Source organism: Indicator indicator, chromosome 14 (genome assembly GCF_027791375.1).
Source record: "Indicator indicator isolate 239-I01 chromosome 14, UM_Iind_1.1, whole genome shotgun sequence".
NCBI classification, from domain to species: Eukaryota; Metazoa; Chordata; class Aves; order Piciformes; family Indicatoridae; genus Indicator; species Indicator indicator.
The window spans coordinates 21,044,874-21,171,686 of record NC_072023.1 but is presented as its reverse complement, the minus strand read 5'-3'; the positions used below and the strand labels follow the sequence as shown (position 1 = coordinate 21,171,686).

Here is a 126,813-nt window from a genome sequence, read left to right as displayed (position 1 = left end):
TGTTGCTTGGTGGGGTTTTTTTTGTTTGGTTTGGGGTTTTTTTTGTGTGTACTCTCTGGATGATTCTTATTTACATTGGTTGGTAGGAGAGTACTAGGTTATTGCTCAGAGATTGATTTCTAATTCATAGAATTGTCGGTTGGAAGGGACCCCAAGGATCATCCAGTTCCAACCGCCCTCTGCCATGGCAGGGAAACCTCACACTAGATCAGGTTGCTCAAAGCTACATCCAGCCCGGCCTTAAAAACCTCCAGAGATGAAGCTTCCACCACCTCCCAGGCAACCTGTTCGAGTGTCTCACTACTCTCATGGTATGAAAGAACTTTCTAACATCCAATCTGAATCTACCCATTTCTAGTTTTGCTCCATTCCCCCCAGTCCTATCACTGTCTGACGTCTTAAAAAGATCCCTCACCAGCTTTCTTGTAGGTGCCCTTCAGATACTGGAAGGCCACAATAAAGTCTCCTCAGAGCCTTCTCTCCAGAATGAATAGCTCCAACTTTCTCAGTCTGTATCCATAGAATCATAGGATTTCCAGCCCTCTGCTCATCCTCATGGCCCTTCTCTGGCTACATTCCTGCACACCCAGATCTTTCTTGTAACAGGGGTTTCAGAACTGGATGCGATACTCCAGGTGGGATTTAATCAGCGACCCTGTTATAAATCTAAAGGAAATATCAGTTGTAAAATATGGAGGCAGCTGGGTGAAGGATTTCACTGAATGTTAGCAAGCTATTAAAAACAAGCAACCACCCCCCCACCCCCCAAATAAACCCTGCAATTCCTGTGTTTTGTTAACGAGTCTTCAGTAATAAAGACTAATACAGGAAGTAATACTAACTGTAACACAAACTTACTTTAAAGAATGATTAGTGTGTGTTTCTCTTGAATATATTTGAGATGTGAAAACTTGTGTCAGAATTAACTTTTTTTTTTAATACCCCTTATACTATTTTGATATTTGTCTGATAGGAAACCTGGGAACCTTTTTCTAGGCTAATTTAGATTAAAAAAAAAAAAAACACAACAAGTCTGAACACACCATACATCAGAGGAAGGGAGGGAAGGATGGGGTTGCTTACAGTGGTGAGAATTTTAATGTATTAGTACATTAATTGAAACTTACTGTTTGAAAAACACTTTTTATTAGACTTCAGTTCTAAACAAGTGATTGAATTGCAGGCTGGTTTTGGGGGATTTGGGTAGTGTTTGGATGTGTGTGGATTTGAATACTGGTTGTGTTTGGTTGGTTTGTTTTAACAGTGAATGAATTATTCAAGACAGGGGAAAGATGGCAGTGAGTCTTTGTTAGTCACTACTGTGCAATCATGTGTGTCTTAGAACTTCTGGATGGTCTGTGGTGTGACTTCAGTGAGATGGAAGCTGCTAATATATGCCTTGAGAGCGGCCCTCCCTTAGGTGGAAAAATTAAAAGGCTGTTAATACTTGATATTTAGGGCTTATTTTGTGCTAGTGTGTCCTTAGTCCTTTCAGCCACAAGATATTGCCATTAGTAAAGGCCTGTAATACACACTTTGCTAAGAAAATACAACAGTGTCTTACTTTTCACTAGTAGGATACTTGCCAATCTATTGCAGTACAGCTGGCATCAGTCCACAATTGGGAGCGCAGTAATGCATTTTTGTAATATCTGGGCATTATGGTCCTTAAGTATTTGCCAGGAAAGAATATTAATCCATAGTTAATATTTTTTCATGATTATTGCAACAACACTCTGTGTATATACAGAGTAAATTAGACCATTATTTCATTATTTACAAAGCCCATAATTTAATTTGTTTGAAGTGCAGCATAGGATCTCGTATGGAACTATGTAGGTCTGCATAAACTGTTTTTAAAGCACTGCAGAACACTGAGTTTTTTTAGATGGAGAAATTAATGGGATAACAATGTTAAACTTCTGTTCATCTGCAGATGGTTTCCTGAGAATTTTATAGCTGCATGTGATGTGAGGATAGTCTGGGTGGGTTCACTCTGTGCATGGTTGAGTTCTGCATGTCAGAGGAATGTTGTGAGTGTGGTACACAAAATCACTTACTTACTGCAGGTTGCAATGATAACCTTCTGTGAGTGCAATACATTGAAACAGAGCTGCTATTGGGAAGAGGAACTTACAGACAACACACTTTGTCCATTTATGCAGTTTGCATACTGATAGTGTGTTTGGACTCAGCCTATGATGTGCCAAGATTGTTTTTCAAGAGCTGAATTACTACAAATAATTAGATCCCCCTTTTTTAAATGCTTCTCTTCATTTTGAGTTAATACCAACAACAGTTTATCATCTCTCTTTTTTGTTGTTGTTGTTGTGGTTTGTTTTAGTTTGAAGTTACACAATTATTTTAGCAGTTTCTTTAGAACTTGAGTCACGTGTGGCTTCAAAGGTGCAAAAATAGGCAGCAGTCTTTAAACACAAACAGATTTCTGCTTCTTTTCATCTCCTCAACAGTGGATTAAAGTAATATTGTCCTCCTGTAATCAGTGGAGAATGAAGCATTTAACCTTTCTTTTACTTCTCTGTTCTTCAGGTAGGATATCAAACCAACTTTTTTCCATTTTTTACGTCCAGTCCTGCTTTATGACTGTTGGTAAATCAATGTGTGTATGTATATATTTCTAAGCAATAACTTAGACTGAAAAGCCTGTCAGAGACTGCTTGAAAGAGAAGTGTAAATGAAGCTGTGAATGAATTTCCTCTGATTAACATTGAAGCTGCACCCTGTCTATCTTGCTCATTAATTTCTTCTTTGGACTAAGTGAGGTTTTGAAATTTGGTTTCAGCATCTAATATAACACATGCTTTACTACTCCAATTTCTTGTGATTTTTATTTTTAAGTACTTCTAAGAGAATGACTCTTTTACTTATAGGAAGTAAAATATCCAGTGTTTACTTTTCCTGCTATTAAAGATGCTGTAAATACACATTATCCTGTGTCAGTGAGAGTACACCTTAATTTTAAAGGTGTGGGGGTTTAAGAATGTATGAATAGCTTGCAAAATATTCTTGGTATTGTTATCTTAACTAAAATTTGACTGTAGGATTCCAAATAGGAGAGATTTTTGTCATGCAAATCAAATTTAATTGTTGACTTTTCTTGTGGTTTTGTGTTTAGCTCACTTCCTGTAATTCATGTTTTAATGGTATCCTGAGTACAACTTGTATACTTTTTTTTTGAAGGATTTGAAATATTGGGGTAATAATGAAACATTATCCCTAGGCTGTTGGCCTGAAAACAAAAGTCAATTAAAAAAGCATTTCAAGTGATGTGCGTAGGCTTTTCCAAATTGAGGGATACAGAACTCATTAGATCACTTCGATTGACTTTAACAGAAGAAAAGCCATAATACAATGATTTATGTCTGTGCTGGTTTTATTTTAACTGTCACTTTGATTAGATTTGCTTTTAGCAAGTTTAAGAGCCTGATATCTTGGTGAGGATAGCTCTGCTGAATTGGTGGCAGCTTGTACCAAAGGAAAGCCTGTGCTATTAGTGGCTAATCCGGCACTGTGCTGAATCTGGTGATGCAGTTGAGAATAGAATTACACAGCTACATGTTAACTTGTGAAATTGTTGGCCAAGTATATTAAATAGTATCCCTGATTTAGGCTTTTGAGTGTGGGAATCCCCTAACAAGGACTTTTATATTGAGTATTTGATGGAAAATTACGATTATGTATTTGTGTTGTGTAGTGAAGTTCAGCTGCAAGTTAGCTGTGTGTTGTTCAGAGTTTAATTATCCTCTTCACTGGTTTAATAATCTTTCAGTATCTGTGGCTTGAGAATTACTCTCCTCCTATTTCCACAATCCATGCTACATCAAATTCCAGTAGCTCTGGCCTGCTGGAGGAGGAAGATGTTGATATTTAGCCAGCTAGTGCAATTACATGCCATAATTTGGTGGATCATTCCCTCTCTTATTGAAAAGGATGTTGGAGAAGCCAGGAGAATAGGGGAAGAAAAACTGTTTAAAGAGGTTTGTAAGTTTGAAAAACACCCTGCTAGTAGAATACCATTCCTACTTGGTTTTACACTAGCTGAGAAAGGCAGCCAAATACAGGAGAAATTTTCTCTGGTAGTTTGGTATGTCCTGTCTTCAAAGAGTCTATGTGTGGGGTTTGCAGCACTTGCTAGAAACTGAGCTAGCCAGAGATAATGACCCTTGGTTTTTTTTTTTTGTTGTTTGGGGTTTTTTTGAGAACTTGCATGACGATTCTTGGCCAACAGTGATCTGGGCTTGAGTGACCTCCAGAGGCAGAGGTGATATCTTGTTTAACTGCACCCAGTGTGTTGCTGTATTTGTTTCTGAACTCATACAAACTCTCCACCAGTTGTTTCAGAGGCTAAAGGGAGCCCTGTGCTGCAGTTGCTCATGGCACGAGGGTTGGAACTAGAAGATCCTCAAAGAGTCTTCCAACCAAACTATTCTGTGAATCTTTGTAACTGCAGTCCGGAATTAACTGAAGAAACCTGCAAAGAGCTTTGACTGGCTAGTAAGTTAGAGAGGAGAATTCAGGTATTTTCTAGATGGCATCTCAGCAGTTTTAACTCTGCCTTTATCAGTTAATAAAAGGGATTTGTGCTATGTGACACTTAGTCAATATGGATTTGAAAATTAGTATAGTATAGATCTTTTAGCACAAAAGGGCTGCTGAGCTTCAGTGTTTCTTACAAATGACCTTATATCTGATGGGTTGTTTCACTTGTGTTCACCTGGCATCCAAAGCTGGAAAATACTTTGTGCTGCTTTTGTTGATAAGGTGAATTGAAGGATGTGTTATCAGCCAACCAGGTCTCTTAGTGATGTTACTTTAAAAAAAAATTCAGAGTTTTAAAATTTTTGCAGTATATAGAATTTTCAGGGAAAATGAACTGCATTGGAATTCCTCAGATTGGTTTTGAACAAAATTAAACATATTCCCATATGGAATCACTTCTTGGACACAAAATAAAAGGGAATGGCACTAGTGGGTTGAATTTTAGAAACAGTCAGGAACTTGCCTTACCATGTACTATTTCTTTATTAGGCTGTTGTTCTCTTGATCATCTTGCATGTGTCTAAAGCTAATAACTATTTTTTAAATCTAAATCAAACTTGCTGAGAAAATCATGGGTGAGGGGAAATTCTGTCCACTCTGAAGATAGGTAGTGGATTGTCTGTGTAGCTAGAGATTCTCATAAGCATAGGCACATATCCAGCTTGTATTTGGGTAAGGTGGTTGGTTCAGACCTGGTCTTAGTCTTTTTACAACCTGTAAAATCTATATGCATATATATTTAAAATTATATATATTTGTATTTTTATATATGTGTGTATATATATATATAAAATCTTGGAAGACAGCAGTTACAATCTGGACAGCAGTAGTAGTTTTATATGTTCTGGCACATGGATACGATTTTCCAGATACATCATATACAGTCATATATTAAAGACCAGTGTGCAGTCTGCTTTTAGGAGCTGTGAAAAGCAGATAAAACCTTATTTTTCCATTATACTTATTCAAGAGCATGAGCATTTACTATTGCATCTGTAACATTTTGTAGACTTGTATATAGAAAATAAGAATATAAATGGTAATGCAGAAACTCAGTTGATTATTCAATCTAATTGTGGGCATATGAAGCGTGAAAGGCTAAAAAGACCAACTTACCAGGGGCTTGCAATAACTTAAGGAGTATAATGCAGGTTCTCTTCTCAACTGATGAATTAAATGTATTTTATTGCCATTTCATCTAATTGTCAAGTCCTCCATCATGAAGCCTTCAAATGAAGAGATGAGGCGAGGAGGACATCCTTTGGAGAAGGTTTTTTTGAGTCAATAGTGGTGATACCCTGGGTTGTACAAGCCTCCCAAGGTAGCTGAAGACTATGTGCTCATTTTAAGCTTACTGCAGGTGTGCTGGGAGGTCTAAACTCTGGTGGAGTGAGAGAGCTGTTGTTTCTCTGAATATCTGGAGTTAATTACTCAGATGAACCATGAGAACATAGTGACAGAAGTAAAAAAAACACCACAGATAATAAACACTATCGTTATATGTTTGGGGGGTTTTGTTTTTTTTTTAATGCCCTTGTCCTGACTTTGGAATTGATCAGTTCCTGACGCCTTTAGCCGTATGATAAATGTCCAGATCAGAAGATTTGAGGGTACCTTTTTTTCTCAACCTTTTGTTCCTGATTGTTTGAAGTAACTATTCATGAGTAATACTCACCATCTATTTAATGCATTTTCAGAATTGAAGGCGTTGGGAGATGGGTTAACAACAGGGGAAAAAATAAAGTTGAAGAAGGCAGAAATAACACAGGGGCTGGGAAAGAAAGCTGTAAACTGAGACTATATCTTCAAGTGAGAGATAAAAGAGTAGTCACAAAAGAACAAACCACAAAACAACAGAGAAATACACTTGCTAATATATAGGAAGACAGTAGGCACACCGGAAATACGTAATGGAGGCAAAACTATGAACAGAAACAAGAATGTAAATTATAGTATGTAAATAATATGAAAAAGTGTCTCATCTTTTGAACTTTTTCATATGTAGTTTTTCTCTTGTGGTTGTCTAGACCCAAACACACACTTTTGTTTGAAAAATCTTCCTTCCACATGACTAGATCAGCTGATGGTTAGAATGTAAAAACAGAATGACAAAGAGATTATAAATTGCCACATGTTTCTGGGGAATGTAGCTTTAAACTATACAGAAAAGTAAGCAATTTTAGATATCTGTAATGCAGTGTTTGAGAGACATTTTGAGGTATTACTCACAGAAGACTAAATCCAGGAAAGCTCCTTATATGATCATGCCACATCTGAGAAAAGAGCTGAATGAACTTGTATGTAAGAGACATGATTGTGGAATTCTTTTTTAGGATGCCAGAAAGTCTTGTGAATTTCAACTGTCTATAATTTACTCAAGAATTTATCATGTTTAATTGAATACCTTAGTTACGTAAGTCATAGCTTTTTAATAAAATCCATATAAAAGCTAGTTATAAGCTAAAAGTGATACATACTTCATTCTGAAATAGTGGTGAGTTTGACATTAGGACTTGAAATGTACCTAAACATAATGGAAAACATCAGCCTTACTGAAATGAGCTGCTCTGGTGTGAGAGCAGCTATCAGAAGTCTTTGTGTGACCTTTGTGTGGCTAAGAATGTTAGGAAGGAGCAAAATCTTTGATTCCTGATTCCTTCTACACCATCTCTACACCTCCACAGTGGGTCTAGAGGAGAGCCGTGAAGATGATCATGGGGCTGGAGAACCTCCCCTGTGGGTACAGGCTGCAAGAGTTGGGGCTGTCCAGAAGCTTTGGGGGAGACTTTAGAGCAGGCTTCAAATACCCAAAGGGTGCTACAAGAAAGCCGGGAAGGGACTTTTTGCAAGGGCTTATTGTGATAGGATGAGAGGGAATGGATTGAAGTTTGAGGAGGGCAGATTTAGACTGGAGATTAGGAAGAAATTCTTTCCAGTGAGGAGGATGAGACACTGGAACAGGTTGTCTAGGAAGGTCATAGGTGCCCCCTCCCTGGAGGTGTTCAAAGCCAGACTGGATGGGGCCTTGAGCAACCTGGTCTAGTGTAAGATGTCCCTGCCCATGGCAGGGTTATCAAAACTAGATGATCTTTAAGGTCATTACCAAGCTATAGCAATCTGTGAATCTCAGTCATTACATCATGTCTTCCAACTGCATGCTGCATTTACTGAAATTAATCTTATTCCTGTAATGCTCTCTTAGGGCTCGTTGAACTTAGTCTTCATAGCAATACACAGTAGTCTGATGTAGTTTTAGTGTGCTGTGCAGTAAATATGCTGTGGTGTGAATATCAGTGCAGAAATGTTACAGCTTCAACGTCTGAAATTTGATTTTAATCAAATACCAGCTTTGTCAGGTTCAGAATAATTATTTTTCTAAGTACTATGTAATTTCCTACTTAGGTATAAATATTTTTTCTTCCAAGAGATGTTTATTAGAATGAAAATTTTCAACTTGATACTTAATAGAAAGTTTTCTTATCAAATGTACAGATCCTTGAATCTCAAATTTATGTCATTGTAAAGGAACTCTTCAGTGAGAGACTTCTTTGCAAGAAGCATTTTACTTGAGTTGTGGAATGAAGGTATTTTGGTTTTATGTGCTGTTCATAGCCTCTTTGCATTTTATTATTGTAGCTGTAATTTGTAGGTAGTTAAGGGCATAAAACACAGATTCATCAAAAGAATGCACAAAAACTGTCCTGAAACTTCCTTAAGCTTCAGTGAGAAGTTGGGCAGCTGTCCAAGAAGTGTAGAGAGGCTTTCTTTTTCCATGAAAATTTGTCTTTTGGGAAGAACATACTCACAAAATCTTAACTTTAGAGCAGACCTTTTGAACTTGTGAAATACTGGAAGAAAAATCTCATAATTTGTGCTCAGCTTGATAGGATTTTTGGGTAGCAAGGTGAATAAAGCTGAAACGAGAGAACAGTGTTTGCTTCCATTTTAGAGGATTTTATTAGTGACTTTCCCATAATCTTTTATATGTGTAAACTACAAACTACTGGTTAGGTAGATGCAGATTCATACAATTCTTCAGTTTTTCTTTAATTTAGAAGTTCAGAGAGCAGAGCAATTAACTGTAATTGATGAAAAGTTAGGTGATGGGAGAAGATAAGCTTAGATAAAAATGTGAAACACTATTTAATACTTACTTTCCTTTAAAGAATTCAGTAGCTGACAAGGAAACATTAAGATTCTTCTCAAGAAGCAGACTTTTGGTGGCTTAATGGCAGACTATGCAATTCATTTGAACTTTGCTACCTGGGCAGGTCTCATAACAAGGGTTGGTTTTTGTATGTACTGGTGTAGGAAAACATAACTTCCAGGGCATTATGTGATTGAAAACCAAATGAATGCAGTTAGTGTTATGTGATTATACATAAACTTTTTCTATTGATGTAGTATTTTTTTATTCCTGGCATTTGAAATGGGGGGATTCTGTTTCTTCATGCTTCAGTCAAGTTTAACTCTGACTGTTGTGCATCTGGATTTGTAGGTTTATGCCTAAAAGGAATTTCTTAAGTAAAAGTACTTCTTGTCATTTTGTATAAGTTCAAAGGCAACAAAAGGCAAGGATGAATGGTAAAAATAATTACTATAGGAAATATTTTGTTTGCATGCCAAGAGGATTTTCACAGCATAGGTGTGCAGCATGTGAGTCTTGGACTTCAGATTACTGTGGCTGAAGCTGCAGATTCTGATAGTCAGAACAAGCATTTTGCATAGATATGGAAGCCTCATGTTTAAATTCCTTGTAGATATTAGTGAATAATGTCTTGCTTCTTGCTTTTATGCATTATACTAAAAGTATACTTGGCTTCCAAGTGGTGGAGTTTATTCCAAATTCAGTTAAGTATTTCTGTGTGGTAGAAACCAGGAAGTGGGCAGAGTTGGTTTTTATATGGCATCTTTTAAAATATAGCATTTATAAAGTAACATGCCTGGCTTTGCTTTCAGCTTGAATAAGCAAGAAAGCATTTTAAAAATACAAAAGTGCCTGGAGCACAGCTTTTTGTCTTCCTACAAGAGGGAAAAGACATACTCATTTGAAAAAATTAATATACAATAGATGTGGAAAGAGGCTTGTGAGATAATCAAAACATAAGAATACTTCCATATTACTTATGTCTGTCTGTGGGTGAATTAAAAGATGTTAATCTCTAAAGGGAAAGAGTTGGAATATCTATTTTCTTTGACATAGGATTTTTGCATGTGAATAACTTGGCTTTTGATATCAAAATAAATTGCTTCAATAAGAAGCTAAATGGCTCCTTTATGTATAAAGAGATTTTAAGTGGCAATAAACTGCTTTGGAACATAAATGACTCGTCAGTTCTGTAGCCTGCCTTCTTGCCTCCCCCACCTTAGGAAAACAAAACAAAACAAAACCACAAAAAAACCAAACCCAAGCTGCTCAGAAATCATCAGGTAGGATGATTCTTGAATTGATTAGGAGAATATTTATCGTATTTACTGTCTTTGTCTGATTTATGAATTACCCTGCTTAGTGTTCAAAGCGTATGCTATCCTGGAAAGGTTTTCAGTCTATTACAGTGGCAACATGTAATTACATTGAAGCACATGATGATAGCATTTAAGCCTGAGGATGCCTTGCAGGGAAGTAGTGCAAATAATTATCCGTGCATCAGTGCAGGTTTTTTAAATTAAGAAAAGAAATAAAAAGAAACTCAATACTGCTTGATGGCAGAGTTTTGCATATTCCAATTAATGATTTGAGATTTGACATAAAGTTCTGAAATTGTTTGGAAGTAGGCCATCTCATGCTGAGATGAAGCATCAGGACATTTTAAATTAGATACTGAGCATGCTCACATCAAGTACCCACTCTTTTAGATTTTGCAGTATGTGTCTCCATTCCCTGTTAGTAGAGCTGTCATTCAATGGAAGTAGAGGAGAGCACAGCATGCCCTTTTGTCATCTTTCTATCAGTGCACATATGATTTCTCTTGGAACTGGCAACTTGAGATGTGAGACAAGCCTTGCTGTTAGATCGTCAGGTTTTGGTGAGTCGATATTCATCTCTCTCCTTTCTAATGCCTTTAGATATCTCAGATAAAACTCAGCTCCGTACTTGTCTCTGTTCTCTCATGATGGTATCTGTTTGAAATGTCTCTGCCATCCCTCACTTCAGTAAAATAATTCTGATACGTATTTCTTAATTTCTGTAATGGAGAATAATTGCTTTTCTAACAGGGATCCTAGGCTGGTTTGCTCAGAAGCCAAAAAAAGAATGGGCATATATCTTTTTTGTTCTGACTTAAATTAGCTGACTATTCTAAATATAGCAACAGTTCTTCAGCCATCACTTCTCATTTTTCCTTGTCTTTATGTTCATAGTAAATTGGTTTAAAATCTAAATGGTTTTATGAATCTCATATTTTAGTGGGAGTTTGAGCAGACTTGTGAGAGAGAATTTTTGTTTATGTGAGAGTGCTGAAGGATATTTGCAGTACTTGGTTTCAACACAAATTGCTAAGCAGGGTAAGTTAATTGCTGTCATCTGTTAGTTTTGCTGATAGATACACATATATTTCCTTCTTCAGCTAAGAAATAAGAGAAAGGCAGCTCCTAGTTTTTTGTTATGACTGGGATGTTGCATTTTGGTAGGATATAATAGGAATTTCTGAACAAATTTATGATATTTATGGTAGTTAAAATAAATGCTTGACATAGATGAACTTTTAATAACTGTGCAGAGGCAGGATTTATGACTGAAAGTATTGTCAAAGCTTAGTTCTTTCACTTACCTTTTCTTAAGGTAAGGCTTAATCTTTTCTTCAAGACCACATGCAAAATATCGTACTTCATTAACGCAATACATGCAACTAGCAAAAAGTCACTTGACAATATATTTTTTAAACATCTAAAGTAGGGTTGTGAAAAACAGTGAATGAATTGCTAAACTCTGACACCACCCACCTCACAGCCCACACACACTCCCCTCTTCCACCCACGCCCACACATAAAAAGTTGGTTCTTAATTGCATTTATATCCCAGTGAATAAAGATGGTGTTTTAAGGTTTCCATTGTGACATATACCAGAGTTGTTTCCCAAGATACAGATCATCAATGGATTGAGGTCTTGGTTATAATACATTCACATCTGTTTTCGGGGAGGTGGGGAGGGTTGGTTGCTTTTACATGTTGATACTCTTTATGCTGTTGATATTGTGCATATATACTTCCAATAGTCTTCTGGATAAAAGATGTGAGTTACAGTGGGGGGAAAAAAAAAAAAAGCTGCTTGTCAGTGAATTCACTGAGCCTGATAGAAGATATTTTTGCTAACCCCTGATATAATTCAAATTGACCTGATTCATGGGAGCAAAATCACTAAACCTGTAATCTTCATCATCACCTTATCAGTCCCAAATGGAACCTGGATTAGGTTGCTCAGAGCATTGGAGCCTGACCTTGAATATCTCCAGGCATGGGACCTCAACTACCTCCCTGGGCAACCTGTTCCACCACGCTCCTGGTAAAGAACTTGTTCCTAACATCCAATCTAAATCTCCTCTTCTCTCATGTCAAACCATTTCCCCTCATCCTATCCTACAGGCCTTTGTAAACAGTCCCTCTGCAGCCTTATTGTAGGCCCCCTTCAGGTACTTTAAGGCTGCTACTAGATCTTCCTGAAGCCTTCTCTTCTCCAGGGCTGAACAACCCCAGCTCCCTCAGCCTGGGTGTTCCATGTAGACCTGCATTTCAGATCATCAGAAACCATAGATCTCTGGAAGGGTCTTTGAGGCATAATACAAGGCAGGTAATGCCCCTTGATTAGTTATTTTTTTTGCAGAAGATGATCAATAATTCTGTTTTCCACACGAATAAAGAGTTACTGACTTGTGTGGTGCTTTTTCATTAGCAGAGCAGTATACCCCTAAGAATTTGGTACTGACTTTAATCATTTTGAGGAGGCAGTACTGCTGAAATAATGTTTAAACAAACATTATGCTGCATGATTCATTTTGGAAAAAAAAAGTATCTGTAGAGAACTAAGGGGGACAAAAAATCAGAAAATGTGGAAGTTAGGGATGTGGGGTGTGTAAGGTGAAGGGGGACTTCTTGTATGTATGTTAAGCTGTGAACTATTATTTGAGTGATTAAAATATTCTGGAGAGTGAAGGCTCAGTCTTTTCTGTTCATACTGTCTTCTAAATGAAATATTTGACTACTGATGGCAGTTGCACATACTTAGTCCTTGTGCCAGATGGAGAGCCTGTGACAGTTTTAGAGTGAAGGTTGTCTAAAAACCTTGTCAGCATTCCTCATCAAATCTTGACCCATTTTAGATAATATGCCACAGTCTTCAATAGAATAATGCCATTTTTTAGTTTCTTTTTTTTTTTCTTTAACAGTGTGGGGGAAGGAGTGGAGTTATGCTTCACAAGCATGGTCTAAATTTACTTTTCCAAATGAAACAGAAACTGCAGCCCAGTACTCATTTAAAATAATTGACTATAGTGCTAGCAATGTGGTCTGAGATTTTATGGAAAAATAAAGCAAGCTTTATTAGTTCTTTTTATATATTTGTAGTAGAAATTGAAAAACAAGTATATTAGAGTGAAAACCTAAAAACTGTTTTATTTTTAAAATATCTTCAGCTTGTTTTTACCAACAGAGTGGAAATGGTAAGGAGTTCCTGAGCCTTTTTGCTGAATGAGATGAGAACTGTCTCTACTTTTTCAGTACATTGAGGTGTAAGATGGCATTAGATACAGTCTTATCAATTTTGGCAGGTTTTAGCCATGACTATACTAGATGATTGCAATTCAGTAATGAATAAGTGCTTAATGGGAGTGGCTATCAACTAAATATTTAGAAAATTATTTTATATAAAGTAAAGGTTAGAAGGTTAGGAGCTTTATATTTCCTAATAGGTAACCAAGAGTAAAATATTCCCTTTTGTTGTCAGAATTTCCAGCCCCCTAAAAAAGCAAAAGGAATAGAAAAGAGAGAAAAAGGTTAAAAAAAAAGAAAAGGAAGGGAGGGTGGAGGGTGGGGAAGGTGATTTTTTGAAATATGAAATATTTCTCAATATAGTACATGATTTTTAATGTTTTCCCTGTGTTTTCAGTGCAATACATCACTTGCCTTATATAGAATCGTAGAATTTCCTTGGTTGGAAAAGACCTCTAAGATCATCAAGTCCAGCTGTTGACCTCACAGCACCATGGCCTTTAAACCATGTCCTGAAATACCATGTCCACACATTTCTTCAACACCTCCAGGGATGGTGACTCCACCACCTCCCTGGGCAGCCTTTTCCAATGCCTGACCACTCTTCATAAAGGATTTTTTCCTAACATCCAGTCTAAACCTCTGCTGGCACAATTTCAGGGCATTTCTTCTTGTCCTATCACCTGACACTAGAAAGAAGAGACTGCCCACCACTTCACTACAGCCTCCTTTCAGGTAGCTGTAGAGAGCAGTAAGGTGTCCCCTCAGCCTCCTCTTCTCCAGACTAAGCAATCCAAGTTTCCTCAGCCTCTCCTTGTAAGTCTTGTTCTCTAGACCCTTCACCAGCTTTGTTGCCCTTCTCTGGACCCATTCCAGCAGCTCAATGTCATTCTTGTGGTGAGGGACCCAAACCTGAACACAGCATTTGAGGTGTGGCCTCACCAGTGTGAGTACAGGGGCACAATCACTTCCTTACTCCTGCTGGCCACACTGTTGTTGGTACAGGCCAGGATGCTGTTGGCTTTCTTGACCACCTGGGCACTCTACTGGCTCATGTTCAGCTGTCTGTCATCCAACACCCCCAGGACCTATTCTGCCAGGCAACTTTCCAGACCCTTTGCCCTATTGCATGTGGTTGGTGTGACCCAAGTGCAGGACTTGGCACTTGGCTGTATTAAAACTAATACAATTGTCCTTGGCCCATTCATCCAGCCTGTCCAGGCTCCTCTGAAGAACCTTCCTTCCCTTGGGCACATCAACACTCCTGCTGAGTTCAGCATCATTTACAAACTTACTGAGGGTGCAATCAATTCCCTTGTCCAGATCACTGATAAAGATATTAAAGAGACCTGGCCCCAATATTGAGCCCTGGGGAACACCACAAGTGACAGGCTGCCAGCTGGATTTAACTCCATTCACCACCACCCTTTGGACCTGGCCATCCCAGCCAGTTCTTCAGTACTGCAACATGGAGTCAGTAGCTTAATATTTAAACATCCCAGTGGCTTTAAGAAAACTAGAGTTCCATTGTGCATTTTAAAACTAAGCTGAATGGCAATCTGTGCTATACAGTGACATGGGTCTAAGCCAGTCAAAAAAATTATGCTCCTCCAAAGCACAACCATTAAAAAAAAAAAGATAATGAAAAAGTGGGGTTTGTGGGGTTTTTTTTACATACTTCAGGCCACTTGAATGGGCTTATGTGCAATTCATATGTTTTGGTACATTCTTGTCCAAAAACTTCAAACACCAGGTTTCATGTTCTGTCACTTCCCATTTGTATAGAAATTATTAACTTAATCAGCCTTTCAGTTTAAAGTTTATTCACAAATCTGTCTGTATTTATATTTGCAGATGCTCCCTTTGCATCTTCTGCCTTTATACACAACAACATATGTAGGTTTCTTCCAGGGAATTCCATAGGCATCATAACATAACCATGTTGGTAGCTAATCTGCCATTGACATGAAAATTAACATATGGACAATTAAAGACATTTTAATCAGTGTAAACATGGTGTTTGGTGACAGAAACTGAATAGCACCCTCAGTGAAATGACCTTGAGGTTTTCGATAGAACAGTATTTGCTGTGGAGGCTTTTTTGCAGAGGTGTGGGAATGAGTTTGGTTTTGTTGGGGGGTTTGTTGGGGTTTTTGTTTGTTGTTTTGGTTTTGTTTGGGTATTTTTTTTATTTAAGTGTGACCCTTGATTAAGTTTAAAAAAAAAAAAAAGCAAAATGATTGTATTGTCCTATTTCAAATTGTGCCAGTTCTTTCTTACAAGATGTGTTAAAACTGTGATGGAAACTTTTGAGGAATCAAGAGATGCAAAAACATTTTCAGAACTGTGATTAAAAACCAGGAGATCAGAACACTTTTGAACAAGTTTACTAAATAGAAGTTTAGTAAATTTATTTCTGATACAAGACACTGTATCTTACCTGGGAAATCAAAAGTTGACTTTTTATTTGGTTTTCCCTGTTCTGAGAAATAGTATGGAACAATTTTTTTGTTTTTGCCCCGTTGGAGAAAATAGCCTGAGACATCAAGGCTGTCATCTCCTGTCAGAAAATGAAAAGGCATAACTTAAACAATGCCATTTTCTGTAATTCCAGCTGCTTCATCCCACACTTCCTAGTACATTTGTTTTCTCTCTGAGCAAAGAAAAGGCAGATATCTTTAGTGGCCCTCACTTTGAGGCTGTCAAAATAAATACTTGAGTGCTGCCTTTGAAAGTGTCTCAAATGACAGCATGGTTCTAGCCATTGTGTCTTTCCTGCACATGGAGCTGCAGTTACCTGTCTGGTAAAGTCTGGCTGCTGCTCAGTGTCACAGCAGTGCCAGTGGGAGGCACGATTTGCACAGGGAGGGAGGGAGGGAGGGAAGGAGGAGGTGGCATGAATCAAAGAAAACAGTTCTAGGAATGATGGAATTTCACCAGATCCTTAAAATCTTACCCTAAAATGTGTCTTACAGAAAGGATCTGTAAGATGTAGCTGGTTACAGATGGGCAGTGGTCAAGAGCAAAAGGAAAAGCAGCTACTGAATGGCTTACTTGAGCCCTTTGGAATACTTCTGATTCTAAGCAGCTGAGACCTTCCCTAACTGTTTTCTAGACCTAGTGACTTTGATTTTTAAAACTAGCACTTGATAGTTTTCAGCTGAATTTAATTTCCAGCTGCTTCAATGATACAATAAATTGAGAGCATTCCTTACAACCTTCCATTAGTATCTCACAGTTTCATTTGCATTTAGTTGCTTTAATGATAGGGAGTATTCATATCAAGATAGTACAAACTAGAAATGGAAACAGAGGTTTACTTAACCAAGGTCCCATAGAAAGTCTAATAAAGCAGAAAGTGAAGCCAAAAGGCATATCCTTGATGCTATCAGCTTGTTGTGATCCCTGAGTGGCTGTCAGTGAAATACCCTAGGTACTGAAATACGTCAGTGCAAAGCTGCACCTGGCCCCATAGGAAGAAAAGCTAAATAGCCCCAGAGAAGTTTTTTGCTTGTGAGGCTGGACTAGTTTTAAGATTTTTAGCTACCAACTTTATGTTATCCTGTGTAGAAATTTCAGATCACTCACGGCCTATTCATGCATTAACACAGGTGCCACTGTTCTGTAGCATGCTGGGTTTAAGGTCCTTAATTTATCTTCTTGGAACTCTGAAGGTATTCTTGTCCTTGTGTTCTGGAATGATTCATGTTTGGAAGGATATATCCAGATGGATAGTTTGATTTATTGGAGGTGGTGGGGTTTTGGGGGAGGGGTTTTTTAGTTTTTTAGTTTTGTTTTCTTTTAATTTTATTTTTTAATTCGATTTCATGAACATGCCTGTCTGAAATCAGGTAAGAGAAAGATTAGATTTTGTTTCAACAGGTCTATTAAGTATTTTAATCAGTGTGGGACTTCAACAAAGTCAAGGGAATGGAAACTAAAAAACTTGGGAATCACTCTGTGTGTGCAGAGGGGTGTGTGCATAATGTGTATATGTAGATCTAGCCAGTACCTTACATTAACCATTGTTATTTCTGTAAGACTTGCAGACTTTCTGATCCCGAGAGCACTTCAGTACCCCAGGCTGAAATTTTTCCTCTTGTTATCTCCACAGTTCTATTTGAAAGATTAAATGAAAATGGTAGAGCCATTTTCCTGAAAGACATTACAAGAAAATGTTTTTAATAATTTTTAAATGTTTCCCACTGGTTCTCTGCAAGGCTCTGATGTCCTTGTGCCATTGAGGAAAGGTTAGAATTTTAGAAGATTGGACCCTTTTTCAGTGAAAAACGTTTCAGTCTGTCTGCAAATTGCATACACTTTGTATTTTTAACTTGTGGGACCTCTTGCTGCTAAAATTGTAAGACTTTGTGACTGGTGAATATACTTGCAATTCTCTAGAGCTTTCTAATATGGAAGGGACACAGAAGCTTAAGTAAAGAATTGCAGTTACAAGTAACATCAGTAAGACCTGGCTTCTCTTGATCTAGAAAGTGAATTAGTTGAAGGGCAGTAGTTTCTGTTTGCTGATTTTGCTCACTTCACAGTCCTTATGCTGGAGGAAGAAATTACAATTTATAAATGTTATGGTTTAAAGTTATTGACAAATGATTGTGTTAGAAACAGAACTCAAATATGTAGAATAAAAAAGCTTTTAACTTCCAACTGGATGGTGTTTTTCAAGAGTGTTGCCAAATCATGGAATCATAGAATGATAGAATCATAGAATGCTCCAGGCTAGAAGGGACCTCCAAAGGTCACCTACTCTGACCTCCCTGCAGTCAACAGGGACATCCTCAAATAGGTCAGGCTGCCCAGAGCCCCGTTGAGCCTCACCTTGAACATCTCCAGGGAAGGAGCCTCAACCACCTCCCTGTTCCAGAGTTCCACCACTCTCATAGTGAAGAAGTTGTTCTTCATATCCAGCCTAAATCTGCACTTTCTAGTTTGAAGCCTTTGCCCCTCGTCCTGTCACTGCAGGCCTTTGTAAACAGTCTTTTCCCATCCTTTCTGTAGGCCCCCTTCAGATACTGGAAGGCTGCTATTAGGTCTCCCTGGACCCTTCTCTTCTCCACACTGAACATCCCAGCTCCCTCAGGCTGTCCTTGTAGCAGAGCTGCGCCAACCTCCTCATTTTCGTGGCCCTCTTCTGGACCCTCTATAATCAGGTCCTTTGTGAGTCTGGAGAATGGTTGCCAGTAATTGCACTTCTGCCAAAAGATGAAATTGATGTTTTCTAGCAGGCAGTATTCACTTGTCTAGCCAATAGATGCAGATCATCACAATTTATTCTGCAAAGAGCAGAATTCTGTTTGGAATGTGAGTCTTTCTGTAATTACTGGGAAACATGTCTTCTTAGTCTTGAGTACTGAATGTTTGATATCCCAGTTATTTTTGAGATATAGAAGTGACTGACTAGTGATATTTTGTTTGATGTACCTCAGTGGAAAGCACTCATAGAAACTGTGCCAGTGAAACTAAATAATCACTGTGCACTGGTGTGAACACTTTCAAAGTCATTAACGGAGCGGAAGAAAAATTATTACAAAGCTACTTTGTGCACTGCCATCCAAATCCTGAAGGAAAGTCTTCAATGTGCATTTGAAAGACAAGCATGGGAGTGAAATTCAGGAATGTGTTAGATCTTAAACCTCATGCTTTTATTCCACATAGTTTTCTTGTCTGCTTCAGTGGATAAAAAATCAGGATAATGATGATGATAATAATAATAATAATAGTAATATCAAATATCACTCTCCTCTCCTGGATTCTGACTCCTTTTCTTCTCAGCTGCTCTGATAAACATACCTAATTTCAACTCAGCTTGGTGGTTTTCAGCTTTCTTGAATTCAAGAGCACTGCTGCCTTTATTTCGAGGTTGAACAATGGCTTTTGCTTCGTAAGGTTGTAGCTTGTTTCCATCATTGTCTGTAGATGTAACAAAAGAAACTGATCCTAGTGTAAGCCTTTCCTTGCTGGCCTCAGTGCTGCTTGCAGAAATGCTGATACCAATGTTTGGCATGATTATTCCATGTAGATAGCATTCATTTTACTGCCAGAACATAGTTTTTGTAGGTAGGTTAGTCAGTTCATAGTTTTGTTCTTCAGAATAAACGAGAGATGTACTAGAATCACTTTATGAGAGTCCAAGGGCTTTGATGTAAGAGTGTGTAAGAACCTCAAAGTATTAACAAATAATGAAGGCTATTATTTCACAGTGTTAGAAGTAAAGGAGTGGTACAGGAATCTTTGGAAATGAGAGGAAAAACTCCAACCTAGAAGTCCTTTACATGAGGTTTAAAACTGTAGGTTAATTAGATAGTTTAGAGTTTGTGTAAACTTTACACATTTAATAGTACTTTGTGTAGCATATAAGGTGGTTTTGAATACCTATGGTAGTTTTTTAATTGCTTAAAACCTCTGGTAAATTTAAGAATGAAGTTTTAAGTTAACTTGGACCAGTGAGATTTTTTTTGCATGTATATGGGTTCAAGATGAGTGTTGATTTAGAGTGTTTGGGTTCTTTTTAGAATGAAAATCTCTAAGTACTAGAAATGTTGTGCTTGAAGAACCTTCAAGAGCAGTACTGGATGAGCAAGTGATGCTTCTTTAATGCTCTCCTTTTGTATTAATGTGGTGGTGTGTATTTTTTTTTGCCACTGGAGGAAGCAGAAGCCTGTCACCTTCGGGGAACAGAGTAAGAGTATTTGTTTATTTCAGAAGATTGAGGACTTAGTGCTGAGCTGTGGAAAACTGTGGGTCCTTCATGTCTGGCACATGCTTGAAAATCTGTTTTACAGTGAATAAAATTCCTAGATAATGAAGTTTTATGATTGCTCTTTTTTCTCAAGAGTTGCATTCTGAATTTGGACTGGATTGAACGTGAAGCACATTTTTGAAAATGGAAAGGAAGGGAAGAAAACATCCTCTACATTACTATTTGTGTGAAGAGTAGATTGTGATTGGTGTTGGCTGAGAGGACTAAAATTCTTCTCTGAAACTTTTTGTTACAGCTGTCCCTCATGGCAAACTCGCACTCTGCATGAGATTGCAGGGTGACTACATCACTTGGATTGGGATGCAGTTTGCTTTACTAGTAGATGCTTTAGCTGAGAAATGTTTGGTTTGTTTGTTTTTTAATAACTATGCACATGGCTCTTGTTTTAACTGGACATTTACTTTAATCCACATCTTCCAGATGTACATATAAAAACTGTTTCCCTCCTGTAAAAGGAGGAAAGAAATTCACTTCCATTGTTTCTTTTACTTTTCAATGCGTAGACTCAAAGGCTGTACAAATGTAGGGTACTGTAAACACATTATTCTAGGACGCCTAGCAACTCTACATGCTGACTGGTTATGCTGAACCTTGTTTAAGGTTCTCTGTCAGTGTTTATACGTTGTTGTAATTGAGGAAAGAGTGTCTCACAGGGCTTGTTGAGGGCTTGCCTTCCCTGCTAAGGTTGCTGAACTGGGAACATTCATGCTGCACGTGTGTTCTATTATGCATCTTTAAGCTGTTTGATGTTGGAAGCAAAACAAGACTTTCCAATTGCAAGTCGAAGTTGGCCTTTCCCTTTGGAAAAACTTGTTCTCTTTCTTCTGGCAACAGCAAACAATCAAAATTCCTACTTCAAAATTCATTAATATTTTTGTTTATTGTGTATAAGCTTAAAGAAATGCTTTCCTATGGGGGTCATTTGTTGCTCCACCAATTTTTTCTTGTTTTGACAGATATAAGCTGCCTTGAGGCCCTTCTGCCTCAGTTTTTTTACTAAGACATTCAGCTATAAGTTATTTTCTGACTGCTTTAAGAAGCTGTGGATTCACTTCAGGAACATAACCATCTGAGGGTGCTGAGTGAGCTGGCACATGTCTGTCAGTGTGAATAACCCTGATGACTTGAAAAAGGCAAACATTACTATTTTCAAAAGAAAAGCAAGAAAGAGAATCCGAGGAACTAAACACCGGTCAGCTTCACCTCTTTCACTTGCAATATTATGGAGCAAATTCTCACAGAAACTATTTCTAAGCTTGTAATTGGAAACAGCCAGCATGAGTGTATGAAGGAAAAAATCTTGCTGAACTAAGCAGACTATCTTCTACAATGACTACTTCTTCAAGTCAGGAGAAAAAGTGTGGAAGCCACTTACCTTTACTAAAGTTTGCAATGTAGTTTCATGTAGTATCCTTGTATCCAAACAAGAGGGTATGTATTGGATGAATGGACTACAAGGTGGTTGAAAAACTGGTAGTACCATCAGGCTTCAGGCGTAACTATGAGTAACTAAGTGTTTCTTGGACAGTGAGGCAGAATGCACTATCAGCAGGTTCCTGGATAACACCACCCTGAGGAGCAGGCATTGGTATGCAGCAGGGCAGATATTTACAGGGACCTCAGCAAACTGGAGGAGTGAAGAGACTGGAACATGCTGAACTTCAGCAAAGGCAAACGTGCAGGTGGAGGAGAAGCATCCAGAAAACGGCTTGTGGGTAGACAGCAAAATGAATGTTAGTGTTAATGTTGTAATGGTGATAAAAGCTAACCACATATTGAGCTGCCTTAGCTAGGCTGGTGTTCATTTCCCTCAATTCATCACTCTCTGTTGGAGTAATGTGACCACTTTTGGTCACATCAGTATGTGAAGGAGAGAGAGAAACACCAGTGAGTTCAGCACTAGCACAGCGATGGGGCCAGGACATATGATATACAAAAGAGACTAAAGGGGATTGATGTGCTTGGCCTGAAAAAGAGAAGGCAAAACCAGGGACACTTTACAGTCTTTTATTACCTACATATGCTTTATAGAGGAGACAGATTCTCCTCAAAAGTGCACAAACAAAGGGCAAGAGGCAATGGTCATAAAGTGCACTAAGGTGCACTCTCACATGTTAAAATAAAAATAGTAAAACCAACCAAAACCCCACAAATCTTTTGAGTGCAGAGAAGCTATGGTATCATCATTCTTGAAGATTTTTTTGCAACTCAGCTGTATAAGAGTCTGATCTGGTATTGAATTTGTCTCTGATTGTGGGGTTGAACTTGACTGCCAGAGGACTTGTGCAACTTACATTTTTTGTGTGATTATATGGAAAGCCTTTTTGACTGAAGACTTTTATATAACATAGCACTTAGATTCTAAGACTGTTTATGAGACAAACCTGTTGCATTCATCAGAACAACACTGCCTAAACCAGGTGTCTAAAGACTTTAGCAATGACGTGAATATAATCCCCTAAATTCTGTGGAAAATAGAGGTAATGTTGCCATGTGGTATTCTGTGTATGTATGTATGAGCCCAGAGCAGTTTTATTTTCCCTGCTCCCTTGCCCCAGTTATGTTGTTTTGTCTTTACATTGTCTTGACTGAAAAAAAAAAAGGTAATTTTTTTTTCCTTACTTGAAAATAGCAAATTTGGTTTTCTGGAACTGTCTGACTGTCTAGAATGGTATGCTCCATAGAAGGGCCAGCATCTTCTCCTTGATGGCAAGCAATAGGACTACAGGAAATGGTTTCAAGCTGCACAAGGGGAGGTTAAGGCTGGATATTAGGAAATATTTCTTCACTGAAAGGGTTCTCAAACATTGGAATGGTCTGTCCAGGGCAGGGCTGGAGTTGTCGTCCCTGGGGGTGTTGAAGTGCCGTGTGGACCTGGTGCTTAAGGACATGGTTTAGTATTGACCCTTCAGTGCTGGCTCAAGGGTTGGACTGGATGACTTTTGAGGTCTCTTCCAACCAGATATATTCTGTGATTCTCTGAGTTGTATTTTTGCAATGAAGTAACTATTTTTGTTTTTTTTTTTTTTACTGAAATTGGAAAGTAGTGGAAGGTTGGTGTAATTAAGTAATATGTTTTTCTCTCATTCAAAATTATCTCTTGCCCTACTGGTAAGCTACCATGTCTCAAATTTGGTAGTTTTCCAGCTCCGTTGGTTCTGCTTGTCTTGATCTTCAAACCTTGTGTCTGGATATAGCACAGCTCTATCTGAGAAGAGTCATTAATGCCATGAAACTAACAGAAGATTAATTACGTCTATAAATCTTGCTGTATGCTAACAAGAAAAGAGGAAAAGGTCAAGAAGTGGATCAGTTTTGTATGTGAAACATGCGAGCAAGGAAAGAAAGCATAGTCTCATATTGACCACTTAACATGTCATAGGTAGTAAAGCTTCAATTTTTCAGCTGATTTATGAATTGTTAGTTTTTGGCTTCGTGTCTCATTTTCCATACCCTTCTGAAAACACCTTTTCTGGGCTTTTGCACTCCAGACTTTTGCTATTCTAAGTGTGACAGGTGAAATTGCTTCAAAATAGGTCACTTGCCTTAGGGCTTACCAGTCGTGGATGTGGAAGCCAACCTTTCTCTGACACAGAAAAGTTAAATGACCTTTACCCATTAATAAGGCCAGCCTTATATTAAAACTCTTCATTTCCAATTATCGTGGACAACTGTTATCTGTTCTAGCCTCAAATGTTATTTATTTTTCCTATAGCTAAAAGCCGTAGAGCTTAAAATCATCTTTATGTACTGTAGCCCTGTCCTGCATCATGCTATTTGGCCAAGAGGGGCGTATTCCTGTCATGTTTTCTCTTAGAGTGAATTGGTGATATTGGTAAACTTTTCATTCTAGTTTAAAGTAACAGTCATTAATTGACATAGGAACATTATGTAATCATATTCTGATTTTGCTGTCTTTGAACCTGCGTCAGGTCATGGACCCGTTAGGAAAAGGACAAAAGAAGTCAGGGAGGTAGAGACTTCTCTGTGTTTTACCCCAGGATTAGCTATGGGTAACATCAGAGATCTCAGGTTAGAACCATCTGCATGCATACAGGATGCCCTTCACATTCTTGTCTGTTTTTTAACAGGTACTTTCTTAGTTACTTCCCCACACAGTGCCCCCATAGAGCTATCCAGCTCTAAATTAGCATACAGTTGCTTCCAGGCTATTGACAATCACTGGGCTGTCATATTTAAATGTATTATGTTAATTTGAAATGTTCATGCAGATAATCTTTGTTTATGATTTTAATATGAAAGCTCTCTGTCAAGACTTTAGTCTAAATTTGGGGATTTGTGGAAGACCCCAGCCATCCTTGCAACCACTACTCTAGTTTTTACTTTGCAAAAGTTACTTTTACATGCCGTGTGGTCTCTTCATGCTGTTCATCTCCTTTTTGCTTTGTACTTTTAAAGCAGAACATAGTCCATGGCTTTTCTTTCCTGTGCAGACATTTCCTTCAGTACTTCCTTTACACCTTTCATTCTGTGGTATACTTCATAGTGTCTATAGCTTCATATCCCACTTCAGTAGTTTGGATGCATCCAATTTTGATATTGGAAGTTCCTCATCTTATCTCACAAGGATTACTTTTTTGCTAGTTAATATTTTCTTCTTTTCATCCAGCCTTCCATTTCCCAGTAGATTTAGGTGAGTGCTTTCAGAGGATCTTAGGGTGTGTTGTCCTTTCGAGTTCTCCTTGTGACTGGGACAAGGCATGCACATTGAAAGAAAGTATAGTGGGGTGAATGTTGGGGCAGAAAGAGGACAACATTCTAGAACGGGAAAGGTAGCCCAGCTGAGAGCCACCATGCCCAGTTGAGAAATTCTTGTCTGGATTGGCTGGAAGCTTACAGAGAAAAGGACAAGTGCTGTGGGGGTCTGTGAAAGCCTTTTCTCCTCCAGCTGAAGAAGTGTTTTACGAATATTGCAGCAACAAATACAAACTTTGGAGGTTGAAGGTGAATTAGAAGAGTGTATTTGGGTAACATAGCCAACATCTGTTCTTTTCCACTTCCTCTAACTGGAGCATTTTTCCTAAGCTGCTATATGTTTTCAAAAATCTTTACTTTTGACTCCTGTTGGAACTTAATCCTGTTGTTAAATGTGTTTCCTTCCATCACTTAGAGGTAGAGATTTTACTGGTAGAAGAGAGTCGATAATTTGGAGCTGCAATAACATTTCAGAAGTATGTGACATCACTCTGGTATCAGCTTTCTCAGAGGCTAGCAATCCTGGCAGCCAAGTTGCTTTTTCTCTGAGTCAGGGTTGTGCAGTACTCATTGGGGAGCAGCTTCCAAGAGAACAGGGTTGTACCTCACATCCTTACATGTTTTCTGTTGTTCGCGTGTCAAGCTTTTGGTAAAGAATGAATTTCCCTGGAGAGTAGTAAGTAATTCTTATGCATTTTAACAACTGCTTTTCTCTAGAAATCAAGCATTTCTTCCTCATTTGGAAAATCACCTTTTTAAAAAAAAATAAAATCTAGCATTCCATAATTCACAATATGAGCAAAGCAGCATTACAACATTAATACCATTCCAGTTTAGATTTTAAAGAGAAATCTCATTTTAGGTGGAAACTAAGTATTTACTGCTGTGTTACTTATTGTGTATAATTTCCAGGGGTTTTATTCAGGCATGCTTGTCTGCTAGATCACATGTCTATGATACTGAATGTAACAGGAATTTCAGCTGTTTTTTTAATTACCTTGCAACACTGAATGGGGCTCTCCAAATAGACACTTGTAAGTTACCTTATTTTTAACATAAAGCTTATACCACAATGTAAATAATAATCATCTTTCAAATGTTATTTTGGGGGTTGTATATTCATGTACAGGGGGGGAAATGAAAAAAGCAGATGCATTTCCAGTCAGTGTATGTATCTTTATGTATATCATCTGATAAGCTGTATGGTTATTTCCATATGAATATCATATATTGAGCTGCAGAATCTGCCAGTATAAAAATAATTTAGAGAAAAAACCCCAAACAAAACCCAGTGCACAAAACTGTATCTTGACTGTAGCTTAAGTCTGAAATAACTGAAATACATTTTGGTTTCCACTTCATGGTAACTGTTTTCTCATCACAGAAGGAACATAAAATACACACCTTCTTTTCTTCCCCCCTAGCACTTAAAGCTCTAATTGTAAAAGTCCTGCAATACCATGGCATTTGGAAATCTTGGTAGATGCCAGTTTTGAGAGAGCTTTTATTTATTATGCTGATAATTTTCCATCTTACAGCTAGAAAATTAACACCACACCTATCTACACAGAGGTATCTTGCAAGGGAAGCCCAGAGTTTTGCTGTGTCACTTTGGTTTTTGGCTTCCTTCAGTGTTTTCTTTAAGGATGACAAGTCTTGATGGATGAATAGATGCAAAAATATCTTATTCATGTGTTTGAAGATTCTGGGTAATAGTGAAATTCATCTTGGTAGAAGTTAGATACCGATTCCCAGCAGGAAACAATTTCCAGACTGAATTTAGATGGTCTGACTCAGAGCTGTGGGTAGCTACGTGAATGTAATACATTAGCTTTCAGAAACCTGTGCTTAGGGTAATTTCACTAATGCATTAACTGGCAGTTTTATGATACAGTACTGTAGTGATGATATATTGCAGATACCAAATCGATACCATACTCGTGATTTATATGATTTGGCAGATTTCTATTAGCATAAAAGTTCCTTTGTAACTCTGACTCCTCGTGTTGTGGGTTGGCTTCTAACCCAGAAGTAAAAGCAATGAGCTGTGGGGAATGCTTTTTAAATTATATTGTCAAAAATAGAGCTGTTTGCTGTCTCATTACAATTTCAAAATAAATTTGGATTTAGATAAATGTTAATGCTTCATTTTAGTGAGATATTTACCATACTTACTTGGCTGCTTTATTTTTAAACCTTGGTAAGTTGCATTTTACTATAGGTTTTATCACTGGGGGGATATTTTTAATGTAATTTGGGCTTAGCTGAGATACGTTTTTATAGGCAGTTATATCAGACTGTCTTCAAAGACACTTAAACTGTTGTGCTTTTTGATATATGTAGGCTACTGAATGTACTCTTAAATGGAAGAGAGTAGAGAAGTTACACACAAATAAAGTGCTGTCAGCATTTTAGGTTGGGAATCATATAACTTGAATGACCTATAGTATTTTCTTGTTCTGTTGACTGGAATTGTGCATGAACTTCTAATTTGCTGCTTTTCCTTACTGAAATAAAAAATGCAGCAATTCTTTTCAATTTGTCAGGCTAACTTGCTTAAAAATCATTGCCAGGAAAAAATCATAATGGAGGGGAATGAGAAAGGCCTTGCTTAAACATAGGTCTAAAGACACTTATTACATCAGTTAGCTTTATCACATCATTGTTAATATGAAACTTTCTGGGTTTGTTGGTTAACTGAAGCCATAGTTGGTCTGAGTTGGAATTTCCTTTTTCCTATCTTGCTTCTCTCTTGCAGCATTATTTTTTTAGAAGAGGAAATAATACAGATTAAAGGGTTTTTTTAAACATTAAAGCATATTTTGATTGAAATATGTGGCTACCTAATTGAAGCTAAAAGAGAAATATGTATTTAAAGATACATGTCACCAAGCCAAGTGACTGAAAGAAACTTCTGACTTTGCTTCTCAAATTAACCAGTTATATCAGTCTGCTTTTTTTGGGGGGTGAGAGGTGGGTGAAGAGGGGGGTTAAATATATTTCTTCTAGTATTAGAATTCCTATTTTATTTAGATAATACAATCCCTAAGGGAACACAGACTGTGAATGTTCAGTGATCTGTTTTTTCCTTATCTGATTTTAGAAACAGATTTCCTTCATGAAAAGAGTGAAAACTATCATTCGACCAGAAAGCTTGAACTATGTTGTTTATTTAGGCAGATGGAGAGAGGAAGGAGAGAATTTCTGATTTCACTTGAGCAGTGAAATAGTTTAGAGCAATGATCATTGAACCTTTACCTCAAAATACCTTCTGCCTAATGAGGAGAAGTATGAACAGGATTCATGGCAAGACGTTGCTGCTCATCATGCTTGCTCTTGGTAAAGCTGATGAATTTATTGCTTGGCCATAACATTTTATTTGATTTGCCTCATACATTGATCTATATGATCTACTGAATTATTCTTCCTTTCTCAAATACTGTAAGTATTTTCTGAAGACCATGTTTGCCTTTATAAAATATATGAAATGCTATGAAATCAAATGTTTTGCCTTAGTGTTTGATCATTAAAAGCTTAGTTATGTAGCAGTGCCACTCATTTGTCAAGCTGGAACTACACAAGCAAAAGGAAATAAATTTTATATGAAGTCTATCTATCAATCTGTATTTTCACTTGTGCATTTATTTTCTGCCCTTTTGAGTGGCATAAGTTAGATTGAATTGTTTGACTTGAATGTTCTTGCCTTGACTAACACCAGGGAAAGGACATGAAGCAGGAGGAGGCTGTGGCAAGCTGTTTTGCTGGCTTGTCATTAGGCAGAGCATTTTCAGACTCCTTGCCCCAGGCAGCCAAGGAACTGGAGCAAATTGAGTGTTAGCACACCCTGCAGTCAGCGGACATCTGGAAGCTTCCTAGCTTAAGGCAATCATACATCTGAACTTCCTACATTGATACTCCATGGAAGAGTCATTCAAGTGACATTTTGTTTTCTGTATGTAAGACATAATATTGTGCCCATTTTCCACATGGAATGAAAAATTGCTGGTGAATGGCTGCTCCTTGTGTGTGTGTGTTCTTGTTCTTCTTTGCAGCCTTCTCCTGTTGACATTCCTGACTCTTTGAGACTTAAATTGGGTAGAAGAGCTAATAAAAATCACAAGTAGTAATTAATTCTACCCAGTGAAGACCTTGGGTATGCAGTTGGTGTTTTTCTGTGGCCTCTCAGTTCTTACTGATTGAGCGATCCTAAATGGGATACAAGTTTTCAAAGTCTGTGTCTTGAAATGACCTTTCTATTGTAATGTCCACCATTGTGGAGTAACATTATTATTACAGCTCTAGACAGTAACCAGTTCTAGAGATTTCACTTCTAGGCTGATCAGAGCAGGCATACAAAATACGAGGCTGATGAGGAGTTAGAGCTGATCTGTGATATCAGTTGTGTGATCTACACTGTGCTTAAATACCAGGACATTCCAGTGGATACTGTGAATCAGGGTTTAAAGCAAACCAACAAGTGAAGAATGCTCTTTCCTGTCAGGAAGGACATGGAGGTCTTCAAAGTCCAGCATGTTGCTCAGGGAGGTGGTGGAGTCACTGTCCCTGCAGAGGTGTTTAAGAAATGTGTGGACATTACTTAATGGCTGTGGTGGTCTTAGGCTGATGGTTGGACTCGATCTTAGAGGTCTTTTCCAACTAAAGGAATTATATGATTCTGTGATCCAGGTTTTGGATTTTTTTTAACATCTTTGTAACAATGGTAACTGCTGTGCTGCTATAAACCTGCTGGCCATGAATATATTTCAAACCACCTACACATTGCAGCTGAGGGGTTGACACACACCCATATAGAGGCTGGATACCTATAAAGAATGCTAGGAAATTATGGATACCAGAAAAAAATCATTCTGAAACAATTTAATGTCAAAAAGTATGTAACATGTAGAGCTGTACTGAGTGGCTGGAGATCTGTAAAAAAAAGTCTGTTTAGCATAGTTACTTTATGGATCTGGAGTATCTTTAGAATTACTGGTTCTGGAAGTGTTCTATAAGGTGAGATAACTGTAAACCCATCTTTTTTGCAAATACTCTGTTTTCTATTCATGAAATGTAGCCTAAAACCTACTTTTCTAGGCTGTGTAATCCAGAAAGAAAGAAAAAAAGATGTGGGAAGGAGTTTTTACCTCTGGGTTTCATATAAAAATTCACTGCCTCACAAATCTCTTCCTTGTGTTCGTGATTTCTAGTGATAAAATGTATAAAAGAGTGATACTCCATATGTTAAACTGCAGTTAATTTATCATCTTGCATATGATTTTACTAGTCTTTTAAAATTCTTTCCAAAACCAGATTCAACATAGAAAAGGAAGTTCCTAAAACAGTTGGTAGAAGATAGTTTTCCTACGCAGCACAGAGGGTGTTACTGGATTTGCTTTGTCATTTGAAACATTCATTGAAAAGATTCAGACATTGAGTGTGATGTCTGCCATCCGAGTATTCCTTCCTCCCTGATCTCTTGCTCTGACACTAATTAAGCAAAGTGATTTGTCGTTTTTACATAAGGTGTTTCTTTATGAAAGGAGTCTTCCCCAGGATGGAGGGGGAGTTACACTCTTAGAAATATCTAGTACAGATGAGTTGCTTTGATATTGAAAACATCACTTTTTGCCAGCTTGAGGTTGAGGGTGTAGTTAGACCGATGCCATAGTCAGCTGTTGTCAAAAAGACTCTGTCCACTCACTGGACCCTGTGCTGGGAGCCTGCAGAAAGGTTCATGTCATGAAACCAGTTCGTTTTCAGTTGTGTGAGCTGGATCACTGCATGACTGCTTAAGCAGTGGTGCTAGCAAAGGGTGAGGTGGGTTTGTCATTTTAGAGCTGACAGTCATTTTCTTAAAGCACTTGTAAGAGTGTAGCCCCAAGACCTGGCTTTAAGCAGAGGATGCGGACCTGCGCATGGAGCATACCTGCACAGATGACAGCTGTCTCAGTTGCTGGCATAGGCTTGGGTGTATGTGTTGCCAGTGCATCAGCCATTTATGTTCTTGCTTCAGGGTGACACTGTGCCTGTAGCCTGAACTACTGCTATCCCAGTTCGCAAGCTGTGGGCGGGATTTTTTTTTATGCAACATCAAAATACTTCAGTGTTACAGCTGTCCCTGTGTTACAGGAACTTCTGTGGCAGGTGTGTGTGTGCTTCACAGGAGAAAATCCGAGCTGTTGAGTTTCAGACTCTAGAAGTCGTCACCAGTGCTGTTCGTATTTTGTTACTCAATATCTTAGGAGAGCAGCCCACAAGAGTTGGCTGAATATGGCTTGCATGTAGACTTTAAATGACACGCCACAATTCCAGCAGCTTGGAGTCTCACAACAGCTTGAAAAAGCCACCTGTGAAGGAAGACAGCTCCCAGTTTCTGGCTCTCTCTGAGGTATGAATTTAATGCAAGAAAATGCTGGCAAGGTCATCAGAGGCATTGTATGTGTTCAAGAGGAGGTATTGTTTTGCATGTGGTGCCACTGCTACAGTTAACCTATTACTGTAATTGAAGGAGACAACCTGGTGTGCTGTTTTCTGAAGGGGTTTGTGTTACTGGGTCAGCAGTAGTTTTTAATAAAAATTAAGTGATATTTCAGTTGTACTGAGGGATATGCGTGCAATTGCAAGGGTCAGGATGTAAAGTAAGAGACTCAATTACAGTATTTTTTGCTGTGTATGTTTCCTGTATAGCTGTCAAATCTACTGACAGTTCATTTTTTTTATAAACTGTACTTGTTCCTTTGCATTTATTGAAAGAAATGGATAATGCAGAACAGTCTGTGTAGGTGCTGAAACTGAAGATGTGAAAATACAGGAGGAGGCAGCCAAGAAATATTTCTGTCAAATGGAAATTTCCAAACATGTATAATGAAACTATTGGCTCTAGGAGACCAACAGGCATCAAAGTGATTGACAATCTGCATATAAGCACTGGGTGGTGGATGTAAACTCTTGATCAGATGGGGTGCTAAAATTTCATCTGGTGAATTGAATAATGGTACAACCTACTACCTAAATCACCTTGTTTCTGTGTTACTTATTTTGGCCAGTTCACCTTTTAAAATACCTGATTGTATGCATTAAAATATATTCTGAAAAGGATTCCTTTTTTTCTTCTTTTTACCCTTTTTTCTCCCTTTCTTCTTTTTTTTTTTTTTTTTTTTCCTTTTTTTCATGGAATATGGCCATTTACTAATAGAAAATACCATACTGCTCTCTTTCTTTTTTTTTCCCCCCAATTTTTTGCTATAAATCTGACTAATTGCCTGTTCCCTAACCTTGGGCATTTCCCTTTAGACCACTGCCTGTGAATGCTCCCACTCTCCCATTTTGTGCATGGTAACAGAGGGAGGGTGCCAATCTCTAGTTCCCAGCTGTAATTTGGATCTCTTTCTATGGCATATTCCTCAGCCCCATGTCCTGCTGCATAAAACTCTGGGCTTCCTCTGCTTTTTGATCATACGCATCAAAGCAAAGAATTAATAGCATTAGACACCATGGAAGCTACATTCAATGCTGTAAAGGGCTGGGCTGGCTAATTGCTGACAGGTATTCTTAGCACCAAAAATTAGGTGTAGACAGTCACTTAACTCTGATGATCAGAGTTGAAGTCACCATAGGAACATAAGAGCTGTTGCAGTAGATCAGAGGGTGGATCCATCTGGCCTGGCATTCTCTCCCTGATGAGGGCTTGTGCTGATATTAAAGATGGTGTGAGAGGAATTAACACCACATCAGCGTGACTGTCTTTTTTGTTGTTGTTGTTGGTTTGGTTTGGTTTGGGTTTTTTTTTTTGGTAGACAATATTGTAATAGTGTTTTTTTGAAAAGCAGTATTTGCTGAAGTGTTGAGGCCTACTTAATTTTAATAAAACCTTGTGCTAACAAGATGAATAGTAGGGAATGATGTATTTAAAGCCAGAGAAGAGAGGAACTGTGTGACCTCTTCCCAGTGAAATCCATTCTAAGGGTTTCCCACAAGCCTTGATAGGTGTTAACATCTCTAGATGAAAATGTTACATCTCTACCAGAATCTTTAATCTGAAATACAAGCAAATGAGCATTTAAGTGCAATCATGAATGTTTCAGGAAAACAACGCAGGATTTGTCGAAAGGATATGAGCATGCAGAGAAAATCTGGAGATAATTTCTGATCTGCTTGTGATTTCAAACAAACCCCAAACCAGTTTTATTTGTTGGTAACGTTTCAGTCATTTGGATCCTTCTAAAACAAGGGGCTAGTCTTCTAAGGCACAATATTAGTATATTTCTGAAATGATCAGCTCCTCAAGCTGAACCCAAACGGACTGAAAGAAACAAGAGAGCTGAGCAGGGCTGATCTGCACCCTCGGTCCTGGGAGATGGCAGCTGACGTGTTCAGTGTTCCAGTTCAGTGCCATGCTTTATACCCTGTTTGTCTCTCTGCTTGAACTTTACGTCATAAGCAATGAATATTTTTAATAGAGTCTGTACTCCTTTTGTCTGAGGCGAATGCAGGCCCACACAGGGTGTAAGCTTCAACTAATTATCCTCTGGGGTCTGGTGCACGTATTTGCATATCTCCTCTATCAGTGGACCACCAAGATTATTCAATCAAATCCTTACAATGGCGTTAACAAGGCCAGTGATTAAAGCACTGCTGATGACTGTTCATTTATAAAATAATTATTTTTTATAAATTTCAGTCTCTACCCTTTTTCTTTTCTTGCAAAATAGGGTCTATTGTGAGGAAAAGCCTGAAATGCAGGATGTGCCTGAATTAGGACCACAATTAAACTGAAATGCAAGTAGATGCTTTCTTCTGTCAAATTGTTAAAAGAGATCTTTCTAAGCATTTACTTTGCATTAGGTGGCCAAGCCATTTTCACCTCTCAGCATGCTGAGTAAGTGTCTAGTAAGTTCTGGTAAAAGTGCTTGATAAGCATGGCTTTCTTTTAAAAGATCTACTGGGTTATTAATAGACCTGTGTTGTTATTTAAGAAAAAAAATGGCTGTTTGCTAGAGATGTGATGGTGGAAGTACGCTAGTTCCTAAGACATTGGTGAAGTGATCAAGAGATCATGGAAGTCATGTAGCTATGTGAAGACAGTGTTATGTTGTTAGACTTATGTGTGCCTTTGGTTAAGATAAAGACAAGAATTTGCTTCAGAGACAGTCAATACTGTGATTCACATTATCTTAAAAAACAAACCCAAAGAACCTAACCAACCAAAATGAATAATAGCAGATGGGATAAGGGAAAGAAACCCCTAGAAATCTGGTCAAAGGGAGAAAATTTTTAAGAGAAATAAAATATTTCACTGCTTCTGCACATCAGATGGTGATGCTCATGTGCTTAGCTAGATTTGTGAAGCAACACAGTGTCATTTCATTGAAAGTCTCTTGAAAGTCTGCTGTTGAATTTGAAGTAGTAATTTAGTGAAATGATACATTTATGTATATACACATATACACGTTGTATTTGTAACTCAAAATGAAGCAGCTTTACTTCTTTGCTATTCTAAAGCAGTGTTCAGTTGAACAATTGATTCATGCTGCAGCTCCTGCAGTTAACTCTTTAAAGGTTCTCACTGCTGTAAGTAGTTTGAGTCTACCTACTTGTTCTTTGTATCAGAAAACCTGTTGACTGTGGCTTTTTGTTGTCTTCTCCAAAAGGTAGCTTTTACTTCTTCCATCTTCTATTCCTCTTCAGAGGAGGGTGCAGTGTTTATCCTGCACTGGGGAAGCAAGCTTTTGGGCAGCCTTAGCTAGTAAGATATCTACTGCCAGACTTCAACAGGAAGTAGCAGCCAGACTGGAGCATCCAGTGCTGCTTCTGGTACACAAGTCACCTGCAGAACCATGCTACTCCAAATCTCATTTTTCTTTAGAAAGCAGGTTGGTGTTTCCACTGCAGAATTGTTACCCTACTCTAGTTCTTGGAAGCTTTCCAGGTACTTAATCTTCATGGTTAACTGCCTGGATGGATTACAGCTACCAAACCTGAGGCTTACGGATAGTTCTGCCTTCTAACACCCACCTCGCTGTTTTCTCAAACTTACCTTATACTGCAAATGATCTATTAGTCATTTTTTACTACAGAACAGTACTTACATAATGGAAAATTGTCTTCATCTGTAGTGCTGTTATCAAAGTACTGTACTAGACACTGTACTGTGCCCAGGGCTTAAAATATGTAGGATTAAGTGTGATATAAATTGATGACACATGGCAGTAAGTGTTTCTCAGAAATTGCCATACTTCTATTAAAGTGTGGCTTTTGTGGCCTTTATCAAGTCATAGTATTTTACAAATTCCTCAATGTGTTATCTCCATAATGAAAGACACTTGCCCCCAAAGTTCTGGAAAAAAAACTCAAAAAACAATCAGAATTTTTCTTTAAATGTAGTGTTTGGTTAGAAAGATTAAAAAAACTTATTAAAACCTTCTCATTCTGTTATAAAATATACAGTATTTTAGAAAGTATTTTATTCTAGTGTTTTTTAAAAGTTTTTAATATTTTGTTTACATAAGCTTAGAGTTTTAGGCTGGAAGTATATCACAAGAGCATGTTAACTGTATCTGCTCAAGTGAGAAAAGGCTTGGTTTGTGCATAAATATTTTCACTGGAATATAAATCTAGTTTTAGAATGGTCCCCTTGAAAGAGAAGTTTAGAATTTGAGAGCAGTAATACTTAATGTTTTGGAAAATAAATATCAGTAATATATGAAAAGCTGGAGTACAGTCAGTTGTATAGAAATGTCCAGGTGCTTTTTCATTACAGCCGAAGCAAGACTATCAAAACTCCCATAATTGTAACTAAGGAGGGCTTAAAAGGAAAGTCTAGAGAATTGACATATTAAAAAAATAAACTCAGAACAGACCAAACAAAATGGTGGTGGCGGCGGCAGCAGCAGCTCTCATTTAGTTTAGGTATTGCATTGCCTGCCAAGAAAATGAGTAGAATTAGTAGAACTTTTGTATACATCTTCTAAAGCATGTGCTTACACAAAGGATTATGAACACACTGCTCTTATCAACATATGTGATGTAATACAGGTCTGTCAGCAGTTTGCTTTGAAACTTGCAATTGCTTTACACCCTTCTTTTGTTCAGACTCCCTGATGTTAAGTTACCATATTGATAATGTTTTCCAGTGGAGCTATGCAGCCTGGTTTCCAAAGCTGTTTAAAAACCTTAATTGAAAAAAGGTTTGTAATTCTAGGGTACGATAGCACTGACAAAAAAGTGCTTGCATTTGCTGTTTGCTGTACAACGTAGCATTACGGATTTAGTAAAATAGGAGAGTTGGTACAACCACAGACCACATCCTTGCTAACAGTTGTGTAGAAACTGCTTTTGCTTACATTTTTTTCTGCATTCAAACAACTTTTTGTTAGATAAGTATAAGCTACTGCATTCGTTTCAGTTGGAAATGAGGCATTCTTGTAAGGGAAAACAAGCCCGAAAGGTAAAAATTGCTGATGTGATTTGCACCCCCTCCCCCTGCCCCAGTTCAGGAATTAAATGCTTTACAGGAGCAGAATAAAGCTGGCCTAGACTTGTCTTATGTTTGTCTCCAATTGAACCTTACCTTTAAATGTCAGTGCAAAAATTTACCATTAATGTAGAGATGACCTTATTGCTCTGGTAATTTTGGTACTCTTGCTTTATCTTTTCAAGTATTTTGTCATGAAGGGGATATGAAAAATACATAAAACTGCTTCTCATAGAAAATATTTTTATGTACTCTGAGTATATTTTTAATTGCATATTTGTATAATGGAAATTAGATTGGCAGGCTGTGAGTCTTGCCTGTGATGTAGAATTAATGTGAAGAGGCAGATACTTGGTGCAGCATTCTTCTGAAATATGTTTTTGAATGTTAAAAGCAGCAGTCATTCTAAATTAAAGATGTGGGAGCCTGTTGAAAGTTGTGTCCTGGTTTATGATTTTGTTTGTGTTCTTTTGTTGAAGTAGAACTCAGCCTTTGCTTTGATGGTTAAGTTGAGAATGAGCAAATGAATAGGCTGTAGCATTTAGGAACACATAAATAAAGTCTACAAAGAAAGGCCATGAGAAGAGCTTTGAAGTGGCATCTAGTTTAGTGCAACAAAACCAGATGTGTCTTTGGAGTTCTGGCCCAGCTGATTTTTTTTTTTTTTTTTCCTGTGAGAGGACAGGGAGCTCAACCAAATCATACACTGAAGGGACCCCAAACCAACCGACCCCACCCTAGTACTTTGATCTTCCTTGCACTTTTGAGTGAACTGCTCTCTTCCACAGTGAAAACGGCCTAACCCTTTATTTTTGGTGTGTTCATCTTCCTGTACAACTGCATTGCATCTCTCTGTTTCTATTATCTGAATTTATTCCCTACCAAAAAATCCTAGTACATTGAAGATGATAGCAATTTCCAGCTGGCAAAACTGGACAGAATTTAGAATTTGCTGATTTTGCAGTGAAGTGAACGTTAGAGTAAAATACAGGTACACAGCATTTTGGGGTTGGCAGCCCTGTAAAACACAAGGTAGAACAAAACCAAACAATCCTGGCTCTTCAGTGGGCAAGTGCTGCTCCTAGAATTGTGTTTTGTGGCTACATACAAACAGAATAATGTATCTGAATTCTGTATCTGAGGACTTTTTTCCAGTAGTTCTTCGATCAGATTTGGCCATCGAAAAGATTTCTGTTGACTGTACAAGTAGTGAGTAGATTAAAGCTACACAGCAAGGTTTGTGGAATATGTCTAGAAAATAAGGAAAATAATCCTGTCTTCTGAAGAGATTAAGGGACTCAGGAGATGGAAAGGAGAGCAGATAAGAAGGTAAATAACACAAGTAAAATTCAAGGTTACTGTCAAGTTCTAACCTGAACAAGCTAAATCCTATTGCTCTGAGGGCTTGTCCATCTGCCAAAGCTAAGCTACCTGCTAAATGAGGCCAGCCCTTGTAATGTTCACATGAAAGGATTGGGAAGAATTTTAGAAGTTCTGGAGTAAAATTGATGTTGTTAAGCTGATATCACTTGTCTTGCACTGAGGTAACTAAAAATGGAACTTGTCCCTGCATGAGCTGTTTTGATGTGGTTAAGGTTTTGTGTTGTGGAATTTTTTTATTGATTAATTCTTGGCTTGTTTTGGTTTAGTTTTGATACTTTTATAGCAGGTCATTGTCCCAGGCCACTACTGGAATCAAAACCAGAGTATTAACTTGATACATGCAAGAGCTATGCTCTATTTTGCATTGAAATGCTTCTCTTTCATGTCATTTTAGTCAGCTCTGTTAATTTCTGGAGCCCAACACGTCCCAGTAGCAAATATTAATGAGAAATAGTTTGTGTTACATACTGAGTCTGGAGAGTATGGTCATGAAAACTAATAAAATACACAGGGAATTTTTTCCATCTTTGTCTCTAGTGTTTAGCCTGACCTTAGTGTAACCTACCCTCTGGATGCTGAAATAGCAAGGGTCAGTTACATCCTTCTGTAGAAGTGCAGTGCTCTGTGTGTGTGTGTAAAGTTACTCTGTATTCTCAGAGCATGGTGATGTGAAAAATGGGTTGGAGAGAGGAGTGTTGTGTCTCTGCATAAGTAAAGAATTAACACTCTGGCTTCTAGCTGCCTGCTTGTCATGGGTGAAGTTGAATATTTGCTGCTGTTAGTCAAAACCATCCTGCTTCTTTCCAGCTTCAAAATGAAAGTGCTGGCTGGAGCGAAGGATTATGGGGCTTGAAGTTCAGAGAGGTTTCCTGGTCTGATTGCTGGCTTTGGGGTTTTGGTTGTTGTCGCTTCTGCTGATATGGTAACAGGACAGGGAGGGATGGGAGACTAGCTCCCTGGCTTGGCTTTTTACCTTGCTGCTGCTTTCTGCTGTGCTTTTTCTGCAAATAGGCTAAGGTAATTGTACATTTATGTTGTTTCATTTGTGTTAAACTCTTCTCTCGCTCTCTTTGTCACCCCTGCATTTATTTTGTGCATTGCTTTTCCCTCACTTGTGTTGGGGGAAACAGACAGGTTAGCCCCTTTGCCATGTGTTAACCTGTTACACTACTGCAAAACAAATCACACTTTGCCACATAATAAAAACAGCAGACACATTAATATGCAGAATTGAAACTCTGAATTACACACTGGAGGTTGTGTAAAATTGAAATTAGAATTCTCAGATAAAAAAAAAAAAATCGCTTTATTTCCCCTGAGGTTTATCGATGAGATAATGTATTATTATAGTGTAATACATGAAATACTAAGTGCATGTGTGGACCTGGAAATTCATGAGTAACTGAACAGCTGTTTAAATCAGATGCTAGCCTGGTTTTAATGAAACTGTAGTCTGCAAGATTGAGTTTAAAACAAATGTCTTAACTTATTTTAACGTGGGAGGGCTATGACAATAGCAATCAAGCTACCCTACACCTTATGCAAGTATTTTGAGGAGTCTTGTCAAAATATCAGCTAAATTAATGCCAAAAAAGCAGTAATTCAGGTAAGTGAGGAAAAAGTTTTCAAATGGAAGTATTTGAAATCTATTCATCCAGTTAGACATATTTACAGTCATCACGCTTCTTAGTTGTACAAGCTGAATTCCCAGTGTTCACTCATGAGATGTCACTTGCATCTAACCTGAAGAGAGAAAGAAAAGGTTTTTCCTCCTTTGCCTCTCATCTTTTCCACTCCCCTCCTACTTTCCCTCTTGGTTTTGTATGACTTCCACTTTACAATCATTGAGTGGGACTTCTTCCTGTTGGTGTGAACCAGATGCCCTTATACCAAACAGGGGCTGTGCCTCCTCTGTAGGAGTCCTGAGTATGGATGGTCCTTAAGCAGAAATCCTGACCCATTTATTTCTGTATTTCTGAATGTCAGGTGATAGCCAGCTGTCAAGATGGCAACATTTTGGTGAATCTTGAAGGGTGCCAACTCATGTCCGTATTTTTTTTTTTCAGTTTGATGTGAGAATTTCTGAAGTGTCAGAGAGAACAAAAAGGAAGTTTTTGGAAGTGAAGTAAAAAAGGAATCATGAAAAAATCCTGGATGATTCTTTAGGAATTTTTAGAATTTTAATTCTTTTCAATGTGGACCATTTTCACTTGAAAGGCATTGCACTCAGGCCTTCTTTTTCCATTCTCTCACTTAGTGATTGCATTCCTGCAACAGAAGCTTCTTCAGAAGCTAAACTTAGAATTCTGCTGAATTTAATGTGAAGATGAAGTACTGGCATTTGCTAGCTCATTAAGCTCCATAACATTTCTATTCATTTAGATATCTGTAGGTATTTCAAATCCCAGTGAAGAAAGTGGAAAGAATTGGGCTTTCTAATCTCGTGCTTTAATTTTATGCAGATCTATCCAACTGTCAATTGATCATGAAAGTAGTGTGAATATTTTATTAGGCTTTTATTTGGAGGTAACTTTTAGTTATTAATGCTCCATAATGCTCTTAGGAGGAGGAGCTGAGGGAACTGGAGTTGTTTAATCTGGATAAAAGGAAGCTAAGGGGAGACTTCTCACTTTGTACAACTACCTGAAAGCAGGTCATAGTGAGGTGAGTGTTGCTCTCTTCTCCCTAGTATCAGGTGGTAGAAGGAAATGGCCTGAAGTTGCCATGTTTGGATTGGATATTAGGAAAAATTTCCTTACTGGAAGAATGATCAGGCATTGGAACAGGCTGCCCAGGTAGGTGGTGGAGTCACTGTCCCTGGAGATGTTCAAGAAACATGTGGACATGGCTGTTTGGTTCATGGTGGTGTTAGGTCAACAGTTGGACTCAATGATCTTAGAAGTCTTTTTCAACCAAAACAACTCTGATTCTGTAACTGCAAAATAGTACAATCCAAAGAAATTTTCAGGAAACCTGGGGAATGTTAAGATTGTCTTGTTAAGTCTAGGTGGTTTCAAGAAGCAGGAAAGTTAGCATAACACTTGCTAGATAATTTGTGCCTTATAGTTTTGAAAGCTAAGACAGTTGAATAGGCAACAAAAGAAGTAGGTGTCAAAGTGCCATTCAAAGCTTTTGTTGTTCTGCACCTCTTCTGCTATTTTGCAAATAAAGCAGTCTTTTGTGTGTGTGTGTCCAGGTTTGTTCTCTCTCTAAAAGTATTTTTGAGAGCTGTACTTGTCACAAGAAAGGCATGATATTATAGAAGATGCCCTACACGAAAAAGATTATCACCTACTCTTTACAAAAGTAACTACTCCCAAGTGGAATTTATCTTTGTGATTTACAGTGCTGATTTCAGGTACTGGGGGAGATACATACAGAGGAGATGACTTTATTTTGAAGTATGTATGTTATATCCAAGTTACATGTACGTGTTATATACTTGTTGCCCTTTCTTAATCTGATTTCTGTTTGTGTGCACTGAACGGGTTACAAATTTGCCAGTGCACCTTTTCTGCTCTTTCCTACATTTTGGGGTCCAGAGACTTCAGAGAGGGTTATTGCAGTTCCACCACCATTTGTAGCTGCATAGTCTTGTTGCAGTGCCAGCTGGCAGCTTCATGCTTTCAGGTGTGCTCTTAGCATAACTGGGGATGGGACCCTGCAGCTTGTATGTAGGGTTGGGGTAGAAACACTTTGGTCTGCAGCAGGCACAAATAGCTGTCAGATGATTGACATATCTGGTAGGCAGTAAAGGCAATTCCCCCTGCTTCTTTTTCTTCCCCTCTAGGGCTGTAGGGCTTAAGTCAAAACATTTCCTCCTTGAGTGGCAGCAGCTGATAGTTGTTGAATTTTGGCACTTTATTCCGAACTGGGGGAGGTGCTGTGATCTGGCAACACCTGCAGTTCTGGGGAGGAGATACTGCAAAATGAGCATTCTGTGCTGATGAAGGTGAAGCTTTCAGCTGACAGGCTCCTTGACACTTCAAGGTACTCCCAAGATTGCTGCAGGGGAGCAGCAGTAAATTAAAAAGTCAACAGGAAAAGTAGAACTGTGATTGAGATGCATCATGCTTGTCCTAGTCTCTGAATATTTATATGCATTATCAGAACTATTTAAACAAGTGGATGTGGTGCTGAGGGACGTGGTCTAGTGGTAGTGGCTTATCAGCAGCGGTGGGATTGTCAGCTCTAGGCAGGTAGTTGGACTTGATGATCCCAGAGGTCTCTTCCAGCCTCAGCAGTTCTATGGTTCTAAGCTAGAAGACATTATGGTAGTGATATGTGATGGCTACAGAGCAGTGTTTATGTCTTGTTTTATGTCTTGTCCTCCCTTACAAGGAAAGGCTGAGGGAGCTGGGTCTCTTTAGCCTGGAGAAGAGGAGACTGAGGGCTGATCTCATTCATGTTTGTAAAGATGTGAAGGGCAGTGTCAGGAGGATGGAGCCAGGCTCTTCTCAGTGATGTCCAATGATAGGACAAGGGGCAGTGTGTGCAAGCTGGAGCATAAGAGGTTCCACCTGAACGTAAGGAAAAACTGTTTCACTCTGAGTGTGACATAGCCCTGGAGCAGGCGGTGCAGGGAGGTTGTGGAGTCTCCTGGAGACGTTCAAAACCTGCCTGGATGTGCTCCTGTGTGGCCTATTCCAGGTGCTCTTGGTCTGGCAGGGGGCTTGGATGAGATGATCATTTGAGGTCCCTTCTGACCTCTATCATTCTGTGATTCAATTTGTCCCTCTAGCTGAAATGCTGCTTATGAATATATGTCTGAAGACTGAGGTGAATTATAAGTGACCATATATGAACTAGTAATACTCTTACTGCTCTAATTTCTAAACTCAAAACCTAAGTATGAGTGTTTGCTATCTTTTTCCAGAGTATTAATGAAAATTCTATACTATTTGTTATCATCCTTTTTGTTAGTTCATATTCATATATATATATATATATCCATTTGTGCTTACAGGTACACTGTTATATGCCCTAATTAAACATTCCTGATTGTTTTCACTGGCCAGTATACTCCATGTTCTGGATTTATAGCACTGAGTTGGAAAAATCAAAAATCTCTTGCCTAATAATTCTCCTTCTCTCTCTTCCACAGTCATAATGAACGAAAAGTAACCTGCAAACATCCAGTGACAGGACAGCCATCACAGGACAACTGTATTTTTGTGGTGAATGAACAGTAAGTAGCATCTGTTTCAGTATATAAGCTTTAAAACACATATTTTAATATCAAAGTAAGGTTCAAGTGACTGCTACTTGCAGTATTTATTTTTTCCAAATCATATTAGCATGGAAAAAGTTTTTTGCTGTTTAAATTATTTGAAAGTAGCATTAAATGTTTAATACTATTTTTTTAAGATAAAAGCTATAGTCTAAATTAGTTACATGATAGTAATGCACCTTGTTTGTGCACTGAGTGAATTTCCACTTGTCACTTTGTTCTGTAGTGTAGGCAAACAACCTATATATTATATAATAATCCAACAGACTTCCAAAAAGGGAGTAAGTTTTTTAATAATTTAGGGCCACTTGCTTAGCTTTTAACCTGTCATGTTTTGCATAATGGTTTCTCCGCAATCAATTATTTTCTTGGACAGTTGAGACACTTTCTCAGTCACTGAATAGTAACTTGGCTTTGCTGCCTTTGCATCCTCAGTTTTGTGTCATACAGAACAGTATGAGTAGTTGTGTATGCAACATGCAAGCCTGTTCTCAGGGTTTTATGTGTGGCTGGGTGTTGGATGTTCTACTCACCACGATAGCTGAGAAAGCCATCAGGACAGCATTATGTGAAGCTCTACAAGCATGTATGGCCTCACTGCAGTGGGACAAAGCTTTGGAGAGCATTTCTTTGCATTTCCATTTCATGGTTAGACCTGATTTTTTTTTTTTTTTTCATCTCACCAATACCTTGCTCTAATACAAAAGTTCTATTTTAAAACAACATCTTAAAATTTAATCTAGGACGGATTTAAGTTCAAAATGTAGCGTGAGTAACTTCACAATGAAGTGTGAATTGTTTTCTGATGGGAAAAGTAGGACACAGGCTGCATTATGCTGCATCTAGGGGTGCTTTTTAATAGCAGTCTGCACACACAGCATGCTCTAGTGCTATTACATATTCTGTTTTCAGGACTGCTGCAGCAATGACATCTGAAGAAAAGAAGGAGCGACCAGTAAGCATGATATGTGAAGCAACTAACTATAATCTGACATCAGATTATGCTGCTCATCCAATGAGCCCTGTGGGCAGGGTAAGTCATTTTGTCCAAATTAAGTCACAATTCAAGTCATTCAAGATACTAGTATGTTAGTATCCCATCAGAAAAGAGAAACAAAGCATGTATCTTTTTCAGGGCACTTGACTGCTTTCGTATTTGATTTGGAAATTGAAGTGCTTGAAACAAGTTATCACTGAAGCTGTAATTTTTATCAGGTGTCTCAGATCTTATGAATTGCATAAACCTAAATTGTTTACAGAGTCTGATCTTTCTAATCTCTGTGAATAGCAACATCTTGAGTGACTGATCAGTTATTTGGGTAAGCATTGTTAAGGGAAATTGCTCAGTCGCAAACGGTTGATTCGGTTTGTCCGGGTAAAATAGAACTGTAATTGTGCGTAACAAGCAGTTGCATGAGAGAGGCTAGTATAAGATGAAGCAAAAATCAGTCTCTCCCCAGTAGAAGTCTTATTTCTAATCCTCTTTTTCCTCTATATACATCCTACTAGCCAGATAACACCCTACCACTGTTAAGTGCTGCTTCTTCCCTATTAGCTTGAAGTGAATTTGAAAACTTGAAGCCACTAGTACAGACCTCTGACTGTGAAAAAGACCTACACAGACTTGAGATTGAGACAGAGATATATATTTCCCCATCTCTTTCTTAAATTAATAAAGTGGGTTTGTAGTTATCTCCTTTTTTTTTTTTTTTTTTTTTAATTTCACTTTTTCTCCACTGTCAAAACCACTACCTAGACAAATTTGATTGTATGTCCTGAAATGCATTCAGGAAATCAGCTTTTTAATGTGCAAAGTCAGTCATGTTACCAGGCGCACTCCACAGTCCATCTTCCCTGTTCTTCATTGCTCTCCTGATTGTCAGGAGAATAAGGCTACCAGTTTTCTCACAGTAAGTCAGCCCAGGAGAGCTGCTGCAGAGCCCCTCATGTCTCCATTACAGCTAGGATGTATCACATTGTATATAAATTTCGTCAGTTTGTTTATAGATGTTTCATACAGAACTGAAGCCTGGGCTATCTTTAACGGGATAATTTAGATATAGCCATACATGTCTTCTCACCATTAAGGTTAGCCAGAAATTTTGGAGTAATAGTCATGAGATACATTAGCAAGCAGCATAGCAAACAGGGGCAATGTGAAGGGCAGTATTGGTGCTTAGGGGGCCAAACATCTGTACTGTTTTGATGGTTTATATTCACACTAGACTAGTGTTCCTTCTGAATCTTATATGCTCTATATGCAAACCAAATGGGAGATCTGTAAGAGTAATCTGCTGGTCCAAGCTAAAATGCTGAAGAAGAAAACCCACTTGGCTCATGGAAAACTGCAATATTGGAAGGCTCTGAAATTGCCTACAAAATCCAGAAGACAGCATCATGTTGGTTTGTGGTTTGGAAGATAGTTTAAGCCTTGAAGACTGAAAACATATTTTTAGACCAATGTTCAAAGTAGCAAAGATTTGGATTTCTTTTGTTTGAGTTCACTTGCAGACAGTTTCCTGTTCACCAAGGCTCAGTAAGTTTAGTGTTAATCATTACTTCTGGTGGGCTAGTTCTGAAACTAGGAAAGAAGCCTCAAGTAAATTCTGTGTCCTTTACCATCTAAGGAGAGACAAGAGCAGCTTGCAGTGTGGTGAAGTGGGCAAGGCCCAGCTACTGACTAGTTTGTTGTCCAGAGTTCAAAATCCTGCTGGTGTTTGTTTTCTTTGGGTTTTGGGAAGAGTGAATATCAGTGGGTGGAATTCCAGGCTTCTTTCTCAGCACTGCAACTGTACGGAGTAGCCTCATAGGTTCTGATTTTGGAAACATCAGTTGGAGGGACCATGCCTCACAACAGGTCCAAATGTACCAGATGTGACTGTAAGTTCCCTAGCTGTGTTAATTTCTATACCTTCCAGCATGCAGTTAGTATTTGGACTCTTCAGTTACCATCCTTATTTTCTCTTTGCCTTCTCCAGAAGCTGGAGCTTTGCAATATGTCCTATATTTTTTCAGTTCTACTAGCTAAAAAGTAGTTGAACCCTTCAGTTGTTGTCTTTTGCCCTTTCTGTCTGTTTCTCTAGTTTGAGATACCTTAAATACATGTGAGAGAATATGAGATGTCCAGGGATCGCAGACATAACAAGAGAAGGAGGTGATCTAAAAAGTTGAGAACTCGTAATTAGTTTGTATCTACACCTACAGTATTTCAGTATCCTAAAATACTCCTTGTCTCAGGGCTCAGAATTTCTCATGAACATAAAAGAGTTATTCTCTTTATGCAGTATGAGGTAAAATTATCACGAGTCATCTGAAGTGTTGTTTGTAATAACTAAAATTAGAAAGCGCTAGCGATGCTGTGTTTAATTAAAGGAAGTTTTATTCTCAGTTGGTAACATGCAACCCATTAAAACTCGCCATGAGCTCAGTGAAACTGAATTCAATGTGGTCTATTGTCAGATGTACCAAAGAGATACCTATCTAAATTTGCTAGTAGACCTGACTTGTAGTACTGCTTGTGGTTGGTTGTGTTTTCAGAAGCATCCATAATGCATTCTGTGTTACGAGCATACAGAGTCTGGAACACTGTAGGGAGGTTTTGAACCTTTGATACTTTATATTACAGCAAGTATGAATGTTATAAATTATTTCTGATCAAAATCTTGACACAGCTGTTGTGTGATACCAGTTTAGTAGCTACACAGGTTAAATGAGATAGATGTAGGTCACGTCGTAGTGTGCCCTGAATTGTTATGGATTCTCTGTATATTCCTTTCATACAGTTGGAATATTCCTTTCATTCAGCCTGGAGAAAAGAAGGCTCTAGGGAGATCTTATAGCAGCTTTCCAGTACCCGAACAGGGCCTGCAAGAAAACTAGGGAAGGAGAGGGAGTGGATTTAAACTTGAGGAGGGTAGATTTAAACTGGATATTGGGAAATCTCTACAGTAAAGTTGGTGAGACACTGGAACAGGTTGCCTAGGGAGGTCATGGGTGCCCCCTCCCTTCAGGTCATAGATGACAGGATCATAGTGTGGTAGCGGTTGGGAAGAGATCTCTGGACGTCATCTAGTCCCAATACCCCCTGCCAAAGTATGGTCATCCAGAGCAGGTTGCCCAGGATCACAATGTCCAGATGGGTTTGGAATCTCCCTAGAGGAGGAGACTTAACAACCTCTCAGGGCAGCCTTCTCCAGGGCTCTGGCACGCTCACAGCACAGAATTTTTTCCTTTTGTTCAGATGGAACTTCCTGGGTTCCAGTTGGTGCCTGTTGTCCCCAGTCCTATCACTGGGCACCACTGAATCTTGAAAGTAGATACAAGAGGTGAGCTAGGTTTTTAACTACACCAGAAGTGATCAGATTTCCTGTTAAATCACCTGAAATAAAACATACCCCTTACCATGATAAGTTTTTGAAGCTGGTAAGCATTCCCTTTTAGGAAGCAGTCCCAGCTAATGAGATTATTGCATACTGCAGTCTCATTTTTGTCTGTTTCTAGGTCCTTGTAAGCCATATAAAGCTGTCCTGTTGCTGATACAGCACTACGAAGTAGTGTGGAGCCACAGGAATAGCCATTTTGGTAGACTTTGTCTACAAGTGTTCAAGGCCAGGTTGGATGAGGCTTTGAGCAATCTGGTCTAGTGGAAGGTGTCCCTGCCTATGGCAGGAGGGTTGGAACCAAATGATCTTTAAGGTCCCTTCCTGGCCAAACCATTCTGATTCTATGATATCATAATTCTCTTATCTTCTTACAAACCTTTGTCCATTTTTGATGGGAGGAATTTTTCAGATGAAAATGTGAACATTTTTAAATTTTATTTCTAATTAGATTTTCAATGGCTTCCTCTGTCTTGCTATGCAAACACAGAATCATGGAATTAACCTGGTTGGAAAAGACCTTCGAGATCATCAAGTCCAACCTATCACCCAGCACTAATCAACTAAACCATGGCACTAAGTGCCTCATCCAGTCTTTACTTAAACACTTCCAGGGACAGTGACTCCACCACCTCCCTGGGCAGCCCATTCCAATGGCCTATCTCTCTGTGAAGAATTTCTTCCTAGCATGCAGCCTAACAGAGCAGAGTCAAACTCCTGTATCTCCAAGGGAAACTAAAAGCACTGATTGTTTTTGTATTCCCTCCTGATTCTTTCATGAAAGATATGCAGAATGTCTTTGTTTCCTTGTGTTGCAGACTTAAAGCAAACACCTCGTTTTTGTAGTGTTACTCTTTCTTGGCCAAGCTGTGTTCCCTTATGCAGTTAATGGCATTGTTGACAAAAGCTGCACATCATTTTAAATTGCAATTTTTGGTTTATGATTTCTGTCCTACTGTGGAATTCTCTCTAAAGCACGTGAAAACCCCAGCTCAGTTCTGTGATGCATATTGAGAGAATTTTCAGAGAGGAACCCTATACCCTAATTTGCAACAGAAGCTGAGTGCTCATTTAGCCTTCCTCCTTTAGGAAGTCAGCATAACCCTATGATTAGTCTCTGTAGTAGAGATGTGGAAGCTGAAGCACAGGATTATATTTTCTAAGTTCAAACACTGGATTTGGAGCAGAGTCGTGAACACAGCTTTAAAAACTTACTTGAAATTTACTACTTTTACAGAGTGGGATGCTTTGCTGTATCACATTGCACGGTCCCTGAGGCACCAACTCTTGCAGAGTTTAAAACACAAGTAAATGCTTAGCTCATTGAGTTGCAGAAGAATCTTTGTAGGCTGAAAAGAATTAAGTGTGGATTGGCAAAACACTGCATGTTTCTTTATGACTTCTCCAATTTCTTTTTGTTACTCAAGTAGAAGAAGGATAAAATCTAAAATGGATTATTTATCCTACTTCTCCTAATCATTTGTGATCATTGCATAGCTGTAAAGTTGTAAAAGGTATAAGTAACAGAAATGTTAGGGCAAATTTTCAGAGTGGGCTTTAGTGCAAGCAGGTAGAATAATGGATATTCAAACCAGCCAAGAGATCTACTTTGTACAAGAAAGCCTTGATTACCAGCTCTCTGGAGATGCTCAGGGCCAGGTGGGATGCAGCCTTGAGCAACCTGGTGTAGTGGAAGGTGACCCTGCCCATGTCAGGGAGTTGGAACTAGATGATCTTTAAGGCCCCTTTCAACCTAAACCATTCTAAGAATTTATAATAAGCTCTGCTGAATCTTCAGTGTTAGAGTCAAACTCCTCTGCTGGAAGGAAGTGTGATGTTCTCTGTGCTGGCTGCTCTCATCCTTTCATCCTAAATGAGATTGACAGACACTGATACCATGAAAAAAGAAAATGTTTGATTTTTATGGAAGAGGGAACAGGAAATGAGTGGGTGAGACAATTGAACAGGTTGCTCAGAGAGGTTGTCTCCCTGGGAGGTGTTCAAGGCTGGGTTGGGTGAGGCCTTGAGCAACATGGTCCAGTGGAAGGTGTCCCTGCCCATGGCAGGGGGGTTGGAACTAGATGATCTTCAAGGTCCCTTCCAATCTAAACCATTCTATGATCACAGACTGAATGATTATTGAGAGAGGAGAAAGAATAAAAGAAATTTAGTATAGGTTATGAAAGAGGAAGTTTTGTCTTGCTGAAATCTGAAAAAGTTTTCTTGTGTTACATCAGTGGTAGAAGCAGGAAAGATTAGAATGTTCATGCCCAGGTGATGCAAATTTTCATAGTTAATAATCTGTTAGTTTTACTTCTGTCTACAGCTTGGCATGCTTTTTGCCTATTTTTTAAGAAGGTCAGATATGTATATGGTTTGGTTTTCTTGTTACCAAAAAAAAGTGTTTGTCTTGGCATTTGTCTTTATGTTTTCTACAAAGAAAAAGAAATGCTGAAGCCAGCAGAACCATCATGATAATTGTTTATCTAAAAAAGGAATTCAGTTGGTAGTCTGCAGTCTCCCAAAGGAACAAGTATAAGAACAAGATCTTAAAAGAAAAGAAAACGTGTTAGGATTTTTCAACAGATACTGATGTCTCGTTTTCTTTCACCTGTTCAATTCAATTTAGACATCACGATCTTCAAAGAAGGTTCATAATTTTGGAAAGAGGTCAAACTCCATAAAGAGAAATCCTAATGCACCAGTTGTCAGACGTGGCTGGCTCTACAAACAGGTACTTTTCCCCTCTTGCCCCCTTCTTTTTCCTCACAAAGGTGTATAATGTACAAAAGGCAATCATTAGCATAAAATATCATGATAGCAATACCAGCGTGAAGCTGTAAGCCATGAGGAACTGCCACATGGTATTTTAATTAATTGGCTACTTGCTGGCTAACACTGAGATATAAATGAGTAAAGGTATCAGGCTAGTACAGAACTTTGATATATTATGTATATATATTTATCTCTCAAGTATATAACAGGTCTGAAAAACCTAGGCAGATGTTGGTAGTAAATATCTGAATTAATTTCAGGCATGCTGAGATGATGGGACAAGGATTTATTGCCCAGCATATCTTTTTTGGTTTGTGGCTTTGGTGTTTGGGTTTTTTCTTTTTGTGTTGCTTTTTTGTTTGTTTTTGTGTGTGGGTTTGGGTTTTTTTTTGTTTTTTTTTTTTTTTTTTTTTTTGTTAAGCTGTATCTCTTCATTGTTTTTTATTTTAAACTAAGTGAATATTTTCAATAACAAATTGGAAATCACAGGATCACAGGATGTTAGGGGTGGGAAGGGACTTCTGGAGATCATTGAGTCCAATCCCAGCAATTAAGCAATTTTTTTTTTTTTTCACATAAGTGAAAAGAAAGGACTGCCTGTTTTTTTTAACTCTAAAGATAATAATCTTAAAAACCAGAGATCACTTTAGGTGTTTCTGTTGAATTTCATCTGAAGAATGTGCTTTTCACTATTTAGTGACAGGTTACCAAGCCTGCTGTAAAATTGCAGTCTGCAATACCAGACCATTTTCACTTTCTTATGCTTTAGGAAATTCAGAGTAGAGTAGTTTGATCAAAAAAAACTGAGGAAAAACTCATAAGGAAGTTATTTTATAAATCCACTTAGAATTCTGTGAGAATTAAACTCAGCTGAGGCAAATGTGTATGCATAGATTTGAATCTATATATATAAAATCTATATAATTTCCTACATACTCTCATAGACTGGTGTCTCACAAAAATTTCTGCATGCTGTTGAGGAGTCAGTTTTTTGAAAGTTACTATCAGATAAAAAGATCTAGAAGTATTTGCTGAGTAGAAAATTCTTCCATGTTTAGATACTCTTGTGGACTGTATTCTTATTCAGTGTTGAGAGTGAAAAGTTTTTATGAAGATGAGAGAAGTTTTGCTTTGTTTTGGGTCTATTAAACTTTTTAGCCTGAAAAAAACCTGACTATTCCTAAGGTGATGTTTTCTGGATTTGAATTTTTTTTTTTTTTTTTTAGTAAAGATGTTACTTTCCTAAAAATTATGTTCATATTACCAAGTCCATTTTTGTGTACAATTGTATGATTTTAGTAGTGAAGGAAACAGCAGCTATGTTTCAAGGTCACAGAATAACAGAATTATCATGATTGGAAGGTGCCTCTTGATAATCTAGCACAACCTCCCATGCTCAAGCAGGGTCAGCTAGTGGCTCAGGTTGTTCAGGACTGTCCAGCCAGTTTTAATGTCCTGAAAGGTGGAGACCACACTACAACTCCTCTGGGCAACCTGTGGCACTCTCGCAGTATAAAAGCAGAGTTTCATTTTGCTTAACTTGTGCCCATTGGCTCTTGTCCTGTCAGGGGGCACCACTGGGAAGAGTTTGGTTCCATCATCTTACAGTCTTCCATCAGATATACGTGTTGATAAGATGCCTCTGAGCTGCTCTTTCTGCAGACTGAGCAGTGGCAGCTCTCTCACCCTCTCTTCACATGAAAGATGGTCCAATCCCTTCATCTTGTTGGCCCTGTGCTGGATTCACTGCAATATGTTCACATGCCTCTTTACCAGTGAGCCCTGCAGTGAACCCGGCACTCCAGATAGACCTCAGTATTGCTGAACAGAGAAGGAGGATGTCCTCCCTGCATCTGTTGGCAGCACTGCAAATACAGTCCAGGATGCTCTTGGCCGTCGTTGCTGTGAGGGTGTAAGGATGGCTCAAGTTCAGCTTGTTGTTAACCATGACCCTGCAGGTCCTTCTCCACAGAGCTCCTTTTTTAGCTGCTCATGCCAAGTGTGTACTCATGCATGGAGTGATTCCTCTTCAGATAGAGGACCGAGCGTTTGCCTTTGTATTTCATGAGATTCTTCTCTGCCCAATTTCCCAGCCTGCTGAGGTCCCTCTGAACGAATGGCAACACAACCAAGTGGTATATCAGCCACTCCTCATAGTTGGTATTATCTGCAAATTTGCTGAAGCTGTGCTCTGTTCCAGTGTGCAGGTCATTAATGAAGATACTAAGTAGTCATGGCCACAGTATCAAACCCCAAGCCAACCCCAACGTGAAACCCTCTCCACAGATTTTCATTATAGAATCCCTCTTCTTAGAAATCACAAAACTGATTTATTACAAGAATATTGGTAATTCACATGTGCTTTTCTTCTTGAAGCAGATCAATGTATTTATTAAAGCTGATTCTACTAGGATGTGTGTTATTTACACTGCAGCAGTGATGGCGGTCTTTCATTCTGAGTTGTGCAGAGTAAATTGGTTATAAGCAGAAACAAAAATGAAATTGCTTTAGGAATAACCTCTATTTGGGAAAGAAATTTACTGTAGATGTGCAAGTGGTAGAAGAAGATGACATTCATCAGAGAGTTTCTTCAGAAAATAATGAGAATGTACTCCAAGTGTTACCATACTCTTCTTGTTTTTTTCAAAAAGTATGCATTTTTTGCAGTTAGCTGTAGATTGTAATCTCTAGCATGCTAAAATAATAGGCTCTTATTTTTGAATCATGATAACTTCAGGCTTCCTGGGTCATGATCTATGTTTGCTGTGTCACGTCTCTGATGAGCAGTCAGAGCTACTTAGAATATCTTAGCCAAGAAAATGAGCAACTAGCACATCATCACAGTTATGCAGTGCCTGGTTCACTTTATGAACTATTACAAGTAACAATGAAAGTTCTTACCTGATCACTTTGCTTCATGCAGGATAGTACCGGAATGAAGTTGTGGAAGAAGCGGTGGTTTGTGCTCTCAGATCTGTGTCTTTTCTACTACAGAGGTAAGTTCAGCTCAGGAGAGCTTTGTTTACTACTTTTAATGGAAGCAGGTAACTTTTGATACACCACTCAAGTGTACAAAATAAAAAGCTACTATGTAATCCACTAAATTAAGTTGTACAACTGTCAATATTCAGGCCTGCTACTTTCATCTTTTTTTTACCTTATCTTAATTACCAACTTCATGTAATTGCTTCCTGCCTGACAGGTACACTCAGAGGGCAAACCTATTCACAGCCATCTTTTTTATTAAATTCTGGGTTGTAGTTCTCTCACTGCTTCTGTTGCTAGGAACTAAATATGCCAGGTTCAATCTGCTTTTTCCACGCAAATTAATGAGCTGAAATGTGGATAAGAAAGGGATAGAGCAGAGGAGCTGAAACTCTGCCTTTGGAATGGCAAAGAGAATATACGAGCCTTTGGGAATCTAATCAGTGTTCATGAATACTTATAAAGAAAGATGTTGTCCAATTTCACATGAGTTGAAGTCTCTACTGTATTTGGAACAAGAAATCTGTTAGCACCCTTAGGTAGCTACGTCGGACTTCCATTTTATCTGGAAAAAAAATGCTGCTTAGAATTCCAGTCTGGAGATAGGTATGTTAGAAAACTGATTCCTTTGCTTTTACAGGTTATTAACTGTAGTGCTCCTGAGAGGTTAAACAAATGGGATTTGTGCATATGGAAACGTACTCAGTCCTGAAATACAGTGTACAACCCTAACAGTTTGAAGGAGGCTAAGAGCAAAGAAGACTGTAAAACGTGGCAAAACAGAAGAAACTGTATAGTTAAGGCCATTTGCAGCCTTCACTGCAGATGAAGAGTAAGAAAGTGTTTCAATTAAGGATGAGGCTTCAGATTGGCAGAAGCAGTGGTGATGATGAAAGCAGGGACTTGAATTTAAAATTCTGTTCTGTTAGATTGTAACGTGGCTCTAATGAAGGTAAATCAGGTCACGAAACAAAAGCTGTGCAACTCTTTTAGTTAACAAATTCCAAATTATTGAAATATAATTGTTAAGCTTTGTTTCCTTGCCCAAAGAAGTGTGCACAGTTGGATAAACTACTGCTGAGTCAAAATTAGGCTGTAATGTCAGGCATTGATTGTGATACAGTTGCCCTGCATTTAGTTAAGTGGTCATTATATACTCTCTGCTTTCTTACAGAGTTTTCTTATTTTAAACAAGTTTTCAAGCTCTGCTTTCCAAAGCAGATAACAAAAACGGTGCTTTATAGCTGCTTTAAGAAGAGACTAAACTTACCTAAAGCACTGCATATGAAGCATCCCAAAATAAACAATAAAAGCAATAAGCAAAACCAGCAACAGATAAATTCAAACAGCTCTGTAATCTTAATTTTTATTTCTATATGTTAGTGTGCCAAATAAGCTGAAATAGAATCACAGCATCACAGAATATATCTGGTTGGAAGAGACCTGAAAGATGATCTAGTCCAACCTTTGACCCAGCACTGCAAGGTCAACACTAAGTCATGTCCCTAAGCACCAGGTCCACATGCTGCTTGAATACCCCCAGAGTCGGCAACTCTACCACTGCCCCGGGCAGACCATGCCAATGTTTGAGAACTGTTTTCAGTGAACAATTATTTCCTAATATCCAGCCTGAACCTCTCCTGGTACAGCTTGAAGCCATTTCCTCTAGTGCTGTCACTTGACATCAAGGAGAAGAGGCTGGATCCCTCCTCATTTCAGCCTCCCTTCAGGTAGTTGTAGAGAGCAATGAGGTCTCCCCTCAGCCTCCTCTTCTCCAGACTGAGCAACCCCAGCTCCCTCAAATGCTCCTCATAGGCTGTGTGCTCCAGGCCCTTCACCAGCCTCACAGCCCTTCTCTGGAGGTGCTCCAGCACCTCAATGTTCTTCCTATAGTGAAGGGCCCAGAACTGAGCACAATACTTGAGGTATGGCCTCACCAGTGCTGAGTACAGGGGGATGATCACCTCCCTAGGGGTTCCTGCTAGCCACCGTGTTTCTAAGCCACGCCAAAGTTGGGGCTTTTCAGAATTTTTTCAGTAAAAAAGAACTGGGGAAAGGTCTTTAAATCTGTGTATGAAAGGTAGTCCTTTTGTGCTGTTTACATGTATTTTAGTTGTTCCAGTATTAGTTATCCATGTTTGGAATATCTTATGTTTTCATCTTAATTTCATAGATTCAGTTACTTGTTGTGGGCAGTGTCTTCAACTAAGACAAGTGTTATGGGGGATAGTCTTTCAAGTTCTGTATCTGAAATACAATTAAGATTGACTTTGTTCATTGCATCCAATTATTGCTTAACTAGAGTATAATTGAATCTAAGAGCTGGTTGTGGCTTCCAATTAACATACAATATTGTTATTATAATGTATTGGTCTAAAGTTTTATGTAAGCAATGTTCTGGGGGAAAAAAGGTGCGTGTTTTGGGGGAGAAAGAGTTTGTGCAAAACAATCAGAAACGTGTATTTTTACCAATGGAATGTAATTTCATGTAAACTCTTCATGGGAATTACCAAAACTTAGAGCCTGATACACCCAATATCAGAAAAAGAATGCAGATTTTCTCAAAGGTCAACAATCATAAGCAGTATTGAAAAATACTTCTGGTCTCATAGGTATTTGCAGTTTTTACTGAGCAGGCAATAGATAGCAGGTAGTGTTCTTGTCACTGAATTAGAGGCTTGACATCCATCTGCCTTTCAGTTTTGAAGTCATCTGCAGGTAAGCACTGATCCCCCAAAAAACTCTTCAAGTGTAGCTGTTTGTGGTGTTTTCCCATAGGACAGATTCTATGAGGTATCTCCCATGCATCAATGTTTACAGAACTAATACAGTCAGAAGGATTTTTTTCTTGCTTATCTGTTTGGGAAAGAGTTGAAGGTGGCCATTTTCGGGTGGCCTAGATTTCAGGGTGCATAGCAGGGTTTTGGGGACAGGCACTTGCGTTTATACATGTTCCATGGGATGTGTTGTCAGAAAGGGGCTGCAGTTTCTGTTGTGGGCTGCACACTTCTGAGACTGTATATGGACACCTGTGTGCAAAATCAGTCTGCCTTTCTTGTTCTCTAAGTTGTTTGCTTCTCAGGTAAACTTTTTGTCAGTGGTTTTGAGTTGTTAAGTACAGAATTTCGCTGAAGTGTCAAAACACTTTGCTGCTCTAATCAAAGACTATGCACTCACAGATGAGAAAGAAGAAGGAATACTAGGAAGCATACTTCTGCCTAGTTTTCAGATATCCATGCTTTCTGCTGAGGACCATATTAACCGCAAATATGCCTTTAAGGTAAGGGAACAGGTGTTTGGGGTTTTTTTGTCTGAAAACACAACAGCCTAGTGCTCAGAATTCATTAGGAAGCCTACAAGAAGGTGGAAAGGGGCTGTCTCCAGAGGCCTGTAGTGATAGGATGAGGAGCAATGGTTTTAAATTAGACAAGAGTAGATGTAGATTGGATGATAGGAAAAACTTCTTTACCATGAGGGTGGTGGAACGCTGCAACAGGTTGCCCAGGGAGGTGGTTGAGGCCCATGCCTGGAGATATTCAAGGTCAGGCTCAACAGGGCTCTGGGCAACCTGATCTGGTGGAGGATGTCCCTGCTGACTGCAGGGGGGGGTGGACTAGATGACCTTTGGAGGTCTATTCCAAACCATTCTATAACTCTCTAATTTATCAAGTTACTTACAGTAACTGAAATTGACAAACAGATTCTGTCTGAATTGGGTACGATTCTGTCTGGTTTGGGTGTAATACAGTAGCAGAGAATTTAAGTATTTATCCTGATGTAAATATAGATAATATTACTAGAAGGAGAAAACAGATTAATTGTTATTATTGTTGCTGTAGCTGCTGTTGTTTTACTCATGGATTTTAAATACTGTCTGGTGTTTTTAGAATTGTAGACTACATCTGCAGCTGGAAGTACCCACTAATGAAAGTTCTTCATTTTGATATGCAGTATCTTCACATATAAATAAAAAATAACACTGTAGTATCACTTAAATCACAATATTACATGAATAGTTGTTTGGAATGTTTCATGTCTTTTTTTAGTAATTATTTAAATCACTCTGCTAAATATTTTGTTTGCCTTTTTCTTGTTTTATGAGCTCCTTTTGGCTCTTCTTTTGGCCTGCTAAGCAGCACATCATTTATTTACTGTGGTAAGTACAAATTAAAACTTACTGTATCATGCAGACTTTAAACATCTATGCCAAAATCTTATGTGCAATAATTATATTAATTTGCATTAATAGATAGTTAAGATAGTTCTTACTATATTGAAGAAATCTAAGGGCTTTTTATTGACTGCATTAATGAAGAAGCAGCTATGATTGAAAACTATAGGCAATTATTTTAAAACATGAATGCAGTGACAGGAAACAACTGAAGTATTCCTTCCAGTATGCTTTTCTGATAATATTATTTGCAGAAATCTTATTATAGAAAAATTAGAGTGGGTATCCAGTAACATTATTTACCTTTTTTCTTTTACAGAATCTTACATTTTTATTGCAATGACCATGTCATTTCCAATCAGGCAGCTCATCCAAACATGAGGACCTATTATTTCTGCACAGATACAGGGAAGGAAATGGAGTTGTGGATGAAAGCTATGACAGATGCAGCACTTGTGCAGACAGAGCCTGTGAAAAGGTAGCATGGACTGGCAAAGCAATGGCACAGCAGTTTTCTTTCTCATACTTGGTTAGCTTTATTTGAATGAACGAGTATACCTTAAAATAGAATGTATATTGACTGAAAAAATTCTCTTTATATTGAAGTCGCTCTGCTAATTTAACAATGTTGGATAAATTCTGAAGTAGTAAAAATGATCTAAGTTCTGTTCTGAATGTGGATGCCTTGAGTGTATGGGGCTGGAAAGAAAATAAAAATTAATTCCTTTAGCCAGTGGCATCAAAAGCAGAGCAGTGGTGAGTTTTATGTGCAGGTGTGTTTGACCTTCCCTGCCTTCCTGACTGAACAGCAATAGCAGCTCAGCTGGTGGTAATCTTTGGCTTAAACATGTCACAAGGTTCAAATTCACAGCTGTAGTTTCTGGGTAAATTAAACAGTTGTACCTATGGGCCACATGTGGGAAGCCATTCTTGTTAATCATCAAGCTGTCTTCAAATTTATACATAATCTAGAGCTTTATCCTTTATGTATCCATGTGCCGAGAATGAAGAGCAAGTTATCACTGAAAGCCTTGTGTTCTCAGAAACTGAATATTGTTTGCTGCTGTCCATCCACTAAGAACTGTTTTCTGTCTGAATGTAGTCCCTTGGGTCAGCTCCATGGCATCTGTAATGGAAACCTCATCAATTGAAAATTTAAAAGCTTCCCTTTATTGATGGTACAGAAGTTACCGCTGATGGTTGCTGTCACTTGATCTATTCTGCGCTGTCATTTCCTGCTACACTGGAGCTAAACGAACAGCAGCAATGCTAAGATGTTTTAAATAAAATAAATAAATAAAATAAACTAAATTATGACATAGGTCCCAAAGAAGGAAAAGGTACAATTTTTGCAGCACATTCAACTTGTCTTTCCAACAAGCGGTATTGCTGAATTTTGCATTGCTAGTGCAAGTCATTCCTGTTCATTTGTTCCTGACATTTTACAGAATCTCAGCATGTTAGAGGTTGGAAGGGACCTCCAGAGATCAAGTCCAACACCCCTGCCAAAGGCAGGATCACCTAGGGCAATCCACACAGGAATGCATCCAGGCAGGTTTTGAAAGTCTCTGGAGAAAGAGACTCTACAACCCCCCTGGGCAGTCTGTTTCTGCTCCATCATCTTCACTGTAAAGAAGTTTCTCCTCATGTTGAGGTGAAATCTTCTATGTTCAAGTTTGTATCCATTGTTCCTTGTCTTATTACTGCACACCACCAAAAAGAGATTGTCCCCCTCCATTTGGACACCCACCCCTCAGATATTTCTATATCCCATGTTCTAGTATAATGCTGGTAGAACCTAAAATGGAATGTAGAATGATTAGACACTTTTAATCACAGAATTAACCAGATCTTCGAGATCATCAAGTCTAACCTATCACCCAACACCATCTAATCAACTAAACCATGGCACTAAGTGCCTCATCCTGTCTTATTTTCAACACTTCCAGGGACAGTGACTCCACCACCTCCCTGCTCAGCCCATTCCAATGGCCAATTATTCTGTGAATAATTTCTTCCTAACATCCAGCCTAAACTTCCCCTGACACAGGTTGAGACTGTGTCCTCTCATTCTGTCACTGGTTACCTGGGAGAAGAGACCAACCCCCACCTGGCTACAACCTCCTTTCAGGTAGTTGTAGAGATCAATAAGGTCTCCCCTGAGCCTCCTCTTCTCCAGGCTAAACAAGCCCAGCTCCTTCAGCCGCTCCTTACAGCCTTGTTCCAGCATTGATATCTACCTTATCTCAGTGTGTAGGCAACTGGTGGGGATGCCCAATTCAACTGAGCTTATCTTTTCATCCAGCTATACATGCTCCTGCAGTCTGTCTTTGGGTGTTTCTCTTACTCCTTGGTGAATCAGTGTAGCATGCTAAACAAGAAGAAAGCACTCAGCAACAAAATCAGTGGTTTTCTGCTTGGATATCACAGGCAGAATAGGCTTGCCAACACCCAAAACAAATATCAGAAAAGCAGCAAGAGAAGCTACTCATGTAACACCATCTTGCTGGTTTAATTCAAGCAGGAAATCTTAGAACCTCTTCGAGGTTTGAGAACCTCTTTGTTAGTAGTCTTGAAATAATTACTTGAAAGAAAATACATGTCAAGACCAGTGAAGTCTCAAAAACTTCTATGTCTGTTAACTTTAAGAAAGAAAAAAAATCCTTCAGACATCTGTTTTTTGAAGAATTCATCTTTTGGCTATCTAACCAGTTCTTAAAATGAACCATGTAGCAGGATATGATCTTATCCAGAAGAAATACTGTTTCTTCCCTGTAAAAATCTGTTAAATATTATATTACCTCATCTCTTAAGTAACATACAGTTTGGTATTCATATAGCTCTAAGCATAAATTACTTTGGTTCAGTCAAATTCAGACAGTGCCTTTGTTTCTCAATTACTCCATTTTCTTGAAGTTCCAACAGTGTACTGAATACAGTTTTCTGAACTTACTTCCTTAAGTATTTATGCAAGCTGATGCTGAGCCACTGCTAAGTGCTTTTTAATATGAATTGCTCAATGATAAGTGAGAGTTTTTTCCAGCAGGGTTCTTTAAATCTAGAAGTCAAGATACTTCAGTGGTTATGATAATCTGGAAATCCAAGCACAACAGCCTGTTAAATTGAATTTTTCAGCTTTAAATAATTTCAGAATTTACATCTGTATCTTTATTTTTCTGATGATGTGAGTTCCTTGGGGTGGAGGGAAAAAAACCACCAAAAGATAAAAAGAGTATTTAAAACATTAAGTTGTGGGTGGTTTGCCTGATTTTCCGTAAAATACTCTTATTTTCTGCATATATTTGGCTATATAATACAGAAATGAGGTAGTGAGATTAGAAAATAAAAATGTAACCTGATCTAGTTGAGGATGCCCCTGCTCACTGCAGAGGGCAGATGACCTTTGGAGGTCCCTTCCAACCCAAACCATTCTATGATTCTTTCAGAACTGATCTGCAGTCACAGCAGAAAAAACTCCCTTCTGATGTGTCACCACAGGGAAAGACAAATATTATTTGGTCCTTTTTAACTGTAATTACTCCTTTCTAAACATTTTATGTTTAATTTTACCTAAATACTAAATTTAAGTACTGAGAGACCTATCCAAATAATTAAACACAAATACTTTAGTCAGTGTGCAACTGTTTAAGCTTATGATCTCAACCATCTCTGGATTAGCAAGACACCCATTCTATGTTGTATCACTGCAGACAACAATTAAGTTGTATCTTTGAGTAGTTACTGTTTGCTTGTGTTTATAGATGCTAATATCCACCAGCATACTGATTTATCAAATTTTCTTTTGCCTTAAATACAGCCTTTCTCTACTCTCCCATGTCAAAAAGCATCGTTATTCTATCCTCTTATTGTCAGTTCTGGAGCCTTTGTTTCTTCTGAGTAATGCAGTGTGTGCTAAGAAAAAAAACATTTTTTTTTACTCCTCCTCATGTAGTTACTTTCCCTGAACAGCATAAGTTAAGCTGCCAAAAAAGCATTTGTTAGCATAGCAACATTCACAGTGGGGGTTTACTGACATTACTGTGTTTGGAAAAGAGGACTTCTTTTTGTGTGGCATTAAGTCATGGTCGTCTTCACATCCATCTGAAACTTAATTACATACCCCTCAACCAACCCTTTCAGAATTATTTATTTATATAAACCATCAGAAAATAGTACTTCTCCTTCACTACTGTTCCATGCATATTATTCCTATTTGGTTGTAGAAATCTATCCATTGTGTTCAGTATATGCTGAAAAAAAAGCTATGTTCAGTGCTCATTCTTTTTGTCTTCCCCCTCTGCTGTCCTCAAAATACCCTGCAAGTCTTGTTTAAATATGGTTTTGCAAGCTAGATATAAATGTAGTCTCAAACAGGGATTTATATTTCTTACATTTACCTATTATTTGTGATAATTCCTTACCATTTGAATCCTGTGGAAAGACATCTTTTGCTTGCACTGAGTTGATTTGATGTATAAAGTGAAAGGAGAACCCGGAAGTCTATTTGGACATCAATCATTCAGCTTCTACACCGTTGCAAAGAATGTCAAATATAAATGCTTGGCTCTGCTGTGTATTACCATAGTAACAAGTGATGCAGCCTAGAAATAAAATGGAAAATTAATTCTGTGATTTGGGGGTTTGGGTTGGTTTTGGTTTTGTTGTTTTTTTTTTTAATTAGAAGGGTCAGTGGAATGATAGAAGAGCAGTGAGGGGTTTGGAAGGCATGTCTTACAAAGGAGTGGCTGAGGAAGCTGGAGTTGTTTAGTTTGGAGAAGAGATCTCATTACTCTCTACAACTCTGAAATAAAAGAACTATTTTGAGCTACTTACCGTAATAAGAGTGAATTTTGGAGGACTTTTATATCATTATGAAGTATCAAGCAGAGATTGAGAGCATCGTAGCTATGTCAGGAAGAGGCATGAGGGGAAAAAATACCACCCTTGTTAATCTGCAGAGTGCCTGAGCATTTCATTCTAGTTCACATACAGTATGTAGAGGACATTGATGTCTTACTGTTTCTGACTCATACATTAGAAATGGTGCACCTCTCAAGGCAATAACTTCTTGATTCCTTTCCTGCTGGGGAGAATTCCTATCAAGAATGGCGTGGTAGTAGGAAGTGCATTTAAAATTAAGTCTCCAATATTATTAGCAGTGGGTAGTATTTTATAAGGACCTTATGGGTCCTTATGTATTTGCTGTGGTTCTGTCCTAGATATTTGTTGACCTGCTGGGAATTCATGGCTTAAACTGTCTTTTAGGGAAGTGTAGATTTGATGAATACGTAAGCCTGTTGTTCAAGATGGGGTAAGCAATAATGCTTACAGCTATGCATGTAGTTAGTGTACTCAGAACTGGGTATTTTTTCAGAGGAGCAACCATACTAAGGCACAAATTCTTTACCATGAAGGTAGTGCAACACTGGAACAGGTTGTCTAGGGAGGTGGTTAAGGCCCCATCCTTGGAGACACTCAATGTGAGGCTCAACAAGGCTTTGGGCAACTCGATCTGGTAGAGGATGGCCCTGCTTACTGCAGAGAGGGTTGGATTGGATGATCTTTGGAGGTCCCTTCCAACCCTGACCATTCTAGGATTCTAATGATCTTAGCTGTATATGTGGTGGGCATTTTACTCACCGATGCATCACTTCAGCTGAGCATAGCTATAGAGATGAATTGTAAAAAGAGGCAAAACAGTGCAAAGGTTAATTTAACATCATCTTACAGTTCTTAGTTTAGTTTTATACAGAGTTGTAATCTTAAACAATATTATATCTCTTCATCTTCTCATAGCAAAAACTGTTGATCAAAACATTTTAAGGTTTTGATTTTCTGTCACTGAGTTGGATGTTCAGTTCATCCCAATATGGAAAAAGACAGAGCTTCTTGACAGAAGATAGCTAATAGAACTGCATACACTGAGTACTTGTAGAAGTACTGTAAAGCAGGAGTTGTTCTAAAAATATCATTATTTTTGTGGTACAGTTCCCTAAGCCAGCAGCTACTTTCCCCCTTAAAATTAGGGAAGCCACAGTTAGTTTCCGCAAAACACGTGCCAGCCAAACTGATAGCCTACCAGAGAAACTTAATTGATGCCAGTGACCATGGAAAGTTGTTTGCTTTCTTTAAAGGAGGTCATTATAGGTTAAATTCAGCAGTATTGTGAATCACAAGGTAGTCAGCAATGTCATCTGCTGCCATATTTAAAGATGGCTTTAAGAAGCATTTGCATTTCAGGCTGTTTATATCTGGAAGCTATAGGTCTTGGAGAGCCCCTGAATGTTTTTCCTGTTTGAATGTCCAGCCATTCAGGAACTGAACATCCACTTTTTCAGACTCTGGCTTTATTCCTCTTGGGCACATTTTCTGTAGGGAGTTAGTCTGAAGTTGGTTTAAAAAAAATTCCCCTGTGTTGGAAATGCTTTTACAATAGCAAAGAATGAGGAAAAAATGTGAAAGAAAAAAACGCTAGCACACTCTCCAACCAAAGAAAACCAAACCAAAACAATCAAAAAAAACCCAAGACCAAACACCACTACTATCCCTAAAGCAAAACCAAACCAAACCAAACACAAAACAAAAACCCTCAAACAGTAACAATAAAAGAAAACCTTGATTATTATGAAAATACATCCTGGATTTTTCTCAAAGAGAAGATACTGGTTTAAAATATCTGTATAGAGCTTCACTGAAATAACCCTATAATAAACACCAATATATTAACTTTCTCATCTTTTATTACTATTTTAATGAAAGTTTTGTTGTCATTATAACTTCTCATTTATTCCTTTTCAGAGTAGAGAAGTTAACTGCGGAAAACACGCCACCTCGAGAGGCAAATAATATTTCAAACCATCGGGTGCTAATTAAGCCAGAGGCACAAAATAACCAGAAAAACAAAGAAGTCAACAAAAATGAGGAGAAAAAAGCTTTGGAAGCTGAAAAATATGGATTCCAGAAAGTCGGACAAGATAAGCCATTAACAAAAATTAACAGTGTGAAGCTAAATCCTTTGGGGTCTGAATACAGGACTTTACCCATAAGCACGATTCCAGCTGGGCACTTCAGACCAGTTCATTTAAATGGGTCTGAGAATAAAGCTGTTGGTGTTGTCCTGGCAGATGCTGGAGATGGGGGTCATTACAATGCGGTCCCAGCACATATGGAGTCTGAACGAGTTATGCAGAGAACAAATTCAATGCTGCAGTTGCAACAATGGATTAAAATACAAAGAGGAAAAGGACAAGAAGAGGAAACAAGGGGGTAAGTACTATGCCATTTTTAATTTTTTTTTTTTGCTTTAGCTATCAAATTGTTTGCTCGCAAATAGTCTTTAAATTTGTATCCTGGTTAGATTCCATAGTTTTTGGTCTATGCTATATACAAATATATACAGTTCCTTGTTCTGTGTAAGTGCATGGATGACTGCACACTGCAGATTGATTAAAGTTTCTCTTTTGTTGACATTTGAATTATTACTAATAAACTATATTAATAAACTTAATGGCAAGAAACACTTTTTAGGTGTTAGAAATTTCTCCATCCTGGAGAGAGGTGTCATCAGTCACAATTATTCTTTTTCCTCTTACAATCTGAAGATACCCTGTCGACTGCATTTTTGTTCACAAATTATTTTAATAATACTTTATTTAAAATTCTTCAAAAATACTGCAGGGAGCTTTAAACTTTAAATAAGCTTTAACTGAAGAGAGAGAGAGAGGGAAGCATACCTAAGAGTACATCATTGAAATCTAACTTGATGTTTAAAGCTTCTCTTCTCATGAAATTAAACTTCTCCTAGTTCTAAAATTGAGTTCCGGTGCTTATGCATGGACCTTTAAAATTGTGTGAATGATTCACAATATTGAATCTTCTGCTGGTAGCATTTTCTCTGACAGAAGTGTTGGGATATTGCTTCCAGGCTGGCTTACAGACAAGCAGCTGTGGCAGAAAAATATAGAAGCTTTTAGTGTAACATTAGATAGGAAGTACGGAGATGTTATCACAGGTGATATTTTGAAGAGTTGGAAATTAGAGAGTTTGCCTGTTGATAAATGACAGGGCAGAGCTTACCATAGCACCAAGTTTAGAGGTTGAATTTTCCTCAGATACTAAAATATGGGAGGTGGGGACTTCTCAGTTTTTCAAAACCATGAAAAGTTTACATTAGTTGACTATATTCAAATAATGTAAATTAGTTGAACAAGTTTACATTTTGGCAAGTTGAACAAATTCAACTTGCCAAAATTGAACTTTTCTTCATTACCTGTAGTCCTTTGTTAACTACAATTAGGAATTGGTAATGTGTTGTTTCACGAGCAGTGTGAGCTTGCAACCCAGAAGGCAATGGGCTGCATCAAAAGAAGTGTGACCAGCAGATCCAGAGAGGGGATTCTGCCACTTTGCTCTGCTCTGGTGAGGCCTCCCCTGGAGTACTGCAGCCAGGTCTGGAGCCCTCATAGGAAGGACATGGACCTGATGGAGCAGGTCCAGAGGAGAGCCACAAAAATTATCGGGGGGTTGGAGCATCTCTGCTACAAAGACAGGCTGAGGGAGCTGGGGGTGTTCAGCCTGGACAAGAGGAGGCTCTGGGGAGACCTAATAGCAGCCTGCCAGTACCTGAAGGGGGTCTACATGAAGGATGGAGAGAGACTGTTTACAAAGGCTTGTAGTGATAGGACAAGGGCCAATGGCTTCAGACTAGAGAAGAGTAGATTTAGATAGGATGTTAGGAACAAATTCTTTTCTGTGAGGTTAGTGGAACACTGCAACCTGTTGCCCAGGAAGGTGGTTGGAGCCCCATCCCTGGAGATATGCAAGGTGAGACTCAACAGGGCAGTGGGCAGCCTGATTTGGTTGAGCATGTCCCTGCATACTGCAGAGGGGGGCTGGACTAGATGACCTTTGGAGGTCCCTTCCAACCCAAACCATTCTGTGATTCTCTGATTCCATGAAAAATAGCCAAAGTTTGATGAAACTTGCGCTTGCAGTGCAGAGAACAGTTTGCACACTCTGACATGTGTTTTATTATGCATGCTTGAGTAATGAGAACTGGGAAGGCTCATTGATAAAATTATATTTTTTTTATTTAAAAAAAAACAAACTCAATTGTGAAACTTGCAACCAAGCAGCAGAAATTTGTGCAGTGCCATGTTTCAGTTGTGAAGAAGCATAAAAACCGTTAAACTTGATTTCATTGTGGAATCAAATAGGGGGGATTACTGTTAACAGTATGTTGCTAATTAACAATATATTATTCTTGGCTATAGAGAACATTTGTTGCTTAAATAACAGTGACATTGTTAGCACAGAGGATATGCTTTCAAATGCAGTTCTACATAAAAGTAGCCAACTGCAAGAGAATTGGCTGTGAGCTGTCTTTTTTGTGTTGTATAGAAGTGGCCTTGAATAATGATCCAAACTTCTAATCTATAGTGGTGTTTTTAAAAGGTGGTTTCATTTAAATTTTAGATTTTGGGTTTGATCTGATAGCCGTTTTCTGGCTGGAGACAGAATTGTAAATAGAATTGAAGTTGATAGAGTAGGAAGTAGTTTCAGTTCAGATTAAAGCTTAGGGTTGGGGTGAGAACCTAAAAAGGGTATTTGTAGTCTTGTCCCTGTTCAACTCATAACTTGAACTTGTGAGAAAAGTACTCTTCTCTTAATGTTGCTGACTTTTAACAAAGATGCTTTCCGTTGCATTCGTCTCAGTAATGTGTTAGAGAAATCATGGAGTATTTCTGTTGTCAGACTGAAAAAAAAAATACAGGGCTTTAAGAGTGCTGCAATATTAACAAGCATGTTCAGTTAAATGAGTGCTTAAATAGGAGCTCTTATCTGTCCTCAACATGAAACGAAAGATTCACTGTAAAAGCTACTCATTTTCTTAGAGGAACGGGCTGATTCCTTAGTAGTTTGATTGCATGAGAAATTACTGAGAAGAACAGCAATGAAGTTTATAAAAATTCTTGAAGCTTTTATCTTCTAGTTCCATGGATCTAAACGTCTAGTTTTGCAAGAGCCACACAAAGACAACTGATGCCTTGAGGAAGACAAGCCTTTTTGTAAACAAAAACATGCTTTACAATTTAAAAAGAAAAACATTCCATCTGAGTATCATTTTATTGAATTAATTTTGCACAAGAGAGTTACAAATAAATGTTCTCACCAAAAGGAGTTCATGTGAATGGCCTTTCTCAAATGTGAAAAAGTACAGAAGGCTAACATGGTAGCAAGTGAGGGTTTTCTGTTGCTGTGAACCAGGGTTGTGAGCCTCATCCTTAAATAAGAAATGTCTGCTGTACACCATGAGGCTTCTCTCTTCACTCTGCCTTCCTTTGTTTGATTTGCTCAGGGAAGGTTGGTATTCTGGGCCATCTGGTGTTTGAATTCTTTAGAATGAACTGTTTTGAAGTTTTGATCTGAGGGCATTCATAACATTGCAGAACTGAGCCCCTGAAGGTTTAACAGCAAAGTCACTTTCCTGTATAGTCTAATTTGGACACCAGAACCTGTGTTGCTACCCAACAATGACCCTGGAGATAAGCTCTAAAGATGTCTATAAAGAGCCTATAAACTCGTGGGCAATCTTTTTTGTCATATGGGAGCACATAGGGAGCTATTTGTGGTGATAGTTTCAGAAATATTTTTCAACCTCATAGTGTGCATGACTGCTTGACTGGCTGCAGCAGTCTCCCCTTGTGTGCAAGGCAGCTGTTAAGCTGCAGTACTGTCCAGAATTGGTTCTTGGATTTGATTAGAATGACATTTTAGCAGATTCCAGCTGGATATTGGTGAATCTGTTTTGATTCAAATGATATACAACAGGGCTTAATATTGAGGTGTTTGGGCTTTTCACAGTTTTCATGGTTTACCAGTTGTGTGTAATTCCCGTAACATCAATATGTTGTCTTCCTAAATGTGCTAGAATAGCAGTAATTGCATGTACACTTTAGATTGGTGTCTTTAGAAATTGAGACAGCTTTCCTTCAAGTTGGCTAGGATATTCAAGGGAGCCAACCATAAAGGGATCCCATATGGGATCTCCTACAGATGGGAGATGGGAGCTTCAGTGAGTCAGATGTATCTTAACTACCAGCTATCTGCATGAAAATATCAGTCTTTACTGTATCTGTTTGTGAATAGCTAAAATAATATTTTGAAAGTTAGAAATTGGATCCAGAAGTGTCTTGGGTTTTTATTTTATTGAGGTTTGGGGGTTGATTTTTTTTTTTTTTTTAATATGGAGATGGAGAAAAGCCTTTATCATTAATGGCATGCTGCATGAAGAAATTCAGAGGTAGTTAAGCAGGTTTTTCAGCAAAAGAATGGGATTTAGAATCTATTTCCTTCCTCCCCCTTAAAATTTTTGTGTGGCCCAATCTATAGAATGGGGATAATACTTCATTAATTCTTGGAAAGCTTCAGAAAATGCAGCAGATTTCTTGTATAAAGCTCTTCATAGGAGTTTTCATCTCCAAAATGTTACAAGTGATCCTAAGTACTCAGCTTAACTATTCTCAGTGAAAAGTGGATTTTGCCACCGTCAGTTTCCTTAGTAGTTATTCTGTAAGGATGTAACAGGCAGAATGTAGGCATGCCTTGCCATCTGCCCTACATAATTTCTGCCATGTTTTTGTGGCACTGAAGTAATTCCAAGCCATCTTCAGATTCGGGTGCTTCATGGTGGCAGGGATCTTCGTTTGAATTAGTCTGGGGTGTAGCTAGAGGCTGCTGCCCTCTGATGGCTGAGTCATAGCCAATTTGAGATCAGTGTTCTTGTCTCTGGGCAATCATAGGTATGATCAGTAGCAAAAGGCTTTAAGAGGTGCTCATTTGAATTTTAGATAAGGGTTGAATGAATCAGTGTTTATGACCTAGATTTTACCCTCTGGAAAAACAAGAGATGCTTTGTCATACTTAGGTATGCATCGATACTCAGTATGGAAAATTTGGCTTTGCAACTAATGTGAAAGCTATTAATTGTAAAACTCCAGGATTTTACTGTGGCAACAAACTAAAGAATAAGCCTTTGAATTCATATCTCAAGTTGGAAAATGGTATTATTCTCAAACAAATATTCTATCTGTTTCTCTTGAATAGCTGATAGGAAATGTCTTGTCCTTGACAATTGCAGAATATTTCATTACCTAATTGCTGCTATTTTTCCTTGGTCTGCTATTAAAAAATCAATTTTTTTTGTTTACATCCATAGTAATTGCTCAAGGATTTTCTTAAGGAAACAAGAGGGGACTTTTTTACTTTTCAAAATGAGGGCGTTTAAATTGGGCTCATATAGAAACAGTACAGAACTTAAAGCTTTCAAAACTTTGACCTGCCCAGCATATAGGCAAGATTTTTTCTAAACTTGACAGTACTAGGCTGTTAAACTGATTAAAAAAAAAAATTAATTTGGATTATATAATGAAGCAGCTAATCAGAGAAACAATCCCGTTTGGATGCTACAGTGCCTTCAGTTAGTATAGTTGATTCTTTAATTGTCATAGAATTGTTAGGGTTGGAAGGGACCTCAAGGATCATCCAGTTCCAACCCCTTGCCATGGGCAGGGACACCTCACACTAGGTCAGGTTGCTCAGAGCCACATCCAGCCTGGCCTTAAAAAACTTCCAGGGATGGGGCTTTTACCCTGGGCAACCTGTTCCGGTGTCTCACCACCTTCATGGTGAAGAATTTCTTCCTAACATCCAATCTGAATCTACCCGTTTCTATTTTTGTTCCATTCCCCCTATTCGTATCATTACCTGACACCCTAAAAAGTCCTTCCTCAGCTTTCTTGTAGGCCCCTTTCAGATACTGGAAAGCCACAATAAGGTCTCCCCAGAGCCTTCTCTTCTCCAGACTGAATATTTTTTTCAGTTATACTTTTGTATTTAAAAAAAAAAAAAAAAGTAAGAACTAGCTAGATAAACCTAACCAATACTGCAGAACTTCATGTTGCCATAATATTAATGCTGTCTGCTAATACCTCTGTGTTTCAGCATCATCTCCTATCAGACATTACCAAGAAACATGCCAAGCCACCGACCTCAGGTTTTACCTCGGTACCCAGAAGGCTACAGAACACTGCCAAGGAACAGCAAAACACGGCCAGAGAGCCTCTGCAGCGTGACGCCGTCGGCTTACGACAGGGCCATCGGGCCAGTAACAGCCGAAGAAAAGCGGCGGTCGATGCGCGATGACACGATGTGGCAGCTCTATGAGTGGCAGCAGCGGCAGTTTTACAACAAGCAAACAACTCTTCCTAGACACAATACTTTAAGTAGCCCGAAAACCATGATTAATATTTCTGACCAGACAATGCATTCGATTCCCACCTCACCTTCCCACGGTTCAATCGCTGGTTTCCAGGGATATTCCCCACAGCGGACCTACAGGTCGGAAGTGTCTTCACCGGTGCAAAGGGGAGATGTAACTATTGACCGCAGACACAGGGCGCATCATACAAGGGTAAAAATACTTTACTTAATGGTCAAAAATCTTACTGACAAGGATTTTTAGTCGAAAATAGATGGTTACTGTAAAACTCATGTTGCATTGCAGTATATTGATTATAATGAAGATGAAGTTGTGGTTTTCATGGAGAAAGATCTGGTTTTTTTACAAGTCTAAAGGTTGTGAAAAGGTATTTTTCTAATGCACTGAATGAAAGCATGTCCTAATATTACTGCTCATGATATTATGTGTCTCTTAAAGAGAAGAAAAGGAGTCAATAGGCATATTTATGTACAGAAATCATTCTCCTTGCTAGTTTGGGTTGATTGGTTCAGGTTTTTGACTGGAGCTCTGAGAGGAAAGAAAAATGCCAAATTTCCTTACGTTATTCTGTTTTCTGTTCTTCAGCCATGAGTTTGGCTACCTTGGGTTCCAGTAGAAAACTGAGCTTGGTGATGCCTTTTGGTGTCTTTGAGTTCTTAGGGAGATCTCTGAGGAGCAGTCTCTTTGCACACAACTTTACCACTTGACTAGTGTAACTTTGCTGCTCTTCATCAGTAAGAGGTAGACACAATGAAGTGGAAGCCTCAGTGTGCCATTTGTGGCTCTGCTGTATCTTTCATGCTTATGTTATGCATGTTTGGCAATAGATTTGAAATGATTGCATTACTCTTAAACTACTCATCCAACATTCAGTTGGATGTAAAATATAAAATGCTTCTGCACATACTTCCTAAATCTTTATCTCAGGTGCCTTTATGTTTGTTAATGCAGGAAACAAAAGCAACTATGTCTTAAAACAATTTAAATAATTTACAGGTGATAATCATAGAATCATAGAACTATCAGGGTTGGAAGGGATCTCAAGGGTCATCTAGTTCCAACCCCCCTGCCATGGGCAGGGAAACCTCACACTAGATCAAGTTGCTCAGAGCCACATCCAGCCTGGCCTTAAAAACCTCTAGGGATGAGGCTACCACTACCTCCCTGGGCAACCTGTTCCAGTGTCTCACCACCCTGATGGTGAGGATAACTTCTTCCTAAATAAGTCTTGGCTTTGAAATCAACAAAGGAGTCAGTTCTGGTTTGGTACTCTTGACTGCTTTGGAAAGTTAGTAAGCAGTGATTCTCATGCACCTGAGAGTCAGTGATGCAGAGCATGTGCTGACTTGTCCTTTCAGACATGTTTTGCATCCTGATTCTGTTCTTTTTATTGTGAAACACTTTGAGTATTTGATTTCATATTTAGTATCTTTTCTACAAGATTCCTGTTCCCCTTTGTTTTTTCATGCTGTTTCATTTGTATTTTTTTAGTTACACAACTAGGTTTTGCCATTAACTTAAAAACACAGCCCAATTTTTAAGAGGTGGGTGACTATTTAAAATCAGAAGGGTAAATTTTAAGATTTAAACCCCCATGTGTGTAGAGATGTTAGGTTTCTAAACAGCTTTCAATGACAAGTGGAAAACTCAAATTGTTATTTACATGGGGTTCAGTAGGGCAATGGCTGTGAGGGAGGAGTGTTAATTAAATGAATGATGAAAGCTGCTGGGTTATTTCTAAAATGTGGAGGTGTCCTAAGTGCAGGGAGCATCTGGCCAAAGCTGGCACAAATCATAACAAATTTCTTTTGAGTGTGAAGTTGGCTTGGTATTTTTTTTCTTTCTTTTTTTTTCAACATTTAATAGGTTTTGAGTCTTTAGATAACTACTGTGCTATTTGTTTTTGTGCAGCATGTCCTTGTGCCCGACAGAAGGTCAATGCCAGCAGGTCTGAGTTTGCAGCCTGTTACTCCTCAGACCCTCCAAGGCAAAACAGTGAGTTGTATTGTTACTTGGTACATCACTTGGGTTTTTATTAAAGAATAAGTATGAAGAGACTGAAATTTTGTTCTACTCAAAGCTTGCATTAAATGTAGCCTTTATTTTAATTATCAGGGATTTTTAAAGCAAATGAAGTACTCTGTGGTTACATTGAATTTTGAGAATATTTTGTAGCCACTGAGTCAAGAATTTCTTTCAGAAAGACAGATATTTCAACTATTTTAAGCATCTTTGATACATTACAAAGATTCCTGAGAGAAGATGGAATATATCACAGAAGGCTTATTTCTCCATTAAGCATTTAGAAAATCCTAGAAATAAAGCTTTTCCTTTTTTGGAAATCTTAAGGATACTAAAATTGCATTTGATGAAATGATGTCCCTTTTCACATCTCCCACTTTGTTGTAGTAGAGCTGAAATTCTCATTAAAGGTATTTCACCAATGCAAATACTGCCCACCTTCCCAACTGAAATAGTGCTCTTAGGACAACTTCTAAGCTTTTGGCTAATTTATGTAATTTCTTAAATCGTTTTTTTCCTTTCAAATTTCTCTGTCCATCTGTACTTGCTGTCTGACAGATTTATGAATTAAGAACAAAGATTTTGAATCATAGTGAGCAACCACTCCCCAGTCAATCCTTCCACACTCTCTACCCCTGTTTCTTGCATTTCCCATCAGGAATCCCTGGCACCTTCAGCAAGTTACAGGTTGGCCTTTGGCACTGGTGCCTTATCTTCTGCAGGTGCCTTATCTTCTGCAGACATTTTTTAGGGTTCATGTTCCCATCAGCTCTTCTGGGCTCTGCTGCTGGCACTAGGCTGATGAACAGGGTTAAGGAGGCAAGAGGGTCCAAGCTTCTGCCTATAGAAACCAGAAGTCATGCCCACAGCACAAATGTTATGGGCCCCAGAGAAAGAAAGCCATATGTAGTGCTTCAAACAAAGTTTTATGCTACAAGAGTCCCAAGAGGTGTATCAAAAGCACATCAAAATTTTTTACAACATTACGAATGTCTAGAGAAGAGTAGATACTAGTGTTTGATGGGCTCCTCTACGAAAGAAAAGTTTACTTGCAGACATTGGATTTAACTGTGCCCTAACACAGGTCTTTTGCAGCACATGCTGAGAAGAGTTTTGATCTTGAAAAAATGATTCACTGTCCCTTTTGCTTGAAGATGCTCCTTTCCAAATGTCTTATTTCTGAAAATTTTGGACAGAACTCCACAATGTCTTGTATAGCAGGCTAGAGTCTTAGGCTTACTCACTGGAAGTAAGCATTTTAAATACAGATATTGAAGGAGTACTTTAAATGGAAGCTTGGCCATTATACAACTTGGCTTTGGAGTTTGCTTTCCCTCAAAGCAAATGATTTTGACCGGTAGCCGAAGCTGTGTGGCAATCCCTTGCTCCCTCTTGTGGGCTCATTTGGCACAAGCTCACAGCAGTGCCATGCTTGTTCTCAGGGGGTTTTCTTCCTTTTTCTAAGAAATTGATATTTGATTTGAAGCAATCCAATACGTGGTGCTATGAAGCTTTTTTCATTACTTTGGGAAAATTCTGTGACTGTGGGAGAGAGCAATTGGGGGCTTAGGGTAGGGGGGTTTTGTGTGTTTTTTGTTGGAGGGAGTTGACTTGGAGAACTTGTGAGAAAGTGAAAGTGCTGGATGAATATTTAACTTCGTATAAGACTGACTTCTGCAGAAATGTAAGAAACAAAAGGAAAGAGGAACATAACAAAAATACTTGAGATGTTAAGGGTTTTCTTTAAAGTACTGCTAATAGAAGTGGTTCTCAGGAATGGTTCAGATAGTTTCCCAAACTGACCTAAATGGATCTGTGTGAAATTGCCTGACAAATACCTATTTGAGTGTGACTTTATCTTCATAATATATAAAATTTGGGGGTTTGAATACTACTCTTCATCCCTTTTTAAAGCTGTATTGTACATCTTGGACATAAAAATTAAGCAATAAATTAACTGTTTTGGGGGTTGAATGCTATTCTTCATGCCTTAAGGCTGTATTGTACATCTTGGACATAAAAATTAAGCAATAAATTAACTGTTAGCCTGTGTAAGGGGAGACAGAAAATTTGTTTTGTCGTGCTCCTGCAGTTTTATTTTATGGAAAGTGGTCATCCAGTTATTGTGGATTTTTATGAATTTCAAGAATTACCACAGAAACTAAATTTTCTTGAAGGGATTTTTTTGGATTCATGAAGCTCAAATGGCTGTCCATGTACAGGTATCCTTACAGCCTAAGGGCTGGAATTATCTCCCCCTTCACTTAAATATATATCATCAATCTGATAATGCCTGTCAGAAGAAGTCTGAGGGCCACACAGACCTTTTTCTGCAAAACCCTCACTTGTTTTTGTCCTTTATGCACAATGTTCCACTTCTGTGGTATTTGCTGTATCATTTGTTTCAAGCAGTTAAAAGTTAAACCTTCGTTATATATAATGTTTGAAAGTGGTCAATTTGGGGAAAAAAATATATATCTTTTATTGTAAGAAAGATACTAAGAACCCTTATTTGAATCAAGTGTTGCTTGGGATACCAATTAACCTCTCTTCTGCTCTTTGGCTTCTCACGCTGCACTCCTTCAGCCGGAGGAGCTCACGCTGCTGCTCATAAAGCTGAGACGGCAGCAAGCTGAACTGAGTAGTATCCGGGAGCACACACTAGCACAGCTCATGCAACTAAAACTTGAGGCCAGCAGCCCAAAGGTCAGCTATAAAGCAATGTCTTATGTACCATTCTCACTAACCTGTAGTCATTCTTTAACCAAAGTTTGCATTGTACCCTTAGTGCAACATTTTCTGGCTACTGTGGGAGTAGAATCGAGTAACTTTGCTCCTTTGTGTATGTGATGTTGTGCTATTAACCCTTTGAGGCTTTACTCGTAGCTCTTGGCTGTTAGCTGAGTCAATATCCCATTAAGAATATTTTAAAATATTGAAGTGTTAAGGTTTTTAACCTGTTGCTACAATCAAAAGCAGTAGTGATAGATCATGAGATTAATTTATTGTTTGTTCTGCCTCCTGTCGGATATATATTTTTAATCTGTGTACAAAAAACAGGCCGTGTTTAAAATGGATATGTCAAAGGGTTTATAGTTGTCTGTGTAGTGGACATTTACATGCACTTACTGTATTTGGTATGTAAAACCAAAATATAATGTAGTAGTTCATAATCTGATTCATGGCAAACTTTCATCACCTCTTTTTTGGGATCAAAACTTCCTAACAGTTCACACACTAAAAAAAGACAGAGAAATGCAGCATTACTATTTCTATGTAAAACAGAAAGATCTTTGTCTTAGTTTACATCTTTGAAGACTCTTTTCATGTATTCTGCACCTTCTGTCCCTTTCCTTTTTTCCTTCTGCTGCCTGCTAGAATGAGATTCTTTCACATCACCTTCAAAGGAATGCCATATATTTGGATCATCAGGTGGGATTTGCAATTTTCTTGTGTGTTTACATTCTTAATGCTTTTTGCCTACTTCTATCAAGCTGGAAATATTTGGGGAGAAGGTTTTTCAGTGGTTTTTATGAAGTTGGATATTTAATATATGCTCTTTTTTTAAGTAGTACAAAATCTTCATTACAAATTTGACATGTAATGGGTAAAAAAACACCACTCAATTTCCAATTCATCAGGATACAGTAGCCACTCACCAATACATTTTTATGTTCTTAATTTCCTTCTTATAATAACACTAACTAGCATTTTATCATCTTAACCAAAGTGGTAATATATTTCAAAGCTCATATGACACACATGCAAGAATCACAGAATGGCTTAGGTTGGAAGGACCTTAGAGATCATCTACTCTAACCTCTCTGTCCATGGGCAGGGACACCTCTCAACTAGACGCAGCTGCTCAAGGCTTCATCCAACTTGGCCTTAAACTGGCCCAGGGAGGAGGCAATAGAAAATTAATACTTCTGATCATTTTAGTTTTCTGAATTAAGAAGAGATAGATGTTTCTACAGGATGTTAAACAAAAGGGAAGTCAAACATGAAAAAAACTATTTTAAAACAATTCATGGCATTGTTTGTTGTTTTTTCTATTACTTACTTATTTCTTCAAGATTTATATAAGAATTTTACTCCTTTACAGCCTCTGATAAGTTATGGAGTGAGGGTGCAGTTACTTCACTAACAGAATTGATTGCCAACTGAAGAATTGTGATATCACACATACTTAATTTATAACTTTGTTACATGATCAAATGGAACTTCTGTACAAACAGTGCCTGAGAAATTTTTAACTGGGAGAGTTTTGCTAGCACTTATAAAAGACAGTCATGAGTGCTTAGAAGAAATAGGAAGAACTAGGTTGTCATTAGTTAAAAATATAAAATCACTAGAGATTTTCCTGATATTCTTTTTCCAATGATATTTTTTCAGCCTTATGCTTAAAACCAACTGTTGTTAAAACTTTATCTCTTAGGTATCTCCTGTGATAGGATTAACTAAAATCCACACATGCACAGTAGCTCTTTGGACATAGCTAGCAGCCCAAGACAATGATGATCTGTTTGCCAACATGGGATATGTTACAAAGGTGAACACTTGCTGTGTATCACCAAATCCAAGCCAGGAGTCTCTTTAATTTATTTGTACCCAATAATTGTAACAACAGTAACAAAAAGTAGGATTTTTTTTTCCCTCCATTAGAAGCTAGACATGCTTTTTTTCTCCTTTGCAAATAAAGCCATGGCAGGAAGTCCCACTTGAATCTTTTGTTACTACAGAGAATTCCAGCAAACCAGACCTGTAGTACACTTCTGAATTTTATGTCAATAGCAAAATTTTTTGCTGTCTGAAAAATGCTTTTCTACTGAGTTCAAGCTCACAATGTAAAACTCTCAGTAAAACTCTCAGCAGTGCATGCTGTCATATTGATCTCAGCATATCCCAGGCTGATTTGTCACAACAGAAGCTCTATTAAATTTCATTTAGGCTTTTTTTTTCTTTCCTGTTTTTTGAAGTGGCTATGTGTGTAAATTAAGTGTTAAGTAGTTCATAGACTTCTGCTGGTACTTTTAATTTCCTTCACTTTTCAAAGGGTGCATAAAACTAAACAGAACTTGAACAAGAAGTTGTCAAATAATGGAGTGAAGGTGCTGTAGCCAACATCCATATTTCCTTGGTGTTTTGCTTCTGTTTCTTCCTCTTCACCATCTTCTTTCTGAGATGCTGAAGGTAGTTCTGGGAGAAGGTAGTAAATTAAGGGAAATATAATACATAATATAAGGGAGCTTGAAATAGAGGTGACAGATATCCTGTATTATATCTGAAACCTTGTGTTTCAGCTTAAAATTATTTTTCCTATATTAGCAACATATAGGATCCTACTCCTGTATTTTTCAGGCTATCTGGAAAAGGTAGAGTGAGCTGACCCAGCCACCACTGTTGTGGGAAGCTTGAGAGGAAATGTATAAAACTGCCAGTCTGAGTTCAGTCATTTGCCATCCATAACATATGGTCTTACCTCATCAGTGAGATCAGCTGTCCTGGCAGGGAGCCACTATTCCAGCTGATCACTGCCACCAGAACAGCACACACTGAAATGTCGTCTGTATAGGGTGTTATCAAACACAGAAGACAATTTAGGAAAAGGAAGAGAAAAATTGGCACTAATTTGGCTTTACAGTTTAAAATACAAAACACCCACTCAGATGCTGATAAATAATGCAGCTTTTCATATAGATCTTATGTCAAGGAGGTGTTTTTTTTTTCATTGTTTCCAACTGGGCAACATTTTCTGTACATCAGTACAGATAAAAGCAAAGATGAAGCATCACTTCTGGGAAAAAAAGAGTTGTAGACTAGAAGTAGCAAATGATAAATCCAAGGCTGCTGGATTTTATTTGGTTTCAGTGCTATGTTGCTGTCTGGCACCAGGCAGTTCACACTTCAGTTTGCTCAATGCAAAATCTTAATTATGCTTTCTTATGACTTCTTTAATTGGAAAGACTCTGAGTATAATATTACTAGCACTGTACATAGAATCTTAAAGGTGTCCTTTACTGTAGAAATTTAATATGTTTTATTTTTCTGAAGTGAAAGAAAATCAAGGCCTTTTTCTGTTACCAACAAGCAAATGTTTTTCCTTGAGCTATTTAGTCCATGTGAATAGTGTCCAACCTCAGTTTTGGGAGTAGCCTTATGTTAATGCTTTAAGAACACAAAATAGAGATCCTCTTCACCTTTTAGGTGGGGGACTTGACCTTGTGTTTCTCATGGCATAATTTGCCAGTCCTTCAGTATGCATTGTCTTGTCTGTGTGCTAGCTTTAGTTAATGGGAGGTTTGTAACAGATAAAAGAACTTAACTTCCCCATAGTTGGATGTCAATATTTTTTAGAAATATTATTTCCTAAAGGGGAGAAAAGAGCTTGCTATATTTGACTGCTATAAAGGCTCCTTGGTTGGCATTAATTCACAAGGTATCTGGGGTTTTATCTCTGTTCCATATGGTCTTAAAGAACTGGAGCTGTTCTGGAATTAACTGGCCTTTGCAAACAGTGTTAGATAAGCACAGTTAATCACCAAGAGTAGTAACAATACTGGAAGAAGTCCTATAAATTGAAATTGGAGCTGGCTGTTGGACAAAAGATTCCTTCAAAACATCTTTTGAGATGTTTTCTAATCTTTTGCTTGTTCAATAATCCAGATGAAAACAATCTTTGAACAGTTCCACAGAAATTAATTTCATCAGGAATAATTTGAAATGTTCTAAACAAAAAAAAAAAAGAATTAGCCAAAAAGCCTGAAGCTGTTGAAAACCTTCTGATAAAAATGCATTCAAATCAGTATACCCCTAATAACATATTTTGGCCTCAGAACTCTTCCTTTACAAAGATTTGAGTTGGCTGTACTTTGATTGCTTGGCTTTTGGACCTTATTATTTGATCTCAGTATTGAGAGATCTTTCTGTATCACCTGATGCACCTAGTCTGTGGACAAAATTTTAATGTAAAGGGAGAACAACTTCTTGTGTCAGTTTTCTGTTTATCTATACTGGATGATGGAGCAAATGGGAGGTGGTGTTTGTTTGGATTTTTTTCCCTGCACTGAACTAAGAGAGTATCATAAGTTTGCCTTCTTAATGACTATCTTAAATTACTATGTATGAAAAAAAAAAAAACAACAACAAAAGAGTCCTCTATGTATAACAAAACAAAACACTTTCCCAAGTGGTTCAAGTCAGTTTTTTTTTCCTAAATAATTACGAGGCAAGAAATTCCAAAAGACATCCAAAAACATAGGCTTTCTGTTACATTTCAATCTGTGAAACAAAACCTTGCCATTCAGATTCTTGGTGAGTGCATTTATGACATGAAGACAGAGTGAAAAAATCATAAATATTCATACACGTAGTTCCTTCCTTGCAAGTCTCTAAAAGTTTCCAACTTGTCTGAAAGTTTCCAACCAAAATAGGAGAGGCATTGTACGTTAAGTGACTTGTCAGTTTCTTTTGCAGAGGAAAAGTGTCTGTTCTCATAATTTTTCCTTTACTGTTAAGCAAGTCTCTCTTTTAAAACCAAAAGTCTCCTTACTATTTTCCTGTGTTCCATAGTTCTCTGAAATCCTAAATTTATGCAGGTTTTACTGTAATTGACATTGGCAAACATCAGTAAATAGTAATCGCTACAGAAAATGCCTGGCAAGGTCTGAAATAAGAGGGGTGGATGAGTACAATGAGTAACGACTCCAAGTTCTTAACTCCATACATCAGTGCAGTGTATAGAGGCATTTAGATACACAAACATAAGTGTAAACCTCACTTTGCTATTGAGAGGCTGAGAATGCTTATATCTTTTTAATGTACATTGAGTTACTAAATCTGTCATTTAAAGGGTTCTCTGATAAAGGTTTGAGTGTTCCTATTGCATAATCCGATAATGCTTTTTCATTTCAATATCAAGCAGAGCTAAGCTTATTTTAAGCCTTTTTTTTTTTCTTTCTAAAAAGGGAGAGTGGTGGATTGGTTTTTGAGCATTTGTGTGGTTTTGATACGTTTGTTAGGTGTTATTAAACTTTTCAGATGTTGATATTACTGATTGATGGAATATTTAAAAAGCATGGGATAAAATGTAATCTACTGCATTACTAGAAAAAAATTAAAGTAGAGGCTATATTTTACAGTGTCGTCTTTCAAATCTAGCCATGCTGTAAACTGATGTTTGCTGTATGCTCCTCCTGATTTGAAATAGATGAAAGAGAATGAACCTTTAATCACCATGGTTCACACTATGATTGAGAACTCGGCGCTAAGACCACAACTGTACCATCAAGTAAGGTCTTGGATAGTGAATGAAATTGCTTTCTCATCTGCGAAAATTTTCCTTAGTGACAGTTTTGGTTGTTCCTCAGATTTCTTCATGACATCGGTGTTTCTCTTATTTGCTTTGGAAAACCACAAGTCATCCATGCTTCCTGAAACGCTGCAATATCGTTAGCATGGCTTTCGCTGCGTTTTTGTTGTTGAGTATTGAGTGTACACTTTCCAATAGCTTTTTTGCTGTCTAGACAATTTAATTAGTTGATGTTTTATGCAGGTGTCTAGTAAATTCATAAAATCCCTAATAAGCTTCCAACATTTGTCTTAGCATGATTCCCTGCAATTAGTGTTCAAAGGTGCTTCTTTCTTTTGACCACTACAAAAGCATGTGAGTGGTGTTTTTACCTGGTCATTTCTGGCAATTCTGTTTTGTTCAAGGAAGTGGATTTACAAGTTTTTGTTTGCACCTACCAAGCCTTTAGCCACTGGAGAAAGAAAGGATCAAAAATCACTTTGATCTGGGGACTGTAAATCCAAAAAGGCAGTGTCTGTTCATAAAGTCACAGCTGACTTAACCATGCACGCTTACAGAGTATCTAGTGGTGGTTGTAAATGGTAAGATGGAAGAAGAATCAGAAACATGAATGGAAATATTGTCTGGGAGTTGAGACCTGCATTAACTTATGAGCATGGCCAATACCTACCTGTTGGCACTGCAGCATCTTAGGGATGGATACTGGGGCTTCACTGTGTACCTCCTGTCACATCAGGAAGTGTTTAAGAAGTCTCTAGCCTCACCCGCAACAAAGATGTTGTTCTTACTTAAATGAGTATAATATTTTGCAGCAGTTCTGGCTGCCAGTCAGAAGGGAACATCTGACCCTTGCATTCATGGTTAACGCTCTTGTGAGCTAAAACTGATGTATAAAGGTTGCATAATTTGAAGAAAAGTAGAAGTCTGCTATGTAAAACAGTAATTTATTAGTATTTGATGCTTTGCCATGTTTCTAAAAAATGCTGCCCCTTAATTTCTTGTTTCATTTTCTTGGAAGTCAAGTCCACAATGTAGATTTCTCTGTGATCGAGAGAAGCTGCAAGAAAAACCTCAGCTTTCCAAAGGAAGCTGGGTTGTGAGTGACTGATTTCAGGGTCATGCAAAACAGGAGTTTTAACATGGAACCTGAAGGAACTGTCTGAGAGAGGAATGAGACAAGTAAGGTGTCCTCAGGCCCTGAAGAAAATTGGGTTTTGTTGTTGGTTGGTTGTTTTCTTAAAGAAGCCTAGCTGCTGGGATTTTTTTAAGTAAATAAATTTTCTGCAGTAGAATAAGTAAGGCAAGTGAGTCAACACACAGAAAAAGAGCTGCTTTGGATGTGTCAAGGTAAACTAGCTCAGCTTCTCATATTAATGTAGACACACTTGAGGTATAGCTGTGCCTAGGCTAGTCTGCCTGCTTGTTCAGGGATGCCAATAAATTACAGAGTGCTGTGTTGTAAGCTAAGCTATTGGTACACAGCACTGCTTTCACCTTGAATTCATACCTGCTGCTTCATATTTGACACTGAATAAGCACCTTTTTTGACATTTATGTCAAAGTAACAAGTGAATAGAACAGGTTGTGAAGATTGAGTACCCTTTTGTCACTCAAGATGTCTCTTCAGGCCAGAGTGTTTGTGACATGTCCAGAAGCTTGTGCAGAAGAGCCCATGTATTGCCTAAACTAGAGAACAGCAAGACCACCTGCTTTCCTGGATCAAATTTACTCTACAAAATGCTGTATTGACTGGCTTCTAGGAAAGGATAAAAATACACTCAAACTTTCACTGCCTCAATAGTCTTCTGAACTTCTGCAATGTAAAGCTGCCACCTTTAAATTTCTAGCAAATTATTTGAAGTTGAAACAACATACAATTTTTTTATTCAAAGAAAAATAGATTATTTTTGCCAGTCATTTTTCTCACTCCAGTGAGAGATGAGTTAGGTTGGAAGGGACCTTGAAGATCCTCTACTTCCAGCCCTCTGCCCCCACCATGTGCAGGAACACCTTCCTCTAGACCAGGTTGCTCAAAGCCTCGTCCAACCTGGCTTTGAACATCTCCAGGGAGTGGATATTCACGACCTCCTTGGACAGCCTGTTACAGTGTCTCACTATCCTCACTATAAAAAATTTCTTCCTACTCTCCAGTCTAAGTCTACCCTCCTCAAGCTTCAATCCATTCCCTGTTGTCCTATCACTACAAGCCCTTGTCAAAAGTCCCTTGCTGGCTTTCCTTGCCCTGTTCAGGTACTGGACAGCTGCTATTAGATGTCCTCAAAGCCTTCTCTTCTGCAGGCTGAACAACCCCAACTCTCTCAGCCTGTCCCCACAGGGGAGGTGCTCCAGCCCTCTGATCATCTTTGTGGTCCTCCTCTAGATCTGCTGCCACAGTTCAAATGTGCAATGTATAAGACAGGGCAGTGAATCTGCGTACATACAAGTAGAAGCCTTTTACAGCCTGGACCAGTTTCTACCTTGAATTGTTTTCTTTCTTTCTAATACTAGGTGAGGAGTATTAATCCTATTTTCTAAAACAGCTTATGCTCATTTTAAGAAGTATAATTGTCCTCAGTTCATTTTATGTGTACCAATACACTAAAGGAGGAAAAAAGGAAAATCTGAGTGCAAGAGGCTGATTTCCAGCTCTTTGCTTGGATAATTGTTCTTAATACATTAAAAATTCATATTTTTTTTTCTCCTATAAGGATGCTGGGATGCTGTTTATGGCACACATTTTTTAATTTACTATTATTGATATTATTATTACTGCTGTTATTATTGCAGCTGCATACATTTAAACTGTTGGACATGTTCAATTTTGAGATGATTGTATTAGAGCTAAAAATCTTGTGTTTCCTATTTGTATTTGAAATGTCATTGCTCAAAATTTAAGAGAAGAATCTTGCTTAGTCTGGGGAAAATGCCCATTTGCCCTGCTTCCTGATAGAAAGAAGTACTTTAAATAAGAAAGAAAGAAAGAAAGAAAGAAAGAAAAAATAAAAAAGGGCCTTTTGGAAATCTCATAAGTCTAACTTTCTGACTTTAACATTGTACTCCCCAGAAAATGTCTTAGACTGTCCAATTTTAATTTCCTAAGTGCAGTAATCTTGGAGAGATGCTTAAGTGTGCTCTCAGAGTGTGGAATTTCCTGCCATTTATTTATTGAGTCAAAATGGTTAGCAGAACCTGGAAATAGATTACAGGATAATTGATACTAAAATTTAAATGGTTTTTAATATTAAGTGCTTAAATAGGTTTAACATCTCCTGTCTCAAAAGGTAGATTTGCCTAGTCTGCACTTATTTGGGAATAAATTTCCCTCTAAGTACATTGTTTCCATTGTGGTGGATTCATCTAGTTCTGTGATTCATCTGGTACTGGTGTTTGATGGAGGATGGGGTCTGTGCAGTAAGACTGGAAAGTAGACAACAAAGTTTTTCTAACATAAGGTGGAGATTCAATCAAGGTCTTTCTAGCTTTCCACAAGTAAAATACATGTTTGGCCAAACTGTGCATGTCCAGCCTCTCAAAAATGCTCAGCTCTGTTTGTAGGTATTCAGGGTGCTGCTCCTTCACGATAAGGAGCTGTGTGCAGTGTGGTTTGTGGTGTTCAGAGGAATGGACTTCTTTGTGTTTGAGTAGGTAGGTGTTGAGGAATGTGGAAGTTCAGCAGGTGGCACTCTTTCTCTGAAATTGCTGTCCTGGTAAAGTGTTTGTGGGAAGGGTTTGGTGAGAGAGGTGTTTGTTGAACAGGACATAAAATACATTTTGGTAACTCGATCGCTGGAGCTCTTGTAATGGATTTTCCAGGGTTATGATGTTGTTAACCTTGCTTGTAATGTGTAACTGCATTTTGTCTTCTCCAATTCCTCTCATAAGTCCAGTAGGACACAATATCATTCTGCACTGTTTGCCCTAAGCTGATTTATAGATGTGCTGTGGAAAGAGAAGCTGCTGATTTGTCAGGGATGGATTAAGTGTTTCATACTATTTTTAGCTGTTTCACGCTAAGTCTGTGTTAAACCTTGCAGTAGAAATGTTGAAATGAAGTGGCTCTCCAGCAGTGCCTACTGTGGGAAAGTGGTACTACTGACAAAAGCAAGAAGTTGGCAGCAATTTTAGAAGTGTGATAGGATTTTTGTAGGAAGAATTAACACATGTATAGCGTTCTTTGAAAACATGTTTTTGTTTGGGGAATACTTTCAATCTATTCCTTTTAGGAGGTGGGCAGGCATAAGGATGCTAAATTGGCAAGCCATTTTAAACTTGTCTTTAAGGCTGAAAAGCCAAAAAAAAAAGGTATCTCTTAAAAAAAAAAAAAAAAAAAAGTAGTATTTTTTAAGTGTCAAAACATACTGGCCTGAAAAACTAACAACATGACATTTTTTCAGGCAAGCTCTACAAAATGCTGAGAAGTTTCTTGGGAAGATGTATTATCTAATAGGGGATAATATTTCCTTTGTAAAATCTTTGTTGTGAAATATAACTAGATTTTTCTCTGTAACTTAAAAACATTTGGCCATGTTTATGAGTTTACTTAAATATTTCCATTCCTCATTTTTCTCTCATTGTGATAAAATCAACTCTTAAACAATCACAACTCTACAATAGTTAGAGTTTAAATAGGTATCTTAATTTTTGTGACATTCATAAGGTGCAAAACTGCTGTGGCTTTTTTTCATATTCCAAGACTCATTTTCACAAAACATCCATTTCAAAGAAAGTTACTGTCTGGTCTTAGTGCACCATACATACTTCTAATTGTCACCAAGTGCATTTGCATGAGGTATGTGTACATAGTGTCTTGAAATTAAACACTGAAGTGTGTTGAAGATCTATCTACTGTGTGTTTGGAATGCTTGTCTGGTTAGCCCCTTCACTACTGCTCCTTCTATTTGTAAGTGTCCTTTAACATGGACTTGTGTTTTTATGATCTTTATTGGTCTATTAAGTCGCAATAACCTAATTACGGCAAATACATGAAAGGAAAGCTGAAAGTAGTTTGAGATTACCTTTCATGCTGACTGGTATGAGGAGACAAGCTTGACTCTGTCCAAAGAGAAGGGTTTCCATTTGCCATGTTTCTGGTAATACTCTGTTGGAAGGGAGGGAATCCTTAGCGAAAAGTAGGCAGAAAGGTATTTGGTGGCACTTACTAGGCATATGTCTGTAATGAGATATTTTACACGCATTTGTATACTTAGGTCATTCTGTTCTGATTTCAGATTCACATCAGAAATATCCTCCTTGTGAATACACTTGACTTTAGTGGGCCTAGAATGGTTAATTCCAGGTAGAATGAGCCCCTATATTTAGAATGCACATGAGAAAATGATGTATAACTGTGTAGATGCACTCTGACAGCTTCATCTTCCTGCATAATCCATGTTCGATTGAGTTAGTTGTACATCTTTAAAAAGCCAGTTTGCATTGGAAACATAGCCTGTTAAGTTAATGCAACTTACTACTGACAGTCTGCTTGACATTCCATATACTTATCTTCATTAATATATGTTGGCTAAAAAATATGTTGTTCAATGTGGTATGTTTTACTTTCAAATAAGAGCCAGTTTCTGTATTAAAACTCTTAAGATGAACGATAGTGTGATTTTCCTAGTCCAATTAAGTTGTTTTATGGCACTATTATTCTTCCTTATAGTTAACACAAGAAGAATGTAGGGGCACACTGTACAAATATAGAGCTGAAGAGCTGGATATTGATGTAAGTCATTTGTATTTCTTCCACCTTGGAAATTCTGGCATTTGTCTATTTTGATAATAATTTCCCCCTTGACTTTTGCGTTTGAAATACATTTCTTACTGGTGATTACCAGCCCAAATTACTTTGTGAAATTGAGGGGCACAGGACTCTTTCTGTAATAAGCTTTTAGATTGCAGGAAGTCTTGCATTTTAGGCTGAAATTTCAAGTATTCTATCTGTTTGAAGGTTAATTGCTTCTAGAAAGGAATGAATTACTTTAGAAGGGGGAAACTCTGTACTTGTAGTTCAGTTATAAAAATGAGAGATGTAGTTTCTCAGGAAATATGACCAGTACTACAAAACTGAAATTTGGCATGGGTAGTTACTATTCAGAGTATTGGGTTTCTAGTTACTGAAGAAAAGGGGCTTGGTGTAAAATTGATAGTGAAAAATGTACCCATTAAGTCATACTGTATATGCATACAGAGGCATGCCTGGGCATTTTCTACAGTGCAACTGAGAGACGAGAGAGTGATTCAAAGGATGTTTTTCTATGAGTAAAAAGGAAAACAGGCTTCCACTGTTATCTTAGAGTTAAAAAGTCAGAGCAGCACAAACTGAATTCAAAAGGTTGGTCAGATAGAAAAGTAAACTGTCTCAAATTGCTTGGTGCACACTGAACAGTTATTTGCTCAAAGTAGAGCTGGAACGGAACATCTTTAATTATAGTCATGCCTCAGTCAATGCTAAAACAGAGCAGAGCATGAATAGTGCTAGTAACTAAATGTTAAATACTACCACCTGAAGTAAAGCATGGGCAAGACTGTGAATATGTACAATGTTCTTTATAATACTGAAGAATAAGTAAATGAAAGCAGTGTTTAATACCTATTAATAAGTGGTAAAGATTTAGCTGTAGAACTGTAAATTATGTGTTTTGAGCCATGCTGTCTCGAGTTATTACACTTATTTAAGAGAGTTTCTTAAAGTTAATTTGAAAATACAAGACTGATGCCTTCCATCATTTTAGAAAGCATATTTTGTGGTAATAGCATTTTGTAGAGATTCATATAATGATTTGATCAAGTTCTGTTTTGTTTACTGAGGGTGTTAAAAACGAAATCCTAATTGTAATCCTTTTCTGTCGTATGCTAGGCTAAGCTTAGCCGTTTATGTGAACAGGACAAAGTCGTACAAGCACTGGAGGAGAAGCTTCAACAGCTACAGAAGGAGAAAGTAGGACAATTGTATTTATTACCTAAAGTGGATGTTATTTTACATACTTATTATCAGAACATTGATAACTGAAATAAAACGAAAATCACCCCAATGATGCAGAACATTAAAAATAATTCTTTTTATTGTAATAGTACACGCTTGAGCAAGCTTTGCTCTCAGCAAGTCAGGAGATAGAAATGAATGCAGATAACCCCGCAGCCATACAAAGTGTAGTCTTGCAGAGAGATGACTTGCAGAACGGACTGCTTAGCACTTGTCGAGAAATATCACGAGCTACCGCAGTAAGTAATTCCTTCTTACCAATAAAATCCACTCCAGTGTTAAATCACCTGCTTCATCTTCATCATATTAATTTGTCTCTGATTATTTTTCATTCTCTCCCAGCAAAAGTCAGCTATCTTTTTACTTGCTTCTGTTTTTGTCAAAGGCAGCTGGAAAGTGATCTGTTTGTTATAGTCATCAAGTAGTCATCCTTTAGTATATGTTTTGGCCAGGAATGAGTGCGTGCTGGCTTTAATTGGCCTGGCAATTTTCATCTTCATAATATGAAAAATTGATTACAGGAGTACAAGTTAGCTATTTTATGTGATCTCAAAATAGTAGCAAGCACAAACTTTATCAGACATTTGAACAGACAGGTGAGTAGGTGACTTATTTTAAGCAAAAGGATGAAAAGATTATACTGTCACAGTCTTTCTTACTGGTAGGCTGTTATATTTAAAAGATCTTTCAAGTTATGCACTTTGAAAAACCTTTTAAAAAAAGAGAGAAAGTAAAGGAGTTGCCATTTTTTTGTCCATATCTACTTCATGATGGAAATGACAAGGCAAAGAATTGTTTTTGCCTTCTAATACGTATATATGCATGTATATATATACACACACACAGAGAAAGGTATCAGTGTCAAATTTTAGAAGTTTGATGTGATGAAATTGATAGGAAGTAGGCCCTGAAATGCTGGATTTAAACTGTCTTATAAAAGCAATTGGTTTGATAAAGAAAAGGGAATCAAGGAAAATGAAATCCTCCAGATATGCTTTTCCTCATTGACATTTTAATATATGCTAAGTTGAGTAATTCTCTTGCTGTAAGGTAGAGCTGACCTCAAAGAAAATTTTCTTCTTGCACTTTCTCCCTTCTGCTGTTTGTAGTTTCACATATAAAATAATGGTGTATTAGCAAGCCTGGGGCATTCTCTAGTAACCTTACAGGCAGGGCTGGATGACTTCCATTTGTCTTGCATAATACGTTGGGTATACACACACATGCTGTGCACCCACACATGTGTATTCTGTGTGATAAAAGAGACAAATTTGCATCCTTTTTTTGTGGGTTTTCTGCCTCGGTGGAGGGACAGCTTAAGACCCACATGCCTGCTTACCATAAAGACATATTCTAAGGGTTTTGCCTTTGTCTATCTTTTTTTGTTTGTGAAAAGACAAAATGCTGTATGTGTGAATTCTATGCAGTATCATTAGAAAATTGAAAACCTGTTTAAACATGCATTCTCTAAAATACATATTTGTTTATGGCTGATATCTGTTTGTTTATGGCTGATATCTATTCGTTTATGGTTGATACCTATTTGTTTATTACCTCGTGAAGTTTCATACCACTGAATAAAAATTTTTAAACAAACACTTTTTTTTTTTCTGAATGTGGATTTTTTTTTTTTTTTGTTACATACTTAGGAACTTGAAAGAGCTTGGAGAGAATATGATAAATTGGAGTATGATGTAACTGTAACAAGGAACCACATGCAGGAGCAACTCGAGCGGCTTGGAGAAATTCAGGTGTGGTGTGGATCTTAAAGTACATTTAAGTCACTTCCATTTTCTATGGTTTGGATTTAAAACTACACAGATTTAAAAGGGGGGACATATGGTGCATTAACTTACAAGGTATAAAAAGGTTCTGAGGAGGTCTTTGGCTTTTTGTATTTGTTTTCTTGAAGCCACAGCACTGATTGGTTGGACTTGATAATCTCAAAGGTCTTTTCTAACCTGATTAATTCTGTGATTCTGTGATTTTCCTGTGTCTAGAATCCTCCCCTTTCTGTGATGGGGTCCAAAATGGGTTAATTTTCTCAGGCCTTTTTTGGTCTGTTTTTTTTTACAACTGTCAATTGCTGTGACAGTTGTATTAATTCACACAAATCCTTCCATTTAACTGAATACTTAAAAATGCAATTAAATCATTCTTCGAAAATAAATTATAATTGAAAAATTCAGGGTGTCACTTCAAGTCCTAAACGTGAAGAGTTCTAATGCCTCACTGAGGTCTTACTGCCTCACTGTGCTGTGGAGGATTGGACAGCTAGTGTGAGTTCTGAGTGTCTGAGGAGATCTGTCTGTGAGACATACAGACACACACAGAGATGTGCATACATTAGCTGGAGTAGGCAGATGGGTGTGGTCCATGCTGGGAGGCATTAAAGGCTATTTGCTCCAGGGATTGATTTTCTATGCAACTATGAAAGAGAGATTACAAGGAAGCCTAGGAACTGAGAAATTTGTGTTGTGCAGTCCAAAGCATGCGTGACTATGAATGCAAATATAGACCCTCAGTTTCTATGATAGTATGCAAACACTATGCTCATCTCCACTTATTTTAGGATTGCAAGTTTTCTCTTGTTGTATGTAGGTTTCCTGTGCAAAACTTGCATGGATTTTCTTTGGAGACAGTAGATACAATTCTGTTCTCAAGTGGAGTTTGAATGAGTAATTTGCTGACAAATTAAGGGAGGCATTATGAAATTCATCTTCCACGTTTTCTTTCTGATGATGTTTGACTGTTTTGTGGGCAAGGAGAGTGTCTGTCATTATTGTGTTATATTTTCCTTCTTTGGGAAAGGGCATACAGTGTAGCCTAAAGAAAGGAATAGGGGTTTTGGGTTTTTTTTTAGGCTTTTAGTGCATTCTGATGTAGTGCCTATATATGCTGTTTGTTTACTGGCAGACGGAATCAGCGGGGATACAGCGTGCTCAGATTCAGAAGGAACTGTGGAGAATTCAAGATGTCATGGAGGGTTTAAGTAAACATAAACAGCAAAGAAGCTCTTCAGAAGCAGGTACAGTCTTGTAGGACATGAGATTGGATCACAAACGTTTTTAAAGGATAAGTGCCATAGCTGCCTTTGTACTTTGGAAAGAATGGTACAATTGCTTAGCAAAGAAGCAAGCAGTCATTAGTTCAAGTTTTTGCTTTGTATATTTGTTTGATAGCAACAGGTTATAGTTCATCTTCTAAAAGCTGTTTATTTAAAACTCTTTTTCTTCTTCTTTCTATGCCTTTCCCTCTCCCCCCAAACAGGCATCATGGGATCAAGGACACTTTCAACTATTAAATATAAAAATGAGGTATGGTTTTAGCATATTTACTGTTTTAGCATCACTAAATTTCTGATATACCTGTGATAAAAATGAACATTATTATAGTTGTTTTAAGGATCTCTGAAGTATGTACTCAGTATGTTTTTGTGAAAACAATGAATGATGAACTAGTTTTAAAGACTGGTATCTCCACTATAATGAACACTTATATTTGTTCTGTGTCTTTATATTCTCACTGGTTTGTTTCTCTTTTCCATTTCTCACCTTTTCCTCTCCCTAGGCTCTTACCCTAGAAATATAAACCCTGATTTATGGATTTGTTTTCTACCCACCACACTTTTCATGGGAAGAAATACATTGCTTTATATGTCTATTCACCTATTAAGCCTGGTTCTCAGATGGCCAGAGCACCCACAAGGACAGCTGAAGCTGTGGGAGCTCCCAAATGTTCAATTCCTCTGAAAATCTGGCTAGAGATTACAGTTTTAAAGGGACATTGTCATGGTTATCTGAAGTGTATGCAATATGCATCTGGCTTAAAGAAATTTCTAAAAGTCTAATTCATGTAAAAATCTTTTAAATACATGGAATCTAATTTTTAAAAACATGATTCAGAGAGCTCATACATTTCCAGCAGAAAGTGCAGGTGTTAGGATGGAAAATCTTGATAAGACGTAGAATTGAACTAACAAAAGAACAAGAAAGTCCAGATGAAACCCACAGAAAATAAAGTTCTCTTGGCCTTTTCTTTTTTTTTTTTTCCTTAGTGTGACATTGTCCCTTTAATTCCAAGCTCTGTAGCTGGTATAGCTATAATATATTTTTCTTTTTAAGTTATAAATAACTGTAACAGCTGTGCACATCTAAATAAGGTGACTATTCTACAATCTTTAGGAAGAGGAAGTAGTCCCACCTCGTCCTCCACTCCCTCGGTCCTATGACTTTACAGAGCATCCTCCCATAATCCCCCCTCTGCCCAGTGATAGCAGCTCCTTGCTCTGTTATAGCAGGGGCCCAGTACATCTGCCAGAAGAAAAGAAGATTCACCAAGTTCAAGGATATCAGAGAAATGGATCTTACTGTGTAAGTGGCTTAAACTGCCACGTTGTTCTTCAAGCATCCCTCTCCCTTTGCACAGTCACAACTTTTGTTTTGTCATCTGGCTACTTCTGTGGTGTTTTTACTTTTGTTTACTGAATTTGATTTGTAGCTTCCTCATTTGCTTTTCACATTTTCCTCTCATATGTTCTATACATATAAAAAATGTCTTAAGACTTTAATGAGCAATATTCTGCTTGTATCTGAGTAAATTTTAAAAAAATAGATTCTTTTGCTCACAAGTTCTTGTAAAACCTTAGGCTCAGAATCAGTTTTTGCTGGAGTCCTATACAAATTTGTTTCTTGAAGATAATTTAAAAGAAAAGAAAAACTCCATATTTCTATGGCAGTTTTTTTCCTGTAATTTCCGAAAGTCTGCAAATATTATTACCCAAAATAAGTACAAAGAGATACTGCTGCAGAAGCACTTGGACAATGAAATGTTGCCTTAAAGTGAGGGTGCAGCCATCACAAAATAAGTGTTTTGAGTCTTAAGACATAAATGCTTGTACAGAAATGCCTGTTTATTTACCTCATAACCTGTCATTCCTCAGGGTCCTGATTATAGGCTTTATAAGAGTGAACCAGAGTTAACTACAGTAGCAGAAGTGGATGAGTCTAATGGCGAAGAAAAAACAGAGCAGATTTCAGAATCGGAATCTACTACTAAAGGTCTGTCCCCAGGCATGACATTTACCACCTTCCAGCCTTCTTCCACAAGGAATACAAAGAGTTAACTGTGTTACAGAACCCATATCATCTTTTGTGTTTTCGTAGCCTGTCCATTTCTTAATATGATGAAACAGCTTCCACCATAAAATAATGATTTAATTATATGACAAGAAAGATTTCAGTCAATTACACCGCAGAAAAATCAAACATTACGCTCAACAACAACCCTGAAATCCTTATTGACACCATGTCTAATCACATCACTCACATTCCCCACACACCATTCCTTTGAACAATTACCCATTTTATGTTCTTGCCCTTGAACAATTATTCAGTTTTTGAATCAAACTCCCAATGTTATGTCACTGGAAAGTCCAAAAAGGCAGCACCACAGAATTTTCAGGCTCTCATAAGGCAGGGAAACAATGTCTTTTTCTTTTTTTAATCTTGTAATTGTTGAATTGCCTTCTGTCCCCTGATATAATAGGAATAATGATCATGACCTTGGAGTGTACAGACAATAAAGGTCTTTACAATTGCTGAATGCTTTAGATTCTTCTCTTCATCTAGCTTCCATAAAAGCTACTAATTGCTTGGTTAGAGTCTTTTACCAGGAAGTGCTTCTCAATTCTGTTTGTTAAAACACACAGAATAGTTTGTTAAAGGTGACTTCAGGAAAAGCAGTTTGACCACCTTCCAAAAACCACATTAAGAGCTTTTAGGAAAAAAAAAAGCAACCTCAACTTACTGATTTTCTTACTCTAACAGCTGATGTTTCCAGTGCCTTCTGTTCTGGTACTTTGTGTAAGCATGCACAGAGCAGGCTGGTGCAGCAGCACCAGAATTTGACCAAGAACTTCAATCATATGAGGAGATTATTTTCATCAGAACAGTAATGGAGGTTATTGAAAGCAAGATGGGCACACAGTTTAGATACAAACAGTATGAATGGCCCTGTGATACATGATATAATTAAGCTTGCACTTACAGACAATTAGTCAATTCAGATTCACTGTTGTATTCACCAAGGCACAGTGTTCACTTAAGATAGATTCTAAATTCCTTTAACTTGCAGAGTTTAGCCTGAAATTTACTAATCAACAGCTGCCTGATTGAGAAAGCTGCCTTTCTGACAACACACCTAGGTTTTATTGACCAGTCCTGTTTCAGGTTATTTAATTTATGACAAGAGGAAAAGTAATTATCAAGGGAAAAATCAAAAAGCATACGCTGCCTGGATAAAGCAAACCAATACCTCTTGGGCACTCCAATCTGCTTTCTGTTGTCTTCTTTAAAGACAGAAGCAATTTCCTTACGAACATTTGTAGAAAAGCGGTTCTCAGTCAGGCAAAGCAGTAAGAGAAATTCTTCTAATATAAATAATATTAGGGGCAGGGGAGAGAAGAGGTCCAGAGGTAGCAAGCAATGAGAGGTTTTTTACCTATATAAACAGCAGAGTGAAGTGGGTGTATCATAGCTGCATTTTATAATCCTGTCCATGCTTTGAGCATGTGAATATTCTAACAGATGTTTCTTCTTCTGGACATTCACTTATGCATACAATCCATGTGCAGTAGGAAAAACTTAACCATTCCTGGCTGTTTGGGGGCTTTTTTTATAGCGTGTATGCCAGTACAACTCTATGCTGTTTCAGCAAACATTTCAATGCCATTCTACCTTTTAACAGTTTGTAAGGGTAAGAGGAAACAGTCTCAAAGGATCAAACAAGCTCAAAATTACTCATCTCTGCATTTCTTTCTGTCTTGCTGTTTTAAGAAGTCATACTTAGATGATGGAGTTTCCTTTGGAGGGCGGTTCTAAAAATTACATTTCAGAGGAAATAAAATGGTTTTCTACTTTGTTGTGCACATACTGCACTAGACACTGCTCATGGCAGCCATTTCCCTCTCTTTTCAAATGTCAGCAATCAAAGAGAAATGTTTTAGTGGTACTATGTAAAGTTACCCTTAGAGGTGTCTGTGAGCAGAGGAGTATTTATGGCCTGAGTGGTACATAAAGGTGACACAAAAGGAAAATGGACTTTGCTGTGTTTTATCCTTTGTACATCTAAAGGAGACTCAAACTGTTGCTTTACAGTTTTTGTTTTGAATGATGCATTTGTCCTTCAAATACCTACAGACTATTTTGTCAGCCTATCAAACACTTTGGAGGAACAGTAGAGCCTTCACTTAGTCAAAATATCCCCTAAAATCTGCCACCTCGGGAAAACCAAGGAGAAATTACTTGGCTATCAAAGAAGACGTCGTATCTATTTTTTAGGCAAAATCAGCAAGGAAACAACATTTTCAGTAGTCTAATTTCCTGCATGTATCAAGAAGCAAAAATGAAGTATGTGTTATTTCATTTGATCTGTATATATTTGGTGAGTTTTAACTTCAGGTTTCTACCAGCTTAATTACAGTTTGGCAGGGCTTCTCAAAGAAGAAAAACTAGTGGTGGATATGGTTAGGAGAGGATGAATTAGTGGACATCAGGATACAGAGCATCCTCAGCTGCCAACCAGACAGAGCCTGGCTGCTGTGGTTTCCAGTCCCTAAGCAGAGCAAGGTGCAAGACTAAGGACATAGTCCCACGGTGCACACACCTAGCCACAGCTAACTGCAACAGCTGACACTGGCAGGTGTGAGACCAGTGCTATTACAGGCACCAGATGAGCAAGGCCAAGATCACCCCTTAAGAAAGTGAAACAGCACAGATAGGATGATCCTGCCCTTGCTCACCAGCTAACCAGGCTCAAAGCACGCTAGCTGGCCTTGTGCACATGTGGGCATGAACACACACAAAGGAGACCCTTCCAGAGCTGGCCATATCTTCATCTGTCAATTCTCAGTACCTCTGGCCTCTCCAGTGTCTGAATCATGGATCTAAAGTCTCTTGGACAGCTGGCTCCCATACCTTGCCCTCTAATCCTGTCCAAGGTTCACTAGTATCTCACAGGCAGAAGGTTCCCCTTGAGAGGAGGTCCAGCCCTATTGTCCCTCCAGCAGCCAACCCACATACCTGGAATCCTCCCCATCTTTGCCTCCCAGACCTGTGATCTCTCTGTAGCCGTCTCCTACTCGCAAGTGAGCCTGGCACGAGGACCGCTGGCATCTCCCACAATCTCATACACAGAAGGGAAAGCATAATCATGTGGAAAAGACTTAAAAGTAAAGTTTAGTAAGAAGATAGGACACACTGAAATGCTAAAACACAGGGCTTGGTGGGACCGGCTTACTGACACACAGTTCATGCATGCAAAGCTGCCCTTTTATTTCTCCTCCCTCTTGTTCCTTGCCTGTTCTTTCCCATCCACCTTGCCTCATCCCTTTTGTAGCCTCTGTTTCTTCCAAAATAGACAACCCACCCAGAATTGATTTTTTTGTTCATTGATCCCACTTTTGCTAAATTTTGTATCTTTGACACAATTATCTAGATAATCTAGTGAAGTCTAGCCATTCAACACAGCACTTTCTAACCTTTGTCTGTTTCTCACAGACAACATTTTTATTTGTATGGTTTGATGTCCAGCAATTTCTTGTGCCATGTGCAGTATTTTCCCATACTCTAATCAGTTGAGTAAATCTCAGGCCAAGGACTAGTCATCTGCCTGTGTGCCTTAACAGATGTGAGAGCAAAGATCTTAACCCCAAACTACCTTTTGAAGAATGGTTTCCAAGGCTGACAAAATGTGTTTGCTAGAAAACAACAAACTCTTTTTGCAATGTTTTGTGTAACACTGAGTATATTGCTTCATTGTTTTGCAGGCTCGCATTTTCCTGTTGGAGTTGTCCCACCCAGAACCAAATCACCAACACCAGAGTCCTCAACAATAGCATCCTATGTCACCTTGAGGAAGAATAAGAAGATAGATCTAAGAACGGTACTTTAAAATAGCCTTTGAGCATTTATGGCTGTGATAGTTTCAGAGTTCAATTTCTGTAATTACTTCCAAAATTGTGTAACTCACAGCTATGAAATTATAGTTTACTAAGTTAAGAGAGACAGCTCTAGAATGAGTGACAAAATTATAAAGGTGTGTGTTAAACTATACTGAAACTGGGCAAGAACTACATGGTAATGATAAACTTGCTGAGCTACTTAGTAGATTCGTGCTTGAGTTGAAAGGCCAGGAAGCATCTTAGCTTAAAACTTCTGAAGGACTTGTATTTGGCTTCTGGGGCAGTTTAACAGCCCTTGGGTAGGAAATGTTTGGTTTATTTACTTTATTACTAAAATTACTTGGGGAAACTGTAAAGTAATGAGAAAATAAGGATACAGTAAGCAATATGTGGGTAAAAAGCATGGAATTTCTGGTTAAGGAGTACTATAGTCTCTGGGTTGAAGAGAGGTAGTTCAGACAAAAGAGGGGAAAAGTTCTGACAGTTGTATCATGGATAACAGTGGCAAGAAGAATGGGAGATGAGAAAGAAGCTCAAAGGATGTTGACTGGAAAAAGAATACCACTTTTCTACAGTTAAATCAGTTACTGTGATTGTATTGAATGGAGGTGGTTACCCAGAAGTAAATTTTTTTTCTGTCATACCAAGTACAGAACTATCTGAACGTCAGGGAAATTTAAGAACAGAGTAGGTAAAGCCACGAGTGTTATTTTAGAAATAATGTCATACTTAGAATTACAGCTTTTGAAGTAGTGATACATTCATGGAATCATTTAGCATAGGAAAAAAAACTTTTAAGATCAAGTCCAACCTCAAACCTTATACTGCCAAGTCCACCACTAAACCATCTCCTTAAGTGCCCCTTGTACATGTCTCTTAAATCCCTCCAGGGATGGCAACTCAACTGCTTCCCTGGGCAGCCTGTTCCAGTGCTCGACAATCCTTTCAGTGAAGAAATATTTCCTAATCTCTAATCTAAACCTCCCCTGATGCAACTAGAGACCACTTCAGTTTTTTTCAGCCTGTGCTTGCCATTTAATATTGCTCAGCTGTAGTTTTCCTTGAAACAGAGAGACAGAAATCACTGTTAGATCAAGTGGTGTATATGTCCTGGATCATTAAATTTCGATTATGTTTGTGTCTCGGCCACGTAACTTGTGTTTGCCTGTTGTATAATGTCTGTTCAATTGTTTTACCTTGTCAGGATGGCTTTGAGACAGCATCTGCCCTGTCTCTTAATGTTTATAGTTGATGGTGATAATGTCCTCGTTCAGAAAAGTGAATTATTGCTTTTATTTTGAATTTCAGTGTTTATTAAAATTTGATTCTTGCACTTTTCTTTTTTATGTACATAAGAGATCTTTACTTGCTCACTAATCTGCTTTTAGCAAATCATTATGTGATTTGTTCTGATAAGCTAAACAATTTAGAATCTTGCCCTTTTTTTGAACAAATATATATATATTCTTCCATTTAAGGAAAGACCAAGGAGTGCAGTGGAGCAACTGTGCCTTGCAGAAAGCACGCGGCCTCGAATGACCGTGGAGGAACAGATGGAAAGAATAAGGAGACACCAACAAGCTTGCCTGAGAGAGAAGAGAAAAGGACTCAACATTATTGGTGTTTCAGACCAGTCCCCTTCACAGAGTCTGCCCTTTGTCAGAGATAATCCATTCAAATTGGCACAGGTGAGTCCCAAGTTACTGAGAAAAATTCGTGTGTCTGGTTACAAAAAAAAAAAGGCAACAAAAGAACTACAGATTTGTTCTTTTCCCAAAACCCCATGATACTGCAGGTGTCTACTTGAGACTGCCTGTAGAGATGAACAGTCCAAATTCTCTGCTTTACATAAGAGAGAGAGAAATTACAATCTTCATTGTTCTACCTAAGGATAGTAGATGTCACTTCTTTGTCTTTTTGGAAACTGAATAGTTCACATCTACATATGTTTGATTATGCATTCCAGTATTTGTTAACATGCTGTTTTGTCAAATTTAGCAAACATGAAATTGCAAAGCTTTAGTGACTAAAAGCAGTGTCAGGGAGAATCATGATTCAGTTGATGTATAAATTATGAAGATTTCTCTGCCATATAATATATTCAAACATCTGTCACACTTTTAGATAGGAATGCAGATTTATGATAATAGCTCTTAACTGATGCTCTGTTGCTGTGGCTTTGGAGCCCATAAATACATAAAAGTAGAGTCCTCAATTTTCACAGGAGCAGAGGATGTTAGGGGTTGGAAGGGACCTCTGGAGATCTTCGATTCCAACCCCCCTGCCAGAAGCAGGACCATAGAATCTAGTGCAGGTTGCACAGGAATGTGCCCAGATGGGTCTTGAAAGTCTCCAGACAAGGAGATTCCACAACCTCCATGGGCAGCCTGTTCCAGTGCTCTTGGGACCCTTACGGTAAAGAAGTTTTTCCTCATGTTGAGGTGGAACTTCCTGTGCTGTAGTTTACATCAATTGCCCCTTGTCCTGTCACAGGGCACAAGTGAGAAGTGGCTGTGCCTTCCTGCTTGACACCCAGCCCTCAGATATTTATATGCATTTATGAGATCCCCTCTCGGTCTTCTTTCCAGACTAAACAGCCCCAGGGCTCTCAGCCTTTCTTCATGAGGCAGTGTTCCAGTCCCTTAATTATCCTTGTAGCCCTCCCTTGGACTCTCTCAAGCAGATCCCTGTCTCTTGAACCGGGGAGCCCAGAGCCAGATGAAATATTCTAGGTGGGGCCTCACCAGAGCAGAGTAGAGCAGGAGGAGAACCTCCCTGGATCTGCTGGACACACTCTTCTTAATGCACCCCAGGATCCCATTGGCTCCCTTGGCCACCAGGGCACATTGCTGTCCCGTGGATAACTTGTTATCCACCAGGACTCCCTGGTCCTCCTCCACAGGGCTGCTCTCCAGCAGATCACCTCCTAACCTGTACTGCTGCAGTTTATTCTTCCTTCCCAGGTGCAGGACTCTGCACTTATGCTTGTTGAACCTCATAACTTCTGTTTTCTTAAACAGTTAAGGCAAAGAAGTTACTTTATGAAATTATTAAGATGGAGGAGAGAGAAGGAAGATAGAACTGTCCATGTCATTAACAAGGAAATACCATCCTGAATATGCATCTCAAAAATAAAAAAAAGAAAAATGAGAAAAGGAGACCAACCCAAAACCCCACTTCAGGACAAGAATATTAAATAGATTCAGAGCAGTACATGTTAGACAGCCTACTACTTTCTAACTACTAAGAAAAATTAGTTTTATTTCTCAATAGTTTAATGGAATGATTTTTTTTTATTTTTTGGGGAGGGAAGAGGCAGAGGTAATAATCTTCTGGCATACTTTTTTCCTTCAGACCACACTGGTTTTCATTTGTTTTTGTACACGTTTTAACATCTGATGTTCCAAAACCAGATTAAACACGTCGCATTGTTAAGGAGTCACAAATTGCAGATAAGTTTTAAGTTTGGGCTTTGCTTTTTCTTCTTTTTCTTTTTTCAGCCAGGAAAAACTATTAAAAAAAAAAAAATCTGTGCATAGGAATGCAAATCGGAATGCTCCTAAGCCTCTCTATAATTGGGCTAAGTATTAATGACATCTCAAAAAATAAAGGTGACTAGTAGAATGGCTGGAGAAGAGTGAAAATAATCATAGAATTTTATCACTTTTGTAGCTTTCAAAACAGTTCATCCTGTCTAATATTTTTTTTCTATCTTCTCAACAATTTCCATTCTGTTTATTGCATTGTGGTATACTTCAGGGGTTTTTAAGTATTTGTTCAGATGACAGTCACAGGACAGCACAAGATTCCAAACCTTGGACTGATAACTTTTGTGAGAATGCATCTATATATGAATTGTGTTCCACAGAATCGAAGAAAGGATGATGCTGTATCTGGTAACATGAAAGAATTAGAGAGCACCACTAAAGAAAATAATTTGAAACAAAATAATGAAATCCTTGGAGAAGAAAAAGGGCACAGAAAACGTGATGGAGAACAAGAACATAATTCAGGTTTTATTAAAGAGGTACTAAACTGTCTCTTATTAAACTGCTCATAAGCCTGTCTTGCAGTAGAAAAATACTTTTCAGTCACAGACAGCAGGGTAAGAGGTACTTGAGCCAGTTTTTTTGGCTGGGAAGGTTTAGATTTTTGCTTGGTTGGTTGGTTTTGTTGTTTTGGGTTTTTTTGTTTGGGTTGGGTTGGGGGTTTTGGTGGATTTTTTGTTTGATTTTTTTTTTCTTGGTTGGTGTTTTGTGGTGGTGGTGGTTTTGTTTTGGTTGATTGGGGGTTTTTGTTTGTTTGTTTGCTTTTGGGTTTATTTGATCTATCAAATATTCTATAAAGAAGCACAAAATTGTATCAGATGTGTCTGTAGCTGAAATATTGAATGGAGGAGTATCTCAGGCCTGTTTAGCCTGACTAATTTCTTTTTTTTTCCTGTGCAATTTTGGCCTGTTTAGGCCTAATGCCAGTGAGGCATGGGTGGGGGAGAAAAAGAGCACTGGGGTTTTGAACTGATTTTGGTGGAGTTCTTGCAGAAAGTTTTGGTCTCGTGGGGTTCTGTGTTAAGCCCAGAGTATGGATTTGTGTATTTCATATGCTTTTGCACTGTAGTTTGTAGTTATTAATAGCACCTTGCATTTAATCTTCCAGTAATATTCTGTATTTCTATCCAGTCCAATCTTCTTTAACTACTTTGAGAGTAGTTTTAGAGCCTGTCTTCTTCCACTGCTTAAATGAAGACATCATTGTATATAGACTCTCTAAATTTTATATTACTTTATCTGGTACTACCCTGATTGATTGGAAAATTACAAAGTTATTTTCTTTATTTCTTTGGAAACAATACTAATGCATCTTTAAATAGCAATTCTTCATCTGTTCATTGCTTAGGGATATCCCAGTGTAGTTTCTGACAGTCATTTAATACACCTTTTTTAACTGGCTCTAGTGCATCTAATAGTGTATAAGAAGCAGAATAAAGCTGACACAATTGACACATGGAAGTAGACAGTAACTGTAGTTGGTGATGTTTTGTCACTGGATTGATTTCTGTCTTGAAACAGTCTCAGGCTCACTTGGCAGTGAGTTACCTCAGAGTTTTTGGCACTAAAGTGCCCTGACAGCTCATCAAAGACTGTCTGACTATGAAAAGTAGATTACTGGAGTTGTTTCTACATACAGTCATATCCTGCCTATAGTTTAGTATGTTGGGGTTTTAAAATTTCATGCATAGGGTGGTTTTTTTTCTTCTTTTCTATCCATATTCTTGCATTAATTATCCTTTGCTTTTTCTTTACCTCACAAATCTTTCCTTTTGTTTTCCTGTTTTATATTTAGCTTTTTTTAACGCATGTCTGATGGAGAATAGTATTAAATCAAATAATATCTGTTATTCTTTAAAAACAGTTTCAATTGGGAGTTGGTTGCTTTATTGAGTATACAAACATATTGGTTATATTTAATCAGACTTTTAAGAGCGGCATTCAGGCTTATCAGCAATGTATTCCACTAGCTGGAATCCCTGTTGGCATTATGAAGAGAGAGATAGCAGGAAAAAAACAGGCAGGCTGCAGCCAAAGGGTTCAGATAAGTTCTGGAAGTTATTAAGCCAAGCCCTGTCCGTTGGCTCTGGTGTAAGTTTCAGGAGAACTCTATTAAAACATGAATGGTATTGATAAAAATTTCTTAAGTTCTGTAATTCTGAGTTACTAAGTATACATGATGGCAAAATTTGTCTGTCAATAAAACTGTTTCCTGATCCTGTATTTCTTATCTGCCACTTAGCTTTTTTTGTCTCATGATCTCAACTTTTTTTTTTATAGCTGACAAAAACTGATGGCCTTCTATCAGATGCACATGTTGTATCCGACTCAAAAGAAGTGAGGAATGATGAGAAAGCAGAAAAGGAAAATACATTGGAAGAAACACGTGATGGTGATATAAGGTAAAAATAAAACAAGATGTCCAGAGGCTGTTTTAAACTTTCACATCGTATTTATTAGCTGAGCAGACCCAGCAACTAATGAAACACTGCCATAAATACCTGTAAGGGTTTGAGTCTTTTACATATAGAGAAATCTAGTAAGAAACCTAATCCCTGCAGGAGTTCAGTGAGAGATAGGAGTTGGTGGGTAAAGCAATGTTCATTTTCAAGTGTTGCCCCAGTTACAAACAGAATAGGTTCATAATCCTTACTTTGGGGTACAGTGTGTTGAGTAATGTCAGTTCAAGCTTTGGATTAGTTGACTATTGAAATCTCCAGCATCTATAGCAGCCCTTTACCACTGATTCACAGATTGCATTGGGCTCTAAGGTCATCTTGTTCAACCCCCCTGCAGTGAGCAAGGGCGCCTCCAACTAGATCAGGTTGCCCAGGGCTGCATTGAGGCTGATCTTGAGTATCTCCAGGGAGGGGACCTCAACCACACTCCTGGGCAACCTGTTCCAGAGTGTTACCACTCTCATCGTAAAGAACTTCCTCTTTACATCCACCCTAAATCTGCCCTGCTGCAGTTTAAAACCATTGTCCCTCGTCTTATCCCTACAAATCCTTCTAAAGAACTCATTCAGTACCTTCTACTTGAACTTTTACTTTGTTATTTTGGAACATTGCAGGATTAGAGGAGTATTGTGTCTTGGGTATTCCTCTTAAAAGATTCATAACTTTAATGTTAAAGTTGCACTGCAGGTTCTGAGTGATTCTTACATTAGGTCATACCTTTCTCACTGTACCCTTCAGTAAAATAGATCATCATGCTGGAGGAAACTACATGAAGTATGTGAAGGAAAGGAATTCAATTTCCAGTACTTTTTTCAAGTCTAACTTTGCAAGGAAGAAGGGTTTCAAAATACCTAATTTATATTACACAAACGTGCATGTTGCAACTTTTCTTTTATTAATAGAAAATTTGTAGCTCCTATATTTAGTGGTTAACAACTGAAATTAAATTAGAGTGAGTTCTAAACACTGTGCTTTTTTTAACCAGCTTGAAAAGTGTGACCACAGTTACAAACCACAAACCCAAAACCAGCTCAGAAGAAAGTGAAGTAGCTAGCATTCAGGAACAAGAAGGGATTATGTCTTCACTTGAATTAGCAGCACAGTCTTCAAAAGGAAATCAGGCAACAGCAGGTATGGAAAAGAGTCTGACTGAAGTGCAGCTTATGCAGTGCCTGTGTAAATCTTTGTTTATTTTTATTGTGTCCTTTGATGCTCTGAAACCCTTGTGAATTGAAAGTGCTGAGCTAGACTATATGTCAAGTGTATAGCTTTATAATGTAGAGAAGTTTCCCAGTGGACAATTAGAGAAATCCAGGTTTTCTGAGCTTTTAGTAAGATTTTTATGCTAGGAATTGAGTCCTACTATAGTTGTTGGTGGGAGCCATTTCTTCTCTATTCATCTTGTAGAGCAGGACCTCAGTTATGAACGTTTAGATTATTTACAGAATCATGGAATATTAGGGGCTGGAAGGGACCTCGAAAGCTCATCCAGTCCAACCCCCCTGCCAGAGCAGGAGCACCTAGAGCAGATCACACAGGAACACATCCAGGCAGGTCTTGAATATCTCTGGAAAGGGGGACTCCACAACCCCCCTGGGCAGCCTGTTCCAGTGTTCTGTCACCCTCACAGGGAAAAAATATTTCCTCGTGTTTACATGGAAGTTCCTATGCCTCAACTTCCACCCATTGCCCTTTGTGCTGTCATTGGGCATCACTGAGCAGAAGCCTGGCTCCATCCCTTTGGCACTCATCCTTACCTCAGGTATGGCCAAGACTGAGGAATCTGCAAGAGCTTCCAAAATACCTAGTAGATTTTGAACTAGCAAGTGATAGACCCCTCAGTTCAGTCATATTTTCAGGAGTAAGAAACAGGAGTAAGAAAAGATGAAGAGAAAACATTAGCTAACTGGTAAAGTGTCTGGTGGTGTACTACTTCACAAGGTGAGAAGCATGAAATAAAGCCAAGTTGTTTACAAAGAGGAGAAAGAATAGAGGGGATTGTGTAGGAGAAGAGGAAGGAAGATCAATTTTCAGACATTATATTAAGGTATTTTGTAATGGGAATGGTTAAGTAACTAAGATGATTGTTTCAATTTATGGATATTAAGGTGACCTGGACCTTTGCAGTGCAGTCAGCAATCCTTTCTGTGATTTGACAATCAAACCCAAAAACTAGTAAACACATTTTATAACACTCAGCAAAATAAAAAAATGCTCAGGTCATCTGAGCTGCGATATATAGTCGAGCCTGGAAGTGAAGTATCTTCAATAGTTCAATTTCACTGCTGCCTTTTTTTTTTCCCCCCTCTCTCTTTGTGCAACATAAATAACACATCAGCATTCATGTGTCCATTGTTTGTTCCTTTGGTGTTCTGCTAATCATTTATAGGCCTGACTATTGAACTTTCTTGAGAACAACTCTGCTCTCCCCTAAAGTTCTGCTTATTATGCTGATCAGATTTGAAGTCTTGACTTGTGTAACTTTCTCTTGGTCCTGCTTGTGTTTATTATGGCTTGAACGATGCTTTTCAAGTTTATATTGATTCTTACTTGAAGTCATTCCTTCTGTAACTTGTATTCTTACTTATTTTGCTGTATGACTTGCAGTGAAAAGTTTACCTTCTTCACCAGAATCGTCACTGTCACCAGCTACATCTACACAGACACAGCTCACAGAAGGATCACATTTCATGTGTGTATAGTTGCAGAGAAGTACGTCTCTGTCTTTTTTTGTTCCCCCACCCCTCCTGCAATTTTCCTAATGTTTTTCTAAGTACATGTGTTCTAGTTACCCTTCCAAGAAATGTCTACAGACAGCACTTGACAGGACAAAGTTACCTGCGGTGTTGAATGTAAACTAACCTGATAACAAATACATGTATTGATTCCCTTGCAAGTAATAGATTGTCTGTCTAAGTACAAAGAGAAAGGACTAATTGGCTTATCAAGCACATTCTCCACCAGCTGGTAAGATAATAGCCCTTGGAATTATATGAAAGACCTAAGCTGTTACAAAGCAGATACCCAGACAAGGTAGGAGCGTCAGTGCTCAAGTGCAAATGAATCTTGATGCTTCAGTCATGGTAACAGTCAACTAGACACAAATCTATTTAGTGATGGTATAGGAGGGAGTGGTCAAATGGCTCAAAGACTTCATGGCTTAAGACACAGATAATTGAAGTATGACAAACAGGAAGGGAATAAATGAGGGGAAAAAGTAAAATTTAAAAATGGTATTGTTTTTCTTTCTTTAGACATAGCCCTGTGTGGCTTCTCTTCCCTTACCACAATAGGTGATGAGTTAAGCTAGGTTTGCATATTCCTACCTGTCATGTTGCCTACTTAATGAAAGGAAATGGAAATACCAGTGAGCATATTTGTTTATACAAGTGTTTAAACTTCTCTAGCATTTAAATCAGTTCCACATTTCTTTGTTGTCAGGATGTGCCTGCATTCTCCTGACAGAGTGAGCATTCTTTCAATGGTAATGTTCTGTGCCATAGCTAATGTAACTTTAGAAAACAGATCTGAAAATGCCTTTTTTTTTTTTTTTTTTTCATTTACTACCCCAGTCTCCATCAACAGGCTTTCACTTTAGCAAAAATAGACTTGTTCATTACCTTTGGAACAGAAATAGAAATGGATAGATTCAGATTGGATGTTAGGAAGAAATTCTTCACCATGAGAGTGGTGAGATACTGGAACAGGTTGCCTAGGGAGGTGGTAGAAGCCGCATCCCTGGAGGTTTATAAGGCCAGGCTGGATGTGGCTGTGAGCAACCTGATCTAGTGTGAGGTGTCCCTGCCCATGGCAGAGGGGTTGGAACTGGATGATCCTTGAGGTTCCTTCCAACCTTAACAATTCTAATATTCTATGACTATGGGCATGAAACTATTTTTAATACTGTTTATAAGAAACTTTAATCTTTTTCTCCTTTTGAGAAATTACACTCCTTACAATCAGTATTGATAGCTGCATTGCTGGCTTCCTGATGGATGTGGTTTGTCATGATTAGATTGAGCTTAGACTTCTGTACTTTCATTCAAAAGCTTTATTACAGAAAGACTTTAAAATCTAAGTGAGGCTATTCAGTTTTTCTGGCAATACTGCTTTGTATGGCTGTTCTTCAGTTTCACTCTAGACATACACATACATTTGGCATGCATCTTCTTTTCAAGTAAGACAAACTTTACCCCATCAATTCGGTTTCAGGTGAGAAGCCAAACTGAACGTGCCCTGCTGAATTCTGTCCTTAGCCACAGTGTGCCTGTCTTCAAAGGGGGAAGCACCCTATAACTTCACCAGAAATTTATTGCAAATTGCATTAAGTTGCCTTCAGCTGTTGTCATCAACTCCAGAGATCAGCTGAGCAAATTCCTAGTTTTAATTATTTATGCTAAATAGGAGACCAGCAATAGTGAAGCACTGGTACAGTGGCCTGTTTTGTACAGCTCTACAGAGCAGCCTTAGCTGCTTATGCTGCAGCTGGGATGGCATTTGTTAAAGGAATGCCTTCCTTACACGGCTCACTACATTTGAGGAAAGGATTCCAGAGCTTAAAATACATCTGGCTTGGCTGTTTAATGTTTGAATTCAGTTGGAGAAAGCATATACATTCCAGATTTCTTTGCTACACTTGATGCCTCTGTCAGTTGGTTCTTAGAAGCTCCAAAACAAATTCATGCCAGGAGCTAGGCCTCATCTGTGTGGGAGATATATGAAGCATAATCTGCTTGCCTGCAGTATCTGCTGCCCCATACCTTCTGGGGCTGCCGTGCCAGTATTCCAGTGCTTTGCACGTTGCTGAAAGAGTATGGCCTTTCTGTGTGCAAGAACTCAGTGTCTCTCAGGTGCAAGAAATCCTGTGCAGCAGAGGGAATATCAGAGCTGTGGGATCAGCTCAGTTGATACATAACCAAAATTTTCAGGCACATCTGGAAAATGTATGGTAGATTTCAGAGAATAATGAGGTAATACCTATGTTTGGCTTTTGCAGTCAATTAGTAAAACGACACTCGTGGCACCATGCCAGGGGATTTTGGCATAGGAAATTGGTGACATAGGATATTGTAGGACTAAGGAAAATCCCATTAACACAGAGCTACATACTTTGTCGCAGCTCCTGCTTGGCAGAGACAAATCTGGATGTGCACCACTAACGCTGTTACATTTTAAGCATTGCATTGATGCTAAGTAATGGAGGAATAGTGACATTTTATACAGCACCTGGATCCAAAGCTCATTTTTGCTAAGGAACTGTTCAGAGCTATTTATAGAAGTCCTTTCAGCAATTATCAAAATGCAGCAAGCTCCAGGGTGGAGCACTTGAACATCAAAACACCTTGCAGCTCTGCTGCCATTTGTGGTGCAGCAACCAAATAATACTGCATCCTTCCTCAAAATGTGCCTGTCGTTTGTAAGAGCAATCAGGGTCTTTGCAATTAGGGTCTTTGCAATTATTGCCCCTCTTGTATGAAGGACATTTGGAGGTGGCTGTGTACAACAGGGTAAAATTCTCAGAATAAACAGGCAAATGTAGTGTACATTTGGAAAAAAGCTTGTTCTTGCTGCCCAAGAAAATTGATTTTTGAAAGAACTGATTTCCAAAATGCTTTATTATTTGCTACACCATTGATAACTATTGCTAGGATAAGGTTAAAAATTGTTTGCCACCTTTCTTTTCAGGAGTTGCTTTATACAATACTCTGTTGTTGCTAAAATGGAGTAACTCAATCTATGTCTGTCTTTCAGCACTAATGGCTTCTGTTGAAACAATTCATGCCTGAGATGTATGGACCTGACCTATGAAAATATGAGAAGAGATTGTACAGTATATTTTAAATCTATGAAATTCATAGTTCTGATGCTTTTGGCCACAGAGCATCATTTTATCACTTCCTGGAAAATGTTTATTCCAAGAGAGCTTTAAATGGCCCACACGTACACTCAACAACCTTCAGATTGTTCTCCTGATACCAGCTTGCTGCTATGATTTCTGTGCACATAAAATAAAAGCTCTTTTTTTTAATGTGCAGCCTACAGTCAGAACTTTATTTGATATCCTCCCGAATTTAATGTTCTTTTAATTACGGATGATTTAAGTTTACTTTTTTTTTGTCTGCTTCTTTTCCACGTAGAACTTGGTTCATTTTACATATCACCGTTTTACACTTTTTTCAACACTACAATTTATTGTTTTAACATTTTATTTGTAAAATTTTTATATATATATATATACATATAGATATATTTAAAATGTGCCATTTTTATTATTGCTTAGTAAAAAAAAAAAACAATGTCCTGTTTCTGCTGTAATTATTTCTTGGTCAGGTTGCAATGTCAGCAGTTACTGCCACACTTCTGTCAACATAGACATTAATGTTAGTGGTTATTTTTCCCTAAGTAAAATGGAGTGTAGGTATTTTGAGGTACTGGGCTTTTTCCTTTGTTGGGTTAGGGTGTGTACAGCAATAAGCAGGTTTTCAATCCAGTCCTTAGTTGGTGTACAAATGTAATTATGTTCATTGTGTATATATTATACAATGAGCACATACGATGTAAGTATAAGAAGCCACTTACTATTGTTCCAATACCAATGTTCATATCCCATTTCTTTTATATCATATTAAATAAATGTTGATGTTCTTAAGGACTTGTATGGTTAGTATTTCTTCCAGCAAACAGATGTCACACTGTGTTCCACCTTTTGAGGTGGGGAATGCAACAATTCTTGTCTCGTTGGCGACGTCACCCGTCAACCAGAGTAGCAGTGACAGACTTTTAAGAGATTCCAGTCTTCCTCTGCGGGAAAGAATGAGGCTGCAGCACAGAACAAAAAGACAACCTGAGACTGAGACACAAGAAATACAGGTCCAGCTCCTGACTCTCCCAAGCTTGTATTGTGATACTGGAACAATCACTTACTCATTCCGTGCCTCCATTCCCTTCCCGTGTACTTGAGAGGTAACAGCCTGTCTTACTGGAGCGTGGTGAGCAGTAATTCAGCGCTTGCAGATGCTGAATGCCACATTCAGTGGGGTTAAGGAGAAAAGTATGATGATTCCTCAAGGCTTTGACATCTGCAAAACATCTTGCAGAAACTGAAAGAAAACCTGAAATAATTTGTCAAGTGTCATCCTGCTACAGATGTTACTAGCTTCACTTTTCCATCTCCTGCAGCTGTCTGAATTTGCCTGAGACAAAAGAGATTTAGCAAAGAATGATGAAAAATAAAAATATTTAAGGAAAAGCTTTTTGACTCTAGCATATAAAGCTAAGAAATCTTCTAAAGGTTCAGGCAGCTGCTGTGTGCTTCAGTGCATGTGTGTGCCATAAGCGGTAAGGCAAGTTTCATAAGGCGATGACTGCCTTGTGCTCCTCTTGTGCTTTTTTATCACACACACCATATCCTGTTGAAGTTAACGTTGCTGTATTAGAGGCTCTATGATTCATTGTGCTTTTCCATAGAGGAGTGCCTGAAGTTGGCACACACTTTGAAATTAACCCTTTATAGTTGCCCCCTAAGTAGGAGTCTGTGTTTGTTGTACTCTTCTGTCACTCCTAGCTCTGCTGCAAGTTCTTCCTGGGGCTCTTTGCCACAGAAACACAGAGCAGGCGATCTGTATACCTTTCATTTTGCCATTCTCTTTGAAAAGTGAGGGAACAGGAAGCAGAACGTAGCAGCAGAGCTTGGAAGGTCACAATGAAAGAGATGGCTGAAGGAAAGAAGATGAATCATGATGCAGGCAGAGAGCATCCAGCTGAAAGCTTGACCAAATAGCCTTTCTTCTTTTCATATTTTCGGAACATTAGCCCCAGATTAGTTCATCCTTCCATCCAAAGCATGGAGCAAAGAAGTGTGGTATTTTTTTTATATTGCTCAACCAATTGAGGTGTAAGTTCAGTGGCATTACTGGAACACCTGGGGCAAAGAAAGCAGAACATGCCCTGTTCTCTCCCTAACCCTTCGAGAGAGCTGTTTGGCTGTCAAGTTTTGCAATCTCTTTCTGTCCTTGCTGCCAAGAAAAGAACTGCAACCAATAAAAGCAGGAATGACAGAGTGGGTTTTGGACATTCATGGAACTTGTTGGTGTTTAAAGCAGTTGTCAGTTTGCTGCATCTGCAAAGTACGTGAAGTTTAGGCTGAAGCTGAGGGAGAGTGGGAGAATCGGCAGGGGTTTGCTGGTGTAACTTGGCAAAGAGCAAACATAAATGATGCAGGAATGTAGTGATACTCACAGACCATAATTTCACTTGCTGTAGGCACTTGCAGCAAAGACTTGTGATTTCACTGGGTGCTCTACTTTTGTGTGTGTGTCTTACAGACAACAAAGCGTGGCTTTGTGTTACCACAGAGCATCTGCTGTCTCTTACCTCATCACATTAACTCATCCCCAGGTTCCTACTCCTGAGAAATAGAAATACCAGAGTACTGATACTGTCGGCCTTCAGGCATCTATTTTAAGTTTGTACCTAGGATATTTTTATATTTCCGATTGCTTTATTGACTATTGCACTGACACTTGTATATATGGAACGTGCTTTTTTTTCAAAAGCAAGAGTCCTTAGGAATAATGCAGCACATTCTCTAGAGATGTTCATGCTTTTCAGAACCAATTACATCTATTTTTGTCTTTTGTTCATTGTTTGCATTGTTCCAAGACTACTAGAGAATGTGATTCTTATAAGTCCCTTAATAAAGTGACATTATTCAAAAAGTTATAGTTGGTGTCTTGGCAGTTTTTGTCCGTTGTGGAATGGCTCAGTGAGAAAGACCTCACTACTCAAAAACCTTGTGTCTATTATTCCTAAAGAGGGAAAAGTAGTCCTCAGTTAATTTTTCCTATTCATAAATATATGTCATGACAGGAATCCAATAAGAGTCTGTTTCCAGGAAATCAGAACATTTTTAAGCAGTTTAAGAAAGAATTACTACAAACCTGATTGGATCCACTGGATGTAGCAACCAGGAGTACACACATGAAAGAGATTAATGGATTAAAAGGACTTGGTGGTGCTGTTGGATGAGAAGCTCAACATGAGCTGCCAGTGTACGCTTGCAGCCCAGAAAACCAATCGTATCCTGGGTTGCACCAAGAGAAGCACAGCCAGCAGGTCAAGAGAGGTGATTCTCCCCCTCTGCTCAGCTCTGGTGAGACCCCACCCAGAGCAGTGTGTCCAGTTCTGGAGCCTCTATTACAGAAAAGATCTGGAAGTGTTGGAAGGTGTCCAGAAAAGGGCCACAAGGATGATCAGAGGGCTGGAGCTCCTCTGCTATGAGGACAGACTGAGTTAGGGCTGTTCAGTCTGGAGAAGAGAAGGCTCTGAGGATACCTCTTTGTGGCCTTCCAGTATCTTAAGGGGGCCTACAAGAAAGCTGGTGAGAGACTTTTTAGGATGTCAGGTAGTGATAGGACTAGGGGGAATGGATCCAAGCTAGAGAAGTGGAGATTTAGATTAAGTATTTAGGAAGGAGTTCTTCACCATAAGGGTGGTGAGACACTGGAACAGGTTGCCCAAAGAGGTGGTAGAAGCCTCATCCCTGGAGGTTTTTAGGGCTAGCCTGGATGTGGCTCTGAACAACCTGATCTAGTGTGAGGTATCCCTGCCCATGGCAGGGTTTAGGAACTACGTGATCCTTGAGGTTCCTTCCAACCCTGACAATTCTGTGATTATGTCATTAGTAAGGGATCTACTAAATTTTCTAGTACTTGGAGTGGTGGCTTAAATGATATCCTGGTAAAGCAGCAAAGTGGAAGATCTTTAATCAGTGGTGATGTTGGCTAACTTTTACTCCTAACTTTTGATTTTGTTGTACCAACAAGGTGGGGTGTTTGGTCTTTTTTCTGTTTTAGTGAAACAAACTAGAAGTAGTACTTACTCAGATCTCAGAAGTGGGTCATCATGTCTGTCCTGCACAATTCTGTTTTTGTCCCTGTGATCTTAAACTTTGCTATACTTTTTTAAAAGTTATTCTAGGATAGTTTAATCCTCTTTCAGTTTGAATTCCACCCTTTAAAAGCTGGCATTTAAATGGCCAATGAACCAATCACCCATACCTGTCACTAATAATATATCTGGAACAACTTCATTTAACTTTGTAAAGGATGTATGTGAAGACAACAAAGCAACATCTGGCCTTCATTTCTTTTAAAGAACATTATGTATACATACACTTGCTGTTACATCCTCAGAGCTGTTTAGCTTCTCCATATGGGAACACTGAAGAAGCTGCTACAAAAGAAAACGGAATAGATTGGTGGCTGAAAGTGAACATCTGGCCCAAAATGAAGACTAAAAGCAGCTGCTTTCTGAGCTTGACACGCACAACTTGTTACCCAGCTGTTCCAGATGTGTCATTCAAATGTTACTTACGGAATTAAGTTTGTGATTTTTGTGTGTATGTGTGTGAAGTTTCTTCATTCTGTCCTACACCAAAGAAAATGTTTGTAAAGTGTAAGAATTATCTGGCTGTTGTTTTGAAACTACAAGCAACTCTTAATTGTAGCTATGGGTAAGTAGCATTACAAAGGCTGCTAACTGGCTAATGTGGGTCTTGCTATGGATGAGTCTAAGAGCACTTCCTTGGGCTGGGTTATGTTCTGTTTGGAATAAGAGGAAAAAATCTGTAAGCAAATGGTGCTGTTTTCCAGTGGACTGCAGTAGAGTATATCAGGGAAAAAAAAACAGATGTGATCTCATTAACTTCTTTGTTGTTGAAACCAAACCTGAAATAAGGACTTAATCTTTTCTGTCAAATTCTATCCAGATCCCTCTTCTGTAGAACAGGAATACTTCAAAAGAATTTCAGACTAAAAATGGAAACAACCTCTTCCTCTTTTGAAGGTGAAACAAGTACTTAAAAAGAAAATAAAAGCAGACCCTGCAAGTTTAACTTTGTCTATAGGAGAAGCAGAGCCTAGATTCATAGAATGGTTTAGGTTGGATGGGACCTTAAAGATCATCTAGTTCCAGCCCCCCTGCCATGGGAAGGAGACACCTTCCACTAGACCAGGTTGCTAAACAAAGGTGCAGATGGAATAAAATGTAGACATTTTAGGTAGGTACATACCTTTTTTTGGTTGCCTTTTTGAAACAGCTTCAAAGTCTCAGTGACTTTTATTTTCACTTGGATGGAATAAACTTCTTTTTCAGAAGCAAGACAGCATTTTTCAGTTAGCAGCAAACCTGGAAGGGCAGCCCCTGTGTAAGACACCGAAGGATTTCAAGGAACTGCTCCAAGTACAGTGCCTTTAGTCAGTGACAGTCACTACACCGTGTCACCCCTTGCCTTTGCAGAAGCCTGCTCTAAAACAGTGCTAGTTTCCCAGCTCTCCAGTGTGAGCAAGATGATCCCTGCCTCCCAGAAAAAGGGATCTGCACACAGTGGAGTCCACAATAAGCAGCAAGGAAACACTTTCAGGAGGAGCTCTCAAATCAGCTCCCTTCAGTCCACCAGGCACAAACTTTCCTCTTTTACCTTTTCCAGCAGGCAACAGCACCCTGCTGACATTGCTGCACCAGTGTGGCACCGAGGCATGCAGCCAGGTATCCAACAACTGCAACACAGAGGGATGAAAACTGGGAGTGCCCCAGAAGTCACTCCAGAAGAGCCACCTTTCCCTGGAGCCCTCACTCTTGCCAGAAACAGCCTCCTACACATGGAGGGGTCACAGCTGTCCTCTGGAGCACTGCATGGCTGCAGCCAGCAGCACCATGTGCCAGAGCAGTGAACCTTTCCAGAAAGAGACCTGATCCTCAGCTGTTGTCACCTGGTAGTTTTCCTGAACCACAGTGAAGTGACTGACACTGTCCAGGACTCTGTTGTGAGGCTATAAATCCACTCCAGCCTAGTGTGTGAAATACTGTGCATTCCTTGTTTGGGGAAAAAATGCCTTGCCCAGCTGTCTGTCCCTACATAAGCAGTTGAATCCAGGCCCCCAGTTTATTGCTTAAAATCACTAAAAACTGCAAGTGCTTGACATTTTGGGATTTCAGGCTCAAAGCATATGATGTAAGGCCCCCAGCATGTCCAAGTAATTTGCATATGAAGCTCCCTTTGAGGAATAGATTCTATTTAAAAAAAAAAATAGTGTTTTTCATATTTATTTTTTTAAGTACTAGTATGGTTACCAGAAATAAAATAATTAGTAGCTACAAACAAGTATTTCAGAATTGGATAAAGTTATCTTTAATTGAAAACAGTGATTAAAAAAACCCAAACCAAAATAAAACTGCAAAATTCAGCAACCCTGAACTCAGAAAAATCATTTTCACAATCATCTCTTCATATCCCTTCTCTAGAATGTGTCCAGAGAAGGGCCACAAGGATGATCAGAGGGCTGGAGCACCTTTCCTATGGAGACAGACTGAGAGAGTTGGGCTTATTCAATCTGGAGAAAAGAAGGTACCAAGGAAACCTTATTGTGGCCTTCCACTATCTTAAGAGGGCTTACAAGAAAGCTGGTGAGGGACTTTTTAGGGTGTTGGGTAGTGACAAGACTAGGGGGAATAGAGCAAAACTAGAAGTGGGTATATTCAGATTAAGTGTTGAGAAGTTTTTCACCATGAGAGTGGTGAGACACTGGAACAGGTTGCCCAGGGAGGTGGTAGAAGCCTCACCCCTGGAATGTTTTAAGGCCAGGCTGGATGTGGCTTTGAGCAACCTGATCTAGTGTGAGGTGTCCCTGCCCATGGCAGGGGGGTTGGAACTGGATGATCTTTGAGGTCCCTTCCAACCCTAACACAGTAATTGTGAGAATATGAATTTCTGCTGAGTCTTGACACTGATTATATGTGTACTTGACTATTGCACAACTTCCTTCTTGGTAAAATCCCAAGTCAGCAAGAACGTGGAGGCTGTTTCAGATGTTTTAGCTTTAAAGGTTAATGCTTTTTCTCTCCCCTTTTTTTTCCTTTTTATTAAATATTTTCATGCTTATCCACCAGTCTTGCATACAGCCATTAGTGGCTATTGCATGTGTTATTTCTGTACTCTGAAATGGTCATATCTAGAGAGAGATCAAAAAAGGCACTCATGTTTGCTGCTATTTTGAGTTTGATTTCTAGCTGCCTGGAGACTGTCTCGGTGAGTTTACACATGCAAGGGTTAGTTCTGCAGGGAAGCCAGCTTGTGTATGAGTGAGGACTAGCTGAAGGTGTCATTTCATGAGCTAGGATGGTGCCTGGAAACCTGGAATTGTTTGATGTAAAACATTTCTAGCTGTTTTCTTAGCCCATGCCAACACACATATAATAGTATTTTGTATCTGCTGTTTCTAGAATATTGTGCTTACAGATAAAAAATACTTTTTGATAAAGTGCCTGGATATTCACAGAAGACAGAATGTTAAGGGGGTTGTAAGGGACCTCAAAATATCATCCAGTCCAACACCCTGCCACAGCAGGATCACCTAGAGCAGCTGACACAGGAATACCTCCAGGCAGGTTTGGGATATCTCCACAACCTCTCTGGGCAGGCTGCTCCAGGGCTCTTTCACCCTCACAGTGAAAGAGGTTCTTGTGGAACCTCCTATGTTCCATCTTGAACTTGTTGCCCCTTGTCCTGTCATTGGACATCACTGAGAAGAGCCTGGCTCCATCCTCCTGACACTCACCCTTCATATATTTATAAACATTGATGAGGTCATCCCTCCTCGTCAGAATGTGTGAGATCCTGGTCACTGTTTATAACAAAGGTATCAGTTGTTAACTAAAGAACCAGGCTCCCAACTATGTAGGAGATTGCGTTAGTGAAGAGGAATTGCAACACTGGGAAAAACATATTTGCTTATATAATCTGCTTCTTGGGTTATGGGGAGGATGACTACTCTGAACTCACAGCATTTTGTTTCAAAACTTAATTCATTATCTTAAAGCTATTCCATTCTGTGTGATCAGCTAAATACAGCCTAGCAATGCTCCCCTTCCTTTCCATTATCCAGAATATAGGACAAGGAAGAACAGAGGTCATGCTATTATGATCATTTTTGCCTCAATGAAATGTTGGGGACCCTAAGGAGCACAGTTAGGTCACGTTTGTAAAAGGCAGGAGTCTAAAGCCTTGCTTTAAACCCTGCCTATCTTAGAGAAGTGCTCTGCATGCATTACCATACATCTTTCCCTGTCTGTCTGGTTCCAGACTAGAGCTCTTCAGTTACTTCACCGTTGAACAGAATCCCTAAATCTACAACATTTTCAGGCAATTAATCATAGGCAGTCTGTGAAGTCTGAGATCTCTTTATAGCTCTCAACTATTAGGAGGACAGCTGTACCCAGGAGTGAATCTTGGTTGAAGCACTCCAAACTTTCTAGGCAATTCCGAACCCCTCAGATGCTGTAGCTGCATCTTTGTCTGAGTGCTGCAAACTGGATTTCTGTTCAGCCCATTGAATGGCCTCCTCCAACAACTGTTGAGGAGCTGCTGATTTTAAGGATGCTCAGCAGGCTGTATTTGTGTTTTGAAACGCGTTGCTGGCAATCAACGGTACTGCGGGAGGAGGCTTTCCCTCCCACAGCCCTCCGTTTTCCCTGCAGCTGTCAGTAGGCAGAGGCTCGCTGGCTGGTGCTGTTGCAAACAGTGTTATTACCTGTTGGCAGCCAGTCTGAGCTTCCTTCCAGTATCTGCACGGGGAAGATAAGTTGTGTTGAGAGGGGAAGCAGTAGATGAAGGGCACGTACTTTATCAGTCCAAGTTCAAGTACTCACCCGGAAGGATCCGAAAAGAACAAAGTTAGCCTCGCTGCAGCTGCTGCTTTGCCGCTTTAGCTTTCCCCCTTTTTCCTCTCTGCCTGTGCTTTTGTCCTCATAGCGTGGCTACCATTGTATAGTAGTTTTAAGGGATGAAAGCAAGTGATTGCTGATGGGTGACATGATAACGCTTTAAATGGGAATGCAGATTGGTTCCAATACCAAGCAATATAATAACGTGAACAAAGCAAGCGGTGGCAGCACAATAGGCTTAGAATGATCGCCGTCGCCCTAAGTGACTGGCAAAAGAAACTGTGATACACAAATACCAATATGTGTTTAAAACAAACCCTGAGGTTGGAATGTCTGGAACCGTCCGAGATCCTGTGGTCTGGGAAACTGTGTAACTTTAGAGCTACCCAGATGCGGCGCAGACTGCAGCTGACCTTTCATCTTAGTAATACTTAGTATCCCCTTCTCTTCTGACGTTCTGGGAATCTGGGTGCTGAGCACACGCAGGAAATTGGGGATTACAAACTTGTCTGAACTTTTCACTGCTAGACATTAACATGCGGATGCAGCAGCCTGTATGTAAATGATGTTATCTGAGCTGTTTTATGCATGTGCTTCCAAGATAAGAAAGGAGATTATTTCATTATGTGAACTAATTACCTGTGAAGAAAAAAATTAGAGCTCTTTTAATGTTAGTGCCAGGCTGTATTTTTATTAACCTTCATACTCAATGATCCAGTGTTGTATGTTTATTGTGCATTTTTACATATTAAGGACTTGATCCTTTAACCAAAATGAAAGAAGTTCTTGATAAGACGTTTCATAAACAGGTTTCTTTGCGAGGTTGCAGCCACATCTCAGAGCCTTCCTTTGCCTGTGAAATGGGGTTGCTTCACCAAGGACAGAGTGACTTTAAGTGTCATAGTATTGCTGCTTAATTAAGCACAGCAGCAATTAAAGACAACAAGTGGACAGTCATATTAAACTGGAACTACAGAACAGATTGCTGCAAAACAGAGAAGATATTCTCTGGACTTGAGTACAACAAGGTCAACAGAGTTCACGTTCATATAGCAGATCTGACTCCAAATGAGAACAGCCCTTTTGGTTTCAGGTGGGTAACTTGTGTTAACATTAAGTTAAACATTTTCATGCTGCAAACATTCTGATGTGAGAGAGAATTTCTGTGGGAATCTGATCTCTTGTGGTTACTACATCTCAGCTGAAATTCAGCATGTCGTTTATGAATAATATAATTAGATAAGGGAGGAGGGGAGTAACTTTCAAATAGTTAATATTTTAATATTTGTACAGCTTTTAAACCAGCATTTATTTTGTCATACTTTAAGCATAGTATAAACTGAGTTGTTGGTGTTTGCAGATATATGTAGTTTACTGATGATAATATGTTGCATGTAATGGCAATGCAGGTACATGCAATATGCCAAAGTTACCACAGTGCAGTGCAGCTGGTGAGATCACCTGCTGCAATAAAAGAAAGTCCCCAGATGTGACTGTATTAGTATGAAAGAGAGCTCCAAAATGGGTGCTGGTATAACAGCATTGAAATGGTTCACTGCCATTGGCCCAGCGATTCATTTATGTGAAAATAATCAAGGGTAGTGGCAGGAACAGTTGGGGTTTTTTTCTGTAAAGACCCATTTTGAACTGCCTGCTTTCTGATATCTTTACATGGAAGATTTGGAAACTGGGAAGTGAATCTGGCTGAAAAACATTTGTATAAGATAGCACAGAACCCATGGCCTGAAGTAGTTCAAAAGGATTTTCCTGGGAAGAAATAAGGCAGAAGTAGGTCATCACTCTCTACAGATAGTTTAACACTTTTCAGTGCCTGAGTGCCACTTCTATAATATATGCCTGTGCTGTACCTCTTATGCACTAGCACAACCTAAGTCAAATACTTTTCTCAAGTCCCCTGTTTTACACGAAGACATGTAGACAAGAATTCTTGTAAGGTACACCACACTTAAAATTAGATCTTTTTCACCTTGCTCTAAGGTGTTACCAAAAAAAAAAAAAATTCGTATATGTTCTAGGCTTTAAATAGCTGAATCCATTTTTCACCAAGGTGAAACAACTATTCATCACTGCAAAACCCAGATACAATTTCAATGGTAACTATGATGCTTCTGATAAATTATGATTCTGCCCCACTACTCTGCTCTAGTGAGATCCCATGCTGGGCACTGCATCCAGTTCTGGTGCCCCCAGCATAAGAGGGACATTGAACTGCTGGAGTGGGTCTAGAAGAGGACCACAAAGATGATCATAAGACTGGAGAACCTCCCCTTTGGGGACAGGCTCAGAGAGCTGAGGCTGTTCAACCTGGAGAAAAGAAGGCTCTGGGGATACCTTATAATGGCCTTCCAGTGTCTGAATGGAGCCTACAAGAAAGCCAGGAAGGGACTTTTTCCAAGGGCTTGTAGTGATAGGGTAAGAGAGAATGAACTGAAGCTTGAGGAGGGCAGATTTAGACTGGAAATTAGGAAGAAGTGAGGGTGGTGAGATACTGGAACAGGTTGCCCAAGGAGGTTGTGGATTCCCTTCTCCCTGGCTGTGTTCAGGGCCAGGCTGGATGAGGCCTTGAGCAACCTGATCTAGTGGAAGGTGTCCCTGCCCATGGCAAGGGAAGTTGGAACTAGATGATCTTCAAGGTCCCTTCCAACCAAACCCATTCTGTGAATCTATGAAATTATCTAGTTAAATGTAATATGAAGCCAAACTACTGCCACAGATTCCTACTCTAAGTAATATAGTAGATTGTTTGGGGGCAGTGAACTACCTAGGAAAAGTACTGAATAGTATTTTTTTAGTGCAATTTACATGTCACTAGGCAAAAAATACTAAGAACATGATAAATGTTCATCTTCACTAAAAACAAAACAAAACCAAAACAAAACACCACAACCAACCATTTAAAAAAGGAAGTTTTAAAAGACTGAAGAGAATCCAAAGCTTTTTGTGATTAAAAACTAGGCTCATCTCTATTGAGCACACTCCGTATATAATAATAAGAGCTTTCACTGCAAGGCTTCACAGATAGACAACTACACCTCAGAGCAACTCTATTATGCTCATTCTAACCATGGTAAAATTGCTACATAACAAAATGATAAAATGGTTTGCCCACTCCTATAGAGTCAGTTGATTTGGAGACTGTGAGCAGCTGAGCTGGGAATATACTTCAGGAGAGAGGAATCACTGCTTTGCCTATTAGAAGACATGCAGCCCATCTGTAGGGCATGTCACTGGGGTATTAAGTTAATTTAGGATTTAGGTTTCCCAGTTCTGCATGTATTCCAGGCTTCCTGAGAGAGGGGCCCTCTGAACTATTTAAATTGTGAATTATGGAAGGGTCACAGTGCAACTGTGTGATACGTGCTGAGTCCCTACCTCCTAGCAGCCATCCTCCAAGGCCAATAATATCAGGAATTGCTATGAGTTCCTCAAAACTCCTCAGTTCCTCAACTCTTGGCCTGAATCTGGCATTGTGGCCCTACTGAGGTCAATGGGAATTTTGCAATCCATGCCAGAGAAGCTGAAGTTTCAGACGAGGCTCGCAGACTTCATCTGAGAGCACACGTCTCTGATCCTTTAATTTGCAAGATTGAGTGTAAAGCACTCAAATCTCAGTTTCCATTCCATTAGTCATAATCAGCATGAAACATAATGCAAGTTTTCAAACGTTCATGTTTATATTTCCCAGTGCTTCAAATAAACAGCACTGGAACTCAATCAGTGTGTGTGTAGTCAAAAAGACTTTACTTCACCTTCCTTGTTTACATTGTGAGGACCTCAGCCATGCAGCAGCCATTTTCAGTCATTTTGGGTAAAATAAAAGCTTCAGTGTGAATGGAAACAATCCTATAGGTACTCAAAACTGGTATTTGGGTGGTGATCACTGTGGGGCAGTTGGCATACAAATCACATTGCCTAAAAGCAGTGTGGAAGACAATGCATTTACATGGAATGGAATGGAATGGAATGGAGTGGAATGGAATGGAATGGCATGGCATGGCTAGAGCTGGCTAGATAAGATCCCACCATTGCCAATAGTATGATCCCAAGCAGCTGATACTGCCACAGAAATCCTCTCAGCCTCAAAGCTGGCATGCAACCACCACAGCACACAGACAGGCTAGCCCATAATACCGAGATAACAGGAGTGTGAGTTGGTGCCTCGATGGAGTTGGATTGCAGAATGTGCTGATATTTGTATAGGTTTTCCACAGACTACTGCTGCCTTCTGTGTGGCTTTTTTGTTGCCAGGGAGGAGCAGAAGAGAATACAGGAAGGCTAGGTGCTGCCCTTGTTAAAGCAGAGAGATGAACAGAAGCTGTGAGAGGTATTGAAGAGGGAGGAGGGGGGCGGGAGAGTTCTGGTTTTGCCAGATTGCAGCTGTATTCCAGTTTCAGAGGGCAAGAGTGGGTAAGTTTGCAGAGGAAAGCCAGGGAGATTTGACAAGCAGATATTCCCCTGGCTCTCTTGTCAGTACGCAGACAGGCAGCACAGTACCTTTGGCACAGAATCTCTGCAGTGAGCTGATGAAGATCTTTTTTAGTCCCTGGGCTTCTCAGTGCTGTCATGACAACAGCTACTTTCTCTGTCCTGCTGAAACCCCTTTTCACATTCAGTGAATGCCATGCACAGAAAAGTAGGTTGTTCTTCTCAATCTCCCTCTTGCTAGCTCTGAGGTTTGATTGACTGGGAATGAGGAGGGATGTTGTACTTCTGTGGACTTGGCTTATTTTCCATGAACATGAGAGATCCTTGATCTTTTAGAAGAGTTTGAAGAGTTATGAATCGAAAACATCATTTTTATGGCTCAGAAGATAAATACACTATCTGTAATAAATATTTGTCACTCGTGGCAAATAACAATGGAGTAATCCTGCTGATTTTGTAATTGCTTTGATTAAGTTTGGCTTCTGCTCTTCAGTGAACACCACAATAAAAGAAAAGCTATTTTTCATATGAAAATCTGAACTTTTCTGAGATTCAGGTGTTTGATCAGGCCTAAGCTTACCAAATAATAATTTATATTTAAATACACTAATTCTGTGTATCTCAGGTTGTTTGATAAACATTCTATTACCTGATTTTTTTTTTTTTTAGTAACATAGGCAGGTTTTGTAACCTGTTAAGGTTTAGGGAAATCTGGACTTTGACACCTCCTTCATGACAGGATTTTGCTCAAGGCTGACTGGACTGTGTGATAAATACCTCTCTCTTAAGGAGAGGTATTTATCCCTTAACCCTCTAGCATGCCAAGACCTAGCAGTCACAGAAGATATGTAATCTTAGTTGCTCAGCACTTTTAATGTCACAGAATTTAGCAAGACCCTAAATTTGTCATGCACACTACCATGGGAATCTTGAATGCAGCCATTAGTCTTTTAGACTGCATCTAAATCCGCCTGGAGGGACTCACTGCTTAGTCCCAGTCATGCAGCTCAGCCCTGGTTAGTGACCTGGGCTCCCTTCTCACTATGGTGCAAGGTATGACTGGTGTGAACATGGTTTTCATCCCCATGTGAAGCTTGGGTGGAATATCTGGGAACTCAGAAAAATATGTACTGGGTTTTCAGGTTTGGCAGTGACTGGGTCTTTGTGCAACATGGGAATAATATCTCAGCTTTACAGAATCATAGAACAGTTGAGGTTGGAAGGTACCTCTGGAGTTTATCAAGTCAAACTTCCCTGCTCAAAGCAGGATCAACTACAACAGGCTGCTCAGGACCTATGATTCCAGTCTCTAACTATTCTCATGGGGAAACATTTTCTTCTGGAGTCCAGTAACTTGTACCCATTACTCCTTGTCTTTTCCACAGGATCCCTGTAGAAAAGTGAGTCTCCATTGTCCTGCTAGCCACCCTCTATGTCTGGTATTTGCTAACAAGGCCTTCCCTAAGCCTTCTCTTCTCAAGGCTCTCTCAGCCCTTCCTTATATGGCAGGGCTGCCAGTGCCTTTCTGGACACTTTCCAGCATGTCCACATCTTTTTTATATAGGAGGGACCAGGTGTGGCCTGACAAGCACTGACAATAACTTCTTTATCTCTGCTGGCAATGCCCTTTTTGATGCAACCCAGCATCCTGTTGGCTTTCTTTGCTGCTGCAGCACACTGTTCACTCATGCTGAGCTGCTTGTCCACCAAGACCCCTAGGTCTCCTCCCACAGGGTTGCTTTCCAGCCAGGTGGATCTCAGTCTGAGGTGCACTGCTGGGTTATGTATTCCACGGTGCAAGACCCTACATGAAGGAAAAGAGCTTGATCCTGGAAATACAAGAGATTCTTTCAAGAAGAAAACGGAAAAAAAAAAAAAAAAGAGCACAAGCATTGTAACTAGATTTTGGCAAGGGAATTTTCATTTAAATTTTATGAAACAATAATTGTAGAACTAATTTAAAACTTTTCTATGAAAAACCTGTATTGTAGTTATGACCACAAACTGAAGAAGGGGATTTAAAAAGCGATCCTAGAAGAACACAAAAAGCAGCTCAATGGAAAAGGACTTTGGTGATCCTGGTGGACAGTAAGTTGTCCATGGGACAGCAATGTGCCCTTGTGGCCAAGAAGGTCAATGATATCCTGGAATGCATGAGGAAGAGTGTGTCCAGCAGGTCAAGGGAAGATCTCCTCCCTTTCTACTCTGCCCTAGAGAGACCACATCTGGAATATTGAGTCCAGTTCTGGGCTCCACAGTTGAAGAGGGACAGGGATATACCAGAGAAAGTCCAGCAGAGGCTATGAGGATGATGAAGGGAATGGAACATCTCTCTGATGAGGAAAGGCTGAGAGACCTGGGACTGTTTAGTTTGAAGAAGAGAAAACTGAGAGGGGATCTTAATAATGTTCACAAATATTTGAAGGGTGGGCATCAAGAAGAAGGGGCCAGTCTCTTTTTCAGTGGTGCTCTGTGATAGGACAAAGGGCAATGGACAAAAACTGGAACACAGGAAATTCCATCTCTACATGAGAGAAAACTGTGCTGTGAGGGTGACAGCACTGGAACAGGCTGTCTCCTTCTCTGGAGACTTTCAAGAGCCATCTGGATGTGTTCCTGTGAGATCTGCCCTAGGTGATCCTGCTTTGGCAGGGGGTTGGACTTGATCTTCAGAGGTTCCTTCCAACCCCTAACATTCTATGATTCTATGGAAAAGCTACTGAGAACTCAGACTCTTTCCAAGCTGTGATTTGTGTTTAATTAGCATTGAGTTCATTATGCATTGCTGTTTGGTTGTAATGGTTACACACCGGTTTTGCCACATGGAAGAGCTTGATTACTTTTATGTTTTTGAAAAGCATCTCCATGTGTGCAAAGCAAAACTTTGCCCTTGATTTCACATCTACATTTCCAGAAAAAACACCTGCTGAGCTAGAGTCCTTGTGTAGGATCCTCACTCCATTGGGATGTCCTCGCCCTGGTTTCATTGTAATGCTTTGTAGTAAATGACCTGTGGAGAATACACAGATAAACTAGTGGACACCTCGTGTTTGTGCTTGGGTGCCCACCTTCATTGAAAGCTGAAAACCAGCTCTGTTTTGCATAATAATGTGGACATTCTGTGGGCATGCTTCTGTTTTTGCAACAAGCTGTAAAGCGCACAAATGAACCATGTCACGAATGCCTTGAACTCAAAGCTTTGTATCTTTCACCTACAAGAAATCTTCATGTTTTCTTGTTTTGCCTTTTTTTCTGTTTCCCTTCAATACAATTTGACAGCAAACTTAGCATCAATTAGCATGTTTTTTAGAGGATAGGATTTATGATCTTGCAAAATATCCAATTCCTTTCAATTACATCAGAGAATCTAAGGAACATGGGCTTCCTCTTACTGTTTGTGTTTAAGAACAGCTCAACACAAGACGCCCTCATCTCCACTGGGCTTGCAAGTTGTTATGACAACACAAATGCAAATATGACAAATATTGGGGTGTTGTTTTGGATGAGCTCCAGAAAACCTATCTTCAGAAAACCTTTGTATCATCTGGATAATTTCTTGGGGTTTTCTGTTCATTTAACTGAGCTGTCTGGAGTTTTGTGAAGTTTCACAACCTAACAGTAACAGAATGCCTTTTGATGTTGCTGTTGTTGTTGTTTTTTTCTTCCTAGTTACCACTAAAATCAGTTTCTTGGTCTAGCTCATGAAATTCAGATATCTGTGCTGGTGCAACAGAAGAGGCAATGTGTCACCATGAGAGCTGTAACAAAACATGGGCAGGGCAGAGGGGGGAAGAAGGACCCCAGCAGTATCTAGAACTCATATCACTGCAGCATGTTATGCAAAGTCAGTGCACAGCCCCAGTGAGGGCTCGCTGCCCAAAGGGGAAAGAACAGGGATCCCAGCCCAACATGCAGTCCCAGGGGCCTTCCTTTGGTTGACCTAACCTAAGCAAGGCTTGAAGTTTTCTATAGTCACGGTTTCTAAGCAAACAGTTTGGGGAAAGATTAAAGGCAGAGTTAGAAAGAAAAAAGCACAGAAGCCAAGTTTAAAGGGAGAATTAACTGGGTGCTGCAGGAGAGGGTGGGGTCAGAATTGCAGAATGAGAGGGTTTCAGTCTGGTCTGAAGGGAAGGGTGAGAACTGAGTGCTGGATGCTGACTTGAAGCAATGGGAGATTGCAGCCTCTTCCTCCAGACCTTGGATTTGGATGAGAAAGGGTGGGGCAGAAAGAAAGGGTGCAGTTTGCAGAGGCTGCTGAGCAGGCAGAATGTTGTGAGCAAGGTGAGTCATGAGGTTCAGGCAGCAGGAATTTCCTGCAGTGCTTAAGAGACACATGCAGAGGCTGGGGCAGGAGAAGGGTTTTCAGAGACCAAACATTTTGTTTTACAGGATTTGCCCTGGTATCCTAACAAGTGCAGGACGGGGTGTCACGTTTCCTGTCTCTTAGGCCTATGGCATTTTTTTGGTTTTCTCTGTATAGGTCTTTCTTGCTGTTTTCATGTGCTTGCATACTCTACATCATAGTATTATGATGCTAATTCACATTTTGAAAAAGCCCTCAGAAGACCTGTCTTACATGTCCAAATGATTCGCACCTAATTGTCCTTCAGGAAAAAAAGAATTAAAAAAAAAAAAAAAGAAACCCACAAACCAGCAAAGCTTTTGTGACTCGAGAAAAGAAGAAACTACTTTGGAGTATTATTGATCCTGCTGCCAGTGTGAAGGCCCTGCACCCTGGTGTTCCTGAGGTAAGAATAAAATTTATTTCTGCTCTGCTATGTCTACAATATAGTTTGTTCTTGCACCAGTGGAAAATGGTTCTGCTTGGACTCTTTGCTCATGAACAAGCTTCTCCTAGTTTATATACTTTTATTTTTGCTGTACTTTGCTGAGAATGTCTTCCAAGTACCACCTATTAGATGCCTT

The 126,813-nt window shown here is 38.7% G+C and overlaps 1 protein-coding gene across 2 annotated transcripts; it reads left to right on the top strand.

Moving 5' to 3' along the window:
- Positions 1–43,756: 43,756 nt before the first annotated feature.
- On the top strand, positions 43,757–108,490 carry PLEKHA5 (pleckstrin homology domain containing A5). Of its 2 annotated transcripts, XM_054386705.1 has the most exons (26): positions 43,757–43,877; positions 49,853–49,957; positions 52,922–52,994; positions 56,163–56,263; positions 57,517–57,632; positions 63,953–64,420; positions 70,157–70,625; positions 72,345–72,428; positions 75,042–75,161; positions 75,834–75,887; positions 80,665–80,745; positions 86,429–86,491; positions 87,626–87,706; positions 87,841–87,990; positions 89,401–89,502; positions 90,668–90,779; positions 91,022–91,068; positions 91,936–92,124; positions 92,694–92,811; positions 96,579–96,694; positions 98,192–98,401; positions 100,582–100,740; positions 102,542–102,663; positions 103,706–103,851; positions 105,328–105,412; positions 108,472–108,490. In XM_054386705.1, the coding sequence occupies exons 1-26, from the start codon at positions 43,770–43,772 to the stop codon at positions 108,488–108,490; spliced, it is 3,498 nt and encodes a 1,165-aa protein (XP_054242680.1). In that variant the 5' UTR covers positions 43,757–43,769. The 2 variants fall into 2 exon arrangements, with proteins under 2 accessions (XP_054242680.1, XP_054242679.1); XM_054386704.1 differs by lacking the exon at positions 91,936–92,124.
- Positions 108,491–126,813: the final 18,323 nt, after the last annotated feature.

Bases quoted from the DNA above. Each gene is read 5' to 3' on its own strand.
- PLEKHA5 (XM_054386705.1), top strand. From the start codon at position 43,770: ATGACATCTGAAGAAAAGAAGGAGCGACCAGTAAGCATGATATGTGAA. The intron at 43,878-49,852 runs GTAAGTCATTTT...AATTCAATTTAG, and splicing joins CAATGAGCCCTGTGGGCAGG to ACATCACGATCTTCAAAGAA. The intron at 75,888-80,664 runs GTGGGATTTGCA...GATTTGAAATAG, and splicing joins CCATATATTTGGATCATCAG to ATGAAAGAGAATGAACCTTT.